Genomic DNA, 144,179 nt, shown 5'->3' on the forward strand with positions numbered 1-144,179 from the left:
AGTGGACTTGCAAATTCTGAGAATACACACACACACACACACATATACACATGAGATAAATTTCTGTCGATATAATGGATAAGTGTTTTTTGTTTTCTTGATTGCAGCTGCTATGGTCTGAATATTTACGTCCTACCAAAATTCCTGTGTTAAAATCTAATCCCCCAGGGTAATGGTATTAAGAGGGGGGCCTTTAGGAGGTGATTAGGATTATATTAGGAGCACTCATATATGAGATTAGTGCCCTTGTTTCAAAAGGTGTGAGGAAGCCTGTTTGCTCCTTGTGCCATGTGGGGACACAGCAAGACGATGTCATCCATGAAGCAGGGAGCTTTCACCAGAAAATTCATTTCACTGAATCTTCTGACACCTTGATCTTGAACTTCCTAGCCTCCAGAACTGTGAGCAATAAATCCCTATTATTTATAAATTACCCAGTCTCTTGTACTCTGTTGTAGCAGCCCAAACATGCTAAGATGTTAGGTTGGTGCAAACATAATTGTGGTTTTTGTATTGTTGAAATTTGCCATTTGATATTGGAATACATTCTTAAATAAATGTGGTGATGTTACATATCATTTTAGTGTGCATTTTCCACTTTAGTTTTTATTTTGCGAATGACTTATTTAGTGCTGTTTATTTTACATTAATTAAACTATGGAAATGATGTCAGACAAAAAGCAAATTCAAGCGATTTTCCTATTTGAGTTCAAAATGGGTCGTAAAGCAGTAGAGACAACTTGTAACATCAATGCATTTGGCCCAGGAATTGCTAACAAATGTACAATGCAGTGATGGCTCAAGAAGTTTTGCATAGGAGGTGAGAGCCTTGAAGATAATGATCATAGTAGCTGGCCATCAGAAATTGACAGTGACCAGCTGAAAGATGCCAAAGAACTCAAAGTGAACCATTCTATAGTCATTCGGCATTTGAAGCAAATTGGAAAGGTGAAAAAACTCGGTAAGTGGGTCCCTCATGAGCTGAGCAAAAATAAAAAATGGAAAAAGTTATTTTGAAGCACCTTCTTCTCTTATTCTACTCAACAACAAAGAACCATTTCTCAATCGGATTGTGACATGCCATGGAAAGTGGATTTTATATGACAATTAGCTACACCAGCTCAAAGGTTAAACCGAGATGAATCTCCAAAGCACTTCCCAAAGCCGAACTTACATCAAACAAAGGTCATGGTTCCTGTTTGTTGATCTGCTGCCGGTCTGATCCTCTACAGCTTTCTGAATCATGGTGAAACCATAACATCTGAGAAGTATGCTCAGCAAATCAATGGGATGCACCACAAACTACAGCTCCTGCAGCCAGCATTGGTCAACAGAAAGGGCGCAATTCTCCACAGCAATGCCTGACTACATGTTGTACAACCAACCCTTCAAAAGTTGAACAAATTGGGCTATGAAGTTTTGCCTCATCCACCATATTCACCTGACTTCTCGCCAACTGACTGACACTTCTTCAACCATCTTGACAACTTTTTTCAGGGAAAACATTTCCACAATGAGCAGTATGCAGAAAATGCTTTCCAAGACTTCAAATCCTGAAGCACTGATTTTTATGTTACAGGAATAAACAAACTTATTTGTTGACAAAAAATGTGCTGATCATAATGGTTCCTACTTTGATTAATAAAGATGTGTTGGAGTCTAGTTATAATGATTTGAAATTCACAGTCCAAAACCTCAATTACTTTTGCACCAACCTAATAGTACCTATATGAATATAGTCACTCTTCTCCAGACTCATATTCTGTTCTCCATAGTTAAGGCCCTTCAGATCCACTCCCAGGCAGGTTTTCTTGGTTATAATCAGCACATATTAGTCAGGCCTATCATTCTATGTTGAACATTCCCTTTCTTCTCCTAGTATGAACATTATTTTCCTGATTACGTCATGCAGAGATTTGTCCTACGTAATTGGTTCAGCAGCAATTAGGGGAAGTAGGGAAGTAGAAAGTAAGAAAGACAAGCATCATCTTGGAAGTCATCGATCTTGGGTGAATCCTTTGCACAGTTTTAAGCAATGGGAGGATGCTCTTTTTCATCATGATGGAGTGAGGGTGTTTATTGCTGCTGGCTCATAGGGATTGAAATTCTTAAGAGTTCATCCTTCCAAATGTCTCCATCCAGGCTTAATATTCCACTCCTCCCCATTAGGGCCCTGAATTCAGTATAGAAGAATTTGCCAGAAATATGAATTCAGTCTCCTTTTGGCTCTACCTCTCTTCCTATAAAATCTTGATCCTGATTTTCAACACATTTTTCTCTTCAACACATTTTGCACATGAAAGAAATGTGAGTCTCTTGAAATGCTGCAAAGAATGGCTTTTGGCTTTCACTCTGCAACCTTATTTAATAGTGTCTATTTTCTTCCTTCATAGCCTATATGGCTACTAACAACTGCTAATTAATTTTACAATCTTTATTAATGTAATTTAGCCCATATAATTCATGTAAAGAACTATTACAAAACAAATGCATTACTTCTTCATTTGTACTCCAATCCATCATAGGTGGTGAAAAGCAGGATGCTGATAATCTCAGTTGGTCTCTTTGGATTTTGGAAACAATGCATATCACATTGGGAATATTGCTTTTGTTCCATGTAATGAGTGACTTAGAAGGCTGGCAGTTTTCAGTGTGGCCCATAGCAAGATATATTCTTCAGCAGTTTTAGTTATGGTAAAAGTAGCTCTGCCACTTTGTACAAATGACTTGCAGATCACATAGTACAGGAGGTCAGAGGTCTTTTTGGTAGATAAAACATTATGTCTAGTCTCTGGAGAACCACAGCAAAAAAAATCACAGCACAAAACTAGGAATTGAAACAAAGTCATACCATCTTTAGCCAAGAGCTAGTCACATTTTGAAAGAAGCTCCTTATGCTGTTGGGTCCTGTTAGAGATGGTGTGCCAGAACATGGGCTACCAGGTGACAATGTAATGAAATGTCCACCCAGAGCTGGATCTTTTCTTTTTCCATCAGATCACCGTAGAAAAGTCCAAGCCCATTTCCAGCCCCACAATGGTTAAAAATCTTAGCAAAGGGAGGGAAGTCAGTGCATCCAAGGTAGGTGTGGTATGGGTGTCAGGTCCGCTGTTCCTACTTATTCGTATTTGGATTTCCTTTTTAGTCCTTTGTCAAGGGAATTAGACAAAGAGATGTCTGTCCAAGGATAAAGAAATCTAGAATGGATGACAGGAAGAGGAAAATTAAGATGTTGGGATCAACTGCAGTGGCAGAGACTGTAGACTGTTCCATCAAAGCATCCTAGAGCCAGGTTTCTTGTTTTGTTTTTTCTTGTTTGTTTTGGTTTGGTTTTTAAGAAATTGTGACTGGCCACTAGTATATGTTGTTTGCATTAGTTTACTATCACTACATAACCCACTATTACTACTCACCTAGAGGATTTAAAAAACATCTCACATTTCTATAATTCAGAAGACCAGAAAGTGCCAAAATTGAGGTATCAGCCAACTTGGACATTTATCTGGAGGCTAGGAGAAAGAGCCTCCTCGGAGATTATTCAGCTTGTTGGGATACAGTCCAGTTCCTTGCAGTTGTAGAACTGACAGCCCCGTTATCTTGCCTGCTGTTGGCTAGGAACTTCTCTCGGCAGCTAGAAATTTGTTATGACTGAGCTGTGTTCTACCAAATTTATATGTTGAAATTCTAACCCAGAGTATCTCAAAATATGACTGTATTTAGAGATAGAATCGTCAAGAAGGGAAATCAGGTAAAATGAGGTCATATGAAAGGGCCCTGATCCAATATAATTGGTATCTTTAAAAGAAGAGGAAATTTAGACACAGGCATGTACACAGGAAAAATCATGTAAAGATACAGGGAGAAGATGACCTGTAAGCCAAGGAGAGAGGTTTTGGAAGAAACTACCTCTGCTGACATCATGATCTCTGACTTCTGGCCTTCAGAACTGTGAGAAAACAAACTTCCGTTGTTTAAGCTACTCAGTCAGTCTATTTTTTTGAGATGGAGTTTCACTCTTGTTACTCAGGCTGAAGTACAATGGCATAATCTCGGCTCACTACAACCTCTGCCTGTTGAGTTCAAGTTATTCTCCTGCCTCAGCCTCCTGAGTAGCTGGGATTACAGGCGCTCGCCACCTCACTTGGCTAATTTTTTGTATTTTTAGTAGAGACAGGATTTCATCATCTTGGTGAGGTTGGTCTCGAACTCCTGACCTGAAGTGATCCACTTGCCTAGGCCTCCCAAAATGCTGGGATTATAGGCGTGAGTCACCGCGCCTGGCCAGTCTGTCATTTTTTATGGGAGCCCTAGAAAACTAATGCAAAGCTACTCTCTGTTTCTTGCATATGGGCCTCTCCATCTTTGAATCAGCAATAGTGCATCAGATCTTTCTAGTGCCTTGAATTGCTTCTGCTACCACCCAGAGGAAACTCTATTTTCCACTATTCTCACAGGAGCCAATTCCACTAAATTTTCTGCCATTACCTAACAAGCATCTCTATTCCTCCTGTTTCCAATAACATGCCCCTCACTGTATTCTGAGCCCTTACCAGAAAGACTCATAAAATTCATATTTTGACTCATAATCAGTTGAAGACAATTTAGGCATTCTCTATCATCATATCTTTCAAAATTTTTTTCAGCCTTCTTCCAGCCTCCATCCACTTGGTTTTAAAGCCACCTCCATATTTTTATGTGTTTGTTATGGTAGCACCTACTTCCAAACACCAAAATTATCTACACCAATCGGAGTTCAACTGGAGTTGCAGGAAATTTAAGGTTTTACAGGTATTAAAATTATATCTCTCTTGACAGATGGATGGATGGATGGATGGATAGATAGATAGATAGATAGATAGATAGATAGATAGATAGATGGCATGGTTGCGGGAACTGGAATAAAGTCCTAAATCCATAGAGCAGACATTCAGGAAGGCATAGTCTTGAACCTATGGCTATGGTTGAAGTTATCATCCACAAGAAAGAAAGATCACAAACAGGATGGAACTCCCTGAGAACAGGTTGAAATTGTCCTCAAGAGAAATTTCTTCTTTTTCTTTCTCTTTCAGTCTCTCTCCTCTCTCTCAGAAATATCAACCCTGCATTTAAGGCTTTGCAACTCATTCACTTAGGCCCACTCACATTATCCAGAATAATCCCTCTTGCTTAAAGACAATGCATTAGGATCTTTATTATAACTACAGAATTCCTTCACAGCAACACCTGTATTTGTGTTTGATTGTATAAAAAGGCAAGTTGAAACATCACAATAGCCACCACAGTGTTAGTGCTCTCTGTACAAGCCTTTATGACTCACTCTTACCTCACGGGCAGAAAGTGTCCTACTGCAAGCATCTGTGGCTCTCAGGCCGAGTCTTTCCTCAATCTGTGCACTGGATGAAATGGAAACACTGGGGAACTAACATCTCCAGGAAGTATTCTCAGCCCATGAAAAATGGATCTTTGAGGATACATACATCAGCTTCTGTACCCATCAGGTGCTCTTCTCCAACAGAATTGAATTCTATTACCCTCACCTGCAGCCTGTTCATCACATCCTTTCCTTCTGCCTCACCTGCCCACTTCCCTACCAATGATTACTGAAGTCACCTTACAAATAAACCACTGCTACTCATATTCTTGCCTTGAACTTTGCTTCTGAGATAACTTTTCCTAGGACAACTCTCTTCTCAATGTTCTTCTCTCACCAACTCCTAACGAAATCCGTCAGTGTTCTTCACTGCAAAAGACACAAGTCAATTCTAGTAAATTAATAGGTAGAGGCTGTTTGCAAGAAGGCAATCAGGTGGCTCCAGAAATGAATGAAAGTCTGTAGCACTAGGTTCTGAATATGATAAAAATGAAGAGAGATGAGTGGTTGGGAACATAGCCATGATTTTCCCTTAAAAACTATCTGCTTAGAAAACACCAATCACCGGAAACTCCTCTAGCACTTTGGGATATTGACCGCCACTTTCTCAAGAGATTTGTCTGTCTTTGTACTTTTGTGCCACTTTCTTAAGTCCTGAGTGGGGTATCTGATTGGCAGACGCAGGGTCACATGGCCACATCTTGGCAGCTCTGGGTAAAGGATGGTGCATACTTATCTTCCCAAGATAGAAAGTTGATCTACTGGGTAGCTAAGGGAATACAAATGTTCTCTGTTTTCACAGTAGCCACTGGCAGTAAAGAACTTCCCATAGGATAGATTTTTAGTGTATGCAGTGATATTAGTGCAAATACTGAATTTTAGTAAAAGCATTCCAATGTCTTTTTTTGTCTTCAGAACATTCTCATGTGAGTTCTGGGTATAAACAAATATATACACAGCAAGATTGTACTCACACATATACATACACATATATATACAAAGAGCAGGAATTGCTTGAGGTAAAAATTCTTTCATACGATTTCCACCAGTGACTAATCTTTTCTTCTTTCCTCTCTATGTTAAGCAACCTTGAACAAAACGAAATTTCAGGGACAATTGCTTCAGAACTTGTGTGGATTCTCTACTAAAATGTAACTGGTGAAAGTTAGTAGGACATTTCAGACTCCTCAAAATGAACTAGTTGTGTTTAAATTTCATATGCCAAACTAACACCTCAAAAAAGAAAAAAAAAAACAGCATATGTGATGGATGGAAGCAGAGCTGCCATTGAAAACTATTTAGGTCATGGTTAGGTTAAATCCAGGGTGAGGCAGAAGAAAGGGTGAAAAAGAGTGTAAGAGGATCTTTTAAAAACAGTCCTATCCCTGAAACCACCCCGAAACAAGCCATTGATGGGAAAAGTGACTTATGATGCCTGTCAAGCATATTGTTGTGTGTGTGTGTGTGTTTTTTAAGACAGAGTAATAGAGAGAGCCAGAGACAGAGAAACCAACATGACCTACATTTCACATGCATGGAAGTTGTAGATAAGCATATTTTATTTAATGTATGTTTACATTTCTTTCACCAAAGCTTTCTTTCACCAAAAGCTCACATGCTTCTTACAGGAGGCCAGTATAAATTCTTGCTTTATTACAAAATTCTATACTTTCCTTCAACTTTCCTGCATTTCCCAAACAGCAACTTTCCTACATCTCCTAAACAGAATGCATGAAGCCAAAAGTCTCACAAATTATTAAACCTCCAGGAATATTTAAATTAATCCACTTTTATAATTTAAAGGAGTTAAATGCCTTCTGCTCATGAATTTACAAAACCCAAAGAACAGCTTTTATTACTACAAACATACATTGTGCTAAGGACATGGCCAAATGATGGGGATGTAAAATCAAATAAGAAATGTCTTCTAAAAGCTTACAGTTTAGAAGAAAACACATACACAGATAATTACAACACAGTAAAAAGAAGTTATTGCCAAGGTATGGCCAGATTTACAATGGGAGAAACACGGCTCAAGAAACACCGTGAGTGCAAGTGCAAAGTGAGCCACAAGAAGGAAAATGAGTCCTACAATGTGTAATAGCAAGGCCTAAAATATATGGTTGAAAAAATAATTACGGACAAGATCAGGAAGGGCCTTGTGTGCAATGGAAAGTAATGTGTATGATATAGGCAGCGAGGAGACCTTAAAAGGCTTGACACTAGGAACATATCATCACATTTGCATTTTAGGTCAAACTGTAGAGAAAACAAATTTTTAAGGGAGCAGGTTTGGAGACAGAGAGCACGGGCTACTGTAGCAGTTCAAATGAGAATAAACAATACCTAAACCAGGAAAAAGGTATTCATAGTAGAAATAAAGTAGAGAATATACAGTGTAAAGTTTTTAAGAGGTACATTAAAGAAAGGTTTAGCTTTAGTGCAAGTGGGGACGAAAATGCCCTGTTGAGGACAATCCCTTCTCTAGTTTGATAACTTTACTTGGGTGGTGTATCCATGATGTACCAATGGAATCAAAGCAATCGGTTTTGTGGGAGAAGCATTTATCTTTGAGCCTGTTGTGTTTGATGTGCATGTGCACGTGCAGACAGTTGGGAAATTAAAGGAGACTAGAGACAGAGGATGAGAGTCAACACTGTGATAGGAAGAATAATTTCCTCCTTTCCAAAGATTTCTAGAACCTGTGAATATACTACTGTATATGAAAAAAGGAAATTTGCAGGGGCGATTAATTTGTAGATCTCAGGACGGGAAGATTATCTGGTATTATCCAGGTAGAAAAATGTCCTTGCAAGGGTCCTTACCGGGAAAGACAGGAGCCTATGAGAGCAGCTATGAAAAGAGAAGCTGATGTGATAGAGAGATTGAAAGATGCAGTACCCCTGGCCTTGAAGATAGAAGACGTGGACACAAGCAGGTGGTCTCCAAAAGGTGGAAGAGGCAAGGGAAAGAAATCTCTGCTAGGGCCTCCAGCAGAAACACGGCCCTTGGAGACTACTTGGTTTTAGGACATCTGACCTCCAGACCAGCATGATAGTAAATGGGTGACTTTTTAAGACACTATGTTAGCGGTGATTTTGTACAGAAGCAAAAGGAAACACATATAAACTCCATATAAGAGTTGGCCACGTCTGTTAGGTGTGGTTTCAGAGAAACAGAGGATAAATGCTAAGAGAGAAATGGTTGTAAAAATGGAATGTTAAAGAAACCCGTTTTAAGAATAAAAATAAAGGAAGAAAAGTAAATGTGTACTTATCTTCGCAAATTGACACATATATAAAATATATATTATATATAGTACACACTTGCATTGCAAATGTGAAAAGGAGAGCTTAAAATGAGATAGGAAAAGGAAACATAGTTATTTTTCACGTGACATTCTCTCTAATTCATTTGATAGGAAAAATTATGGGTTTTTTTTCACAAAAAAAGTAAGAAAAGTTACTTGGTCTCATACCTCTTTTCTATTTGAAAAATTAAAAGAAAACAAAACCAAACCAAATACTTACAAAACAAACTTAGCAATATTCCTGGGTGCAGCTTGCTGGGCAAAGTTTCTAGGGATCATGGACTGTTGTTATGTACTTCCCCAATGAGATAAGTATATAAAGGGTAGGTATTCCACAGAAAAATGAGTGATTTCTCTCTGGGGCACTCTGTCCCTTCCCAGTAGTCTATATTTAAGTAAATGCTCTCAGTTAAGCAGTTAGGAGTTGCTTGTCCTGATGATTGTGTGAAAGAATGTCATGTAAAAGAAACTAAAGGCATCCAGTATGCTCAACACTTTTTCTTCCATTCCTCCAAATGAATCCAAATATTTTACCATCTTCTGCCAACATGGAATTCAAGCATGCAGTATGGGCATCTGAAGAGCAAAATCTCAGGAGGCCAAGAAAAACATGAGCTAATCCTTTAAGTTTCCCAGTTATTTGCAAATTCGTCTTTCAAAGTAAGAAACAGCTAGGAAGACAAGAGACTGGGCTGATGGTTTCCGCAATAGCCTCAAAATGAAAACACATGGCATTTTTTCTTAAGATTGGCATTTACTCATTGATGATTTCTTTTTCCAACACAAAGAATGAATTTAATTACACTTTTTTTTTTCCTAATAGGACCAGGTCGTTGAGATTTCATGCCATAGATTTGTTACAGGGCTGAGAAATTATTGGACGGTAGCTATATAGGTGCAGAGTAGTATATGAAGTTCTCTCAAGTCTGTTTCCTGCTGGCCTCCCCCTCCTCTCCTGTTCCTTCACTCTAGACATATTGTATGTATTAATCCATTTTCATACTGCTGTGAAGAAATACCTGAGACTGTGTAATTTATAAAGAAAAAGAGGTTTAATGCACTCACAGTTCCACATGGCTGTGGAGGCGTCACAATCATGGTGGAAGGCAAAGGAGGAGCAAAGTCATGACTTACATGGCAGCAAGCAAGAAAGCACATGCAGGGGAACTTCTCTTGATAAAACCATCAGATCTCATGAGACCTACTCACTATCACAAGAACAGCATGGGAAAACCCACCCCCATGATTCAATTACCTCTCACTTTGTCCTTCCCACAACACATGGGGATTATGGGAGCTACAATTCAAGATGAGATTTGGGTAGGGACATAGCCAAACCATATCACTGTAGGACTTGAGGTTCCTCACACTACACTTCTCAAAGCTTTGCACATTCCCTGTATTGGTTCAGGAGTCCCTGCCTCAGAGAGGCTTCTTTGATTTTTTCAAGTGCTAGTAATCAGCCCTTTTGTTGATCTAGACCTCATTGTCCAATACAGTAGCCACTAGCTACATGTGGCCATGGAGCACTTGAACTGTGGGTGGCCCAAATTGAGACTATGCTATAAGTGAAAAATATATGCTGAATTTCAAAGACACAATAGAGAAACAGAATGTAAAACATCTCTGTATTAGCTTGTTTTCATGCTGCTGATAAAGACATACCTGAGACTGGACAATTTACAAAGGAAAGAGGTTTAATGGCCTTACAGTTCCACAAGGGTGGGGAAGCCTCACAATCATGGCAGAAGGTAAGGGAGGAGCAAGTCGTGTCTTACATGGATTGCAGCCGGCAAAGGGAGAGAGAGAGCTTATGCAGGGGAACTCTTCTTTTTAAAACCATCAGATCTCGTGAGACGTATCCACTATCATGAGAATAACACAAGAAAGACCCGCCCCCATGATTCAATTACCTCCTACTGGTTCCCTCCCATGACACATGGGAATTGTGGGAGTTACAATTCAAAATGAGATTTGGGTGGGGACACAGTGAAACCATATCAATCTCATTGATCATTTTTATATTAGTTACATATAGTGATGAAAATATTTTTTATCTATTCCTTAAATGAAATATATCACTACAATCAATTTCCTCTGTTAATTCTTATCTGTTTAAGGTGACTAGTAGAAAATTTCAAATTACATATGTGGCTCATATTTGTGGCTCTCCTGGTATTAGCATCCTATTGGATAGTGCTATTCTAGAACTTGTTCACCCCAATCATGAACTAAACAAATTATATGGCATAGATGATAGTGATTTTACCTATCTCTTTTAATAGTCTTTTTAATGGAAAAGGGCATATCTTACTTATATCTTGTCTTTGACACCTATGACAACATCTAGAACTTATTAGACACACAGTAAAAAATCTGCAAAATAAGTGGAAATTAAAGCATTAGAAAAATATTTTCAAACAATTATATAGTTCAAGTTATATTGTTACCTGTTTACGTGTTATTACAACATATTAGTATTGAGAAAAATGGTTTAGGATTACATTTCCTCATTTTTCTTCTCAATTGTTGCTAGGTATTTGTTAATTTGTTATTCAAAAGTTATGGAAAGAAATTCTACCACTAAAGTTATGTTCCAAATACTTTAAAAAACTGATAAAATGCTTAAGCCACCAAGAAGTATAGGATTTTTATTGGCAATATAGTTAGAAATTTGCTAATCAGTTCCTACTTAATCAGAAAACACTATATGTTTTTTAATTATTTTTACCTTCACTTTGGGAGGCCGAGGGGGGCAGATCACAAGGTCAGAAGATCAAGACCATCCTGGCTAACATGGCAAAACCCCGTTTCCACCAAAAATACCAAAAAAAAAAAAAAAATTAGCCGGGCGTGGTAGTGGGCGCCTGTAGTCCCAGCTACTCTGGAGGCTGAGGCAGGAGAATGGCGTGAACCCAGAAGGTAGTGGTTGCAGTGAACCAGGATTGCGCCACCGCACTCCAGCCTGGGCAACAGAGCGAGACTCCGTCTCAAAAAAATTTAAAAAAATTAATAAAACATTACTATTGGCATATACAAATACAGATTATATATAAGATGTTTCAGAGAATGTCTTCCAGAATACAACATGGAATTGAAAATGATGTGCCAAAATTATGAATCAAAAATCAGTTCCATTGCCAATAGTATGAAATGGAAGCACCACTTTCCAGGCCAATAGATAGCATCTCTCCAATTGTGATACTTGAAAGTATTATAGAAAACAAAAAATAAAAATAACCTTAGACCAATGAAGTCCTCTGGTCTTAAAAGAAAACTTAAATTGTGTTTTTTATCTTGGACGCAGGTACTAAGATAGAAAAACTAAAATATTTTGTTAAGGTAAGTCACAACAAAAAATGCTTAGTTGACAAACATTCTTTAGTTTTTGGAATATCTGATTTGACCCGGGTTTTATTATTTCTTTGTGCCTACTCTGAGTCACATTATAGAATATGTAAAGGAAAAGTTCAAGCAAAAGCCAATGGAGGCCCTGCAGGATTCAGTTGGCCATGCCACGGGTCTGCCTTTTAAATATTACCACATATTGGTAAACAGGGTATTTGTTGAAAAACAAAATTATTCCGTAAAATCCATTTGTGAATCATAGTATCTTTTTTGATGAAATATGCAGTTATTTTTGGATAATACTACTCCCTTTCAGGCACCAAAAGAAACTCGTGGTAGAGTCACTCACTAACCACTTGACCTTGAGACAACTAGTGGATTTAGAGCATTCTCAGATTTGTCTATGAATTTGAGACTTTCATTCTAGGGCCTGCCTGTTTCACAAGTTGTTATGTGCCTGCAAGGGTGGTGAAGGTGGATGCAGAAAATCCAGGTGCACTTCTGAATTTAAGAGAGTTTTTATTTTAAGAGACTTAAAGTTACTCATTCAAAAATGAGAATTTTTGATTTGATAACTTTCAAGTCAATTTCATTTTAAAAATGGTTTTTAAAGAAAATGCTGTTTAAGTAATCATACCACTCATGTTATATTCTTTAATATTGCTAAAATATGTTACCATATACAAAGTAAGGCATAAAATGGTATTTAATACACTCTCAGGTACTATAAAATATAAATATTTGTTTTTATTAGAAGATGGTTGGGTACATTATTATATCTCTTTTACCTTGAAGGTGATTAAGACTACACTCTAAAGTGAAAGTATTTGCAGAGACCCAGAGCACTTTCTTATCTCAGGTACAGATTTATTTTTAGAGTTTTCTCTGTGTGCCAGTTTCAGATCTATGTTTAGTTACTGCTGTATAATACACTGTGGTTAAATTAAAAAAAAAAAAAAAAAAAAAAAAAGCAGTTGTCAAATGTCTTGGAAAGCAAACCACCACTGGAACCTCACATTCTTGTATTTACATCTGTAGCTGCTAGAATTTGCAAAAAGAGCTGGGTTCACATTTAATGAGTGTTATAAATACCAGAATAAATGAGTAACTACAAAGAAATCCTAAATGCATATACTCAGTTCTCTCGCACTGACTGATATATTCAAGGCTATGATACAGATTAGAAAACTTTTCAACTTTCAAAGTAGGAGAGAACAGCTCCCCCACAAAAAAAAAAAACAAACCCTCACAAATTAACATTTTAAAAAGACAGAGACTTCATTTTATGAATTCTCATACAAAACTTTGTAATTTTTGATAACACTGTCAGAACTATCTTGCTAAGTCCACAGACACTAGGATAATCCCTCTGTTTTCAAGTATTCAAAGATGATCCTGTTATTAATAGGACAAGTCCAAATTCTGGATCATAGCCTCACAGTCAAACCGTATTTTGACCTTCATCTACTTGTACTCTTCTGTCACCTCAAAGTCACCTTATGCCCAACCACACTATTTTTATTACACTTTATTTTCTTTCATGCAACTGCATCTCTTGTCTTCTTCCTTTTTTTTTTTGGATTAAATATACTCCTAGCAGACTGTCCCCTCTGTGTTGGAATTAAACTCACCTGTTAAACTCACATCAGGTTCATTGTTAAGTACTCTCAGACCTGCAGGCTTGGTAATATCTCTTTCTATTCTACCGTAATACTGTGTAGTAGCAAAGGGTAACTATAATTGTGCCTTGAACATAAAATGTGATCAATTAATATTAGCTGAATGCTGAATGAAATCAAATATATTAACTGATACATGATAAAGCAACTCTGAAATTTTGAGCAAGGTGCTTCATATAGCCAAGTATTGCTCTTTCACTGTAAGTGAAGATAATTGTATCTATTACCTTGTAAGTTTGCTGGTAAGGATTAAACGAGATATCTAGTACTTAGAACAGTGACTGCTCTTCTAAATAGCCACTGTAAATGTAAAGCGTAATCTCTAAGAAGGTAAGATAATTCTGTTTAACCCATCATTGAATCATGAATACCATAAATTATGTTTGTCATTAGTAAATGATGAATGAATATGGATGGATGAATGAGTAAATGGATGATGGAATGTGTTAGACTATAAAGAGAGCATCCAGTAAATGTTTAAGCAACGTTTCTCTCTCTGGATATTGTGGAAACACTGAAGAATATTACTTAATGGTAAAGAGTTCGCCCTCTAAAATGGGTTGCCTAAAATGGCATCTCAGAGTGGCCACCTACTAGTTGTTTGCCTAATTAATTTGAGTTAATTAACCATGGGGAAGTTTCTTATCGCTCTATGATTTTATTAGTTCACTCCTAAAATGAAAATATTTTGTAATGATTAAGGGAGTTAAACATAAAGCACTTAGGATAATTCTAGCATACAAGAAGATTTTAATAAATGCTATTACTATTATTTTTGTTATTCAAAGTTTTTTTTTTACTTTATTATTATTAAAAATAGAGAATTATCTGGTTAATGAAGTGAAAAATGATATAAACCTTGAAAGAAGGAAACCATGACCATACCAATAGCAAGGGAGATGAGTCTTTGGGCATGCTTTGTAGAATTAATGAATTGAGGGGAGATTCCATGGACTGATTAAGAGTAAATTTACCGGCCCGGGTGCAGTGGCTCACGCCTGTAATTCCAGCACTTTGGGAGGCCAAGGTGGGTGGATCACGAGGTCAGGAGATCGAGACCATCCTGGTTAACACGGTGAAACCCCGTCTCTACTAAAAAATACAAAAAATTAGCCGGGCGCGGTGGTGGGCGCCTGTAGTCCCAGCTATTCGGGAGGCTGAGGCAGGAGAATGGCGTAAACCCGGGAGGCGGAGCTTGCAGTGAGCTGAGATCCGGCCACTGCACTCCAGCCCGGGCGACAGAGCAAGAATCTGTCTCAAAAAAAAAAAAAAAAAAAAAAAAAAAAAAAAAAGAATTAATGAATTGAGGGGAGATTCCATGGACTGATTAAGAGTAAATTTACCGGCCCGGGTGCAGTGGCTCACGCCTGTAATTCCAGCACTTTGGGAGGCCAAGGTGGGTGGATCACGAAGTCAGGAGATCGAGACCATCCTGGCTAACAAGGTGAAACCCTGTCTCTACTAAAAATAAAAAAAAATAAAAAAAATTAGCCGGGAGTGGTGGTGGGCGCCTCTGTAATCCCAGCTACTCAGGAGGCTGAGGCAGAGAATTGCTTGAACCCAGGAGGCAGAGCTTGCAGTGAGCCCAGATCACGACACTGCATTCCAGCCTGGGCGACAGAGAGAGACTCCGTCTCAAAAAAAAAAAAAAAAAGGAGTAAATTTACCGAGAGTATAAGGGAGTATCTCAGAAATGAATCTCCCATTACATAATTACATATTGTCATAAAGAAGAAAATTAAGGAACAGTTTAAGGCCTTCAGGTACCTGAATAGTGAATATTGGATAAGCTGACCACTTAAGGCTAAAACAAGAATGGTTTTAAAATCATAGCTAATAAAGCTGTTAAAAGTTTCATTTTAAATAGCGAAAGAAAATGCAGATAGACGAGTTGAATCTACGTATGAGTTATTTTCATGGGTAGTAACTAACGTTATTTTGAGTGTTTTACAAAATTTACCTAAGATGAAAAGCCATATTCTAAAAGGAGAATCTCTTTTGCGCTTATAAAATTAAAGCATTCAGGAAATATTAATAATTCCATAAAAGAGAGTACGCATCTATTGTTCTTCCAAAAATAGAAATCGCTTTTTTGTATATTTAGCTATAAGCCACAAACTAGATAATATTCAAAAGAAAGTGGTCAGAATAGTGTACAGGCTTAAATAACCATATTACATGATACAGTGATATGTAATAAAATACTTTACCTGGAGGTCTTTGATTCTGAAAGAGATTAACATTTGAATCAACTAATCTTTTAAGGACTCAAAGAGAATGAAAAGTGGAAAAAGGGCTAATTTTCTTTCTCTCTTTTTCTCTCACTCTCTGTCTTCCCCTCTGAGCTGGGACATCTATCTCTTCCCACCCTTGGACACCAGAGCCCCTGGTTTTCACCCCTCCCTCCTTCTGAGGCCTTTGAACTCCAACTTATACCACTGGCTTCTCTGGTTCTACAGCTTCCACACAATCCAAAGATTGTGGAACCTCTCAGCCTCCATAATAGCATGGGTAAATTCCCACAATTAATCTTCTGTTATATATCTATATATATCCTATTGGTTCTGTTTCTCTGGAAAACCTTGACTAATGCATCCTGTGACTTTCCTAAGGCCAGGGCTAGAACAAAAGTCTGGAAATTACAGAGAAACCAACATCTGGTAACTACTAATAAAAGAAAGAATTTTCTAAGAGGTGGTCAATAAAGTCATGGGCTGCTTGATAAAGAGGTGATCTCATTCCATTTCTGGTGCCATAAAAAAAGAGGCCCGATAAACATCTATAGGAATGCCCAGATCAGGGTGAGGCTGAAGCTGCTTAGCAGCCAATAAGAACAGTTCTACTAATCAGAATGGACAAGAGCTAATTCCCCATAATAGATATATTGTGCAGCTCGGCAGACATTTCCTGAATTAGGAGAGTGAATTGACAGGAAAACCACTTAGAATTTGCAATGTTTTAATTCTTGTTGAGTAGGCATGAGTGGAAGGAACATCATACAAGACAATCACTTTTTGTGAATATTAGGGACACTACTGCTGTGTCCTTAGTCTTCTTCAGTTTTCATGATGTACACTAGCTCCTTGGTGATTTTTTCTCCTCCCATGAGTTTAAATGCCATTTAGAAACTGATAATTCTAAATTATGTACCTTTAAGACTAAGTTCTCTACCTCAGTGGCTTCCTAATTCACTCAGAGTTAAAGTCAAAGTCCTTACTAGGTCCTTGAGGGACTTGTAATCGGTGCCTCAGGCTCCTGTCTCCATTACCTCTCTGACTTCACCCAGTACTTGTCTTCAGGCCATTCCCGCCACTGTTGTTCCTTGTTTTTCTGACATGCTAGGCACATCCTCAGTTGAGGTCTTTGGCAAATATTAGTCCTTCATTCTGAAATAATTCTCTTATTAATGTTCTCACAGCTAAATCCATCATTACATTTAAGTCTTTACTCAAAGCTCACCTTTTCAATAGTGCTATACGCAGCACTTTATTTAAAATTTTGTGTTCTAATATACATTTATGCATTTTTATTTTATTATTTTACTATTATTTTTCTCTCCCAAGTGCAAGTATATTTTTCTGTTTGGTTCATTACCAAACTTTTGATAGTTTTTTTTTTTTTTTTTTTTTGAGACAGAGTCTTGCTCTGTCACCCAGGCTGGAGTGCAATGGCACAATCTTGGCTCACTGCAACCTCCACCTCCTGGGTTCAAGCGATTCTCCTGCCACAGCCTCCCATGGTGGTGGTGCACACCACCATGCCCAGCTAATTTTTGTATTTTTAGTACAGACAGGGTTTCATCATGTTGTTCAGGTTGGTCTTAAACTGCTGACCTCATGATCTGCCAGCTTCAGCCTCCCAAGGGCTGGGACTACAGGTGTGAGACACTGTGCCTGGCCCTTGATAGATTTAAAAAAAAAAAAAAAAACTATTGGTGGCTCACGCTTGTAAACCCAGCACTTTGGGAGACCGAGGCAGGCAGATCACGAGGTCAGCAGATCAAGACCATCCTGGCTAACACTGTGAAATCCCGTCTCCACTAAAAATACAAAAAAATTATTCGGGCATGGTGGCGGCGCCTGTAGTCCCAGCTACTCGGGAGGCTGAGGCAGGAGAATGGCGTGAACCCGGGAGGCGGAGCTTGCAGTGAGTCGAGATCAGGCCACTGCACTCCAGCCTGGGCGACAGAGCGAGACTCCTTCTCAAAAAAAAAAAAAAAAAAAAAAAAAAATTATTGTTCAGCAAATATGTCCTGCTCCTCCCCCCTGAGAAGTGTACACTTTACTGCTCCTCTTATGTTGACCTGGGCTCTGACACTTGTTCTGGTCAATGGAATGTGGGAAGAAATGACAGTGTGCTACTTTAAAACACAGGCTTTCCTCCATGAAAAGAGCATGTCCAAGGCAGTCTGTGTTTCTTGGAGCATGTTCTTAGGGTAATAAACAGGTACAGCAGATCTGAATTATACCCAGTGCCTGAATTACACCCATCCAAACCCAACCTAACCCAGAGGAGCCCAGCAGAGCTACAGACGGCTCACAGATCCATGACCAAGACATAAATGCTCTTCCAACTCACTTGGATTCAGGGTTATGTATTGTGTAAAACTCTTCCACTAAGCAGTTGATTGATGTACATCCCAGGCTCTAGAACTGTGTGTGGAAGAGATGATCAATAAATATTATTTTCATTGATTAACCAATTAGATGTGTCAAAGGATACAAAATTACAGCTAGATAGGAGGAATATGTTCTAATTAGCTGTACCACTGTAAGATGACTACAGTTAACATTAATATATAGTTTTAGATAGCTAGAAGGAGGATTCTGAATATTTCCAACACAAAGAAATGACACATGTTTTAGATGATGGATATACTAATTACCATGATCTGCTCACTATACATTATATGTATCAAGACTTCACTATGTCCTTCATAAATATGTAGTTATTATATGTCAATTAAAAATAATTAAATAAAAAGTTAGAAGTAAATCACTTTGAAATCAACCTTTAAGCTCTGTTTTAACTGTTGGTGTCTGGTGCACAAATTATGCCGTAGAATTAACTGAGGTCCTTATATAATTGTTTACCTTGTTTAAGGTCATATAACAACTTTTTAGTAAATCATTATTTAGGATACTAAGTAGTATTTTAATAAACTAAGGACATGTGTTTTCTAGTAATTGTTCATTCAAATGATATGCACATAAAACAAATTGGGTTTTTTGCTGTTTTTAATTTTTTAGTCACTAACATCAGGTTCTTCAAACATCAAGTCTAGTTTTTAAGAAAATAAAGATGATGATGTTGGCAGTCCAGTCATTTCAATGATACTAACAACCGGGATGAATCTACTATTCAGTAGTTAAATCTGGTTTATTACAATTTTATTATGATATGGCTTCACTTTCAGTAACTTGCACATTGGAGAAATTTTAGTTTAAAGGGAATGATAAAATTTTGGAAGATGCCATTTTCGTGTTTTGGTAATGAACCAGTTTGTCATATGCAACCATATCTAGTATAATCACTTCAAAGATTTTGGAATTGCTCCTTTCTGTTTTGCTTTCCATTCTATGTCTCCTTTTTGTTTTACTTTTCTTCTTTACTCTTGCTATTTTTCTCCTTGCTACTTGTTCCTTTTAAAAGTTCTTGTTAACACTTATTAAGGAGTGTGGTTCAAAGCTCCAAAGCAAACAAGCAGCAGGAGAAAGGGATGAAAGAACTGGAGTTTAATTTTCCTGCCAGGTTTCAAATGAATCTCAACAGCAGCTGGGGTACCAGCCAGTTTTTGTAGAAGCCGTTACAAGGCTGCCACTCTTTTAGTCTCCATACCATTATAACTGGGAATTGAAGAGTTGTCTAAACATTGGAAAGCCAGATTTTCTTAGAATTTAGTTTCCACAGCATCAAAAATATATTTATATTCTCCATAAAGACCACTCAGCTCTCTATACTCTGACCATTTTGCCTAAGTCCAAAAGTTAAATACCCTCACACCATTGTACAGAAATATGTTCAGTTCTCAACATTAGCAAAAGCTATAATAGAAAAGTCATTATCAGCGGAATTGACATTTCTAGAAGGTATTAAATTCACAAGGAAAAGACATGTGTCTAGTATTTTATTTGATCTTGATAATTTCACTACAAACCTTAAATTTTTAATCTCTCCTTCATGAGGATGAGACTTTAATTCCTTTACAATGTCCATTACTTAGCATAAGAAGTAGCCTTATCACGGAGCTTGCAGTGAGCCGAGTTTGCACCACGGCACTCCAGCCTGGGTGAGAGCGAGACTCCGTCTCAAGAAAAAAATTAAAAAAAAGAAGTAGCCTTATTATTATACATATGTCAGAGAGATATATATAGAAAAGTAATTCCTTTATTGAACTAATACTTATTGAGCTCATGCTATATACCAGGGATCATTTTAGGTGTTAGGGATATCCAATGAATAAAACCGGAAATAATTCTGGCCTTCAAAACATATATATATGTTGTTCAGTACTTAATACCATCTAATGTATTATACATTATATTTGTATATATTATGTATATATTAGGGATAACAAACAATAAATTTATTAAATAAATATAATGTATAATATGTTAGATAGTATTAAGTACTGAAAAAATTAAAGCAGAGAAGAGAAATTTAAAGTCTGTAGATTGGGAAGAGGATTCACAATTTTAGGTAATATACTGGGAAAAAACTATAAGGCACCATTAAAACAAAGACTTAAAGGAGTAAACATCTAAAAAATATTTTTCTGATTACAAAAAGAATACATATTCACAGAAAGGGAAAAAAGCATTTCAGAAAATCTCAGAGAATATTGAAACAACTATTTGTAATTTTATCATTCATAGTTAATTCTTATTAAAAACTTGATTTAGATTCATCTCAGTCTTTGGCTATAGGTGGTTTTAATGTGTGTGTGTATAAGAGATAGAGAGAGGATATATAGGTTATTCAGAGACAATACTCAATTTCAACAGTTACTCAAATAGTTTTAGAAAGCAATCTTTAAAATTTTTTCTGTTTTGTTAAAATGATACCATGAGGAATATAATTGTACATAAGTTATTGCACATATCTTGGTAATTATTTTTTGAGTACAACTATTCAAATTACTTAAGCATAACTCACTACTCAAAGTATAACAATAACATCTTATTAAAAGTATAATTGAATATGGAATATTGATTCCCTAATGATTTAGCAGACAAACTCTCATCGAAATCATACTTTGATCCAAATTATTTAATGTTATCATGTTTTTAAAGAAGTTTTTCTTGTCTTCTTTTTATATTTTTTCCTTGATCACATTTTGTTTTTAATTTCAAAAGTAACATCCCAAGTGTAAGGTCTTGCCATGAACCCATCGTTAGCTGAAGGCAAATTTAAGGCACTTGGCTATCCCATTTAGGCCTGAGGTTGCAATTTTTAAAATTTTTGCAATCAAACCTTGGTGATGACCTTGAGCAGTAGGATATAAATAACTCCCACATGCTTGGCATTCCAATAATGGAACACTAGGTGTAAATGGGTTAACCCATTTATCTTTTCATGATCCTGAACAATCTTTTCATGATCATGAACACTCTTTTCATGATCCTGAACACTCTTTTCATGATCTAAAACCTAAAAACACAATGTTATTAAATTACTGGATAGTCTAACCTATCAGTTTAGTCTTGCATATTAGAAGGATGCTACGATAAATGTATTCTTCCTCATGTAGTGATGTGTGCTATTCATTTTAACTTAATATTATAAAGTTTTATTTAGACATTTTCAGTGTTAGCAATATTTAATTTTATTTAAGTTTAATTTAACAGCCTAGCACATACCACTATTGAAGAAAAAGCAATCATTCTCATTTTCCTAAAAGACTATAAAGTTAGGGAAAAGAATCTTTGAAATTATAATCCTCTCTTTCTTTCTCCAATTTCTAACCCGTAATTTTCATGGTGAATGCATTTTAACGAATCTCAGTGCTACTCACATATTCTCCCTGATTTTATGTTGCAAGTTTACATCATGTACGTGAGCTGTGAGATACAAAAACAGTCAAAAGAGAAGATAGTGGACAAGCCCTAATGTTTTGGAAGGGGAGGAAGAAGAGGAGAAAACCCCCAGAAGCGTGCTTATTTTTAAAAATGTGTTTAAAAACTTATAGTTTTACGGAAATACACAGTTGATGCTCATTTTCCGATCCTTTACATTTTGCAGAATAATTTATTAACTGTTAAATTCTTCTTTAGATTTCACTTCAAAAAAAACTATAAATTTTTAGAATTCTTCCTCTACTTGCTGAAATCTCCCGTCAGCACCAATTACAAAGATCCACAGTTATCTGTTTGTATATTTAAACTGTCTGGATTTGACTTAGCTGCATTTGATACAGCGATAATTTTTGTATTGTTATTTCTTTGTCTTTGTATAGTGACTAGAGATAGGAGACCTTTGGCAAAGTCACAGAGCAAGGACAGCTACGGCACTACTTCAAAATGGTCTGTTACACAGCCTGGTCTTCAGGCTCTTATTAGTTGGTGCTTGATTAGTAATTAAAATAACTTAAGGATAGAAAGAGTTCATTAGCCAATAACAAATATAGAACATTATACTGCAGCAGGACAAGCCTAATGTTGTATAAAAAGAAAAAAAAAAAAAAGCAACTCATACAAAACAGAAATCAGTCTCTGAATGTCTCAGGAAATACCTAAAGATAATTTTCAGTTTTGAAGCTGGAAAGTCTGTTTTGGGGCTAGATTTTTTATTTGTTTGTTTTCTTGCTTACCTTTTTACCAAAGTGCAATATGCCACTGAAAAGTACACATAACTTATGTTTATAGCTCAATACATTTTTACAAACATCCATGTAACCAGTACCAGATCAAGAAACAGAACCTCCATCTCAGTTCGGGGCAGGCCTATTGCCTTTTATTCTAGTTATTGCCTTTCTCTGGTAATCACTGTCCTAACTTCTAACATAGCTAGGTTTTCCTGTTTTACATAAATAAAATTAAATACCACATACCCTCTTATGTTTGGAGTTTTTATTCAAATTATGTCTATGAGATGCATTTGCATTGTTGTTTAAAGTTGTAGATTGTTCATTCTCTTGCTCCATAATATTCCATTGTATGAATAGACAACCATTTATTTGGCCACTCTACATTTCATGGTCATTTAAATAGTTTCTCACTTTGGGGCTATTAAAAATAGCACTGCCATTAAGATTCTAGTGCCTGTCTCTTGGAAAACACATGTGATTCTGAAATTGTGGGTCATGGGGTATGCCCATGTCCAGCTTTAGTGTATACTCCCAGATAGTTTTCCAAAATGGTTGTACTGCTTTATATTATCACCAGCAGCATGTGAGACTTCTGCTAGTTTCACATTCCTTTCAACATGGTATTAGCTGTTTTGCTTTTTGAATAATACTAGTTTTTCAACCACTATTTTTCATAGTTTTTTTCTAAGCCCATAGTAATATTTCAATTGCTATTTTTCATAACTTTTCATAGCTTTAAGTACATTAACTGTTTTTAAAATTGCAGGTATTCTTCACTGATGGTTTAACATCATAAAGGGTGAGGTTTTTTTTTTCTTCTGATGTTTGGTTTTCCTGTATTTTTTGGTTTGCTTTACTGGTTGGTAAAACAGATACATACGGATTTTTTAATAGAAAAAAGCATTAAAGAGAAAATATGCCCTTAAAACAAGAAATTTAAAAAAAGCTTTTTTAGGATTACCAGTTTTTCTATTTATATCCAAGTCAGAAGTAGCGGATAGAACTCTTTCTAATCACCTGAAAATTTTTCCATATCCTACAGGCATTACTTTCTCTCTAAACTTGAATGTTGAACACATGAAAAACAGTGCCCAATTTCAGGCCCATTTCATTGGAATGCTAAAGCTGAGTTCATTGACATATATCAAGGACACATTTCTCAGGTCTTTCACGTGTGTGATCTTATTTATTCCATCAAAAAAAAAAAAAAAAAAAAGCCATACAAACTTGTGAGATATTATGTAGCAGGACTAGCCACAGACAAAACTCCTCAGATACGGAGTCAAAGAAGGAAGGGGTTTATTCGGCTGCGGGCATTGGCAAGGCTCCTGTCTCAAGAACCAAGCTCCCCGAGAAAGCAATTCTTGTCCCTTTTAAGAGCTTACAACTCTAAGGGGGTGCGTGTGAGGGGGTTGTGATCGATTGAGCAAGCAGTGGGTACACGACTGGGGACTGCATGCACTGGTAATTAGATTGGAACAAAACAGGATAGGGATGTTCACAGTGCTTTTCTATACAATGTCTGTAATCTATAGATAACATAACTGATTAGGTCAGGGGTTGATCTTTAACTACCAGGTCCAGGGTGCGGCGCTGGGCTGTCTGCTTGTGGATTTCATTTCTGCTTTTTAGTTTTTACTTTTTCTTTCTTTGGAGGCAGAAATTAGGCATAAGACAATATGAGGGGTGGTCTCCTTCCTTATTCCCCTTCTTTGAGACTCTCACTCAGTAGTGGGAGTTCTCACTTTCATTTTCACTACCCATGTCTTCTTGCAAGACAGATCGATAGTGATTCATACAGTACACTTGTGCTGAAGCATTTTGGTGAACTAAGTTAGCAATTAAGCTTTTTATAATTTGAAGAAGTACAGGCAGCAAACAAGGGAGCAGTAAGCAGGTTCCTATTACTATTATAACTCTTATTATAAGAATTTTAAATTTTCCTAGCACTGGGAACCATTTTCTAAACATGGCCCAGGATCAAATCCATGCCACACTTGCATGGGCACATGTGCCAATTTTGTCATATCTCTAACTATCTCTTCAACTACTTGCCCTTGATTATCTATGTGTAGGCAGCAATTAGTAAGGTTAAATTTCCTACAGACCTATCCTTCAGCTGCTAGTAAGGAGTCGAGAGCTAATCTATTTTGACAGATAGCATTTCTCATCTGAGTTTCTTGCCGGGCCAGAATAGTCAAGGCTCTGCCAGTTTTATTAGTGATTATTTTTAAGACAGCTTGTAAACGTAAGATTCAGTTGATCATGTAAATTGGGGTCCAGTATCCCCACGAGCCATCTTGTGCCTATGTACTAGGCCTAAAATATTGTACACTTCTCTCTGGGTGCCATTTATCATTTTATCAATTTCCTATAGCTATGCTTCTGCGTTCGTGGGAAGTATAGACAGGGAAGCCCAGGAGTTCACCTATTTTTATGGGCAGTAGGAAGAAAGATGGTTTAATAGTGCCAATAACACAACTACCTGCCTATTGGTCAGGCAATTTAGCATAAGCTCTATGCTTACATATCCAGTAAAATCCAGTGGGGGCTGTCCAGTCCCGGTGGGACTCCGGGTGGGTCCACATGGTTTGCAACGTTGGGAATTTACTAAATGGATTTCTCTCTGTGTGATTTCAACTTCACCATGTGATTGTTTTTGTGGTACCATTATACAGTTCCTGTCTCAGACAACTAAGTTGTCCTATGGGATGAGTGAATTCTTTTCCTTCTCTAGCTATGCAGTATTGTCTAACATTTGAGGCTTTTAGGACCTAGAAATTATGAAGGTGATTCTTTTGAGTCAGGGATTCATCAGGGACTGGGTCTGTAGGTACTAATTCTTGGGCTTCCCATGGCCATTGATCTCTTATTACAGTTCCTCCTCATACATAACTTGAAGTGACATTGAGAGATTGGGCTGCATGCTTGGCTAATTGCAAAAACAAATTTCTTGTTTTTCCTGGAATTTCTAGTACTGACACATTTAGTGCATCACAGAAAGTTTGAAACTCTGGCTCAGGAGACCGTTTGTAAACTTCTCCTTGGAACCAAGATATTTACTCAAGGATCCAGTCCAGTCCTGTCAATTCCTAAGGTCACATGCTCCTCTTTTTTCTAGTGAGGATCAAGGGGATTGGTTATTACTAGCTCTAAGGGGTTACATTGTCCTTTAGTACAGGAAGGGCCATTTTTTCCTTTCTGAAGGTGGGCTGGATCCTTGAGTAAATTTTCACTTTTTTTTTTTTAATCCAAGTGACCTAAATGATACAAGACCAGTATTTACGTTTATTTACACAGTCTTAATTTATGACAGATGTACTGATTTTCTGCCATATAGCCTCTTTTCTAATTAAGAGAACCACAGCTTATTCCTAACTTCTTATTGCTAATGACAGCACAGGCATCAAATTTTAAGGTGACTTGTCTGGGCACCCCTTTTTCTTCTGTTTTGGCTAACACTTTACTCAAATTGTTTATGAGTCTCCACCAGTCCTCAGTCCTTAATCTTATTTTAATAACGGTGGTCATGGGAGGCTCAGATGGGTCATAACACACATCAGGTTGGTCATTTCCTGGGCTACATACGTTGTATAGAACAACATTATACAAACAAGTTCTTTTTAGAGTTCCAGTACACTTATAATAACCATAAAATAATAGAATTGTAGCAACCTTTTGTCCCACCTCAGTGACTTGATGTACACACTGGGAATAGTCCTCAGTCTGAGGAAGATCAGTTGAAGTCCTTACTATAAAAGTCCAAATTTTAAGGAAAATTAGTCTCACAATGGGTTTTCTCATGCTTCAGCCATGTATGGACCAGTCAGCTTCCAGGTGTGACTGTTGTCTTCTTCAGAGTCACTTTGCAGAGGTTAGTGATGCTGCTCCTGTCCATCTACCACTCACGGTCTACTGATGTTTAAGCATGGTCTCGGAGGTTGGGCCTGCTAGAATAAACTGAATCCAACACCTCTACACAGTTATGTTCAACTGGGCTCTCTGATACCAGGAGCAAGGTGGTGGGGTTTAGGGTGTTGCAAACTTCGATTGTTATGTGGGGATTTTCACATAGCAAGCTTTGGTACTTGGTTAATCTAGCATTTGTTAACCAATGAGGTCCTTTGGTAGTCATTAAAGTTACCACAGCGTGGGGAGCCTTTATATTCAGGTATTGCCTAAGGGTTAGTTTATCTGCTTCTTGTGCTAACAGGGTCATTGCTGCTAGGGCCCTTAGACCTGGGGGCCAGCCTTTGGAAACTCTGTCTAGTTGTTTTGAGAGATAGGCCACTGGCCTTGGCCAAGGCCCCACAGTCTGGGTTAAAACTCCAACTGCCATTTTTTCTCTTTCTGACACATACAGATTAAAGGGTTTTGTCAGGTCAGGCAGCCCCAGGGCTGGGGCCGACATGAGTTTTTCTTTTAACTCATGAAAAGCTCATTGCTGTTGGTTGTAATAGATGTAGTTTATCTAATTAACTGTCACCTACCAAAATATTGACTCAAATCCTGCAGCTATTTGATTTCAAGCTTTAAATTGATCTGGTATTCCTTATGGGACTCCAATTACATCTAAATAGACATGAGAGTTAAAAGTCCCATGAGGGGCTTCTCTCACTTACGATGTCTTATTTTTTTTCCTTCTGGTTGATGAAATGCCAGGGTGAAAGTGATAGCCAATTGGACTAAAGTACAAATGCCACTCCAGTTATTCAGCAGAGTGCCCAGTAAAGGTCCACCACAATACCACCACACAACCGCTCGGGGATGAACAAGAGCTGACTAATTGATAATGCTCTTGAAAATTCTTAAGCTCACTGCATCCTTTCAGGTCTCCAAGGAACGCTAAGTTTCCTCCCTGTCGTGAGAGACACGAAGTGAACTTAGTGTTAGGAGACGGAGGCTGGTTGGCCCTCAGGGGCTGACCTGCAGAGTGCCGGTCTTTGGGATATTGGCACGACTTAGTACTCCAGGTTGTAGGATCCTGGAAAAGAGCTACCATGCAGCCCACACCTGGTCGACTGAAGGACCACCTTAGTGGAAAGGGGGCAATCTGGGTCTCTGGTCTGCCATGTGCAAAAGCATAACTATTGCTTTTGTTTAACATGCAGATGGAATATTTGATCCATTTTAACCAGGCATTTGCATCTCGGCATCCTGTCTTAATTGCTAAAGTTTGTTTTATGTCTTTAACTTCTATGATCCTCTAGTAAAACTGAATGTATGGTTTTAGGAAATTACAAAAACTGGTTGGGGCAGTCCATCCTTGCTCTTTAGTGGTCCACAGAACGCTGAACCAACCATGGCATGAAAGCTCTACATCAGGGGGCAAGACTCCTGGTTGGCACTGGGGTCTTCATCTAAATCTCCTTGGATTAAATGGTCCTAGTTTACTAATGCCCAGTCTGAGGAGAGTCAGGAGGGACAGAGGTAGTTTTCTGACTGTCTTTGACTAGGCAAGTCCTCACAGGGTATAACAAGGCAAGCATTAAATGCAATAGTTTGAGGCAAAATTGACTTGGTTATGTTAATAACTAGATGGTCAACAATAGAACAAGGAAAGAAGAAAGAGTAATAGAATAGACGAAAAGAGTTAAATTTTTCTTAGCTTTAGTTTGGTAGAGTTTTTGCCTGGGACTATGGCCCACGACTCTGGAGGGGGTGGCGCTTTCTTGACTCAGGTGTCATGAGTCCATCTTATTTTATTTTTATTTTTATGCTGTACAAACAGCAGCCGTGGTGGTTAGCAGCACAAGGTAGGGTCCTTCCCAGGCTGGCTCGAGTTTTTCTTCTTTCCACCCTTTGATGAGAACGTGATCTTTAGGCTGGTGCTGGTTTACCAGAAATACCAGGGGTGGTACATGTGCCAAAAGACTTTTAGTTTTTGAGAGAAAGGAAAATGGAAGATAAACCAAGTATATAATTTTTAAGAAATTGGCCTTTACACTTTTACACTGTTGGTGGGATTGTAAACTAGTTCAACCATTATGGAAAACAGTATGGCGATTCCTCAAGGATCTAGAACTAGAAGTACCATATGACCCAGCCATCCCATTACTGGGTATATACCCAAAGGATTATATATCATGCTGCTATAAAGACACATGCACACGTATGTTTATCGCGGCACTATTCACAATAGCAAAGACTTGGAATCAACCCAAATGTCCATCAGTGACAGACTGGATTAAGAAAATGTGGCACATATACACCATGGAATACTATGCAGCCATAAAAAAGGAGGAGTTCGTGTCCTTTGTAGGGACATGGATGCAGCTGGAAACCATCATTCTCAGCAAACCATTGCAGGAACAGAAAACCAAACACTGCATGTTCTCACTCATAGGTGGGAGTGAACAATGAGATCACTTGGACACAGGAAGGGGAGCATCACACACCTGGGCCTATCATGGGGCGGGGGGAGGGATTGCATTGGGAGTTATACTTGATGTAAATGACGAGTGGATGGGTGCTGACGAGTTGGTGGGTGCAGCACACCAACATGGCACAAGTGTACATATGTAACAAACCTGCACGTTGTGCACATGTACCCTAGAACTTAAAGTATAATAATAATAAAAAATAAAATAAAATAAAGTCAAGGCATTATTTCTTCTTTTAAACAGAGAAAGCTAATGGTAATTTACATTTTTGCCACGAGTGAGAAGCAATAGGAATAAACTAAGTGTTGATAAACTGACAGTAAATTTTGTGTTAAAGTTATTCTGTCACTATTAAAACAACTTCACATTGGAAAAAAAAAAAAAAAAAAGAAATTGGCCTTTTGTTTTAAATATGGAGACCTTGGCAGTGGACTTTATAGTCCTTACTGCCTTTTTACTGAGAAATTTCCTTTAGCATGTATTTTTATTAGTTTTTAAACTACAGAAAGCCAAATACCATTTTACATTTAACAACGCTTCTCGTGTGATTTTTATACCAGATAAGCTAAATTTTATCTTTATATTAGTGTGTTATTAATGTTAAACCTAATTTTAATAAAACCTCATAGGCATATTTATCTAATTTTTAATGTTTGACCATAAGGTAAGATTTCATAGACTCTTTTTAACCTTTTATAATTTTTGCTAAAGAGCAGGTTGGTGCTTTAAGAAAAACCTGTTATGCTTTCACTTTAATGTCCAGTTCACAGAAAAACTGGATGACACTTCTTTAATTTTAGCTTATATGTTTACACACAGAATTTTCTTACAATTAATGTTTTAAAACTTGCTTACACCTTCAAAACCATCATTTTTTAAATTTTTTAATGTAGGTAAAAATGTACATTCTTATGCCTCCTTATAATCCTTTTACCAAAGGTATATTTTCTTATCTTATACACCTTGCACAAAACTGTTTTTTTTTTCTAAAGAGTTTTACATTCTGGAGGCCTACTTACTTTTAAATGATACAACATTTTTTGCATAAATTCTTTTTTATAACATTTTTCTCTTTCATGACTTTCGCAGACAATTCTTCGACATGCCTCAATTTTCTGATTTATTACAAATATTTCTTTCTTAAAACAACCAGTTAATTTATTTCAGGACAAGAATTTACTATACAATACTCTTTTTATATAAATTCCACCCCCCCCCCTTTTTTTCTTTTTTGTTTTTTTCTTAGGATACTTCTGAATTGGTGAGGTGCGCTCACAATGAGGTTTCCTCTTAAAGTTACTTCTTTTACTTTTTGTTTCTTTCTTTGTTTTGGTTTTTGTTAGCAAAGTAGTTCCTGCTACAGATTGAATGCATTTGGGTGCTGATTACCGGGTTAAGGATTTTTGATAGCAAGGCCTCAGTGCTTTCGGGATACGCCCTTGTTTACACTGACAACAAAGTGGTATTGAAGTGTTATAGGGTTACGGAGAATACCTTCAATGATCAATTATAGGTTTTAAATTTACCTTGGCTTTTAAAGGAATAGGTAAACTTTTTTTTTTCTTAACTACTTGTATATATCTCTTTCTGTCTGTCTTTGACTTTGTCTCTCTCTCTTTCCTTTTGCCTCTGTCTCTTCCTCTCTCTCTCTCTGCCTCTCTCTTTCTCTCTCTCTCTCTCCTTGACTCCCTCTTTGTCTCTTCCTCTCGCTTTGCCTCTTTTCCTCTCTGTCTCTTTCCTTTCTCTCTGTCTGTTGGTCTTTCCTTGTCTCTGCCAGCCGCTTATGCTGCTGTTCTCTCAACCACTGTGTGTTGTGGGTGGAGGGTCTAAAACCAGCTGTAACCACTTCCCTATGTACAGGAGCTGGTCTGGGTTCCCTGGTTTACAGGTTACCTTGTGCCATACCTTTGAAACAAGGGACTTGTCCAGGCTTCCTTCTAATGGCCAACCTACCTCTGATGCTGAGCAGTCTATCTTACACAAAGTTTTAAGTTTTCTTAGAGTCATAGTACTCCATAGTCTCCTTTAAATTCTTTTTTGAAATTTTTCAACATAGTTCCTAGTAGGGTGGGCTTATTGATGCATGACCTATGCTTCTTCGAGACAAAACACGAGGCTCACACCACAGGCACACCACAAAACAAAAAACGGCTAAAAAGGCACACACACACTTTTGCAGTTAGCAACAAACCAAAATCAAAACCAAAATCAGAGTATCCAGAAATCCAAGCCAGGTCAAAACCAGAACCAAAGTATCAAGCAATCCAAGTGAAGTCAAAAACAAAAACCAAAGTGCTGGCACAGGCACGCCGTGCGTGATGCGGCCACGCTTCCGCTCAAATGGAGTAGGCAAATTCCCGAGACCAATCCTGTCAAGCAATTCAGACCGAGTCAAAACCAAAACCAAAGTGCCGATAAAGGCATGCCGTGGGTGATCAAGCCACGCTTCCACTCAAACAGAGTGGGCAAGTTTCAAAGACTAGTCTTACCAAGTTTTAGATGTCCAGACTCCAAGTGCCCGTTCCTTCCCAGTGTTCACATTGATCCTCCACAGGGGTCTGCCACACACTGCTCTGGTGAGGTGTCCCACCAGGGCAAATGCCTACCTGGGAGCGCTCTCAGGGTCCGCTTCGCTCAGGCTGGTTGGAGTCCCTCCCGGCGGCGATGTTCCACAGGGCAGGCTTAAGTAGTCTAAGGAGCTGCCTGGACCATCTGCCAATCACCTTGCTTTCCCAGTCAGAGAATCAAAAAATGTAGCAGGACAAGCCACAGAAAAACTCTTCAGACACCAAGTTAAAGAAAAAAGGGGTTTATTCAGCCAGGGACATCGCAAGACCCCCGTCTCAAGAGCCGAGCTCCTCGAGTGAGCAATTCCCGTGACTTTTAAGGGCTCACAACTCTAAGGGGGTGCACGTGAGAGGGTCATGATCGATTAAGCAACCAGGAGGTGCGTGACTGGGGGCTGCATGCACCAGTAATTAGATCAGAACAAAGCAGGATAGGGATTATCACAGTGCTTTTCTATACAATGTCTGTAATCTACAGATAACATAATCGATTAGGTCAGAGGTCGATCTTTAACTACCAGGGTGTGGCACCGGGCTGTCTGCTTGTGGATTTCATTTCTGCCTTTTAGTTTTTAGTTTTTCTTTCTTTGGAGGCAGAAATTGGGCATAAGACAATATGAGGGGTGGTCTCCTCTCTTAATTACAAATGGAGTTCAGAAAACATGTGACTTCTTCAGAGTTACATAACATATAAATGGCAGAGTTGGGTTCTGAACTGAGATCTGCTAATTCAACATTTTCCTACTTATTTTGCTGAAGAAATCTCTTTTCATAGAACACTTGCAAACATCTTGCAGGACCTGTTTCCTACAGACAACTGTTTGGAAAGCATTATTCTAATTCCAATTCCAATCAACTTCCCATTATACCACAGATGTCCTAAACAAGCTATGATTAAACTATATTTAAAACAGCACAGAAATTCAGGCTATCAAAATTAAATTAGTCACAGCATTCCATTTTGTTACTTTAGGTGAAGGACTGAGTTAAAAAGATTACTTCAGAAATGTCTATATTTAAACATCCTTAGCTATTTTTATCCCAAACATATTAACTTTCATAATTTGATTCAGAAGTAACTAGTTCTTATATACCTAATTCGTGAAGACTTTAAAAAAAAAATTATCTCCTCAGTTACCTCTCTGTTCCCTTAACCATTAGGACCAGATGGTATGGCTGGCAGCCAAAACTAATATGCATCGTTACAAATGTACACAAGATGGGGAAGAGATGATAGTCAACACCATAATCTTAGAATTGTAGTGTCAGAAAACAAGTTCATGAGGGAACACACAAGGACAACAACAAGAGCACAAAACCTAATTTATATGCATATTTTTCCATGTAAATTAATGGAACCTGCCTGAGTTCAGGGCAGGCCTATTGCCTTAGGTCCCTTTAGATTTTGGCATTTACTGTGAAACTCTACTTATGTGGTGTTGACTGAATGTAATGTAGTGTTTTAAGTGCTTTCTACTTTGTAATGTATTAACATATCCGGGCATTGAAGTAGGTTCTATTATTACCACTTTTTGACAGGTAAGGATATTAGGATGGAATATTAGGTAACTTGACCAACATTGCATGATTAGCAAATAGTAGAGTCTGAGTTGAACAATGGCCATCTGCAGCTGGACCCTACTCTCATCCATAGCCACCAAACTGCCTTCCAAGACCTCCAGGAAGTCATTCACACCTTTTTAGTTGTTAATCCCTCCCTTTTCAGAATTCAGATAGATGTTTCTTAAGCTCTCTCTCTCTCTCTCTCTCCTGTTTTCTCTAGATCTCAAACTTTTTTTTTTTCTTTTTTGGAGCAGATTGACTAATTTCCTTTTATGTATTTAGCCTGAGCATTATCTCTCATTTAATATGTCTTGAATGAATGGGAGAAGGAGTAGAACTAGAAAGCATGCCTTCCTCATCCTGTCAATGCTTAAAGGAATTTTCTTTTTGCATAGTGAGTTCAGAAGGACAACAGAGCTGACAAATGCAAACAAAAGAACCTATGCAAGCTTTTCCAATTTCTGTAAATATTTCATGTTACATGGACCAAAGCAATGATAATAAGACCAGTTCGATTGATACATTTAGGCATTAGCCTTCTTTTAGTTGACTTAATTCTCTTTTTTCTGGATGCCTTAGTGCTTTCAAAGCCAGATTTGTCCCTGATAGCCTGAGGATTAATTTTTGCATTGGGAATACCATAACTAAATACTCAAGAACCTAGAAATAGAAGCAGAAAATCTTAAAATTATTGAATACAAGTCTGCATGTCAACATTTCAATGTTATTTTTTTGATCCATGAGGATTCCAGTATAGGAAGAACATCAGAGATAGCCTCCCTTCCTGTGAACAGTGAGGTATATTCCACTAATCTTTTAAATCTAACCCATAGGCAACTATCTTGGTATTCTGCTCTGATTGAAGTATTTCCTTAGTCTGCTCAGCACTTTCCCAGTGGCCTCTCCCTAGGGGCTCGTAGCTTCAAGGCTATGACTCTTTAGAGCAACTGGTACTCAGTCCCCTTGTTTTCCATTTCTGTGAAGCATCTTATCAAATAGTTTAAGGAAGATATTTTCAGAGATAGTAGCTTGTCGCTAGTTACCTGGAAATAAAGGGCACTTTAAGTATGGAGAAGAAAAGGTGCTCATCTTTATTTCAAGATTATGTCCAGAGATGCAACTCACTGACATTCTGACAAAAGATATTTTGAAAATAAAAGATCAATCACCTTAAATGTGGCCAAGAAATTCCTGCTGCTTGGCTTTCACAGCTAGTGCCAAAATCTAAAGGGGCCTATGGCTTCAGTAGGAAAAAAAGAAAGACACATGCATTTGATATGTGACTATGGATCCACTGTGTGCAGAATGTCAAGACTTGGGACAAAAGCATTCAGTTATAAAAATTCATTCTTTTGTTTCTCTACACTACAGCCGTGGAGAAAACAATGCTTTATTTTTGTTTGTTTTAAATTTTGTTTTATTTTTTCTTTCTGAGCCAGTATTTACTGAGTGTTTTTACTGGGCTGGGCACTTCATCCAGATTTCTTATTTAATCCTCACAGCAGTGCTCTGAAGAGATAGGCATTCCTATCAGCATCCTCATTACGTTACAGACAAGAGAACAGATTTCAAAAGGTTAAATAACTTGTCCAAGGCCACACAATTAATACTGATCCTACCGAAGTTCAGACTCTATCAGCTTAGCACCATGTTATGCTGCTCTCAAGACCCTACTTTGGGACTTAAAATCATTCATCCTTTCTCTCCTCAGAAATTCCTTGGAAGCTCAAGGTGTTCTTCATCCCATTCCTGTCTACTCCTCACGGCCACTCCAGCCTTGTTGCTTCCAGGACCTCAGGGCTTACCACAGCTGTTGCTGCTACCACAACAGCCGTTGCTGCCAGAGTGCCAAAGTAGAAGGAATGTTTTCCCTTGAGTGATTTCAGATCTATACTTAAGGCTGCCCACATTCCCCACACGTCCCTCCAAGTAAAATGGTTTCTTCAATTTCACAATCACCATTTTCAAACATACACACAACATATGACCAGCTTCTCAGGACAAATAATCATAATATTATTCTTGAGTGCTTGCCATATGACATTATTTTGTTTAATGTACTCAGCAACTCTGTAGGTTATTTTACATACTAGGAAAGAGCAGGTTGAGAAATGAAAGCAGAAATGGAATATGACCTTATTTTATGCTCAACAAAAGCACCTTTCCATTGATTAAAGTCTGATATTTCCTGTTGGGGATACATTTTCCACTGCCACCTCCCACAGGCTGAGTGCCTGCTTTCCCAGGCCGCTTGTCTTCCTCAGAAGTCGACATAAACATTTTCTTCAAGAGTGTCATCTTATTTTTCAGGAGCTGGTTCTCTGGACTTTCCTAAAAATTAAGCCTATAAAGACCATCTCCTGGTAATATGGGAACTCCTGGTAAAACAGAGAGCTACTGACTGTTGTAAAATGTATTTATATAGTATCTCCAACATCATAGAATTTGACTACATTGTTCTCAAGTGGATCCCAGATTTTTATATGACCTTGCTGATATAGTTATCAAAACTAGCCAGATGTCTTGCTCTTGAGTTTCTGCTTACTAATCAACTTTCTGATGTGCAGTTTGACTTCTCAAATACCTTAACTACGAGGGAAGTACCCGAATGGTGAACGGGAACACTTCAATCCTTGAAAAGGTCTAGCCTCATTGGCATTCAATTTTGGGGTTTTGAAGATGTTAATTTTACATCACTTTCATATATTTTACCAAATCTTTATATCACATTTTATTTATTATATATTTAATATTTCATTTTTAATTTACTCTCATATTTGTTTAACTTATATACATATGGCCAAGAGAAAAAAACAAACAAACTTTGGGCAACTACCTAACATCATTTTTTGTGCCAGTTACATTTTTAAAATACATATTTGATACTTAAATACATTTTTTTGAAATGTTTATTAATATACCATTTGAAATCATTCTAGGAACCACCAGTTGGCTGTAAGTACTTATTGCAAAACATAGTTAAAATCTATAAATTAGAAATTAGTCCCTTACTTTATGAACTAGTGTCAGGTGGCTATCAGTAACTTAATGAATTCCAGATTTTTTGGCCAAATTTTGTTTATGCTTATGAAAAGTTTAGATGTAGAGTCTTACTATAGTCAAGCTAAAAGTGAACAGTTATCACTCCATATTTTCATCCCTCTTTTCTCAATTTTATTGAGTTGTTTTCTTACCTAAACTTTGAAAATGTTTTTCAATGTCTATACTATAAGGAAGAACCATCCAAGCTGACTTTACTTATATCTCTTCCCTAACTATCACAGTTTGTATTTTCTCTTATAACTATTCCAACTAATCTGCTATTAAATTACATTTCAAATTGTCTCTTAATTTCCATATAATTTTTCACATGTATCAATCCTCATTTTAAAAAATAGTATCTTTCTGATTTTATGCAGAATAAAATTATTTAGTTTATGCTTTGACAAACCAAACATAAACCTGAAAGATAGCAGCATATATGTTTACCTAGCATTTTAAAAGGCTGTGAGAACTGATGAAAACCATGAGAACTGACATAAATCTATGAAGTTCAATGGTTTGTCTTTCGATCTGAAGCATGAGTTTAGAAGTCAATACTAATATCACCCTGTTAATTTCTCATTTTAGGGTGTTTGTCATTAAATTTCCATTCTCTAGATGGTAATTTATTTTCTCCAAATGACTTAGAAAACAAGTAGTAAATAAATTACATAAATTCTCAGAAGTACAAATAAAGGTATACACATACATACACGTACATACTTGTCTAAACTTAAGAATTGAAAGCTAGAGTTCATGACACTCTCTTGTTATGATTTGCTATTATTATACAAGTTAATCTAATAATCACTAAAAGCCTTTGATTATCATTATAATTCAATAAAAAAAAATTCGGCACACTTACTCTGAGAGAGTACCCCATGGAAGCTAGCATTAACATGCTATCAGGACATAATCTGGCTGGATGGATTTTGGAAAAGCAGAATATAGTAATGTAAAAAAAAATAGCATTGTCATCATTTTTCACATGGGAGGGATTTAAGCCCTTCTTGCTGAAGCACTAAAGCAGGTTAATTGGAGCCAGAATACGTCATAGGTTGAGAGGATATACCAAACTGAATTCCTGGAAAAAATTGAGGGTTAGCATACTGGTGTCAGAAATGCTGATATCAGAATATGGTGTGAAATAGAGGCAATAAGAAGGAATTAAAAGTTAGAACACAGGAGATATGAATCAGACTGATAAGTTAAACTCATCGTGGGAGTTTCATGATTTCTGACTCTGACCCGAGAAGACAAAACATTTCATAATAGAACATTTTGGCTACTACCTCTAATTCAATAAGTATATTTTGAAATTTGTCTAAGAACTATTCCCATTACTCTCTCTGTTTCCCAAACTGAGTGGATTACATTGTGTAACTCACAGGAGTTTGATGTCTCCAAGGGAAACTCCACTGAATATCAGACCCTGTCTTGTTTTGTGTCTTTTGGTGAACTTGAAAGCTTAGACCAGCAACAACTCCAAGGCCTGTTCTGGGAGAAGAATCTCCTCTCACCCTCCAGAGAGGAGGGACATTACAAGGGATTCTACTAGGACTTGAAAACAGACACAATTTCCCTCAAATATCTCTTTCCTTCAGGCTTGAGATATCTTTGTCTTTGGTCATTCCTCTATTTTCCATAATTCTTTAAGTTCCTAATGGTTTGGGTCGAATGTCCTTATATGCCCTTTAGACCAAAAGATTGTCACTGCCCAGTACCCTCTGCCCTCTGTAGGCTGGATTCCTGCCCTGAGGCTTGAATCATGTGATGAGAAGCCAATGCCTGAATATATAATTTTACTCTTCCTTCCCATGTGCCACCCAGGGCCGATATCCTGCCTGTTCAAACCTACTTGTTGGCTTCCTTTTCCTGCATGGACAGACCTCCCAGGATTCTGACCTCACACATACTGACTGAATTCCTGGATGTAATGACCCACCCACAGAACTGGTTGACCTTCCCAGTTGTGACTTTTCCTGGAATTCCCCCCTAAACAACACTTTCTGGCCAGATAAGTTTCTTTAACCCCCACGGCTCACACCACCCAAATTAAAAATTTCTTTGTTGTATCCCCATGCAAAGGATCCAGTTTATGGTTGGTGCCAAAACATACATAGACGCACACACCCAACCTGCTGAAAGTTTCTGCTGGTTGTATTTTTAATATGTTGCCGTAGTCTAAAAATCCTAGAAGAAACACCTTATTTGTTCATTTTTTGAAAAACAAAAATAGCTATTTTTATAATCAGTGATTATATAACTTATGTTTATATATTACAAAATTGATCTTATATATTTATAATTATATAATTAATATATAAACATAATTATTTCAAATTATGCAAATAAATTATTTTAATGGGTCAAATTCTTAATTCATTTTAAAGAATAGAAACAAATTGTATTATTGTCACTTGAAGGCTACCCTGAGAGTAGATTCAAGGTGACACGCAGCTTGAGGACTCTACATCACCAAAGAGAGCCCTCTTCTAAATCCTTCTGGATACCTTTATTGGACTGGCAAACAGGTCTCAGCACCAGAAAGCAGGTAATCTTGGCTATTATTAGAATCCTCTTCTCCAGAATCTGTCAAGAGGCATTGACTCAAATAATAAATCAATCAGTACAAAGTAATTTTTTTCTGTTTTGCCTTCTGCTGAAGCTTTAAGTGAAATATGGCATTCTTCTATACCTATTAGCAGAGAAGAGAAGGAGAGGGAGAGAGATTTCTAAAACAGCTACAGCCTTGCTAATTTAAGATAAAAAGCAATAATATATAATGTAGCTAATAAAATATATTCTGTATTACCTTATTTTATATATTAGATTAGGGACTGACAAACCTTTTCTGTCGAGAGAAAGATGGTAAATACTTTAGGCTTTGTGGGCCATAAGGTCTTGTTTGCAACTAACGAACCATGCTGCTGTAGCATGAAAGCAGCAATAGACAGTATAGAAGCAAATGAGCATGGCAATGTTCCAATAAAACTTTATTTACAAAAAAGATGTGTCTAGCCCTCAGAAGCATAGTGTGATGACTTCTAATATAAACCTATGAAATATTCTACTATATTGGGAAATACATACTTTTAACATACCATGCAATATGTATTTTTACCTGGAAACATAATTTAAAATGGATTCATTGAATAATGTATAATTAGCTATGAAGGAATAGGAATTATATATTCTAGAAAGTATTGTGATTAATTATAGCGTTATGTGCTCTTCTATCTTTCTGTTGTTCTCTACTTCAGTGGTTGAGTGAATTAAATTCAAACCTGTTTGTTTTTTGAAAAAAAGCAAACAAACAATAAAGGGACTACTTTATTGGAGATTAGTGCATGCTTTTAGTCATTGCTTCTCTTTTAAACATTTAAATTAACTATGTGATCTAATTACCAAATTAAATAGATAACAATTAAAGGCGTTTTTCCATGTTTGGCTTTAATGGTCTATTTACCACATTCATTTGCTTTTTTCCCTTTTAAACAAAGAGAATAAATTAACTAAACATATCTCAATGGACTGAATATAAACAAGAAACACATTTGTGTGATCATCACATAATGCAAATTAATATACCTTGCAATTTCACATCTGTTGCCCAATAGTCCTCCGTTTTCATGGTACATTCATTCAAGGTCTTGTCTTCATTAGAAGCACTGAGATGTGTCTCAGGCAACCCAAAATAAAATTCTATATACAAAAACTTCCAATATTCACTCTCAAAGTGTTAAATAAAGAGTTGGTCCTTTTTAGTGATCACCATGAGACTGTACAAGCATATGGCTCATAGGATCATGGAATCATAAGTTTTGCAGAGTATCAGATAGAGATGACATGCATATCATTTGTTCATTTAAGTCTGGAGCCCACCTAGAGTTCTTCAATCCCTCTATCTTCAAAACACATGCTGAAGGGGCAAAGATAGTTATTGATGTTGTGGCTTGGGGAAAACTATTATAATGAGTCACTCTTTTTATTTTTTAATATACACTGCTATTCTTACTTACTGGATCTTCCCCAGTAGGAAAGCGAAGCAAACTAATCTTGAACATTCTTTTTGGTACCAAAATCTTCTTAGAGGAGTTCATATCATTTGCTATCTTCCTTGGATTGAGAGATGCTTACCACCTTGTCTATATTCCTTTGGATTAAAAAAACTGAAAATCAGTTGAAGACCATTGCAAAATTATCCTTACGGTTTTGGAAGTGTTACAGAATAAGAATGGAGTTTAATATCATATTGAGTTTAGAACTATTGCTACTTTTTCTTTCCATAAATTATTTCCAACAATGTCCTCCATTCATTCTACAACATCACACTTTCAAAAAAGTCTACTTCTCTCACTAGAACTTCAAATATCATATACCTATAAGAATTCTTTTTTGTTCTCCGTAACATACAGAGCAGAGTAGATTAAAACATTCTCACCTCTTGTTCTTCAGAATCTGTCAAGCGGCATTGACCCAAATAATCAATCAATCAATACAAATTATTCTTTCTTTCTTGCCTTCTGCTGATGCTTTAAATGAAAACATGGCATGCTTCTATACCTATTAGCAGAGTAGAGAGAATGAGAGATTTCTGTGTTATTTTAACTTTGGAAGTCACCAACTCTTAATCATTGGAAATCATCTTTCCTCCCACTATACACCCAAACTCATAACTTGAGGGCTCTGAGCGTATCCAGCTCATGTTGACCAGTTTTAGAGACGGGGTCACTCACTGTTCTACAGTTGCATGTTCTGTCTGGAGCAGAGCTCGGTGCATACCAGAAGCTGCTTTTTTCATGTGCATAGTTCCCTGCTACAGACAGCATAACGTTGCTGCAGGACACTAGGAATTTTCATTGCATGGCTCCTTTATTTTTCAGACTGCACATGGTATCTTTTTGTTTTGTTTTAAACCACTGACACTTCTAGTATCATGAGCGTTATAGGATGATAAGGCTCTATGGGCAAGACTGCTTATAATAGCTGCCAAGAAATATCATTCTCTGGATCCCACCTACAGCAAACGACCTTTTATGTCACATAATAAATGGGTTGGAATAATGTTCCTAAGGACTACGAGAGACCCCTCAGCCCTTCTAAATGTGAGTGCAGCATGAGAAGTTGGTTGTTTATGGAGGAGAAGACTCTTACAAGACACTGAATCTGCAGGCACCTCGATCTTGGACTTCCCAGCCTCCAGACCGGTAGAAAATAACTTATGCTGTTTATAAATCACCCAGTCTATAGTATCCTGTTACAACAGCCAAAATGGACTAAGACAGCAAGCATTGTCTTGTAAGACAACTGACACATTTGAGAGCTCTTAGATGATCTTCAAGCAAGTGGGATCTGGAGGGGTTATGTCTTTCAACAGAGAGAAGCGGGGACACTTGTTCAGGCCCAGGGGTGTTAAAAGAATCTAGAAGTTCAAAAGTTTTAAGAGCATTTCCCACCCAAGTTTCAAGTCCCCATTTATTCTTTATGAGAGGCTTTACTTTGGCAGTATTTTGATAATCTGATTATTCAGCCATCTCTGAAGTTCTACACTCTTATCATTAGGCAATAAACCTAGCTTTTAAATTGGTCATTTCTCAGGCAATAGGGGATGAGGAATTTTAAAGTACTGCCAGTGAGACTCTGACATTCATATGTCTTTCTGAATTTGTGTTTGAGCTCCTTAGGGCCAGTTATTTTCACTTTTCAAATCATGAACAATACTCATCCAATATCACAGTCATCTAGTTACCATTTCCTTCTATCTCTCAACCACCACATATTGCCCAAGCCAGTGCCTCTTTTCCACCTGCATTTTACCTCAGTGATATGGTTTGCCTGTGTCCCCATCCAAATCTCAATTTGAATTGTAATAATCTCCACATGTCAAGGGCAGAGCCAGGTGGAGATACTTGAATCATGGGGGCAATTTCCCTCATACTCTTCTTGGTGTAGAGAAGAAGTCTCACAAGATCTGATGGTTTTATAAATAGGAGTTTCCCTTCACAAGCTCTCTTGCCTGCATCCATGTAAGATGTGACTTTGCTCCTCATTCGCCTTCTGCCATGATTGTGAGGCCTTCCCAGCCATGTGGAACCGTGAGTCACTTAAACCTCTTTCCTTTATACATTACCCAGTCTCGGGTATGTCCTTATTAGCAGCATGAGAACAGACTAATACAGTAATTTGGTACCAGTAGAGTGGGGTGTAGCTGTAAAGATACCCAAAAACATGAAAGTGACTTTGAAAATGGATAACAGAGGTTGGAACAGTTTAGAGGGCTCAGAAAAAAATGGAAAAATGTGGAAAAGTTTGGAACTTTTTAGATAGTTGGAGGGTTCAGAAGACAGGATGATGTGGGAAAGTTTGGAATTTCCTAGAGACTTGTTGAATGGCTTTGACCAGAATGCTGACAGTGATATGGACAATGAAGTCCAGGCTGAAGTAGACTCAGATGGACATGAGAAACTTGTTGGGAACTGGTGTAAAAGACACTCTTGCTATGCAAAGAGACTGGCAGAATTTTGTCCCTGCCCTAGAGATCTGTGGAATTTTGAACTTGAGAGAGATGACGTAGGGTCTTAGGGGAAGAAATTTCTAAGCGGCAAAGCTTTCAAGAAGAAGCAGAGTGGCTGGGTGCGGTGGCTCACACCTGTAATCCCAGCACTTTGGGAGGCTGAGATGAGCAGATCACAAGGTCAGGAGATTGAGTCCATCCTGGCTAACATGGTGAAAACCCATCTCTACTAAAAACACAAAAAATTAGCCAGGCATGGTGGCGGGCGCCTGTAGTCCCAGCTACTCAGGAGGCTGAGGCAGGAGAATGGCGTGAACCTGGGAGGTGGAGCTTGCAGTGAGCCAAGATTGCACCACTGCACTCCAGCCTGGGTGACAGAGTGAGACTCCGTGTTAAAACAAAAAAAACAAAAAAAAACAAAAAAAAAAAAACAAAAAAAAAGGCAGCAGCAGCAGAGTATAAAAGTTTGGAAAATTTGCAGCCTGACCGTGAGGTAGAAAAAAATTCCATTTTCTGGAGAGAAATTCAAGCTCGCTGCAGAGATTTGCATCAGTAATGAGGAGCCAAATGTTAATTGCCAAGACAATAAGGAAAATGTCTCCAGAGCATGTCAGATACCTTTGCAGCAGCCTCTCCCATCAAATGTCTGGAGGCCTAGGGGTGAGAAATGGCTTCCTGGGCCAGGTCCAGGGCCCTCCTGCTCTATGCAGCCTCAGGACAAGGTGCCCTGAATCCCAGATGCTTCAGCTCCAGCAATGGCTAAAATGGGCCAACATAGAGTTCAGGGCATTGCTTTAGAGGATGCAAGAGTCTGTGGGTGCACAGAAGTCAAGAATTGAGATTTGGGAACCTCTACCTAGATTTCAGAAGATATATGGAAACTCCTGGATGTCCAGGCAGAAGTTTACTGCAAGGGCAGAACCCTCTTGCGGAACCTCTACTAAGGCAGTGTGGAAGGGAAATGTGGGGTTGGAGCCCCAGCACAGAGTCCCCACGGGGGCACTGCCTAGTGGAATTTTGAGAAGAAGGCCACCATCCTCCAGATCCCAGAATGGTAGATCCACCAACAGCTTGTACCTTAAGCCTGGAAAAACCCACAGACACTTGATGCCAGCCCATGAGAGTAGCCAGGAAAAGGGCTGTACCCTCCAAAGCCACAGAGGCAGAGCTGCCCAAGGCCTTGGGAGCCCACCTCTTGCATCAGAATGTCCTGGATGTGAGACATGGGGTCAAAGGAGATCATTTTGGAGCTTTAAGATTAGACTGCCCTGTTGGATTTCAGACTTGCATGAGGCCTGTAGTCCCTCTGTTTTGGCCCGTTTCTCCCATTTGGAACAGGTGTATTTACCCAATGCCTACACCCTCAATGTATCTAGAAAGTAACTAACTCACTTTTGATTTTACAGGCTCATAGGAGAAAGGGACTTACCTTGTCTCAGATAAGACTTTGGATGTGGACTTTTGAGCTAATACTGAAAGGAGTTAAAACTTCAGAGGACGAGTGGGAAAGCGTGATTGATTTTGAAATGTGAGGACATGAAATTTGGGAGAGACCGGGGTGGAATGTTATGGTTTGGTTGTGTCCCCACTGAAATCTTATCTTGAATTGTAACGATCCCCATGTGTCAAGAGCAGGCTCATATGGAGAAATTGAATCATGGGGGCGCTTTCCCCCATACTGTTATTGTGGTAGTAAATAAGTCCCACAAGATGTGATGGTTTCATAAATGAGAGTTCCCCTGCATAAACTCTCTTCCCTGCCACCATGTAAGACATGACTTTGCTCCTCATTCAACTTCCATCATGATTGTAAGGCCTCCCCAGCCACATGGAACTGTGAGTCAACTAAATCTCCTTCTTTTATAAATTACCCAGTATTGGGTGTGTCTTTATTAGAAGTGTGAGAACAGACTGATACACTCAGTTCACTGTGAACAAAAAATCTTAACAATTTAATTGCTGCAGGATTCCAGGGAATTGTGATTCACAGATTCTCCACCTACCTTCAGTGATGTGGTACTCACTGTCATGTAGCCAGTGATAAATTCAACTCCAAGAGCTATCCTTAGAGACTGTTTGTTAAGGCCACTCCTTGAACCAGCTGTTTTAGATCAGATGTTCTAGAAACAGAGCCTAAAACAGGAATTTTTGGATACATATGTTGTATTGATGGAGTGCTCTTCATGAAAAGGAAAAAAAAACATAAAGGGGTGAGAGAAACACTATAAGTAAGAGAAAGAGCTGAGCAAGGATGAGGTTTCAGGTGAAGTCTAACTTTGACCTGATTCACAGGGTGCTCTGGAGAAAAATCACACCACAGAGTTGACCCACCTTGAGGAAAGGGGGTTGGCCTTTGTACCCCATATCAGTATGCCATTTACTATGGGCAGTCATTTGCATGGTGGTGGCATTGGAGTATAACTTTATTTTCCAAGCACTTCCCATGTGGGAAAGGGGTTAAATTTGGGGGATATGCAGCCAACACTTCTAGCAGTGGGGGGATGTGCGTACTAGCCTGTGAAGGAGATCTAGGTGGAACACCAATAGCATCCTACTATACTTTCAAAAAAAAGTGTAAATCAAGCACAATTTTTTTGCACCTATTCTGACTCTAACAGAAATTTTCAAGTAAATGTATATAAAATAATAACATTATGAATTTTTTTTCCTGACAAAAGAAATCAACTAAGAGATCAGATAAGATCAGCTATAGCAGCCACAATTATTCTTTCATGTAATAAATATCCATTAAGTACCTGGCCTGTGTCAGCATTATCTGATATGTTGATTCTGTCACAGAGAAGAGGGTTTTATTACATGTAGTCATATAGCAGGAGTAGTAGATATCCTTGAGCCTGAAATTCTTACACATCAATAAAATATTTTCCAGAACAAAGTAAGTTTATTGCTACAGTGACCTACATTGAAAATATTCTGTGACATATCTCCATAGTCCAAAATGGAATTATTGAGTCAAATCATCAACATAATACATTTTGCAGAATAGGTACATGACAGAATACATACATTTGCACTTAAAATCAGTGAATGTCTCACAGACTAGCACCAGGACAAAGCAATTCAAATCAGGACTTACTGAAAACAATCCAGAGGTATGTTTACAAGGTGGTCAGTACTTAGAGTCATTATATTGCACTTTAGAAAACTATATGTGAGAAGAAGCATAAATAACCTGAAAGTTGTAAAAGAGAATGAACTGCCATTAGTGAATATAGAAGTTTAGCTGAATTCACCAGTTTTAGACTGTGGATTGAAGGTAAGGCAGAAAGTTGAAATAGCATTCATTTTTGTATAAAAACAAAATGTTACACCAGTCAGAATTATATTTTGGTAGTATATTACACAAATTTTTCAGAGATTTCAGAGACAAAGGGTTAACTCTCATGTGTGCAGTATAATGAATGTGGATCAATGGAGTGGCTGTGAGCTCTGTAATCACTCAAGTTGATGAAAGATTCATCATCCTGTTATGATCTTGAACAGTTTCTATTTCTTGCACTGCAGTAGCCCAAGGAAAATTCTACACTCACTCTTAAGTGCTGGCTCTTGAAAGTGACAAGTGTCATCTTCAGTAAAACCCCTTTTACTCCATCTGTTGACTCCCAAGTCAATAGTAAAGCACACAGAGAAGCATATTCTAGCAGTAGGAGAAGAAACAGAAATATTAATGTTTGTCGGTATGTTCACAGTAAATGGCCTAAGTTTCAAAATTATACTAGTATTCAGACCATGGTCTTTAATAATCATGTTGCACAACACAAGAAATCAGAGATTTTCCAGAAAAGAACTGGTTGAGGTCTCAGACAGGAAATGCACAAAAAAGTCTAGAAAATCTTGCTTTACCAGAAAGCAAAGGAACTATCAGAGACTACTGGGATTTTGTAAAAGGAAACAAATGATATTCCGCTGCCAAATTTAGCATCAATTTAATAAAAACTGCAATAAATTAAAATATATCCAGTATGCCAAAGTCCATGAGTTTCTAAACATACTTAGGTGAAAATAGCTGTTTATCACATTTGGAAGATAGTTTAGAGCCAATTCTCTCTTCTGCTGACTGATTAATAAAGGAAAAATAAGTATTTAACTGCTTTTCTTTTGAGAGTTATACCTAGAGTAAATTAATAATCTGAGGAGATTGTCTTTATAAAAATAGTCCAGTTAATTAAAAGAAAAGTGATGATTTAATTAAAATACCACCATTTTGTTGAACGCTAATAAAATAGCGCAACTAGACAATGATCATTGATTGCTCCTAATGTCACAAAAAGAGAAACAAACAAACACTATATACTTCCCAATAGAAGACACACGACCACCTGTGGAGGACTGTTACCACAAACTTGGGAGCTGAATCTGAGCAAGCATCTATATCTTGCTAGAAAATTTCAGAAAACACACAAAAACCCCACATATTAATGACTTCACGAGATGCAGTCAGCAAAGTCCAGAATATAAGACAGTTCTACAGATCAAATGAGCCTATTTATTTGGCAAATAATTTGCAAGGATGAAAAAATGGAAGAGGAAGCATATACATTAAAAAGACTTCAGAGAATATCCATGAGATGCAAAACATGGGCCATATTTTGGAGCTTAACTAAAAAAGAATAAACCGAAGAAGAAAAAAATAAAATTATGAGAGCAAGTGAAAAAAATTAAAGACATTAAATAATAGATTATATATGGATTGGTAATATTTTCAGCATAAATGCCTTTTGGTTATGTTTAAAACTTTTTTTAATAAAAAGTAATTCAAAATTTCTCTGGAACTAAGGGCTAAATTAAAAACCTAAGGCTTCTCATTTGCTTCTATTCATTGGATGGATTGGTTAACAAAGCTAATAAAAATGTCTCTGTTTTCTAAATAAGCTCTGTCTAGATTTTAAAAACCTCATTCCAGATTCTGCAATTTATCCCTTTCAGTTTTGATTTTGAAAGATTCCTTGCTCTGCATAAGTTTCATTCTTTCAAAATCTGGTTGCTAACAATTGTAGGAAGAAGTAAAAAGTTTTCATTAATTTCCTAAAAAGCATAATACATGCAATTTAATCTAGGTAGGAGGTAGTCCTTTTGACGGTGAATTCCTTTAGCTTAAGGACCATGTCCTATTTACCTTTTTAATCTCAAATAGTTGCTGAAAATATGTAGTCAAAATATGTGACTGGTGTATAGTATGACTGATGAATGAGCAACCAAATAAATAAATAAATAAATAAATAAATAAATAAATGGTTTTAATAAAAGTTCTGCGGTTGACCATTTGCCACAAAACATGACTTCTTAATAGTTGAATTAAATGTACTTTCTCCGTCACCGCACCTCCACTCCATTCCACCTCCGTCTTCCACTTCAAGCAGCCAGAAATTTAATTTAAAAATGACTGAAGGAAATATAATTTCCTCATATTGAATTAATTCAGAAAGTTTGAAGAGGAACAATAGAACTCTTCGGAATTACCATGCACATTTAAGAAATGACAAAGAGTTATTCAGTCAGTCCAATTTAAGAATGATTTTTAGAAGAATGAACATTTTACTATTTAGTACTATTGTACTAAAAATTGTGAAAGGTATTGTGAGATGTCAGAGGACTGCCAAATCTTAAACGACCTTTATAAAGCACTTATCAATGCCAAACGCATGTAATGAAAAGGACATTTCTTTTTTTCAGGAATATATTTCATACATCTATTATAATATGATAAAGTTACCCATGGAAGTGATTTTATGAAACCAGTAATGCCCACCCTAACATGACCAAGCTGTTAGTGTCTAAGTTACTTAACCACAGGTGACTAAAGCATCAAATCATGATAAGGCTAAAGCCAATGATACGTGTTTTTCTCAATTAACCTTGATTGGTTAGCTCCTCAGGGCTGTTCAGAACCAAGTAATAATGTAGCCATCAAGGATGAAACAGAGAACCATGAAAAGTTTTCTTGTTAAATGGCACAAGTTGTTTCTGATACGAAAAAATGGACATATAAATACCTAACTGATGCATGAAATATAGCATATTTAATGAATAAATGGTGTTAGTAAATGGTGTTAATGATGTTCTGTACTGATGCAGCATCAGATGCTTCATTTTCCTCCATTTTTAATCCATATTAGTGGAGTGAACACCAGACATATTCCTCCATAAACTATTTAATACTCACTCAGCCTCATGATATTCAACCATACGAAACGTTCATTTCATAATTAATTCAATTGTCAAGCTTTTCTTAATCAGGGAAATCTAATTCCAACAACTCAAAAGATATTATTGTAACTACACAGATTAGAAAAGTAGGCGATCTTATACATAAAATTCTAAGGTTGATTTGACAAGATGTCAGGTTTTTCTGTCTTTCTACAGAGGTCTAAAATTATTAGCATTTTGTCTCTTAGGCCTGTTGATTAAATGAGCTGGTGACTGCAGTCTAATGAAGAAAAAGATACATTAAAGAGAAGAAACCAACTGTGTTGGCAATCTTAACCTAGAGACTTAAACAGGATTGACATACTGAAATCTTCATGTTTTTAGAAGGAAATGGGGTTGGAAAGGTATAAGAAAATGTAAATGTTGGTAGAATATTGCTTCACTCCTAAAAGCAGGAATTAGGCTTACATAAAAGTGGTTTCCAATGTTAATATTCTTTCACCTGAGAAATAAAGATTAAAAATATGGAAACATTGAGCTATTTTAAAAAATGACTCTTCTCCATTATAGCATTAGGTTGGTGCAAAAGTAATAACGTTTTTTGCCATTTTAAAAAAGTAATGGCAAAAGCTGCTATTACTTTTGTACCAACCTAATAATTAAAGTTTTATGTTTGAAATAATAATTAAAAATAAACTTAGGAAATTTCTATAAAAAAGGGAGAAGAAACATTAGATAAGAAAGCATAAGTTACTGTTATGTGTTGAAACAAAATTAACATCAGTATCATATACAGAAAACATAAAATAAAGGGTATAATCTTATAAAAATAATTAAAACATATATAGAGAGTGATAAGTATAAAACAAAATGATAATTCTGAATAAATAATTGAAAGGAAAAGAGAATTACTAATTCCTGTCATTGATGCACAGATATTTGAAATTCTAGCCAAACAATAATCTGATTAAGAGTGCTACTTTTTCACATTTATATTACTATTCTCTTCCAGAACAGCTGTATTTAAGAAAATAATGAAATAGAACAAAGTTAAAAATCAAAAAATATAGCGCTCATCTCTTTCCTGTTTAGAAATACAAAAAAAAAGCTTAATCATATTAATCAACCTGCTTATACCTCTTTATATTAGTATTCCAGGCCCTTAAAAGTATACGTTAATTGTGTTGATAAATTTTCGATGTTATTCTATTTCCTGATGCTCATCTCACCCATCACCACAAGTCAGTTTTAGATTTACTTCAAATTAATTCCAAAAGTTTAACATGAAATTGAATTTCAACATGCACTTCAGGTAGGAAAAATCAGCCCTAAGAAAGATCATGTGTATTATTCTTCAGTGAGTGAAAACACAATGGAACAAAACATTAGAGCAACACCAAAAGCTAAAATCAAACTATGCAAATATGCTCAAAGCCACAGTTTGGAATAAGCATTTGCATGTGGGCAACACCACAGAAATCAATTTTATTTGAAAGTTTTTGCTAGAACAAATCTGTACTCTAGAATGGAGTGTAAATGATGGGCTTTTGCTGGGATATGTTTTCCGAAGAGCTTACGAACAGTGATGAAGGCATTTAGATACAGGAGTGATACCAATAAAAATAATGACCAAGATGGTCAATACAGAGCTGCTGTCCTTGGAAATATTAGAGACAGAGAGCTGAGGGCAGACAATGTTTCTACAATCTTGCTCAGAGATAATGAGAGCCTAAACTAGAGAGTAATCGAATAAATGAAAGGAGAGGATTTTCAGAAGGTATTACACAGGAAGTAGAACTACCTACTTGAATTCCAGGTCTGCATAAACCCAGCTCAAATGCCCCTTCCTATCCAATAACCTTACTTTCCAGGTTATCTCACAGAGCACTCATATTGAGTTTCTTTTAGTTCATTTTTTTCACAAACAACAGGATTCTACAACTGACCCAAAATGGAATTCATCAACAGGGCTTGGAATAAGTCACAAACTCAACGGCAGTCATGCTTCATGAGATTACTTGATTGCGACTGTCTGTAACAGATTATTTTTTCCCCAGAAGTAGTTCTCACTATGGAAGGAAGAATGAGATGAGTCCATGATATATGTGTAGGGAATGACTTAAAAATCCCGAAAAGGATCCTGAAGGAGAAAATAGGATAAAAAGGGAGAACGATGCCCTGTTGGTCAAGGTAATGTATTTCAGGAGATGGAAGAGTTCAAGACTGCCAAATGCCCTCAAAGTAATCTTGCAACTTGGGGGACTGGGCGCAGTGGCTCAGGCCTGTAACACCAGCACTTTGGGAGGCCAAAGCAGGTGGATCACAAGGTTATCGAGACCATCCTGGCTAACACGGTGAAGCCCCGTCTCTGCTAAAAAAAAAAATACAAAAAACTAGCTGGGCGTGGTGGCGGGCGCCCGTGGTCTCAGCTACTCAGGAGGCTGAGGCAGGAGAATGGCGGGAACCCGGGAGGCGGAGCTTGCAGTGAGTCGAGATCGCGCCACTGCACTCCAGCCTGGCCGACAGAGCCAGACTCCGTCTCAAAAAAAAAAAAAAAAAAAAAAAAAAAAAAAAAAAAAAAAAAAAAAAAATTCTTGCAATTTGGCTTGTCACTACCTCATTTATCCATTTCAAAGAGATATGCTTGACTTGATTTGAAAGTGTGACGTACATTTTGTTCTTCACAATTTTTAAATCACATTGTTATATATGTTTTCTGTGTTACATATAAAAATCCTGTGATTAGGTTCCTATAGGAACCTTCTTCATTTTATAGAAGAGGAAAGTGAGTTATATGGATGGTATAACTCTAAGATTTGAGTGCCGAGCTAGTCATTTCAAATTAATTGCTTTTCCTACTATAATCATCTCTTATAATTTTTACAAATTTTCCTTTAATTATCAAAAGCATGTAGTAAATCTTAATAATGTGTACCTTCAAGACACTTAACTATATGCTAGGTTTTATAAGTTTTCTGGAAGCTGTAGTGGAAGCAGCATGTTCTCTTACAGGTTTTGACTTTCAGATAGAATATACTCTTCATAGAAAAGAATTAATGTAAGATTGAAAAAAAGCTAAAGGGCAGATGAAATGATGTTAATGAAAAGGAGTCAAACGCTAGACTGGAGAACTGGAGTATAAGAAACATTTGTCATTTGGTATTTCTAATAGGTTCTGGTGGTCTGTGGAGGGTTCCCCCAGAGTCCTGCTATTACTGGAGAGAAGAATTTTCTTTCACTGAAGCAGAGCTCTTCATAAAAGCCTCATGGAATGCCCTCGCTGTACTCAAAACTCTGGGGAACAAGAAAAGCAAAATGAGCTCCTTGTTCTCAGGGAACTTAATTCACATGGAGATAAGGCATGCTCCATCTGAAATTGTGAGATGAAAATATGCAAATAAAGGCAAAATCAAAAAGCATTTGTTTTACTCAGTCGAGCGAACAATCAGCATAAATTGCAAAGGGTGGGAACGCTATGTGTGTGAAGCGGGGTGCTTCAGTTGGATATTGATAACAGAGTAGCTTTATCATAGCTGATAATGAGAGCAAAAGAAACAAACTTTTAAAAAATATATACTTTGCAATCTTTGACCATGGAAACGTAATTTAATTGCTCTGAGTCTCAGTTTCCTCTTCTGGAAACAAGTTTTGCCCAAGTTCTGAAACAAACAAACAAAAAAGCCTCATGTGAAGCTGGCATAGTTATATTTTGGGGGGAGAGAGGAGATATAATCTCAGGGCAACAAGCATGGAGGAAGAAGGAAAACAAAACACAAAAGGAAAGAAAGTAAATAAAAGGTAGGAAGTTATCGGACTGGCCACAACCTTCAAAGAAAAACAGTCTGTTGCTTAGACATTACAAATGTCTCCAGGAGATCATGTTGTATGTCTAGATTTCAAAAATCTATCACGTGAAGAAAGGGAGGGGAGGGCATCTTCAGGCTCCTTTCAGTTCCTTGCATCTCACTATGAAAGCTTGTCCCAATGGGTGTTAATACTTCTGCACTTTTAGGTTTTCCATCCAAGTTTCTCTGGTAGGGAAGCCATATCTCACCCTCCATACTGATTCTTTGAGCCCAGCAGATGATGGAAAAAGCGCAACCAATGCATGTGCAGTTGGGCCAGACCGGGGCGCCAGAGCCAGTTCTGTTCCTGCATCAGCAGGCACAGTGCAGACCCTACTGAAGGGGCAGAGCCCAGAGCCAGAGGCACGCATGCTTAACTTGGGTCAGATACAGTCAAGATGACGACTAAGGCTTTTACCAGTTTTAACATTCTGTGACCATGTAGATCTCTTTGGATGATGTCTCAGAGGGCCCAATAATTCATCAGCTGAGACTATTCAACAATTACAGAAAAGCTCATTAATTTTCCATTGGCATCATTCCAGTGAATAGCAAGAATTGATTATGTTTTTTCCCCCTGTAGCAATTTCTGAGTTCCTGAAATCAAGTGGTGAAGTGACATGTGGAATCACGTGCTGAAAAAAAAGATGTACTACAGAAGCAAATCTGGCCTCAGTCCTGAATTCCATAAAAAGCATCTTATTTCTAACAGATGTGCTTATTTGGGTTTACAACAGAGCCCCACATTCTCCTATATGTGAAGTGCCATAAGCTGCAAACACATAGCTAGAGCTTTCTTCTATCTATGGGACATTTTGCACCCATTCCTCAAAAAAAAAGGTGTTCTTAGATGAATATATTTTTGATTATTTTTTTTTTAATTTTATAATCCTGCCCTAAACAGTCTTTATGGCTCGCTGTAAATCCTCAATTCTAGGGAATCCCCAAGAGCCATTCCATTTAAGGATTAAGTGGTAAAAACAGAAAGTAAATCCTCTAAGTGTGGTTAATGTCCTCTGTTCTCTTGATTGCTTTTGGTAATGTGCATAAATAATTTCCATAATAGGCCACACTTCTTAATGCAAGGAAAAAGTGGCATATCTACCAAAGGATCTCACATGTGGTTACTTAACTCACTCCTTCATGGATGAAAAGAAGGAGAAGAAGCTGTCAGCCCTGCCGAGTGCATCTATGTGAATTGCACCACTGAGTTGTGCAGTGCTCAACCTGGACAGCCTTTTGGGCAACCTTGTGAAGAAAGTTCACAGGTCTGTAAGGCCAGCATTATTTCTAAGATAGAGATTACTCAGTATGCAATTGAGGAGACTGATATCCTGAAAAGGCTGAATGATTTGTTCAACCAAAAGAAAGAGAATAGGGAATAGCCCAGGTCTTCTAATTCTTGTCCTGACGTGATATTGTGGCTAAATCTTTGGAGAAAAGGAAATTTAATGAAGGGACGTGTATCAGTAAAACATGCAATAGGGATTAGAATTAGCTACTGTTAAAGAGAAGGAATGTCCTGTTTTCAAGTACACTTTTGATATCTTGTAATTTATATGTATATAATAAATATATATTTTATAATTTTATATCCCAAGTCTTAAGGATCTACCACAGATTACAATGTTTTATTGATGTCAGATTTTAACATCAAACTAATTGAACTACAGGAATATGAAAGAATTAACAAAATATTGAGAAGAAACAAAGATAGAAGGTAGCCCAGTTCAATTAACTTGCTCAGGAAAATAAACTTCATTAAAGCATTTAGCATAGGGGAGTTTGGAACCATTAACACAAATAATAATCATGAAAGTAGTAAAAATGCCTATTAATAATTAAAAGCAAACCCAGATTGAATGTTCATTTATTACCTAGCATGGAGCTTTAAGTACATTGTTTTACACAATCACTTTGAGAAACCTGTAAGATGTAGATTATTATTACCCTTCTTTAATAAAGAAGAAATGAAAGCAAAAAGATATGTGTGCATGGGGGGGGGGTCATTTCAATTTGATCTACATTTATTGAACGTCTACTATAATACCATGTGTGAGACAAAGAGAAATGAGACAGATCCTCAAATGATTTTCAGCCTAGTGGTGTAAAAAGCTACACACATAATTACAGGACTGTGGATTTAATTTATTCACATTCTCACAATCTCCCTTTATTATAGAAAATGGATGATCTGAATATAAATACTAAATGAATTATAGTTAAGCCTGATGATAGTTAGAGAAATAAGTAAAATTAATGAACCCATTAAGGACAAGATTTAGAGAAAATTCCACTGGTGATTTAAATGAAAGCACGCTAATAATTACCCTTTTCTCCTCACACAAAGAAGCAGAAAGAAAAAAAATGTAAAAAGGGAAAATTAAGATGTTAATTTCTCTTAAAGTCATTTCCTATTCCATTACCCAAGAAAAGTTATTAAATAAATGGAAAGCAGACCTAAAGAGGGAGTTTAGGACACATTATATTGAGAAAAACCAGTTTAGTCACCAGTTTGCAGTATCACATATCCTCTAAAAGGTGTTTGATGACTGATGATGACTACTGAGAAATCCTCTTTGATTGACTTGAGACTGTAAGTCTCAAAAAGGTGATTGAGGAGGGAAATGACTCCAGGTTGAACTCTATTCCATTTCAGCTCAGAGTTGCATATATCTGATGAATATTCTTGAGTTCTTAAATGTCTAGGAAAACATTGGCATCTTGGGCTTAGGGCATTTACCACTTTTTGACAGTAGGATAAGAGCCTGTCTAATGTGAATCAATCATCAACAGCCTTAACAATCTTGTTGCATTACCTCATTGCTTTTGATATTTACTGAGGGTGAGACAACTTTACAACTTTTTAAACTGGATTATTTTAAGACTGTATTACTAATTTTGGAAAAAGCAAAGCATGTGTGTAAAAAAGTGGAGAACACTGAAATAGGATTGCAATAATACTAGTGAATAGTAGGATTTTTTTATTTAAGGGAGAAAAATTTGACTGACTCACTAATTGTTTCAGTTAATGTATGCTGTCATAGCTAAACTTTTTTATTTAGCTAGTTTGACTAAAATATATATGTTTTATTTAGATAATCTCATTTATAACTGAGTAGATGAAGCTTATTTCAGTTAACAGCAAATAGCAAGAATGGCAGTTACTGTTTTAGATCAGTGGTTTTCAAAATGTGCCTCCTGGACCAGCAATACCAGCTTCACCTGGGAATTTGCTAGAAATTTCCAGTTCTACCCCAGCCCTTCTGTATCAGAAATGCTGGGGAGGAGGTTTGGATTCGTGTTTTAACAAACTAGCCAGGTGACTTACATGTATGCTAAAGTTTAGGAGCCACTGTTTTAGACATTAAACTTTAGAGCTCAGAATTGCAAATTCAAATACTCTGAAAGACCAGGAAGGGTAAACAAATTATTTTGTAAAAGACAATTAAATTGTTAGGCCAGTGGCTCTCTGGAATGTCAGGCCCCATTTAAAAGCACTCACATTCATATTTTGTAAACTTCTATGTTGGTCAAACAAATCATAATTGTGGGCTTAATTTGACCTACTGACCCTTAGTTTGAAAGGCTGGTTCTAACGGCATAAGAATTTAGCAAAACAATTTTGTAAAAGATTTACAATTTTAAGAAAGTTTTATTACAATTTACAAAAGAAGAAAATGTTTTGTTTGTAGTTTACCATCCTGGAATGCACCTTGAAAGCTTACTTTATTCCTTAAAACTTTCAAAACTGTTGATGCCCAGCAGATATTTATAGTGGTTGCATGGTCTGATGATTATAAAGAACTGGAGGAAATGATGGCTCTAATAACCTGTGTATTACGTGATTGATCTAAAAAGACATAATTTTTGGAGGTCAGTGGAAAATAAAATGTGAAGTGTCCAATCCATTGTCCAGTCAAATATATCTTAAGAAACACAAGTTCAAGGGAAAAATAAATAAGCTTTTCAAGATGGTGACAGCAGAGTGGGGTCTTTCTGAATACAAGACCTGGATGCACATCTGTGAAGTCAACCCTGGGTCCAGTGGTCTTTGCTTTACCTCCTGTGTATCCTATTTATCTATACCATCTATATATCCTATTTATCTATACCACTTATATATCCTATTTATCTATACCATCTATATATCCTATTTATCTATACCATCTATATATCCTATTTATCTATACCACTTATATATCCTATTTATCTATACATCTATATATCCTATTTATCTATACCACCTATATATCCTATTTATCTATACCATCTATATATCCTATTTATCTATACCATCTATATATCCTATTTATCTATACCAAAATTAATGGGCAAGAACTAGGGAAATGGTTGTGGAAAGGGCAACTGAAACAACAATTTTATACTATGAGATATATGATAATGTTGCTTGGAGCTTAAAGAAAGAGTCCAAAAATAATAATGACCATGAAACATAAAATATAGCTTAACACTTACTTCTAATAAGGCTTGCTCTTAGTAATATTTATGTATAGATTACTTCAGGATAGGAACTTTCCTACTCTCAACCATTTCTGTGATGTGACTGATACTAACCTATATAGCATTATGCTGAGAATGGCGTTTAGTAATCAAATTTTCCAAATGAATTAATTAAAATTTTTGGAAGCTAATATAAAATTTTCAGGCTATGTCAAGGCCACAGATATCTCTGACAAAGAGTCAATGCATGTTCCAGATTCCTAAAATGTTTCTCAAAATATAGTGTTTGGGAGGAAAAACTATCAAGGGACCACCCCTCATTTAGGCAAACTAACCACGTGCCTACTTAATTAGATTTAAAGGAACATTTTTAACAGACTTACTATAACTTCAGTGTGAGACATAGCTTTGCATGTTGCCTGAAATTTCATTCATGGTAGAACCACTAATTTGATCAAGGCAATGCACTGTCAACAAAGAAATACACCCAACTTTACACTATTAGGTAAAAACATTATTTTAGAATTGTCAAACCACTGATTTTGCAATAGCATATCACTGCTCTTAGGACAAAATCCAAACATCTTACAATGGCTTTAAGACATTCTTATAAGTAGGATCCTCCCCACCTTTTTATCCTATTCTCACATAATTTGATCACATGTAGACAATTCTCTGGAAACATTTCTTGCAACAGGTTGAGCCTTGTTCACCCCTGATTTTAATGCAACTGGTTTTTATCAGATTTTTAAATCTAAGCAGAATAATATCTCAGAGAGACCTTCTCTGACCTTCCTGTCTAATACACTGCCTCCATCACCCACCACCAAATCTAGTAACTCCCCATCATCACCATGGTTACCTCCTTCAAGGCAACCATCACAATTAGTGAATCTCTTTTATTTTTATTTGGCTATTTATTTATAAAGAATATAAACTTACTTTAGTCAGGGATCTATCATCTTGTATATTCCTACATCCTCAATGCCTATGGTAGTGTCTAACCCAGAGTAGACATTGAGTACATATTGGTAAGTGCTGAGTGAATGAATGGTGAATAAAATATCGGAAAATTATATTCAAGTGGTTCTTTGGAGGGGGAGTTGAAAGTGAAGGGATGTAGGTGAAAGGGAATCATGGAAAGAAAAAACTTGGGAGACACTGTACATCCAGAGGCAACATTGTTAAGGAAGAAAAAGTCTCAGTAAGACTTTCTAAAAGAAGGGCCTGGGATAGCAATGGAAGAGCTGGCCAGGACCTTTGGAGAGAAGGAACATTAAAAAGGACAATTGAGAGGAAGCCAAAATGATTGATCTTCCTCACAATATTTTTATGAGTTTAGCCTTATTAAAGTATGACAGTGTTTCTGAGAAAGCATTTTCAAACTACTTTTTCATGTTCAGAGTGTGCATGATGTATTTTCTTTCTTTTCCCTCATTTATTTGTTTAGTTGACCAAAACATTTGTATTTATTTATCATGTACAACACAATATTTTGAGAGGTATACACTGCGGAATGGATAAATTGAGTTAATTCATATGCATTCCCTCACATATTCTTTTTTCTGGTGAGAACACTTCAAGTCTACTCTCTTAGCACTTTTCAAGAATATAATAAATACATTGTTATTAACTACAGCAATCATGTTGTATTAAATGTGGACCTCTAGACTATATTTCTCCTGTTTAAATGAAATTTCCTATTCTTTGACTAACATCTTCTGGTGATGTACTTTCTCAGGAATGTGTGCAAATCAAGCACTTTGAAGACTGAATAATTAAAAATCAGATACACTGACTAAGGCTAGTAAATCAATAACAAAATCAGGTTTTAATATTAATAGTTGCTCACAGACCTAGAAAGCATTGGTAGTTTGGGGTTGCAGTTATTTTCCAGAAAAGGATATTTTTGTGAGGGTTAAATTTCAAAAGCAAAAGTCATTCTTCATCCACTTTCTTTACACTCAATTAGGACTTTTTAAAAAGCAGTTTTAAGCAGAAATTTGCCTTGTTTAGTCATTACTTGAAAGAATTTATTTTTAGTTTCAACCTAAATCAAATAGTGTTGAACCATAAGCATGTTTTAAGTGGGAGGGGAAATGGAGCAATAATTTTCCCTATTTTAAGAAACTTGAACTCTTTGTGCACTCGGAAAAACAAAATCCCCAATAACCTGAACATGCAAAATTCAAAACTTGGCAGTGTGAGACTCTCATAAAGGAAAAAAACAACCAAAGCCAAAGCCGATGAAAAAAACCCGTCTCATACTTCAAAAGTCACCAGATTTAAATAACATGCCTTGACACGAGGGAGATCATAATTTCTTCCATTAAAAAAATGTTATCTTTATATATAATGGTGCAGTGAGTGGCAATGAATCCAGAAAGCTTGGTTTAGCATGGTTAAACCATGGTAAATGTTTGTTTACCGTGATTATGACTGTATGAATCAGAACACTAGAGTTAGGATGCCCAATGGCACTCACACCAAAAAATATTCTCTAATAACCTTCTCCACCATCCTTTCCCATGATCAACAGGCAACAATCAAGATATCACTTTGATGTTGATTTTGAATGTTAAAGTCTGACTTCAACTATTAAAATCCTTAAAAATTATCACTACATTGATTGGCATTTGGGAAAATCTACCTACTATATCCTGTACTTTATTATCACAAAATTGTGATGTGTTCCAAGAGCCAGTGACTGATTTTTTTTTCACTCTTTGTTTTTACAGTTGATTTATAAATTGGTATTCTACAAACACTACTGAAAGAATCAAGCGTGGAAATAATCTGCAGTCATATGATAGTTCCTTTCTCAGTACCTGAGAATATAATAGGGCACTTCAATTTGTTGAACAGATTCAAATACGTGTTTTAAAATGTAATCAATATGGGAGAATACGTCCTCTTTGGTTGATGGTGTATTTACTGGCGAATCTTTATAAGCTCATACGCAGGCCACTTTGATAATAATTAAGAATTCAACCTTGGGGGACCTGGAGCAAGATGGCTGAATAGGAACAGCTCCAGTATCCAGCTCCCAGCGCGAGCAACACAGAAGACGGGTGATTTCTGCATTTTCAACTGAGGTACCGGGTTCATCTCACTGGGGAGTGCTGGACAATCGGTCTGGTCAGTTGGTGCAGCCCGACACAGGCTGGCAAATTGGATAAAGAGTCAAGACCCATCAGTTTGCTGTATTCAGGAGACCCATCTCACATGCAGAGACACACATAGGCTCAAAATAAAGGGATGGAGGAAGATCTACCAAGCAAATGGAGAACAAAAAAAAGCAGGGGTTGCAATCCTAGTCTCTGATAAAATAGACTTTAAACCATCAAAGATCAAAAGAGACAAAGAAGGCCATTACATAATGGTAAAGGGATCAATTCAACAGGAAGAGCTAACTATCCTAATTATATATACACCCAATACAGGAGCACCCAGATTCATAAAGCAAGTCCTTAGAGACTTACAAAGAGACTTAGACTCCCATACAATAATAATGGGAGACTTCAACACTCCACTGTCAACATTAGACATACAAACGGGACAAAAAGTTAACAAGGATATCTAGGAATTGAACTCAACTCTGCACCAAGCAGACCTAATAGACATCTACAGAACTCTCCACCCCAAATCAACAGAATATTCATTCTTCTCAGCACCACATCGCACTTATTCCAAAATTGATCACATAGTTGGAAGTAAAGCACTCCTCAGCAAATGTACAAGAACAGAAATTATAACAAACTGTCTCTGAGACCACAGTCAATCAAACTAGAACTCAGGACTAAGAAACTCAATCAAAACCGCTCAACTACATGGAAACTGAACAACCTGCTCCTGAATGACTACTGGGTACATAACGAAATGAAGGCAGAAATAAAGATGTTCTTTGAAACCAATGAGAACAAAGATACAACATACCAGAATCTCTGGGACACATTTAAAGCAGTGTGTAAAGGGAAATTTATAGCACCGAATGCCCACAAGAGAAAGCTGGAAAGATCTCAAATTGACACTCTAACATCACAATTAAAAGAACTAGAGAAGCAAGAGCAAACACACTGAAAAGCTAGCAGAAGGCAAGAAATAACTAAGATCAGAGCAGAACTGAAGGCGATAGAGACACAAAAAACCCTCCAAAAAATCAATGAATCCAGGAGTTGGTTTTTTGAAAAGATCAACAAAATTGATAGACCACTAGCAAGACTAATAAAGAAGAAAAGAGACAAGAATCCAATAGATGCAATAAAAAATGATAAAGGGGATATCACCACTGACCCCACAGAAATACAAACTACCATCAGAGAATACTATAAACACCTCTATGCAAATAAACTAGAAAATCTAGAAGAAATGGATAATTTCCTGGACACTTACACTCTCCTAAGACTAAACCAGGAAGAAGTTGAATGCCTGAATAGACCAATAGCAGGCTCTGAAATTGAGGCAATAATTAATAGCCTACCAACCAAAAAAAGTCCAGGACCAGATGGATTCACAGCTGAATTTTACCAGAGGTATGAGGAGAAACTGGTACCATTCCTTCTGAAACTATTCCAATCAATAGAAAAAGAGGGAATCCTCCCTAACTCATTTTATGAGGCCAACATCATCCTGATACCAAAGCCTGGCAGAGACAAAACAAAAAAAGAGAATTTTAGACCAATATCCCTGATGTGCATCAATGCAAAAATCTTCAATAAAATACTGGCAAACCGAATCCAGGAGCACATCAAAAAGCTTATCCACCATGATCAAGTGGGTTTCATCCCTGGGATGCAAGGCTGGTTCAACATACACAAATCAATAAACGTAATCCAGCACATAAACAGAACCAAAGACAAAAACCACATGATTATCTCAACAGATGCAGAAAAGGCTTTTGACAAAATTCAACAGCCCTTCATGCTAAAAACTCTCAATAAATTCTGTATTGATGGAACGTATCTCAAAATAATAAGAGCTATTTATGACAAACCCACAGCCAATATCATACTGAATGGGCAAAAACTGGAAGCATTCCCTTTGAAAACTGGCACAAGATAGGGATGCCCTCTCTCACCACTCCTATTCAACATAGTGTTGGAAGTTCTGACTAGGGCAATCAGGCAAGAGAAAGAAATAAAGGGTATTCAGTTAGGAAAAGAAGAAGTCAAATTGTCCCTGTTTGCAGATGACATGATTGTATACTTAGAAAACCCCATCATCTCAGCCCAAAATCTTCCTAAGCTAATAAGCAACTTCAGCAAAGTCTCAGGATACAAAATTAATGTGCAAAAATCACAAGCATTCTTATACACCAGTAACAGACAAACAGAGAGCCAAATCATGAATGAACTTCCATTCACAATTGCTTCAAAGAGAATAAAATACCTAGGAATCCAACTTACAAGGGATGTAAAGGACCTCTTCAAGGAGAACTACAAACCACTGCTCAGTGAAATAAAAGAGGACACAAACAAATGGAAGAACATACCATACTCATGGATAGGAAGAATCAATATCGTGAAAATGGCCATACTGTTCAAGCTAATTTATAGATCCAAAGCCAGCCCCATCAAGCTACCAATGACTTTCTTCGCAGAATTGGAGAAAATTGTTTTAAAGTTCATATGGAACCAAAAAAGAGCCCACATTGCCAAGACAATCCTAAGTCAAAAGAACAAAGCTGGAGGGATCATGCTACCTGACTTCAAACTACACTACAAGGCTACAGTAACCAAAACAGCATAGTACTGGTACCAAAACAGACATATAGACCGACGGAACAGAACAGAGTCCTCAGAAATAATACCACACATCTACAGCCATCTGATCTTTGACAAACCTGAGAAAAACAAGAAATGGGGAAAAGATTCCCTATTTAATAAATGGTGCTGGGAAAATTGGCTAGACATAAGTAGAAAGCTGACACTGGATCCTTTCCTTACTCCTTTTACGAAAATTAATTCAAGATGGATTAGAGACTTAAATGTTAGACCTAATGCCATAAAAATCCTAGAAGAAAACCCAGGTAATACCATTCAGGACATAGGCATGGGCAAGGACTTCATGTCTAAAACACCAAAAGCAACGGCAACAAAAGCCAAAATTGACAAATGGGATCTAATTAAACTAAAGAGCTTCTGCACAGCAAAGAAACTACCATCAGAGTGAACAGGCAACCTACAGAATGGGAGAAAATTTTTGCAATCTACTTATCTGACAAAGAGCTAATATCCAGAACCTACAAAGAACTCAAACAAATTTACAGGAAAAAAACAAACAACCCCATCAAAAAGTGGGCAAAGGATATGAACAGACATTTCTCAAAAGAAGAGATGCATACAGCCAACAGACACATGAAAAAATGTTCGTCATCACTGGCCATCAGAGAAATGCAAATCAAAACCACAATGAGATACCAACTCACACCAGTTAGAATGGCAATCATTAAAAAGTCAGGAAACAACAGGTGCTGGAGAGGATGTGGAGAAATAGGAACACTTTTACACTGTTGGTGGGATTGTAAACTAGTTCAACCATTGTGGAAAACAGTATGGCGATTCCTCAAGGATCTAGAACTAGAAATACCATATGACCCAGCCATCCCATTACTGGGTATATACCCAAAGGAATATAAATCATGCTGCTATAAAGACACATGCACACGTATGTTTATTGTGGCACTATTCATAATAGCAAAGACTTGGAATCAACCCAAATGTCTATCAGTGACAGACTGGATTAAGAAAATGTGGCACATATACACCATGGAATACTATGCAGCCATAAAAAAGGATGAGTTTGTGTCCTTTGTAGGGACATGGATGCAGCTAGAAACCATCATTCCCAGCAAACTATCGCAAGAACAGAACACCAAACACCACATGTTCTCACTCATAGGTGGGAATTGAACAATGAGATCACTTGGACTCAGGAAGGGGAACATCACACACCGGGGCCTATTATGGGGAGGGGGAAGGGGGGAGGGATGGCATTGGGAGTTATACCTGATGTAAATGACGAGTTGATGGGTGCTGACTAGTTGATGGGTGCAGCACACCAACATGGCACAAGTATACATATGTAACAAACCTGCACATTGTGCACATGTACCCTAGAACTTAAAGTATAATTAAAAAAAAAAAAGAATTCAGCCTTAAGCACTAAATTTAAAAAAAATTGAATCTCAACTCTATCACTTATTTACTATGTAAATTTGGGCAAGTTACTCTGGTAGCCTTTGTTTCGTCATCTGACCTTTTGGATTATAAAAATCCATATATCCCTATATAAAATTCTAAAATATAATAAAACAGACAATATCATGAAGTGTGTAGCATAGTTTCTAGCACCCTATAGAATTCAGATGCTCATCTACTTACAATGGGGTTACATCCCAATAAACTTATCATTAAGTTGAAAATATTGTAAGTCAAAAATGGATTTAATACACCTAACCTACAGAACATTATAGCTTCGCCTAGCCTACTTTAAATGTGATCAGAACATTTACATAGGCGGCAGTTGGGCAAAATCTACACACAAAGCCTGTTTTGTAATAAAGTGTTGAAGATCTCATTAAATTAGTTGAATACTGTAGTGAAAGTGAAAAACAGAATGGTTGTATACGAGTACTCACCACGAATATACACAACCGAAAGCACAACAGGCATGAAGAATGTTCAAAGCATTGAAATAAAATTAATTGCTAGATGATGGAAACACTGAAGTGACAGGGTCATCAATTTCTCTTTATTCTGATGAGGCTTGAGAATAGCTGGTAGAAGGCACTGGGGCATCAACACTTGTTGATGGCTGTTGATGACAGATGCAGTGTTCTTAAGGAAGATATCAGGTAAGAAGTATCGATTGTTTATCCTTGTGATTGCGTGGTTGAGTGGGAGCTGCAACTTTCTCTGCTTGCCAGCATCATGAGAGGGTATGGTAACATATTTTGATAGCCAGGGAACAGGTCAAAATCCAAAATTCGAAGTATGGTTTCTACTAAATGCATATTGCTTTTGCACTATTTTAAAGTTAAAAACATGTGGCCGGGCATGGTGGCTCGCGCCTGTAATCCCAGCACTTTGAGAGGCCGAGGTGGGCAGATTACTTGACGTCAGGAGTTTGTGACCAGCCTGGCCAACATGGTGAAACCCCGTCTCTAGTAAAAATATAAAATTAGCCAGGCGTGGCTAAGAACAAACCTCCGTCTCAAAATAAAATAAAATAATAAAGTTTAAAACATGCAATTCGGAAACCTGCTGTAGCAACACACTGATGGTAGTAGCAGCAAAAAGTGATCAAGGTAACGCTGGTGGTAGCAGCAGCAATGGTAGAAAAACCTTTTCATGCTACTAATTATAATATATAACATAATTACAAAGTTATCTAGATTTTCTTCAGGTTGCACTCTACTAAAAATATCTCTTATTATTGAATATTTTAGGGATGTCATTTGACTAAAGTAAATTATACTTTAAAAGATATTTTAGGTATTTTTGTTGTATTCTGATGCCTTGATCGTATCTCCCTTAGGACAGTTGCTTATCTGATTCGTAGGAATTCCATGCATATTATGTTAGTAAAACAGTTTCTAAAACATAGGACAAGAGTTAGGTAAAAGATGTATCATCTGCTATAAGAGATGTAAGAATGAATGAAACACAGTATCTGCTATCCAGAAACTTCCAATACTCAGAATGTGGTGATAAAAAAACTACATAAACAATGAAAAAGTGCAAACTAATATGTGTCTTAAAAGAGAAACACAAAATACAGCAAGGTTAAAAGGAGGAAAATGTACTTGACTGGTGGAGTCCAGAAAAATTTCATGAAGAAGTAGAATTTGAGATGCATCGGGAAAGACTAAGCAAGGAAACAGAAATAGTGGTTAGGGAGGCAATTCTCATGGGTTTCTTACATTTCTGCTTGTCTTTTGAGCACAGGCACCAGCTAGCTTTGTTCCAGATACATTTTTTAAGGATGTTAGCATGCAAACAGCTTTAGAGGATATATTATCTCCCTATGGACCAGAAGGTAGTTTGGTTTGCTTTCCAATAAAATAAAGATATTCTCTCTCTCTCTCTCTCTCTCTGTCTGTCTGTCTCTCTCTCTCTCTCTCCCCACCTCTCGGGCAAAGCTCAAACAGATTACTTGCAGCCCAAGAGAAGATTCAGATTTCTTAAACTTGGGGTTCTTCGGGTGTGGTGCAAACCAACCAGGTATGCACCATCCACCCGGGCCTTTCCACGTTACCTCCATTGAATTTGGGGTACAAAAAGAACCAACACAATGGTGCTTGCTGTGCCGTAAGTAATGCAGTCCTTTGTCATAATTACAGCCTCTCATGCCATATTCCTAGAAGCTGAACATTGCCCAGCAACTAAGTCAGTGCCTTATGTTTTAGAGTTTTTTTAACAGTGCCATACTAACTCTAGTTCTAGTGTCTGAATTAATCGGAATAACCTAAATCATGCTGTAGTAGCAAAACAGTACACAATCTGAGTGACTTAATCCCTTTATAGTTTGTTTCTTGTTCATAGAAAGTTTACTGTGAATCGCAGTGACTATCCAGGACAACCTGTTTCCATTTGGTGACCTAGAAATCAAGGATGCTTCAATCTTGTGGCACCTCCCTTGTAACATGATCTTCCTCTACAATATCCAAGAGATTGCTAGAGTCTCACATAGCAATTAAATGGCTCTTCCTGGATGTGACACACATCACTTCAGCTCCATGTAACTAAAAGGAGACAGAGAAGTAGAACCTTCAAATGTACAATAAATGAAAACTTAAAATGAACATGTACTAATGTCTCTGCCACCCTGTCTGACCTCAACTTAAAGAGAGAAAAAAAAAGGAGATGTGACCTTGGAAGGTATTTGTGAGGGTGGTAAATTTTAGTGTCAAATGACTTGGTCCTTGTTCTGTAGTTTCAATTAGTGAAAGAGCCAGATCTAGTTACTCTCCGAGTTGATTGCTCTTTCTTTTATAAATACCAAGGTTTATTCTACTTCCTTTTGTAACTCTTGATGGATTGGGAGTTGTGTCAGCTTAAGCAGCTGACTGCTTAAGGCGTGGTATTTACTTTCTATTTTGGCATTAAAACCTTGGAACATATTTTCTAAGAAAATCAGAATGCTCTGCGTTAGAAGGAATTTGGCATGATATAACTTAATCATAAATAAAACACTTAGATTGTTTAAAAATTGATCAACGTTTTTTGTTTTATAACATGTAAAACTCTACCTGATTGTTTTATAACATGTAAAACTCTACCTTATACCTGATATAAGGACAAATAGTAATTCCAAAAGTCTGTTATCATTTAGTAGAACGTAGTATAAAGCTTGAAGTTGCCTTATTTACTTTATACATTCTAATCATGCACTCCTAAACAATTTTAGTAATTGATAGATGATTAAAATATACTTTGAAGATATCACTTTATATCAAAGGTTACTTAAAATCTTTTTGCAAATCATATGTTCCGACATAATAAATCTATAAAATAGTATTGTTTGTGGAAAAATAAATGTTATGTTTACTCCAAGAACAAATAAATATATATTACATGATACTCAAACACTAGGTTAACCTTAGTAAATATTTTAATTGTGTTTTGAACTTGAAATCAAAGTTCTCTAGAACTAACAGAAATGGATGACAGACACTTCGATTTAAAATGCTGCCTTGGTAGAATTCCAACAAGGGAGATAGAGGAAGGGGGAGTTAATTGGAGTTAAAGAAGCCACAGTTTTTGGCAGTTTGTCTTCACCAGTCTATACAGTTGCCTGGGCAGTAACTAAAGGAATCTGTCAGATACATTGACATCTCTTTCTTTGCAAGAAATTAGAAAATAGTAACAAAGACATTACTGCCAGCAGCTGCCAGCATTTTTATTTCCCAAGATATCTTAATCAGGCTCTCTTTAATGTTTGATATTCTTGATTGTCAGTCTTTTTTAAAACATATTTATTTAGCATGACTATGAGTCTCCGTGTCCATGGCAGTCTTGGAGAAAACTTGAGGGAAATGTAAATACTCTTTTTACATTGCCTGGTATGCTTTTCAGCCAAGAGTCACTAAACAAACGTGATGACTAAAGTATCTATACCTGGTCTCCAATTTCTTCAGTAAATGTTCTTCTCATTTTCCATTCTTCAAAATTAAGATGATGATGATATTGTTCATTGCTGTGATGGGTGTAAAAATTGTACAATATAGAGACGTCCTTGAGTCACTGGGCCATATCTTAGTAACTGGCCATACTGATGTTGGTAGTTGCCATGGCAACAGTGGCTACATCGCCAGTGAATTATATTTGTTTCTAAGGTAAAGTTAGATTTGTTTCTAAAGTAAACTCTAACATAAATCAAGAGAAGGTTGGGGATGGATATATAACTATTTTTAAATGTTACTTCTTTTGATATTTCAGAAATTAGAAATATAATTCCTATTGTGGGAAGAGTATTATATCATTTATCATTATTTTATAGGTTTTAGTTTCAAATGTTAATGTGCATTGGACTATTTTCTGTTCTTGCAAGTATCATGTGGGGATAAGGACAGCAATAGTGTGCTTTACTTGAGGGTTATCATAGGCATGATTAACCAAACCTAATGTTAGTAAAATCTTCACTTTGTTTTATATCCAGTTATATATTATTTAAAGAAAAGTAAATTTCGAAAGCATGCTAATCTACATATATGTGTGTGTGTGTGTGTATATGTGTGTGTGTGTGTGTATTTATTCTTAACTCATGTATTCTGTAAACCTTTTTGAGTATCTCTGTGCCCAACACTGGTCTAGGGTTTGGAAATGAGACAGCGAACAAAGCGAAGTCCATAATGTCATGATGCTTACTTTCTGGTGTGGACATGGAGATGAGAGATAAATAAATAAATATATATAAATATATATATATATAAAAAATATATATATATGCCATGATTAGAGAAAAACAAGATTTTGTTTATTGTAGTTTTTTTTTTTTTTTTTTCATAAACCATTCCCTCTACCAGAATGTTCTTCAGATATCCTCATGGATCATTCCTTCCTTTCCTTTGGCCTTTATTCAATGCTACCTTATCAGTTAAGCTTGCTGATTGCTCATATAATATGCAGCCACATTCACTTCAGCTCTCTTATCTCCTTTCCCCTTTTCACTTTTCTCTGTTACTCTTACCATCTTGGACAAGGTATTTATTCACGCATTTATGCATTTACCTCCCAACTCCCAACTCCATTTATTAAATGGAGTTTATGCATTTATGCATTTACCTCCCAACTCCCTCCCAACCTCCCAACTCCATTTATGCATTTATCTCCCAACTCTCGGCTCACCACAACATCCGCCACCTGGGTTCAAGCAATTCTCCTGCCTCAGTCTCCCAAGTAGCTGGGATTACAGGCATCCACCACTACACCCAGCTAATTTTGTATTTTTAGTAGAGACGGGGTTTCTCCGTGTTTGTCAGACTGGTGTTGAACTCCTGACCTCAGGTGATCCACCAACCTCAGCCTCCCAAAGTGCTGGGATTATAGGCATGAGACACGGCACCTGGCCGCACTTTCTTTTCTCTGGAGTTTACTTCTGTCCTCCATGTTCCACCTAACTCTTTGTACCTACATATGTGCTTCATGTGAGCTTCAACATACTTGATTAGTTCCCTGTTACTCTGACCATAAGGGATTAGTCTAGTGATCACCTCACTGAAGATTGGCAGGGCCCTTCCCCAAGATTCCGGGCCTAGATACAGTTGGTTGTTCAAGGGTGAATATCAGTCCTAAGCTAGAGTATTTAGGGACTATAACAAATAGAGAGACTCTGTCTCTTCTTGTGTGGTTAAAGTTTAGAGAGCCAAGGCTCCAAATATATTGACTGCCCTGTTTTCTGCAGAAAGCTGGGTCAGCTATGAAAAAAACGTGATGAAGCCAAAGACCTAGAAAATACACACATTGGAATCTTGAATCAAAATCCAGAACCTTCATTTTCTCAGGAATACCACAAGCAATAAAAATCGTTTTCCACAAATTCAGGGAAAAAAGACTTTAGCACTTAATTTTTGAGCTGTGAAATATTAAAACATTACTTCATTTGTAATGCTTCCAGTATTTGTCTATTTAGAGGTAAGAGCAATGTGTCCATTTTAATATGGGTGTAATTTTCTATACAACTCTCTCACTCTCTCACTAGTTCTAGTTTTAGGTCAAAAGAATTTGGTCTACTCTCAATGGGAATATCAGGCTGTGTATTTTACTGTTGTTGAGAAAAGACTTTTGAAACAACATCTGATGTAACCAGTTGAATGCCAAACATGAGAAGAGAGATTTCATTTCATAGTGATCAAGTTATTTATGGAATTTTGTTTAATCATACCCTGACTTCATGGCTGAAAGAAATAGCTTTAAATGACTATTACCTTATCTGGTAACAAGACAAAAATACAGTCTAATACTCTTTACATATAGTGTATAGTAACATGTACTATAGCCTAGTAACCAAGTCCTAGAAGGGTAAGACTAAGACAAATTTTTAATTGGAGAATTTACAAATTAAAATTGGTGGAGAATTTTTTAAAAATTCCTAACATCACAGTAGAGGATGCCTCAATACCTATTTTTCCTGCTCCATAACTTTGCCAAGTTCAATCCACATTGTTATTGCCACTGTCAAATTTACCTTCCAGCCATTTTTATCCATTTTATTTCACTTCATGGGTGTTGAATCTACATGATATAAGTTAATCTCCGACCAATGTGCACATTTGCACAACTTAGCCACTCTCCCTTCCCAGCTCTTACACGGAGGTGCTATGGGTTGAATCTTGTCCACTCAAAATTCATATGTTGAAGTCCTAACCCCCAATACCTCAGAATGTAACCTTATTCTGGAATAGTCTTTGTAGAGGTAATCAAGTTAAAATGAGGTCATTAAAGTGGGCCTTAATCCAGCATGACCAGTATTCTCACAAGAAAGGAAGCATGGACACAGACAAGTAGAGAGGGATGATGAGATGAAGACATAAAAAATGATGGCCATCTACAAGCCAAGAAGAGAGGAATGGAACAGAGTCTCCCTCAGAAGACACCAATTCTGATGACCCCTTGATATCAGACTTCTAGCCTCTGGAACTGTTTTTGTTGTTTTTCTGTTATTTAAGCCATCCACTTTATTATTGCAGCCCTAATGAACTAATACATTAATCATTCAAGCCTCTGCATGAGCAACCATTTCAGGCCTCTCTCCTGAGCTTCACATCCATAATCTCCAGTGCTGAAAACCGTTGGAAGGATCCCATTCTTCTCAAGATACAGACTCTTTCATATTTCATGGCAAGCTCTCCATCAGCTGACCACTTCCTGCCTATTTTGTCTTGCTGTGTGCCATATTTCATTATTCCTGACTAGCATGTTCTACGAGAAACAAACTACTATAACTTTCATTCCATAAATGTTCACTATTCTCATGGCTCTAAGTTTTTATGTGTGATTTTTCCTCTACTATGAATCACCACTTTCCCAATCTTCTCACTCCTTTGTCAGACAAAATTCTAATAATCATTTGTTTTTAGTTTATATAGCTTCATCTTAGAAGGTCTCCCTGGTGCCTAATGACTGACTTACATTTAGACAATTTCACAACACAAACAACTTATTCTTCTAGTAGCACTATTGACTTGTCTTTGTACCTCAGAAGATGATAAGCTCCTTGTAGCCAGGGATGTGTTTTCTTTACCAATGTATCTCTACAACTTAGCACAATGCTAGGCTAGCAGTACACAGTAGATGCTCAAATGCTAAAGCACGTACACTTTTATGAAGCCCTAACAGAATTTTTCAGGGCCTACCTTACTGAGTACAGTGTAATTTAAATATTTTTGCTTCTACATATTTTATTATTGGTCAAAACTTTGTACAGTATCTCACTTTTCATACACCACTGTTGGTCACATATTTAGTTTATTTATATGCCTAACTCCACTTAACAGTTTTATGAGAAAATGATATATGCTGTACCTTTTTCATGTTCTGTTGCACATTTTAGTGCACTTATTGGTACATTATAAGCATTCATGATATTTAATAATAATAAGACAAAAATAATTCCATAAGGAAATCTAAATTTGTACCTTAGTAGGAGGGCTGAAATATCCTTGGAGTGAATCTCTTCTGGATCCACTTTAGCAAAACTTAAAAATATACATCAAGGTGATCGAACTAATCTGAAAGTAACTTAACTGCATACCAACACCAACTTTATACTCTGTAAAGAAACACAGCAGAATCCAGACACTCAACAATTTCACTTGATCCAATCAAAAAATACTAAACATTCTTAGAAGCAAGGGTATGTTATTCATAACAAAGAGAAAAATCAATCAGTATAAACAGACATAAAGATCTTGTAGCTGGGCACAGGTGATCATGCCTGTAATCCCAGCACTTTGGGAGGCCAAGGCAGGTGGAGTATTTGAGGTCAAGAATTCAAGAACCGCCTGGCCAACATGGTGAAACCTCGTCTCTACTAAAAATACAAAAATTAGCCTGGCATGGTGGTAGGCACCTGTAATCTCAATTACTCCAGAGGCTGAGGCAGAAGAGCTTGAACCCAGGAGGCGGAGGTTGCAGTGAGCCGAGACTGTGTCACTGCACTCCAGTGTGGGCAACAGAGTGATACTGTCTCAAAAAATAAATAAGTAAATAAAAAGATCCAGTAATAACTACATTTTCTAGCTTCTGTATTTGATGCTTTGACCTCTTGAGGCCTTGCTGAGTCTGAGGGACTGCCCCTCCCAGAGTTGGCCAATTCCTAGGGTAGTACAGTGGTACAGAGTAGTACAGTACTCTCTGTAAGCATGCCTTTCATATGCAAAATAACCAATCCACAGGCAATACTCCAACTGTCTTTTTAACCAGGTATTCACAGGTCTCTGTCATTTAGGGCCACTGTTCCTCTGCCTTAACCACCCCAGGTCAAGTACCAGGCAACTAGGGATAACTGATGTTTTGTAGCACTGTGGAATTATTCAAGCTAGCCAATTTTAAATCTGTTTATACAGCCTCTTCCATTCCTTCCCATGAAAACCACAATAAAAGTTATTGCCCACATTTTCCCCTTGCTCCTTCTGCCTCCAGACAAATCCTGGCTTTACCTCCTCTTGGGATCTCTGAGTATAATAATCTACCTTTTCAATTCCAATTGTCTCCTCATCTGTTGGTCTTGAAATATCTGAATAATACAAAAAGCTACATTTAAAAGCAATGTCAGAGACAATGTAATTAGCAGTCAAGCATGTCAAAACAGCTTTTATAACTTATATTTAAGAACTCCAGTAAAGGAGAACAAACATAACAAGAAGAAGAGAGGAGAGGAGAAAAGAAGAGCAGAGATTTTAAGAAATGGAAATACTAGTAGAATATATCTGAACTGATATACAGAGAAAAGCCTAATAAAATGTCATTGAGTCTCAGTGACTTCTGGAACATTAATAAGGTCTAACATCTGTGTAACAACAGTCCCTGAAAGGATCAGGAACCAGAAAAAATATATAAAGAAATATTGGCCAAAACTTTTCTAATTTGATGAAAACTACCAACCCACACTTGCAAGAATCTCAACAAACACCAAGCAGAGTAAACATACCTGCACACAGAAAAAAGAAATAAGATACACTTATGCAAATCTGAAGACATTTTTCTGTGTACATGCATGTTTATCCTGCACACAGAAAAAATAAATAAGGAGGAAAGAAAAGAAGAGAGGAAGAGACCTCCACGTTTTGTTCTCAAATTACTAAAAACAATGACAAAGAATAAATGTTAACATTAGCCAGAGGAACAAGGACACATTACCTTCAGATGAACGAACATGAAAATATTTGCATACTTTTCAGCAGACAGTACTGAAGACTATGAGTAACATCTTTAACATCCAGAAAGTAAAAGACTGACAATGCAGAATTTTATATTCAGTCTTCCATACTGATAAAAGTCAGGCCCCCTAACATTTCCCTGAAAGTTAAAAGGCAAGGGATTATGGTAAATGAGGGTCTCATAAATATACAGTGGAGGAAGAGTAGAAAATAAATTTGAGAGCAAATAGCCTACTTGCTTTCAGACAATGTTTTATGTAATATTTCCCAAGTCTTTCATATCATTATGATAATTTGCACAGCAAGTAGATAGAGCTGTTTTAATATATTTTCTAGTCTTTGATTTACTCCAACAACAAATAAGTCAACACATCAACTTTGGCACAGTACTTAAATAGCCAAATTTATCACCGTTTTGCATGCCATCAGTTTTTGAAACTAGCTGGGAAATAAAACAACACGAAATCAATAAAGTCATCGGGTAAATTTTTAGTGACTCAAATCAAAGTTACCTTGACCAGATATCAAATTATTAGCAATAAATAGAGCAGACACATTTAAAAGTTATTATCCATTTTGACTCAAATTTTAAATAAAGCCTGTCTATTATCTATATTAGATAGCTTTAGCACCAGAACAGGTTTATGATGAAATGTTCAATATCACTCATCACTAGACAAATGCACAACTGATGGCTATTACCAAAAAGAAAATAGGTAAGTGTTGGCCAGGATGTGCAAAAAAGGAAACTCTGATATGCCTTTGGTGAAAATGTAAATTGTTACAACCATTATGGAAAACAGTATGGAGCTTCCCTCCAAAATTAAAAACGAAACTGCCACAATATCCAGCAGCCTTACTTCTGAGTACGTATCCAAAGAAAATGAAATCAGTATCTCAAAGAGATACCTACATTTCATGCTCATTGCAGCATTATTCACAAGAGTCATGATATGGAATTGACCTAAGTATTCATTAATGGTTGCGAAACAAAGCGTGATTATCTACCTATCTGCAATAGATTATTACTCAGCCTTCAGAAATAAGGAAGTTCTGTCATATGCAACATGGATGAAGCTGGAGGACATTATGCTAAGTAAATATATCAGACACAGAAAGACAAATATTCCATAATCTCACATATATGTGAAATCTTAAAAAGTTGTTATTAGGCCCTGGGTGAGGGGGAGATGGAGAGATGTTGGCCAAAGAGTACAAAGTTTGTTAGACAGGATAAATAAGTTCTGGAAATCTAATGTGCAGCATGGTGATTGTTAAAAAAGTACTGTATTTTATACTTGAAATTTTCTAAGAGAGTAGATCTGAAATTCCTCATTTGAAAAATAACTGGGGGAGATGATGAATATGGTTCTTTGATTGATTGCGCTAATCATTTTATAATATATGTATATCAATCATGCTGCATACCATGAATATATACCATTTTTATTTTACATTAAGCTGGGGGAACAAAAACTTTATTGACAAAAGAAGAGAGAGAGAGAGAGATTCGGTGCCAGACAACTTGACAGAGCCCTCTAACTGCCACTGTAAAATAGTTATATCAGTTTCCCCACCTTTAAATCAGTATTCTCTCTAATTTATGTGATTGTAAGAACTAAATGAAATAATGTTTTAAAATATTAGCATAGTTTTTGTATGATTGTGTAGGATGAATGCCTGGCAGATTACATTTTACTGAAAGCCACGAGCTGTAGACTACATCTTGTGTCTAAAGGGAACTTTGTGTAAAGACTATTTACTCAAGGGGCATTGGTTTTACCAACCACTCCTGTATAGAACTGCATGGAGTATAAGAGTTAAGAAGAAATAAGAGTATAATATGTACAGACAAATAGGAGAAAGAGAAATGATAACAGACTTCACTTTGGATTTCCGGTCATCTAAAAGAAAAGTGATGCAATCTTTACACTTATAAACTGTGACAAAAATGAACCAGAATTGTAAGGAAGGAATCTCAACTTCAGTTTATTTGTACAAACTCTCTTTCAGCTAAATACAGAGGTATTAAATACTTCTTGACTTTTCCAATTCTATTTTAGAGAGAGAAAGAGGAGACATTAGAATGATTATATCAGTGTATATAATTTTCATCAATAGGGAGTAACTGATTGATTCCTGGACAGAATATGATTGTGGGGACTTAGAGAGAAAAAGCCTATGCCACCGTATTGTTTGTAATAACAAGAAACTAGGAGGAAGAAATGACCCAAAATAATTTGCCATCTTTGGGAAGACTAGTTGTAAAATATTCAGAATAAAAAAAAAAACCAATTTCATAGCATGAAATTCTGAAAGATAAGATGGTCCAACATATGTAACAAACCTGCACGTTATCCACATGTACCCTAGAACTTAAAGTATAATTAAAAAAAAAAAAAGAATATATTTAAAATAATATAATCCTAACTGGAATTACAGGCACTGTCAGTCCCAAATTAAGGGAAAATAGTTTTTTTTAAATGGTGTCTCTACAATGAAGTTATAGAAACAAAGTAAAAGGGTGGTTAAGAGTTTCGGCTTTGGAACCCAGCTGCCTGAGTTTGAATCCCACCTCCTTTCTAAATTTAGCCACTGGGTGATACTGCCAAGATACTCAACTTCTTGGTGCCTCAATTTTTTCATCTAAAATGTAGGGAGCATAATCTTATCCACAGTTTCTTCTCCACATTTTAGGGTTTTATGAGAGTTAAATTAATACATTTAAAGAACTTACCAAACTTACTAAAGTTTGGAATACAACAAGAAAATAAATTCTAGGAATTACTTAAAGGGAAATGTGTAGAATATGGGTAGCAAAGGCTAATACAAACTACTCTACATACACTAAGATCATCAAAAAGGGGTAAATATTTCCCATTGAGCAGAGTCACACAAAGAATATTTTTTATCATTGTGTATAGTTATGCAATACGGATGGATATAATGTAATTTTTCTTGTGAATCATCTGATAAGAATGATCTGCAGATAGAAAGGAATAGAAATGAACATCATTTAAACTCAAGATTCATGAGCAATGGATAAGCAAACACCTAGGTTGCCTTAAGCAAGTGTTAAGTTGCATGCTTAGAATAAATAGTACATGATTTGATTCAGGTATTTGTGAAAATGTGGATATTGAAAAGGTTCTGGAAAATTAGAGGAAAGCAAATATATTCCAGCATTCCAAAAGGGAAAAAGAAGTGAATTCCACAAATATAGACCAATGATAGCAGTAGTAACAGTAGTAATAGTAAATACCATGTATTTATTACAGGCTAGCCAAAATATGTGTTAAAATGGTCAGAGTTACCAGAAACCATCAGAAAGGAAAGTCCAAACTGTTCTCTTGCTTTTTAATGATTCTGCTCACAAGGGGAATGTCAAAGCAAAGCCGAAGAGAGAAGAGAGTGATGAACCCTGTAAGCAGAAACACGCTACAAAGAGTCCAGCGGTTTTTTGATCAATTTTAAATCTTAGTCAAAGTTAGCAAGAGAAAAGGCAAAGAGGAAAGACAAACTTTTCAAGAAAGAACTCCGAACTTCCAAGAAACAGATTTGAATACCTAACTTATTCAAGAGAATCATTAAGAAAAAAAAAAAGAACAAGTAGAACGTTTACTTTCACCCTTTTCAGCTTATTTCCCTAACATGCATATTAATATGCTCATAAAAAGACCAAAAATATTTTTCTAAAAATGTAATTTACAAAATCACATTGAAGATAATTTTTAAAACCATATGATGCTTGTAATAAAACAAGAATTACAGCTGTTTCCTAAGATTAATTATATAATTGCACAATCCAATATTATGCAATTTTCTATCCTCCATTCTACCAGTTCCCATAAATCTGCAGGTATTACAAAGCACGTGCTTTTTAATTTTTTCTCTGACTCTATTTTTTTTTTTTTTTTTTGAGACGGAGTCTTGCTCTGTTGCTCTGTTGCCCTGGCTGGAGTACAGTGGTGTGATCTTGGTTCACTGCAACCTCCACCTCCCAGGTTCAAGCAGTTCTCCTGTCTCAGCTTCCCGAGTAGCTGGGACTACAGATGCAAGCCATCATGCCCGGCTAATTTTTGTATTTTTCGTAGAGACAAGATTTTACCACATTGGTCAGGCTAGTCTCAAACTCTCGACCTCAGGTGATCCACTTGCCTGAGCCTCCCAAAGTGCTGGGATCATAGGCACGAGCCACTGCGCACAGCCCTCTGACTCTATCTTAAAAAGACAGTTGATCTTCCCAGTTAGGTTAGCAGGAGAAGGAAAAAATAGGTCATAAGTCTACAAATCTAATACAAAACATCACTATTCTTAAACCTAACATGGAGCATATTATCTGCTCCAGTACATATAGGGCAAAGATTTCCTTGGGTGATTTTACTGAAAGAGTGTACCTGAAAACTTCAAAATACAAATTTGCAGGCACCAAACCAGACCTACCAATTCAGAGTTCTTATAGTAGTGCCCAACAAGTCCTGTAGATAATTCTTATACATGCTAAAGATTGAAGATCACCATCATATACTATCCCATAGAGCTACATGAACTTGAAAAGATGAAATAAAAACAAAAACAAAGGAAACGTCAATAGAAACTATTATCTCTTATTTTGACTTTCACTAACAATGTCTAACCAGGTCTTCAAGCTCCCTCTTATTAAAGATGATTCACCAGACTGCCTGTGTTTTAGTAGCTCTGGGGGAAACTCTTGGGTATAAAGAAATTTCTAATTAGCTAAAAATTATTTTTCAGTGAACTGGTATTTGCTTGGTAGATTGCAGTGATGATCAGGATAACAACAATTTGTTGGGTTGTTTTTTGTCATTGTTATATGAACTACTGAAAAACCTCATTTAAAACATATCCATGGTCTTCCTGGAGCCTTATCCATTAGGCTAAAGCAATTCACCCAGGTGTCCTGTTTGTTTGCCTATTGTTTATGGCTCCTTTTGAGTGACAAAGTTGAGTGATTGTGGCAGAGACCATAAGGTCCACAGCGCCAAATATGTTTATCTGGCTCTGCAGAGAATAAGTTCGCTGATTGCATTAAATCCGACATATCCAAGAACAAACTGTCTAATTATAATTTTATATTTTTCCTCTAAGGAGAAAATCAAAAGTGCATTCCTAGCCTGGAGTAAATTAGTACAAGAGTTAAACTCCAGCAGAATGACATTTAATTCCCAATATAAGATTCCAGCTATTTGTAACAAACCAGGTAGATTCTATTGACCATTTCTTGTGCTATTTTAAAGACATGAGTAATTTAGGCACTGCTGGGTGGTGGTCAGAGAGTGCTTGTTCCTAAGAGGACTGTTATTGTTTTGACAAAAAGTAGATGTTTCCCTCTAAGGAAATTATCATACATATTTAAAACCCAGTTTTCACCAATATCAAGCTGTGTTTACCCTACTATCAAAGAAAACACTGAACTTACAAACAAGCATGATAGATTTGATAGATATCAAGTTTCACATTCTCCTAAGATTTGACAAATATGAAAACAAAACATTTTTCCCAAAAAAGTCAAAACCCACAAAAATGGAAAGAACAGAAGAGGATAAGACGATGACAAAATCTGAGAAATGTGAAGGCTCTTGGACAAACGCTATTGGAATTAGCAGACAATAGAAAGAAGACACCTGATCTGGGGTGTCCCCCAGCAAGCCCAGCTCCAATAAACCTGAGAAAATAAAGCCACAGGCAAATAGAGGAGCTGGTGAGGTAGCAATCAGCTGGAATTTTGTTTGCATTTGTTTACCATTTGGGGAGCACGTTATTTATTATTTATCTGATACATATAATTCCTAGAAGTCTGAGTCACATCTATTACATCAACAAATATTTTTATAATTGTAGAAGACTTATTAACCCACATTAACGATACTTATTTCTAGAGCTAATCCTTTATAACTTTTACAGATGATAAAATATTTGTAACCTCAAACTAGAAACATCACATCCACTTGAATTTATTCTATATGGTGTGATCATTCAAATATGTTACATATTTCTTAAAGTCCACAACTTCACATTGCCTTTTAAAATTTCATATGTAGCAAACTGATTTTGCAAAGGGAAAGTTAATTTTACCAGCCAGAGAATACCAGGGAACTACTTCTAGTTTAGGGGACATGCTGAGAAAAACAGACCCTTTAATTGTGGATCTTTGCTCCCCGTGTGCACCGAATGAGCCTTAAGACATCTTTACTTATCTGATCTGTTTTGTTTGATGACATCAAATATACTTAGTTGCTTTGAGAGCATCTCAGTTTTCTTTGCTTCCTCATTCTTTTTTCTTCTGTGTCTAATCTGTACCTCTTTTAAGATTCAATAATTTCTAGTCATTTTAATAAATATTTGAATAAAAATCTTGACTTAATATTAAAACATTTTGTTAAATAATTTTTTGATTAAAATATGTGATTAAAGGACCTCAGATTTTATTTCTCATTAGTAGAGAAAAAGAGAGATCAGGAATAATATATGTTTCAGTAAGAGTCTTCCCCTTTCCCAAATTAATGACCACACAAGTGTGTAAATTAAACAGTTAAAAGAAAATCTTGCTGTTCACATAACTTCATACTGTCTATTCAGATCATATGGTGATATCATAAAGCAGCCAATTTCTCACCGGTTGAGTGATAAAATAAACATATATAACAAATATAAACCAATAACTTGATAAAGCTTCAAAAGTTTGCACAGTGCATGAACAGCTCCTTTAATAGAGGCATTTTTTGCATTAACTTCATAATATTTTTAAAGGTATAACTTTATAATTTGTGTGTAGATTTGGAAAACTAACTAAATGAGTAAAAGCCAACTAAAATGTAATAGGGACTTATTGTACTAAAAGTGGATCCAATACATTAGTGAAAAAGAATGTACGTTTGATCTGTCAAAATTAACAAAAGAAAGAAAAGTGTTTAATGGACAAGAATGCTAGGCTTCTTGAGGGACGCTGCATTTAAACATGCTTTAGCAATCTTAAAACATATCAATGAAATGAGCAGTGTTTTAATTAGGATAACACTAGCTGCAGTAATAAATCAAACTCAAGAAACCATTGGCTTAATGTAGTAGAAATGGATTACTTTGTCACATAGTAGACCAATGTGTGTGTCCCTGGAGTTGTAGACATCTGCTTTAGCCTCTCCTTAGGGAACCAACTGAATTCTATTTTGCATTTTTAATTGTTTACTTTCTAGGTTGTCTATGCATTAAAATCAGGTGATGAGACAGGAAAGAAAATGTGAAAATGGCACACTTTCACGTTAAAAGTGACTTACTCTGCTCACGTTTCATTGGTAAGAACTAGTCACATTGTCCCACAAAAATGCAAAGGAGCCTGGGCAAAAAACAAAAACAAAAACAAAAACAAATACAAACAAAAAAGAAACCCTAGCTAGGAAGCTGCTTCCTACCAATAACTCAGTACCAAGAATCAAAAACTATAGGCTTGGGTCAGATCCAGCCTCCTGCCTATTTTTATACGACCTGCCAGCCAAGAATGTGTTTTACAGTTTTAAATGGTTGTTATTAAAGTACCTACATAATGTCCCCTATTTTACCTCTTGGTCTGCAAAGTGTCAAATATTTACTTTTTGGAACTTGACCGAAAAATTTGCTGACCCTTTCCTACGCAAAGGGAAAAGAAACTGACTTGAGAGGCAGATTACTGCAATATTCAGCCCTTGTAGCCTCTCAGTGCCTGTGTGTGGACTCCCTCCCACACAGAGAACTCTTACACTTCTCTCTAGGGAACTACGTTCAGTGTTATCCCATTACAGCATCCAGCTCAGAGTCTAAGATCTCTGTCCTCCAATCCAGATAGCGTTCTTGATAAACTAGAAAATAATAAATTATGTTATCACCCACTTCTATGCATTTGCTCATAGTCAATATAAAACAATAGAGCAAGGATAGGCGCCACAAACATCATCATCCATGACAAGGAAAATAGGAGATTCAGTAGCAACATACACAGAAATCATGGAAAACCACAAGAAGGTGCAAATGTCGTAGCACTGGGAGTACTTGAGTAGATCCTAATTCTACTTCTAGGAGAAACATCCTTGTTCATTGTTCTCCGTAGCCCTTAACTCTGCCTTCTGGAAATTTCTTCCTTAAATGTTATTCTCCATGCCACATCTGAAGTAGACATTAGGAAGTAATGCCCTCTTAGCAGGCTTCTCAGATTTCCATGCTCACTTGTTTCTTCTGAAATTTTGGGAGTGGACCCAAGTGTTATTTAAAGATTTTAATGCTCAGAGTATTGAGCTTATGGCTTCTTTGTAATATAGCTCCCTTCAAAATCCTCATGGACCGTGAATTGTGGATGCCAGATAAAACAGAGTGCCCACAGTTAAATTTCAATTTCAGATAAACCACAAATAATGTTTTAGCATGAGTTTGCCCCACATATTGTATACTGTATTTGCTACAGAATAGATTAAAAGGGACATACCTATGCTAAAACATTATCTGTTGTTTATCTGAAATCCACATTTAACCAAGTTTCCTATATTTGTATTTACTAAATCTAGTTGCCCTACCACGAATTCTTTGCATCCATGTATCAAGAATAATACCCTAAGTTCTTTCTAGGTACTGTCCTCAAACCCGGTCTTCTCCTTGGTTTCACTGCAGTAGCTCTCCGTTTCAAGATCATGGTGACTACACTGCTATATAACCATCAGATGGATGAGAAAATCCACATTTTATACCACCTTTGACACAGTGCTGAGTCTTAATGGGCCTTTGAGACTGAAAGCTTTTTAGGCCTTAGGTCTTCTCATGTTGGCAATGGAAGCTTTTCCAATCCCGAGAGGCCCTGATTCCTGAACTGTTTTATTCTCATCTCCGTAAGCTCTCAGTCACACCAATGCTTGCCTGAGCTCATCCCTTTCCTTGTAATAACTTGCTCAACTCAGCAAATGACAACCAACATAAGCTATTAATACCTGACTTTTTCCAAACTTTTCCCCCTACAGGCTTAGTAAACAAGTAGTCAGTCTTTCAATGTATTACAGGCCAAATTTTACCAAACGTTTTGCCATAAAAAATGTGGTTGTGGCCGGATGCGGTGGCTTATGCCTGTAATCCCAGCACTTTGGAAGGCCAAGGAGGGTGGATCACCTAAGGTCAGGAGTTTAAGACCAACCTGGCCGACGTGGTAGAGCCCCAACTCTACTAAAAATACAAAAATCAGCCAGGTGTTGCGGCGGGCGCCCGTCGTCCCAGCTGCTTGGGGGTTGAGGCAGGAGAATCGCTTGAACCCTGAGGCAGAGGTTGCAATGAGTCAAGATCTCCCCACTGCACTCCAGCCTGGGCGACAAAGGGAGACTCCATCTCAAGAAAAAAGAAAAAAAAAAAAGTGGTTCTTTGTGCAACATGCTTCTTCTTTGGTTGCTGCCTGACTGCTAAGCCACTGCCATATATTTTAGGTTTTTATTTTAGCAGCACATGCTGCATATAAGCATGTCTATACCGCTTAGGGTAATGTTATCTGCTCTACAAATGAGACATAGCATCTCAGTGGTTAAACACAGGAGAGGTTATTTCGCATTTACGTAACAGTGCCTTAGAGATGCCTCATCAAGGAGGTTACATGGGGTGAGGAATGCTTCTGTTCTGTTCATTCTCTTAGGGATTCAGGAGGCTTCAGAATCTTCAGTACCGGATTGCCCTGGGCATTCACATCCAGGAGGCAGAAAGGAAAAGAGAATGAAGAAGGCACATGTGCGCCTTCCGTGCTTGGCCAAAAAAAAAAAAAAAAAAAAAAGCCACTTGCCAATCATTCCCTGTCATTCTCTGATAAGGAGAGATGATCAAGTGGTCCACTTACATGCAACGGGGCTGGGAGGGACATCTGAATTACATTGCTCTAGAAGTTGAAATATGAACTTTTGATGGACTTTGGGGGGTCTATGCTACAAAGGATAAATAAATCATCTTCTCTCAATACAGATAGTTCTATGCAAAAACAGAAATATTTTTTGAACATCTGTTATTTTCAAGGTACAGCTATCAATGCTAAAAAATCAAAGGTAAATGAAACCCATGTCCATGCCAAAAAAATTGTTGTGTGATGTATTAGTTTCCTAGGGTGACGATAAAAAAAAATACCACAGAGTGGGGAACTTGAGCCACAAATACTTATTTTCTGACATTTCTGGTGGCTAGAAGTTCAAGATCGAGGTGACAACAGGGTTGGTTTCTTTTAAAAGCCAAGAGAGAAGGATCTGTTCCAAGCCTCTCTTCTTGTTTTGCAGATGACCTTCTTCTCCTGTGTCTCCTCACATGCCATTCCTTCTGTGTGCGTCTGTGCCCTAATCTCCTCTTCTTATAAATGCACTCTAGGCTTAAGGCCCAACTCAACAGTTTTACTCAATCCCTTCTGTAAAGATCTTATATCCAAATATAGTCACATTCTGACCCACTGGAGTTTAGGACTTCAACATATGAACCTGGGGGGAACACAATTCAATATATAACACATCTTAGAAAATAGTTTTCTTATTCCTTTTCTTCTATGGAAAAATTTATACAAATTATTCCTCCAGTTTTATTTTAAAATTATTTTTTGATACATTGTGAAAACAGTTCTTTTTTCTTTTTTTCTTTTTTTTGAGATGGAATCTCATGCTGTCACCTGGGCTGAAGTGCAGTGGCACACTCTCGGCTCACTGCAACCTCTGCCTCCCAGGTTCAAGCAATTCTCCTGCCTCAGCCTCCTGAGTAGCTGGGACTACAGGAGCATGTCACCATGCCCAGCTATTTTTTGTATTTTTAGTAGAGACAGAGTTTCAATGTTGGCCAGGATGGTCTCGATCTCTTGACCTCGTGATCCGCCCACCTCAGCCTCCCAAAGTGCTGGGATTACAGGCGTGAGCCACCGCACCCAGCTGAAAACAATTCTTAAGAATAGTCTCCCTAGATCAGAATGATTGAGTTATAATTAACTCAGAAAGGCATAATCAACTATAAAGTTATTGTTTACATACCTTTAGGGTAAAAAATACTACTAAAAGATTGCAAACATGTAAAAATTCTCCAGAAACAATCTTTCACTTGTCCACATAGAAAAAAATAAACCTCAGTAATATTAGGTTAGTGCAAAAATAATTGTGATTTTTGTCATTTTAAAAGTAATGGCAAAAATCACAACCACTTTTGCACCAATGTATTTATTAAAATTACTCTTTAATAATTGGGATTATTAAATGGGATTGATTTAGTCTTTTTTTTAGTTGGTGCTATATGTAAAGAGTAGACATTCTAAGATTTTATCAGGGGTGATAAGAGATCCCGATGTGTACAATCCCTCTCATGTTAAACACTTCAGATGTTGAAGAGCCTGAGAAACTCCAGGTTGTGTAACTTTCTCTGCGGTCTTGAGTTCTAGGATGTGTTTAAAATGCAGTCATTGTAATAATATCATGAAAATCACTTTTTAAAATTAGAATGGATTACAAAGTTCAGACAACCAATATGTAAGCAATTTGAAAGCAGAGAAATGAGACTGAGAATCCATGACTACACTTAAATTTGCTTTGGAAATAATGTACTTTAATAGCAGTTAATCCTCAAGTCTTTCCAGAAGAGCGATAAGGAGTATTCATGCCACGTGGGAAGAAACATCGGGCGAGAAATGTAAAAGAAAACTCCATGGTCTAAAATTTAAATTTAAAACAACGCTGCTGGCTTTCTTGCACAGATGGGCTGTGATTGTCCCACAGTAATTAGGTTATGCATTTTGAGTTATTTTTCCAGTTATATTAATGAGTCTGTCCATTCCCCACCACCTGTTTTCCTTTTACGTCCTTGGTCATACTTGTCCACATTTCTGACATGACCCTTAGGTGCAGGTGATAGATCTGGGGCCATAAAATAGTTTTCCTGTGACTGAAGCAACTCTGTCTATTACATAGGGAGGAAACCCACAATGTTGGTCCATGTAAAATAATATTTAGGGCAAAAGGCTGTTTAACTCAATATTTATAACCCACAAAAACAAATGAACACAACAACAGAGTAAATAGCTGATAGGGTCCCATTTATACGGTAAAGCATTTATTCCAAAAATCTTTAAGAAAATCCTGCCTTAAAAGTTCATTGTTCTAACCTATGCATGTAAGGGAACGAAATGGGTTTTTTTGTTTTTTTTTTTTTTTCTCTGAGCTAATAGGAAACTGACCCAGAAGTGAACTATAGCAAGGAGTGTGATTTGACACTTAGAAGCTTTTCTGATCATTCAGCCAGAATCCATCTTTTCATTGCCAGATTTTAAAAATAAGGCTTATAAGAGTTACACAGGTGCTGCTGGTGAGCTATTTATAGCTGCCAAGTCAAATGAGTCTCCTCTGGCATCCATTAGGTTCAAGTTTATGATACCTCGACTCAGTTATAAAAATACATCCTCCCATTAGCAGGAATGCCATGCAAAATGTGCAACACAGGACTAGATGGAGCTTAATCCTCCAGAGTTTGCCAGTTAACCTTGCACCTTCCCAGATTTGGTAACAATAATATTGTCCAAGGATCCACAGATGGATTTGTTTTTATTAAAATATTCTAAATAAGGGTTTCTACACCTTAGCACTATTGATATTTAAAATCAAGTAATTCTTTATTATGACGCTGCCACTTGTGCATTATAGGATGTTCACAGCATCTTTTTTTTTTTTTTTTTTTTTTTTTGAGATAAAGTCTCACTCTGTTGCCCAGGCTAGAGTGCAGTGGTGTGATCTCGGCGGCTCACTACAACCTCCGCCTCCTGGGTTCAAGCTATTCTCCTGCCTGAGGTTCCAGAGTAGCTAGGATTACAGGCATACGCCTCTATGCCAGGCTAATTTTTGTATTTTAGTAGAGACAGGTTTTCACCATGTTGGCCAGGCTGGTCTCAAACTCCTGACTTCAAGTGATCTACCTGCCTTGGCCTCCCCAAATGCTGGGATTACAGGCATGACCCACCGCGTTCAGCCGATTATAGCATCTTTGGGCTCTATGAAATAGATGCCAGGAGCATACACCAGCTATGACAATCAAAAACAACTCAGACATTGTCAAAAATCCCACGGGCAGGGAGGTGGGGTGACTGATTCTAAACCACATGTCTATGATAGGCATGCTACACAGGACTGCCTACAAAATGCCCAGGGCTCAATGCAAAATAAGCATGTAGGCTCCTTGTTCAAAAAATATTAAAAATTTCAAAGAAGGCTCAAACCAAGCACCAGCTCCTTCTAAACACAAGGTCTTATACTTTTACACAGGTCATAATCTCAGGAAGTTGGCCCTGAGGCTACATTTTTCCAACCCATTGCTCAAAAATCATAATGCTAAGAATACACAAGTGTATAGTTTATAACCTCTATTGGCCCAAGCTCACTGCTGTAGACACCTCACATGCTTCTTTCATGTTGTGTATTAGGTAGTTGCTTTCATCACCCTGTTAGTTCCAAACCATTTATTCACATTCCATATCCTGTTTGCCATTCTCCCAGGTCCTAACATCTTTACTAACCCTGTCATTTCTGTACTTATGTGGTCATTGGAAAAGACAAGGCCTTCTTACTTAACAGCTGGCTTTCCTTCAACCAGGACTCTGCTGTCAACTCTGTACCCACTACCAAACAATCATAGGCTGTCTTGGACAAATTCTACCCCACTCAGCATACCAAACCATAGCATCTCCCACAATAGGCCATGTGCATCCCTACATCCCTACCACAGTCCTGCTCTAGGGACTCCAAAATGCCTCCTCCCAATCAGCTTGATAAACACAATTCCATTAATGTGACATGTTTGTTTTGACCAAAATTGCCACTTACAGAGGATTTTTCTAAGGTGGTAGACCTTAGTGTTTGAAATACTACATCAGCATTTTGCAGACGAAGAAACCAAGGTTTTGAAATTTTTTAAAAAATAAAAAACAAAGCCTGTCCAGGATCACACAGTAAAACTTAGGACCTGAAGCCCTGTCTATTTAATACTGAAGCCCTTGACCTTATCCAGGACTTTACCCCCTCCTAATGCTTCTCCAGATCATGGAGTATTATGATGATTCTTTCTCATCACAACCATTAGCTGTGAAAAGCATCTCAAAACCAAAGGGACACTATGATTTTAGTAGCTGACCATTCGAAACAAGAAGAAAATAATGTGTCAGGCAAGTCTGACATTAATGCTCTAATATTTTACCATTTCTCAAAACAGAAGCCGAAAGAAAATCAAAAATGTCAGGACTCGCTGTTTTGAAGATATCAGCTTTCTTTAACACAAAAAGTATTTGCATTTATTTTATAACCAATCAGCATTATTATTTACTTTCCAAGTGTATGTTATCATGATCTAACCTAGGATTATTCAAATACTATTAATAGTGAAAGATATTTGAGTACTAGAATTATCAGACTGCCTAAGATTATAATTTACCATCTATCTGACTACAATATTATTTTGGCTGCTCATGGTATCATGTGCTGGTGGCTGAAGCAGGAGGATCATGTGATCCCAGGAGGGGGTTACCGTGAACTATGATTGTACCACTATACTCGAGCTTAGGCAACAGAGCAAGATGCTATCTCTAAAAAATAAATAATACACTTTTAAAAAATTTAATAAAAGTGTTATTTTATTTCACATCTCCATTCTCAAATCTAGAACTTCTCTAAGTAATTTTCACTCCAAGCCTTTCTATTGCCAAAGGAGACTGTTTCCATTTGGAAGTATATATAGATCAATGCTGTGCTAAAATTTATGATTCCTCTGCCTATAAGTGAACTGCATTTTAGAAATCATTTCTGCTGAAATAAAGTTCTGTATAGCGAGATCCTGTACCACCAATCATTTGTGCTAAATGCCAACCACTAAATTTAGCCATTGTCAAACAATCCCATGAGAAGAAAAAGGGAAATGTAGAATAATGTAATAATGAGCATCTTTGTGTTTTGTTTAGTTTTTTTCATTTTATTGAATCTGCCATAGCCATCTGTAGGTCACAGGCCCTGCACAGGAAAAACACTACATAGTCCAAGAATGTGTGAGAAAGTAGAACCATTCAATGTCCAGTGTCAGAAGAGTCATTTGTTTTATGCATGTAGCCATTCCAGTATCCTGAGCAGTTGGGAAAATGCTATGGAAAAAAAAGCAATTCTTTTGTCAATTGAAACTGCTAAGTGTGAGAAGAATCTATAACCTTTTGATGAAAAGATGTCGACTCAAAACCTCTCCACTGTAACAAAAAAAGCACAGATGTACGTGTAGAAATTAAAAAATTAAATTTGGGAGATAACTGGCCATGCACTATGTTTTATGAATAAATCATTATAAATAACAAAAAAATGCAGTCGTATACATCATCATTCACATGATTAAGAATCATGAGAAAGAAAAAAGCAAAAAACTAAAGTGGCCAAAGCTATTTCTAACTCTTTTAAATATAGAAATAGAGTTTCAATACAGAAGAAAAATTTCAGTCTCACTCTCATGGTAGGGATGTTATTCCATTCACTTTTCCTCTGAATTTTATCTACTTCCATTTTTCAGAAATTGTTGACATTTTTCTCTGAACCTACTTTCTGTTTTGTTATCCCTCTATATCCATGCGGGACTGGTTCCAGGACCCACTGTGTATACTGAAATCCACAGATGATCAAGTACCTTATATAAAATGGTATAGGATTTGCATGTAACCTCTACACATCCTCCTGTACACTTTAAATCATCTCTAGATTACTTATAGTACCTAATACAATGCCTACATATTACTTTATTCATATGGATTCAAAGTAGTATTTGAGGCCATGCATGGTGGCTCACACCGGTAATTTCAGCACTTAGAGAAGCCAAGGTGGGCCGATTGGGTCTCCTGAGATCAGGAGTTCAAGACCAGCCTGCCCAACATGGCGAAACCCTGTCTCTACTAAAAATACAAAAATTAGCCAGGCATGATGGCATATGCCTGTAATCCCAGCTACTCGGGAGGCTGAGGTGGGAGAATCGCTTGATTCCAGGTGGTGGAGAATCACTTGATTCCATAAATATATATATTTATGATATACATAAATATATATATTTGTATATAAACATATATATGGAATATATAATATATATTATATTAAAATATATATCTATTTATATATCTATATATATAAATATTTATCTATTTGATACAAAGCAAATCCAAGTTTTGGTTTTTGAAATTTTCTCTCTTCCAAATATTTTCAATCCAGTGTTGGCTGAATCCGCAGATGTGGAACCCATGGATATGAAAGGCTAACTGTAATTGCATTTTAGTTTGCATAACCATTCAAAAAAAGTTTTTAAAAAATAAGATAAAAGGCCTCCCTCTCTTCTTGTTTGTCTCCTTTGTGGCCTCCTCTGTCTTTCTGGAATAAAATCTTCAAGTTCTCCATGGTTCTGACCTTGAGCATCTTCTTTCCTCTCTGTCCACACTCTCCCTGGCTGCATACCTTCTAAATGCCTCGACCACCTCCTGAATGCTGATAATCCCTACATTGATATCTCAGCCTCAGCCTTCCTTCTGAGGTCTAGATCTCTATATTCAAACAGACTGATGGAATCTCCTCCTCAGTGCCCGTGGGCTGCTTAAGCTTAACATGGGACAGAAGCCATCCTCCCGGCCCCCTGCCCACTAGCAGATTATGCACTGTCCCTCGTCACTAGTACAGAGAATGGCATCATCGCCACCCTAGTCACCCAAAAGGAAATATGTTGGTGGTGGAGGGTGATTGTCATCCAAGATTTCTCACTCTCCTGCAAGTCTCCAAACCAATATATTATCCGAGCCACTCAGCCCTCCTTGTGACATATCTCATCTCTCCACCCAGCCTGCCACTCTACCTCCGCCTCTCATCAATCTGGCCCGGATAACTGTGCATTCTATCACCTGTTTACCTGTCTCTGACCTCATTCTCCTCCAGTCTTCCTTCTCTCTAGCTACCAGACTTATTTTTCTAAAATCCAAATCAGATTACATAATTTGCCTTTTAAAAAAGTTTAAATGTCAGCCAGGCACAGTGGCTCATGCCTGTAATCCCAGCACTTTGGGAGGCCAAGACGGGTGGATCACAAGGTCAGGAGATGGAGACCATCCTGGCTAACACAGTGAAACCCTGTCTCTACTAAAAATACAAAAAATTAGCCAGGCGTGGTGGTGGGCATGTGTAGTCCCAGCTACTCGGGAGGCTGAGGCAGGAGAATTACCGGGAGGCAGGGGTTGCAGTGAGCCGAGATCGTGCCACTGCCCTCCAGCCCGGGAGACAGAGTGAAACTCCTTCTCAGAAAAAATAAAAAATGAAGAAAAGTTCAAATTTCCTTTCCTTCCAAATGATGGTGTAAAAAACAAAGCCATTTCTGGCCTAGGTCCTGTGAATCTGTCCTTCTTTATTTTCTCCCACCCTCCAAGCTCAAAGATGATCTCATCTGTGAAACTTGATTCGTGCTCATAGACTTCAAACTGCTCATATGTTCTGTATCCCGCAGCTGAGATCAAAGTGTCTAAGAGGCTTCAGAACCTCGGCTGTAAATACTAACCAGCTACTTGACCTTAAACAAGTTCCTTAATCTGTGTCCTATTTGCTCCTTTGTAAAATTGATATAATAATAGCACCTGTCTCGTAAAGTCATTCTGAGGTGTAAATAACATAATTCATGTAAAAGGATTAGCAAAGAGCACAGCACTTAGTAAGAACTCATCAAATGTTAATTGCAAGGATTATCATAATGATTTATGTATGCATCTTTCCACTAGAGAATTCTTCATGCATCCTCTGCAAGTTACACACTATCTGATATATAATTGTGATTCATTTAATGTTTGTTGAGCTAATCAATGAGTGAATGGACAAATGAATCATTCATTTGGAATGATATTGATTCATATATATTGATATGTATATAAATCAATATAATTTCTGGGTCAATAAGTAAGAAGTCAGGTATTTGGCAGGTGCCCAATAAATTATTCTTACACTTCATTATTGACTCCTAAGACTTATTTGAGTTCAGGTGTTCATCCAGTTTTGCCTCCTTTCTGACATCAACTGAGGATGTAAAAATGAATAATGGAAAAAGAGGTAGCCACCATCCTTTTCAGACATTACAAATGTGACAAAATGAGGCTTTAATTCAGATCTGTCAAATATCAGTGACCTTGCTTCCAAAATCTGTATTAGTTAGGGGTCTCTGAAGAAACAGACCAATAGGATGTGAGTGTGTCCGTGCATGCGTGTGTGTGTGTGTGTGGGGGGGGGGGGAGAGAGAGAGAGAGAGAGAGAGAGAGAGAGAGCGAGAGAGAGAAATATTTATTTTAGGAATGGTCTTATGCAATGATGGAGGGGATTAGCAAATCTAAAAATCTACATGTTAGGCCTGCAGACTTTAGACCCAGGGAAGAATTGATGTTTCAGTTTCAATTCAAAGGCTGTCTCCTGGCAGGTGCTCAGAAGGACCTTGTTAGGGTCTCTATCATCCTTTTATTACGGATGAGGACATTCAAACTAAGACCAATCACAAAGCTGTTGGGCTGGGATTCAGTGCCCCATCTCCCTGATCACTAAATCCTTCCACTGTCCATTAAAGCACAAAGCAATTCTCCAGTGATTTCTAAACTCTCCTAAAGAGAAAAATATATGCAAATAACTTTCACAAATAGCTTTCCAAAAGCAAAGAGACCGTGTGCTTTATTTCCTTTATATAGTCTTTGTTCCTAAGAGAATGGCTATAAAGTGCAGGTTGTGCCTGAAAACAAAGAGGAGCAAAGGAAATATTCCTTCCTCTGAAAGCAAAGGGGAGATGTGTAATGTGTGTCCTTGTGTTTCTGGCATGTGGCATATTTTCTTTAAAAATTCTGACCAAGAATATTCTCAGTTGTGCTTACATGTCCCCTGACTCATCTTTTAGCTTAAGATCCTGAAGAACGTTGACCTTCAAACACTGTCCAGAAGGAGAAATTCATTAAGCCTTTGCTGCCATCCAAATGTTAGCATATCAATTACAGATCATGATCCCTTTGTGATAGAAGACAGGGACAAGGCGAGAGTAGAAGCAGTTAAGGAGAAGTATAAGATGGAAAAGTTCTCTGTGTGAGCATTTTGTTGAAGGTCTTATTTTTCCAATATTTCTCAGATTATGAGGTTTATTTGTACCAACTTCCAATAATGGTTTAAGCCACATTGTTCAAAGCACGACATAATCATACCCCTTCAGTCAACTTGCTTTTCAGCCAAGTCAAATATTTCTGTCTCTACGAGGACTTGGAAATGAAAGCTGGGTAGAGTATTTCAACTTATATTTTACATAGAATAGTTCACCTGTGTATAATATATCTTTGCCTTTCTCCTTGTGCTTTTTTATCTCTGATATTTGAGGATAGAAGGCTTCATTCTTCTAGCTAGGCAATGTTCTCTGGAAAGCCATTGTCATTCTCATTGACATGAATGAGGAACCATGCAGAGTTTAATCATGAGGTGCAAACTTTAATTCTGAGGTATAAACTAGAATTCAGACTACTGAAGGTGATAGATATCAGAGATAATTACATTTATTAAATGATTAGTCTTTCTAGCAAAATCTTTTCTCTTGCTATTCAAAGGTTCTATGGTTAAGGTTGCTTCCTTGCCACTCAGTTTATGAGTAAGAGCAGAGATTACAAAATATCTCTGAAATAAGCAACTATGTCTGGAAGGGAGTAACAAAAACACAAAGCAAGCATCCAGCTGACCTCCCAAACTTTCAGCCATAATTTGGAATTCTGCACTGAGGGCTGAAAATTAGAAGGATATTAACATAAACTCCTTTCTCCTTTCCAGAAACCTCAGAGAATTTTATTTACATCACTTACGACGAAAGGAAAACCAGGATAGAAAGAGAACACTAGGAAATGAGTAGATAGGTTCCAAATCTCTATTGAGATAGCATTGAGGATGAGCATTTCATCATGTGTGGATAATTGGCTTAGGATGGTTGTCATAGTGAGCCAAGTGCACATGCTGCCTCGTGATCATGGTGTCACAGCAACAGGCCCAGGAACCTGTCACCATGCTGCATGATGAAATGGCAAAATCAAAAGAGGCAATTTCCAGGAAGTATTTCTGACTTCTTGGTCCCACCTCTCTTCTTTCTTTAAATAGTGTGATTAAGCTTTGGCTAGATCTCATTTAACGAACAAAGTAAAATAATTTATTGTGTTCAAATAATGGGGACTTTAGGATTTAATATTCATTCAGGTTTGTTCTTTAAAATCATTGTTTTATGGAGAAATTCAATAAAATTAATTAACAGGCTGTGCTAGGGTACACTGGAGGGACAGAATGAATAGGATAGATAGATACACATATATAAAGGGGAGTTTATTAAGTATTAACTTACACAATCACAGGGTCCCACAATAGGCTGTCTGCAAGCTGAGGAGCAAGGAGAGACAGTGCAAGTTCCAAACTGAAGAACTTGGAGTGCGATGTTGGAAGGCGGGAAGCATCCAGTACCAGAGAAAGATGTAGGCTGGGAGGCTAGGCCAGTCTCTCCTTTTTGCCTTTTTCTGCCTGCTTTATATTCCTTGGCAGCTGATTAGCTTGTGCCCACCAGATTAAGGGTGAAACCGCTTTCCCCAGCCCACTGACTCAAATGTTTATGTATTCTGGTAACACTCTCCAGACACACCCAGGGTAAATACTTTGTATCCTTCAATCCACTCAAGTTGACACTCAGTATTAACCACCTAACTGGCTAAAACAAAACATATGCTCCAGAGGCACTCTATAGTTCAGTAAACCAAACCCTGAACAAGAGTGACTAAGAAATTTTAAAACTAAGACTCTTCTTTAGGAAGTGGCACTGTAGCAACCATTTCTCTTTAAGGAGAACTTTGGACACTATAAGCAAGCAGAAGACCTAGCTTCTGGAAAATACCCTCTGGGAATGCAACTTCACTCCTTTTTAGGTATGTTTATGAAAAAGGAGGGACAACAACAATCCATTTCCAAATATTTTAGGGTATTTTTAGTGCAAAAATGTAGAATGTTTTTATGCCTCTCACAGTGGATCCCTTCACAGAAGTAAGCGTTTATGGACATGGTACAACATAAATGCAGACTTCTAGGGAATGCAAGGCAAAGCAAGTATGACTGAGACTGGGAAGAAAAGATGTGTCCTCCAGAAATATACATACATTTCCCTAATGCAAGTTCTTGACGAGTATGATGGCACATATACTCCTAAATGCATGGAATTTTTAACAAGTACAGTGGGATGAATGAATAGATAGGTAAATTAGAGAGAGAGAGAAAGAGAGAGAGGGAAAGAAATGCATTCGACTATCATTCATAATATTGCTATGCAAAGCTGTACACACTTTCATGACGTCATCTACATATCACGTATTTGGAGTTCTTCTTTGAGAAATGCCTTCCTAGCAAAGTTACTAATTACAAAACATACCTTTTATTCACAAATGCAGCTTTTGACTGAAAAAGAAAACATTTGCAAGTTAATTACTAATTTAGTTTATCAGGCTTTGCTCCAGTCGAATTTTGTATATTAAAGAAAAATCAAATCCATTCTCAAAGACCAAAATATTTGCCAGCTGAAAATATTCAAGAATGATGGGAAAGATGTTTTTGAATGTAAATTTTATACATTTTTTTATGATTTAGCAATAGTTGCTGTATCAGTGAAGTAAATGTAACACCTCTTAAAATGATTACTATGAAAACAATCACCACTCATATAGAAGTCTTTACAGCTCAGGGATCGAAAGCACATGCAGGACTTTGGGCAAATTATTTTATTCCTTGAGCTTTAACTTCCTATCAATGATACACAGAGCTTATTCTATTTCATGGGATTACCGAATGAGAAAACATATAAATCAGTGGTTTATGACAATGCCACACACCTCCAAAAACTTCAGTAATGTTTCCTACTATTATTTGATAATAGGTGCCTTACAGCTGGCTTATATATAGGCCTACCTTGTTATTGTGAAGACATATTTCACATATACCATCTATCAAAATTCGCACAAATTATAAACTCTGTAAAGTTTCATATAAGCCACATTTAGTTATTGATAATGTGTAAACAAAACTGAAAAAGCTGTTTTAAATCCAATCAACTGAAGTTTGAGAGTGGAACCACGGTTCTTCCTAAAATCTGAAAATGAGCTTTCAAGTACCATGTTGTAACTGCTGGATTTTTCAGGAACTGGCATGTATTATAAACTGGACTTTGTTTACAGATTTTTTTTGTCCTTATTTAACTATCTATATGCTCTAACTGTGCAGTGCTTCTGGACTTGCATGCATACACATTTTGTTAATTAGTCATATTTACTCATACGTGTTAAGTCATTTTTTAAAACTCAGAGAGTTCTGTAAGGCAGGTTATGAGAAAGAGTAGGTGCTTCAATTTTCACTATTTTTGTCCTCTCCAGAAGCAAACATATTAAACTCTTTTAATGGATTACTTTGTATTTGTATCTGTGATGGTTAAAAATATGCATCAACTTGAAGGGGTCATGGGGTGCCTAGATATTTAAACATTATTTCTGAGTGTGTCTGCAAGGATGTTTCCAGGTAAGATTAGGATGTGAATTAGCGGATTGAGTAAGGGAGATTAGCCTTCGCGGTGTGGATGGGCATCATCCAATCCGTTGAGTGGCTGGAATACAACAAAAAGGCAGAGGAAGGAGAAGTTGCTGTCTCTGCGGACTATGTGAACTGGGACATCAGCCTTCTCCTGCCCTTGGACTGGGACTTACATCATCAGTGCTCCTGATGGTTGATCTAGGCCTTCGGACTTGGACTGGTTGATCTAGGCTTGCTGTGGTCTTGATACCTCTTTTGCATCTTCCTACGAATTTACTTTGCCTCCCACTTCTGCTACATCTCATGTTTTCTTGTTTCTTGGTTTTCTTCTTGACTTTAGCAGAACACAACTTCCTGAAAAAGGTAAAAGGATCACAGACTATATATATATATTTCTTATCTTATCCGTAAACCCACACTAGATATTTGGCTTAACAGTTTTGTTGTAGATTATTTGTGCTAAGAATGTGAAAATATTTCTCCTGTGTCTTCAGGTTTCCAGCGTTCTATTAAGAAATGTGATGGCCTTCTGATATTTTATTCTTTGCATAAAACTCTCTCTAGAAAGTTGTAGAGGCTTCTCTTTGCCTCCATTATTCTAAAATTTTAATTATGTTTCTTGGTCTGGGTCTATTTGCATTTATTGTGTAAGACATTTGGGACTCTATTAATTAGAAAAAATAATTATTTTATTTGTTATTTTTAGAGACAGGATTTCTTTCTGTTACCCAGGCTAGAGTGCAGTGACACAATCACAATTCACTGAAACCTCAAACTGCTGGACTCGGGAGATCCTCCCTCCTCAGCCTCCTGAGTAGCTGAGACTACAGGTGTGTCTCACTCAGCCCAGGTAATTTTTTTTATAATGTTTTGTAGAAATGGAGTGTCACATTGTTGCCCAAGCTGGTCTCAAACTCCTGGCCTCAAGCAATTCCCCCACCTCAGCCTCCCAAAATGCTGGAATTACAGGTGTGTGCCACCACCCCTGGCTTAAAACTCACTTTCTTTAGTAATGAATATATTTTTAAAATACATTTGTATGGTAATTTTCTTATCTCTGTTTTCTCAATTTTCTCATTCTGTTACTCCTGTTATTAGGATCTCCTAAGCAAATCATCTAATTTTCTTATCTTCTTTTCTGTTTTCTATCTCTGTTTGCTCTGATTTCTAGCTATCTTCAATGTTATATTCCACTTCTCCCACACAGTTTTTCATTTATATCAGCATATTTTTGGCGTCAAGAGCTTTTTTTTTTTTTTTTTCAGAGTCTTGCTCTGTTGCCCAGGCTGGAGTGCAATGGCATGATCCCAGCTCACTCCACCTCCCAGGTTCAAGAAATTCCAAGAGCTTCTTCATATTTTATGAAGTGCTTCATAAGACACATTTCTTGGTTCATGTTTTGTTTTCCCTCCTGGAATATTAATATCTTTGGGATATTCTTCTACTTATACATTGCTTATTAACTATTTATCTTTCTGATTTCTTTTTCCAAAATGTTATTACTATTATCTGCTACCCTCTTCTATTTCTCATTGTAGGTGTATTGCTTTTCAAAAAATTTATTTGGCAGCTATTTTTAAAGAGCTTTTAAGGGGCTCCAGAATAATTTATGTATTCAGCCCTCCATGTTTAAGCAGCTCATATTCACCTGTTTCAAAAATCCTTCCTATACACACATGATTCAGAATCAAAATTCAGATTTATCTCCAGGACAAATAAGTTTAAAGCAACTTATGTGGCTGGGCGTGGTGGCTCATGCCTGTAATGTCAGCACTTTGGGAGGCTGAGGTGGGTGGATCACCCAAGGTCAGGAATTCAAGACCAACCTGGCCAACATGGTGAAACCCCCTCTCCACTAAAAATACAAAAATTAGCCGGGCATGATGGTGGGCACCTGTAGTCCCAGCTACTTGGGAGGCTGAGGTGGGAGAATCACTTCAACCTGGGAGGCTGAGGTTGCAGTGAGCCGAGATTGCACCATTGCACTCCAGCCTGGGCAACAAGAGCGAAACTGGGTCTCAAAAAAAAAAAAAAGAAAAAAAAAATCTTAGGTGGACTTCCAGCTGCTCCTTCCTGGACAACTCACTCTCAACTGCAAAACTGAGTATATGGTCTATTTTTCTTTTTCTTTTCTACTTTAGTTTGCATTCTTGATCTTGTTTAAATGTCTAGACTTTTTCCAGACTGTTCCTTCAAAGCCCTGTTTTCACTTGTGAATGCTTCTTGATCCTGTTCCATTCTGTAACAGTGCCATCTCATAGACATTTAATGAGAATCACAAATGTGAGCCATGTATGTCATTTAAATTTTCTAGGAGCCATAAAAAAGTAAGAAGAACAGATGAAATTAATTTTAGCAATAACATTAATCTAATGTACCCCAAATATTATTTTAACATGCAATCAAATATATAAAAAAAGTTTTTTTTTAATTTTGCATATTGGGTCTTCAAAATCTGGTGGGTAGTTTGCCCTTATATCACATTTCAACTTGGGCCAGCCACATTTGAAGTTCTCAACAGACATGTGACTAGTGACTACCATATTGGATACCATAGTTTGAGGTACTTGCAATAGAAAAATCTAGAACCATGGTATTTGCCTCTAAATAGCTTATAGTCAAATAAGTAAGATGCACACACGTAAAAAACTAGGAAAGCACTGTCTGATGACTGCAGTGATAGGAATTTCCAAGGAGAAAAGCATCTAAATAAGATGTCCCTTGCAGAAAACACATTCTTGAGAAAGGGATGCTACTTAGAGTAATAAAAGTAATTTCATATTATTGCCATAAATGGTACATGCAGGACATAATGCTATAGAGTTCATCAATGACGAATTTCATCAGCATTGCATGTTAGCCTAATATTTTTAAATTTAACTAGAAACCATAGGAAACAAGCAAATACTTTTAAATTTGGAAATGTTATAATCATGTGTTTGTGAAAATATTCTAATTGTACAATAGAGACTAGATGGACAAGGGCCATGTTGGAGGCAAGGAGATGAGATCAATATCTTAGGGAGTCTGCTAGTTAACGGGTGGCATGAGAGTAAACTAAGACAGTGGTTGTGGAAATGAGAAGATGAAGTAGATTGGAGACTTTTGAACAAGGTGGATTCACAATGGACTTGACTGTTTGGATGGGGTCAGGAGAAAGAAAAAGAGTAAGTGAGTGGGGGACATTATTATGACTCTATTTCTGATTTTGGGAGGGGGAAGATAATTTTATTCACCAAGATATAAATTACAGGAGCAAAAGCAGAAGATTTTTCTTTTTACTTTACGTTCCAGGATACATGTGCAGAATGTGTAGGTTTATTACATAGGTAAACATGTGCCATGGTCAAAAGCAGATTTGCGCTTAACAATGATGTGCTGCCTTGTAAGCATGATTTACTGTTGGAAAACTGAATAGAAATCCCCAGTGAGTAACTAAATATGGTTCTAGAGCTCAGCACAAATACAGAAGGATAAACATGAGAGTCTGTTCAGTATACACATACAGAACTTTTTCCATGACCTAAAATAAGCTAGAATCTCAGACATGATGTAGATGTCTTGAAAGGATGAAAAGTGAAATGAAATTAAAGACTATGTAGGAGTCTTTTTAACTGCAAACACCAAACACAGACATGCAACAAGACAGAAATTAAACACTTTACCAATGATTTACAAGTATATTTTAGTTGGCAAGACATTAAGTTTTCCATGCTGACAATATAGTAGATAAGTTTCTTAAATAAACTCAGGAGACAGCCCAAGCATGATTATTAAATTTTCTCCAAAGATAATTTAAAAGTTATTTGGAGAGTTCACCAACATGTGATCAAAGAAAGATGATAGAGCTGAGTGAAGGGAAGATCTGTTTGCCCTTGTCACATTACATGCGCTTTGTATCTCGTTCACCAAGTTGTCTCTGGTGTACCCTTCAGCAATGTTTTGTTGCCTAATAAAGCCCAGCACATGATAATGTCCCTCTAGAGGAATCTATAATAGATTTGAAAGCATTTAGAATGGTTTACAATCTTAGGTTATGGGAGAAGTTTTAAGCATCACTTTCATTACTTTAATTGTGTAATTAAAGCTAAGGCAATAATAACAATAGCAAACATCAACTGAATACATGCTAATGAGTGCCATATTAGTGCTTCGCACAATTCAGATAGTTTAATCCTCACAACAAGGCAATAGGTAGGGACTATTTTTGTATCCACTTTTATTCTTTCTCTCTTATTTCTCTCCTTTCCCCTGTTTCCCTTTGTTTGACAGGAGGGCTACACTTCCCAGGCACTTACTTCAGCTGGTTTCTTGCTGGATTCAACCAATGGGAGGCACTGATGTGAGATGAGATGATGGAAGGAAAGACGAGGACAGGACAATTCTCCTTCTCTTTCTCCTGGACAGCAGCAATCTCCTTTCAAACTCCAGCTCTTGCTTGGTATGCAGTCTGCACCACACGGCAGCACCCTCCATGGTATGGCCTCCATGGGATGACCCATAATCTGGGGTTTGGGAATGCCACTTCCTCCTGCTGCCCTTCTAGCCCTGGGCGCACTGGTGACTTCCCGCTCTTGTTAATCTCTAGTGTCTCAGCATTTCCTGTTTGGCTTCTCAGTTCTTCCCTTACCTGTGTAATTAGTGTTCAGTATTATATTTATGTGGAATGTTTCTGCTTTCCTAATTGAATACTGAATTACATATCTATATATACTTGTTTCTTTATATGTTTACATATATAATTATATGTTTATATATTATACATTATATATTCATATAAAATATATGTTTATATTTTATACATATAAACATACACACATGACCTATTATATACTTATTTTGTATTCAAGAGAAAGAGGAATCCTTAATGTTTATTACAACTTTGCGAGATAAGTACTAAGTATTATCCTTTTTGTTGTTTTTACTTTTTTACAGTAAATAATGGACTTCTATTTCAATACTGCTTTTAAGTTCAAAAAAGTACTCACACATTGTCTCTCCATCTTTTGGCTGGTTTTAACCTCTCATTGACACTAATCATATGATGCTATTTTAGTTTTTCATTGCTGTGGTGAAAAATCACCACAAATTTAGGGGCTTGAAATAACACATGTTTATTATCTTCTAGTTCTGCAGGTCAGAAGTCTGGCTTGGATATCACTGGGCTAAAAAGAAGCTGTTGGCAGGACTGCACTCTTCCTGGAAGTCCTAGAAGAGAGTGTGATTCCTTCTCTTTTTCTGCATCTAGAGGTTGCTGTATCCCTTTGATCATGGTACCTTCCTCCATTTTTAAAGCCAGCGACAGCAGGTCAAATCCTATTCACTTTGCATCACTCTGATTCTTCTTTTGCCTCCCTCTTTCACTTTTAAGGATCCTTTTGATGATATTGGGCCCAGCAGAATAATCTCCCTGCTTTAAGATCAGCCAACTAGCATCCTTAATTCTATCTACAACCTTAAGTTCTCCTTGCCATGTCATAGGATATATTCACAGGTTCCAGTGATTATGCTGTTGACATCTTGGTGGGGGGCATTATTCTGTGTACTACAGGTACTTTTTATTTTTTTATAATATGGTCATTTCCTACTAGATTATGAGCTCTTTATGGATATATCTTATATCTCTCTGCTTTCTCTACAGTGCATTGCACAAAATAGGAGGTCAGTAGAAGTGAAGCACCTGCTTCCTTTCTTGATGCTGGTCCACCAAGAGCTTATCATAGTAAAAGCCTCTAACAAAATACACAAAAGCTCTTGGAGTAAGTTACACTTCTTATATTTGTTCTACAAAGATCAGCTATAAATATATGTAGAGTACAAACTGTTGAGCGTCTTGAGCTACTGCTGAAGTGTGCCCACAAAATGAGAGAGAAGTGAAGAACCCATTAAGTTATGCCAAGCTGCAGATGACAAGGCAATATGGCAGCAGCTTCCATGTGGCCTGAGCCCCCATGAGCTCAGATGTTGGATGTTCCCATTCCTCACTGCCAGAGAAAAGTCACTGTACTTGAAAAACAGAGAACCATCTGTATTAGCTCTCCCAGATAAATTCCAGTTTGTTAATGCCTTTAGAAATGGGTTTATTTGGGACATGATGGAACAAGTATATAGTTGAGGCATCTATATTTACATATCTTTGGTATGCAGGCTAATGTGTGTAAAAGTTGTGTAATACTAAAGAAGAAGCAGATAGGATATAACAGAATATGTTCATCTAAACCATTCTGGAGAAGAAAGAGGAAATAAGTAAAAGAGGTATAAAAGAAACTGGGTGTAGACTCACAAACCCAACAAGCAAGCCAAAGGTTTGCTGGGAATTTCTCAGAACTATCTTAAATTTTTTTTCAACTCATATTTTAGTTTTAGGGAGTACAAGTTCAGATTTGTTACATGGGTGAATTGCATGTCACTGACGTTTGCTGTATGAATGATCCCATCATGCAGGCAGTAAGCATGGTGCCTGCTAGATAGCTTTTCAGCACTCACCCTCCTCCCAACCTCCCCTCAAATAGTCCCAAGTGTCTGTTGTTCCCATCTTTATGTTCATGTGTACTCAATGCTTAGTTCTCATTTGGTTTTCTGTCCCTTCATTAATTTGCTCAGGATGATGGTCTCCAGCTGCATCCATGTTGCTGCAAAAAATAATTTCTTTCTTTTATATGGCTGTGTAGTATTCCATGATATGTATATACCACATTTATCCAGCCCAATGTTGATGGGAACCTAGGTTAATTGTATGTCTTTGCTATTGTGAATAGTGTTACAATGAACATCTGAGACATGTGTCTTTCTGGTAGAACATTTATTTTCCTTTGAGTATACACCCAGTAATGGGATTGCTAGGTTGAATGGTTTTAAGTTCTGTTTTAAGTTCTTTGAGGAAACTCCAAACTGCTTTACACAGTGGCTGAATTAATTTAAATTTCCACCAAGAGTGTATGAGCAATTCCTTGTCTGCACAACTTGACTGACATCTGCTATTTTTTGACTTTTTAATAGTAGCCACTCAGACTGCTGTAAGATAGTAGGTATCACATTGTGGTTTTGATTTGTCTTCCTCTGATGACTAGAGCTGTTGAGAATTTTTAAAATATATTTCTTGGCCACACATATGTCTTCTTTCAAGATGTGTCTGTTCATCTCTTTTGCCTATATTTTAAGGAGACTGTTTGTTTTTTGCTTATTGATTTAAGTTCCTTATAGGTTTTTTTAATAAGACCATTGCTGGATGTATAGTTTACAAATATTTTCTCCCATTCTGTAGGTTGTCTGTTTACTCTGTTGATAGTTTCTTTTGATGTGCAGAAGTTCTTTAGTTTAATTAGGTCCCACTTGTTCATTTTTATTTTTGTTGCAATTGCTTCTGGGGTCTTAGTCATGAATGTCAAGACCAATGCCCAGAATGGTATTTTCTAAAGTCTCTTCTAGGACTTTATAGTTTTTGGTTTTATATTTAAGTCTCTAATTTATCTTATATTAATTTTTGTATATTGTGAAAAATAGGAGTCAAGTTTTATTCTTTTGCATATGGCTAGACAGTTATTCCAGCAGTACTTATTCAAAGGGAGTTCTTTTCCCATTGCCTGTTATTGTCAAAGTCATTGAAGATCAGATGCTTGTAGGTGTGTGGCTTCATTTATGGGTTCTTATTATGTTCATTGGTTTATGTGTCTGTTTTCGTACCAGTACCATGCTGTTTGGGTTACTGTAACCATAAAATATTTTTTGAGGTCAGGTAGTATGATGCCTCCATCTTTGTTTTTCTTTCTTAGAATTGCTTTGGCTATTTGGGCTGTTTTTTGGTTCCAAATGAATTTTAGAAAAATTTTTTCCAATTCTGTAAAAAATGATGTTGGTAGTTTGATGGAAATAGCCTTGAATCTGTAGATTGCTTTGGGCAGTACGGCCATTTTAACCATATTGATTCTTCCAATCCATGAGTATGAGATGTTTTTCCATTTGTTTGTATCATCTATGATTTCCTTCAGCAGTGTTTGTAGTTTTCCTTGTAAGGATTTTTCACTACCTTGATTATATGTATTCCTAGGTATTTTATTTTGTGTGTGGCTACTGTAAATGAAATTGTGTTATCGATTTGGCTCTGAGGTTGAACATTATTGGTGTATAGAAATGTTACTGATTTTTCTGCATTTACTTTGGATCCTAAAACCCTACTGAAGTCATTTATCAGTTCTAGAGGTCTTTTAGTGGAGTCGTTGGGATTTTCTAGGTATAGAGTTATATCATCAGTGAAGAGAGATCTTTTGACATCTACTTTTTTTCTATCAGGATGCCTTTTTTTCTATCTTTTGCCTGATCGCTCTGACAAGGACTTCCAGTACTGTGTTGAATTGGAAAGAGTGAGCATCTTTGACTTGTTCCAAGTCTTAAGTAAAATTATTCCAGTGTTTGCCCTTTTACTATGATGTTGGTTGTTGGCTTGTTTTACAAGCTCTTATCATTTTGAGGTATGTTCCAACAATGCCTAATTTATTGAGGGTTTTTTTATCATGAAATGGTGTTGGATTTTATTAAAAGTTTTCCTACATCTATTTACATGATAATATTTTTTTTAAATTCTGTTTATGTAGTGAATCACATTTATTGATTTGCACATGTTGAACCAGCTCTGCGTCTCAAGAATCAAGCATACTTCATCACAATGAATTAACTTTTGATGTGCTGCAGGATTTAGTCAGCTAGTATTTTCTTGAAGATTTTTAATCTATGTTAATCAGGGACTATTGGCCTGTACCTTTCTCTTTTTTTGTTTTGTCTTTGCCAGATTTTGGTATCAATGTGATTCTGGCTTCATTGAATAAGTTAGGGAGAAGTCTCTCTTCCTCAGTTTTTTGGAATAGTTTCAGTAGGATTGGTACCTGTTCTTTGTATATCTGGTAGAACTCAGCTGAAATCCATCTGGTCTAGGGCTCTTTTTGGTTGGAAGGTTTTTATTATTATTATTATTGATTCAATTTTGTAACTTAATATTGGTCTGTTTAGGGTTTCAATTTCTCCCTGGCTCAGTCTTGGGAGGTTTTATGTTTCCAGAAATTTGTCCATTTCCTCTAGATTTTCTAGTTTGTGTGCATAAAGGTGTTCATAATACTCTCTGGGAATATTTCGTTATTTCTGTGGGCTTGGTTGTAATGTCAACTTTGTTCTTTTTGATTATGCTTATTTGGATCCTCTCTCTACTTTTCTTCATTAATCTAGCTAGCTGTCTATCAATCTTGTTTATCCTTTCAAATAACCAGCTTTTGGTTTCATTGATCTTTTGAATGGATTTTGGGGTTTCAATTTTTTTCAGTTTTGATCTGATTTCAGTTATTTCTTTTCCCTAATACCTTTATGGTTAGTTTATTCTTTTTTTAGTTCCTCCAGCTGTGATGTTAGATTGCCAATTTGAGATCTAACTTCTTGATGCAGATATTTAGTGTTATAAGCTTCCCTCTTAACACTATTTTAGCTGTATTTCAGAGATTTTGGTATGTTTTCTCTGTGTTTTCATTTATTTTAAAGATTGTTTTTAATTACTGCCTTAACTTCATTGCTTGCTCAAAAGTCATCCAGGAGCAGAAGCAAGTTTCATGTAATTGCATGATTTTAAGATATCTTCTTGGTATTGATTTGGATTTTTATTTCACTGTGGTCTGAAAGTATGGTTGGTATGATTTTGATTTTTTTAATGTGACACTTCCTTCATAGTTGAGCATATAATCAGTCTTAGAATACGTTCCGTGAACAGATGAAAAGAAGGTACATTCTATGGTTGATGAGTGGAGTGTTCTGTAGATGTTTAATAGGTCCAATTGTTCAAGTGTAAAATGTAAGCCCAGAGTAGCTTTGTTAGTTTTCTGCCTAAGTGATCTAACACTATCAGTGGAGTATTGAAGTCCTCCACTCTTCCCGTGTGGCTCTCTAAGTCTTTCTGTAGCTCTGGAAGTACTTGGTTTGTGAATCTGGGTGCTCCAATGTTAGGTGCATATATATTTCACATTGTTAAGTCATCTTGTTAGATTGAACATTTTTCATAATATAATGTCCTTCTTTGTTCTTTGTTACTGTTGTTGGTTTAAAGTCTATTTTATCTCATATAAGAATAGCGACTCCTGCTTATTTTTTTGTTTTCTGTTTATATGATAGATCTTTCTCTAACCCTTTGAGTCTATAGATTTCATTATGTGAGAGATGTATTCCTCGAAGATGGTAGACAGATAAGTCTTATTTTATTATTCATCTTGACCCTCTGTGCCTTTTAGATGGGGCATCAAGACCATTTATGTTCAAGGTTAATATGGATAAGTGAGGTTTTTATTCTATCATGAAGTTGTTAGCTGGTTGTTTTGTAGTTTCTATTGTGTAGATGCTTTAAAAGGCCTAGGTACCTAGGTGTAGTTTTGTGGAAACAGGCATAAGTCTTTTGTCTCCACGTTTAGAACTCCCTTACAAGTCCCTTGTGAGGCTAGTCAAGTTGTAATGAATTTCCTTAGTGAATGCTTGTCTAAAAATGAATTCATTTCTCCACTTACGAAGCTTTGGTGGGATATGAAATTACTCGTTGAATCTCCTTTTCTTTGAGAATGCTGAAGATAGGGCCCAGTCTCTTCTGGCTTGCAGGGTTTCTGCTGAGAAGTATGCTGTTAGCCTGATTGGGTTGCCTTGTATGTGGTCTTACCTTATTTTTAGCTGTCTTTAAGAATTATTTTTTAGGATTGACCTTAGACAGTCTTGGGACTACATGTCTTGGTGATGTTCATTTTGTATAGTATCTCACTGTTGTTCTCTGGATTTCTTGTATTTGCATGTCTACCCCTCTAGCCAGCTTAGGGAAATTTTCTTGAATTATTCCCTCAAGTATGTTTTCTGGGTTGTTTACTTTTTGTGCTTCTCTCTCAGGAATACCAATAACTTATAGGTTTGGTCACTTTACATAATCCCATTTTTCTCGAAGACTTGGTTCATTTTTTAAAATTCCTTTTGCTTTATTTTTGTTTGGGTTAGTTTGAAAGACTGATTTTCAAGCTCAAAAATTCTTTCTTCTGCTTGGTCTAGTCCACTGATAAAGCTTTTAATTATATTTTGAAATTCCCTAAGTGAGGTTTTCAGTTCCAGTAGCTCTGATTGATTTTTTTAAAGTGTTTACCTCTTCTTTTATTTCCTGGATTGCTTTAGAAGTTTCTTTGTGTTGATTTTCAACTTTGCCCTGGATCTTGTTGAGATTCTCTGCAAGGCATGCTTTGAACTCTCCGTCTGTCACCTCTGTGCTTCCATTTTGGCTAGAAACCATGACTGGGGAGCTGGAGTGAACCTTTGATGGTGTCACAACATTGAGGTTTTTCATAGAGGCAGAATTCTTATGCTGGTTTCTTCTCAACTGGGAAAGTGTTGGGTGGGGTTTTTTGGCTTTGTTGTTATGGTCTTATGCACTTCTGCCAGCAGGTTTTATATTAGGCTGTGTGGTTCAACCTACATGAGAGAAGATGACATTTGCAGGTAACAGTCAGCTGCAGCATAAGCAGGTGGGGATAGATGTGATTTTTTTTTTACTGTGGGGTGCTCTCTGCTGTTTCAGGTGAAGTGCTGGCCATGACTTGTTGAAGCAAAATTTAGAAATGCATGAAATTATTCAGGGAATGAAAACATATGAAGTAAGAAGGAAGGAGTGGGGTGAAAACAACTACTTTCATTCTTCCCCAAAAGCTATGGCTTATGCCAGGCTGAAAAGGAAAATTAAATGTGCTGCATGCTCATGTTGCCTGGTGGAATGTGAACCAAGAGGAAGCCTGAGCACATCCATTGCTATTGGAACTGGAAAGAGTTTAGAGCCATCTGGTCCAAAGCCATCACATTACAGCTGAAAAGGGCTAGGGAGCATACACAGTTGCCAAAATATACATAACCAGTACATAACAAAAGCAGCTAAAAAAAATCTATGTTCCTTAACCTTACTTAGTGCTCCTTTGACAACTTTATGTTCTGAAATAGTTTTCAGATTTCTAAAATACTGCCAACATCTCAAGTAACATTTTAATAAATTAGTCTCTGGTAATACCACTCAAAAAGTCCACACATGTACCTGGTAAAAGGGAATTGGGCAAAATGCAACATACTTTGGACAGAAATAGATATAAATACATTAATAAAACAAAACATTGCCCTTAAGGGCAAAGAACATATTATTTAACCTTGTGATTATCACTTTCCACTGCATTGATTCTTAATCTGGCTTTGTCTTTTGGGTTAATTGATCTTCTTTTAGTTCTAAAATTAAAGGCTAAAGGACCATTACCTTCATTTTGTTGTTAAACAAACAAGCAAAAGTGGGGAAAATGATTCCTTACAAAAATGAAAGACAGTCTCTTTTCTGTTGGCAGATGCATTCTGTAACTCTTGCCACCCTATCTCTGGCACTTTATTCTATTCTAGGTTCTATGGATCTTGACGGTTGCTGCTAAGTCACCCTAAGAATAGAATTTCTTTCATGTCAATCCAACTGTACTTGGCTTCTGTTCTTGGCATTAATTCCTGGAACACAGTGAAACTGGACTTTCTTCAAGGCACTTGATGTTTAGGACAGAACCTGTCACCTTTGGGTTGCATTTATCCAAACTTTTGGATCCCAAAGGGATAAATGACATCCCCTTACTGGTACTGAAGAAGACCTTACAACTCGTCCCCAGTAAAAAGGGGATGAAGACGAAGGAGATTTCTGTTTACCACACACATCTTTTATTTATTTATTTATTTATTTATTCATTTAAGACTGAGTCTCGCTCTGTCACTCAGGCTGGAGTGCAGTGACTCAATCTTGGCTCACTGCAAGCTCCGCCTCCTGGGTTCACGCCATTCTCCTGCCTCAGCCTCCCAAGTAGCTGGGACTTCAGGTGCCCGCCACCACGCCCAGCTAATTTTGTTTTTGTATTGTCAGTAGAGACAGGGTTTCACTGTGTTAGCCAGGATGGTCTCGATCTCCTGACCTCGTGATCTGCCTGCCTTGGCCTCCGAAAGTGCTGGGATTACAGGTATGAGCCACCACACCCGGCCTCCACACACGTCTTAGAGCTAAGTACTGATAAAGCATTGTATTTAATTAGGCTTCAGTTGGTCTGGAATAATATATGCCCCAGCAAAATTGGCTCATTTATTTATTTGAGGTGAAGATCCCAGGCATAAGTTTATAATTTTGACCTCTAGAAAATATATTAGTCATTTTCTTTTAAGTCACCTAATTGCTACTACCACACAAATATTATTACAATAAATGTTTCATATCCACTAGAAAAATAAGCCCCATAATGGTGAAATGAAACACTATAAGGAGCTGTGTTCTTTGATGTTATGGCAAAACTTCCCAGACAATTCTAGGCCTCTCCACTTCTGGACTTCTTATTAAGCATATAATAATTTTCTTTTTGCTTTAATCTACTGCCATTATTACTTGGTTTTACTTACACTTGAAATAATCCTAACTGACACAGGGTATGGGTAATACATAATGTAATACGATTCTTAGATCATATATTTATAAGTAATTATTTTAAATGCAACACCTATCATTCTCATTTTATGTCAATAATTTTCAATACAAGAATGAAACTTATTTCTTCTCTTTTCTATTTTTAAAAATAATTTGTCAGTTTTTGTGCCCATTATAGAAAAATTAGGATTAAAATATTTTGATGAGAGAGATGCTAAGAAGATGGAGTCACAGAATTTGCTAAGAAAGCTATAGGGTATACTGCCTCCTGATTCGTCTACCTCTTCTCTATGGCACTTAACTAGCTGTGACGCAGATATCTTTTTCACTTCATCATTCACCTGGGTTTACAGGAATTTCTGCTGTCGCAGTTTTCTGATGGCACATATAAGATTTTCAGAGCTCTATTTCTTCTTTACATAGCTACTATGAGTTCTAGAATGAGAGAATAAAGAAATGAAGAGAGAAAATCATCAAAGATATAATTCAATAATTTATTCAAAATTGAAGGATGCAAGTTTTCAGTCTTAAAAGTCCTACTTAATGCCAAGTAAAATAAGTTTTAAAACATTCACACCGAGTCATATCATCACAAGTGTTACAACGCCAGAGATAAAAAAAGACAGTCCTAAAATCTTACCCTATTTGGGTAAAACAGATCACATACAAAAGAACGGCACTCAAAGTTTACTGGATAACAAAACACAATGGAATAATGCCTTGAAAATCAAAGATGAACTTATTTTTAATCAATTTATAGTGCAAAGATTACTCACAAGTGATCTAATTCTCCTCTCCTAGCTAGGCAGGCAAATTACACTTCTTTGTCCTCTTTAATATTAAATGTGGAAACATAGTGTTGGTCAATTCAATATGAGTGATGGTCCCATATATAACTTCAAGGTAGAAGGTGTATGCTGTGTCATGCTCCCCTTTACCCGCCTTGATAAATGTGGCTCTGTGGATTGCTTGGCCAATAAAGAATAAATAGAGGTAAGTGTGTCACTTGCAAATGGAATTTTCCAAGTCAGTATACTGTATTTCCTTTTCTCTGCCATGGTAATTGCAGGATCATTTATTGAGATACAAACTCCACTGAATTGAACCATAATGAGCAGAGCTCCATTTCCAATCTGCACTAGAGAATTATCTTTACTAAAAAATAAAGTTTTATGTTAAATCATTGAGATTTATGAGGTGTTTGTTGAAGCAACATAAAAACATCCAGACTGATAAAACTAAGTAATGTCTCCCCAGTCAAACTACCAATGAATGTGGTAAAATCAGATATTTTCAGACATGTAAGTAGAGAGTTTGTTTCCATGTATATCTTCCTAAGAAGTTACTTGAGAATATATTCCAACAAATCAGGTAATAAACTAAGAAAGGGAAAAATATAGAATCCAAAAACAGTGGATCTGAACTTGAAGAGCAATAAAGGAAATATTAAAACATCAGTATATCTGGACTAAAGAGCAACCAGTGCATGTTAGAGAGAAAGAGGAAAAAAAAGAAAACAGGATTCCCAGATAGAATTATAGAGTTACCTGGGAACAAAAGGGAAATTCCCATTTAAGGAACGCATGAACATTTGGAAAAACACTTAAAAATATGACACAGGCAAATAATGCAATAAAAAGAAAAATACTTTAAAATTCTTGGAAAAACATTTTTTAAAACTTGCATAGTAAGGTAAAATCCCAAATGTGAAGCAAAATAAAACACTGAATCATTTAAAGCAATTAAAAAATCTTACAAAAATAATGTCTCTGCTTTTGACCTGAGAACATTCTTTTTTTAAGTGACTCAGAACTTTTGACAGTAAACCCATAAAGAATTACACTTGGACTAGACCTAAAGAACTCTTATAAGCAATACATTTGTATTAGTCAGTGTTCTCTAGAGGAACAGAACTAATAGGAAATACACACACATACACATACACACATATATACATATATACACATATACACATATATGTATGTATATACACATATATATGTATATGTGCTGCAGAGCCTTCTCTACTTATATATGTATGTGAATGTGTATGTATATGCACGTATATACGTGTGTGCATATGTGTGTATATATATATGGGAGTTTATTAACTTACACAATCACAAGGTCCCACAATAGGCTGTCTGCAAGCTGAGGAGCAAGGAGAGACAGTCCAAGTCCCAAAACTGAAGAGCTTGGAGTCCTATATTTGAGAGCAGGAAGCATCCAGCATGCGAGAAAGATGTAGGCTGGGAGGCTAGGCCAGTCTCTCTTTTTCTTATTTTTCTGCCTGCTTTTATATTCACTGGCAGCTGATTAGATTGTGCCCACCACATTAAGGCTACATCTGCCTTTCCCAGCCCACTGACTCAAATGTTAATCTCTTTAGGCAACGCCCTCAAAGACACAGCCAGGATCAATACTTCGTAGCCTCCAATCAAGTTGACACTCAGTATTAACCATCACAAGTCCACCCCTTGTAAACCTGAACCCATACCCATCTCCTCAGATCATACATAATCTTCAAATGAAGACAACAATAAGGTCATAATTATGCCAAACATAATACAACTGTCCTTTGTACAACCGGAAACACACCAATCCCCAACTCAAATACTCTCACATAAAATTAGCAATGCTTAAAGCATGATATGAAATCAATGAATCTTACATCACATGATAAAAGAAAAAAAATAAAGATATTTTCTTTGTTCAAGTGTATACATGCACAAACATGGTTTTAGCAAAAGAAGTAGGAAATACTCATGACAATTACAGTCCCCATTTCTGCAGCTGGTCATGTGGTCGTAGCTGGTATTGATGACTACCTTCTTCTACTACCCACTCTGTATTCCCTTTGCCTTCAGCAAGCATCTCAGCAGGTTATGGTTTTTTTCCTGGTGAAGTCACCCAAACCTTCATTCCTGAGGGGTCTGGGCCATTTGTAGTCCTGCCTGGATAGGGCTGTTGTAGTTTCCCATTGACCTTAATTACAGGACATGGTAACACTAAGAGACGCCCTAATGAATCTCCTGTATTCCACGCATATTCTTTCTTATCTCTGTTGTGGAGTAGTAGACTGATTTCATCCTGATACTCTGGGTCAGTAACCCCCGCCAACACTGTAACTCCCTTCTTGGCCTGTTGACTTGAAGGTAGGAGAAGCCCAAAGTGTCCAGGTGGCAATCTTAACTTCCAATTTAATGGAATCCTTGTGGTGTCTCCTGGTGGCAGTGTTTCTCCCTCTGGAACAAAGACCTCTGGGCCAGCATAATGTAATGTCAGGAGAACAGGAAGCAAACATTTTGCTAGCGGGTCACTAGGGGTGATGGGGAGTGGTGCCACTTCCACTTCCACCTTTTGATTCCTGGACCCATGAATCCTGGCTATGGGAAAAAGAGTACGATATGCTGGATGCTGACTTAGAGCATAGATGGCATTCTGGAGAAATTTGCCCCAGACCTACAAAGTATTGTTACCTAATTGGCACTGTAATTGTGACTTCAAAAAGTCATTCCATTGTTCTATCAATCCAGCTGCTTCAGGATGATAGGGAATATCATAAGATCAGTGAATTCCATGAGCATGAGCCCAGTGCCACACTTCTTTAGCCGTAAAGTGAGTGCCTTGGTCAGAGGCAATGCTGTGTGGAATACCAAGATGGTGGATAAGGCATTCTATGTGTCCACAGATGGTAGTCTTGGCAGAAACATTGCATGCAGGATAGGCAAACCCATATCCAGCATAAGCGTCTCCTCCAATGAAGACCAACCTCTGCCCTTTCCATGACGGAAGAGGTCCAGTATAATCAACCTGCCACCAGGTAGCTGGCTGATCACCCCGAGGATTGGGGCCATATCAAGGGCTCAGTGTTGGTCTCTGCTGCTAGCAAATTGGGAACTCAGCAGTGGCCATCGCCAGGTCAGCCTTGGTGAGTGGAATTCCATGTTGCTGAGACCTTGTGTAACCTCATCCCTGACACCGTGGCCACTTTGTTCATGGGCCCATTGGGCGATGAAAGGGGTGGCTGGGGAAAGAGGCTTAGTGGTGTCCACAGAACAGGCCATACTATCCACTTGATTATTAATATGATCATCTGCTAAGGTCAACTGTTGGTGAGCACTCATATGGGATACAAATATCTTCATGGTTTTTGACCACTCAGAGAAGTCCATCCACATACCTCTTCCCCAAATTTCTCCATCACCAATCTTCCAATCATGCCTCTTCCAAATTCCTGACCATCCAGCCAAACCATTGACTACAGCCCATGAATCAGTATATAATCACATAAATGGCCATTTCTCCATCCATGCAAAGTGCACAGCCAGGTGCACTGCTCAAGCTCTGACCACTGGGAGGATTTCCCTTCACCTCTGTCCTTCAGGGATGTTCTAGAAAGGGGCTGTAGTGCTACAGGTGTCCACTTTTGGGTGGTGCCCGCATATCCTGCAGAACCATCTGTGAACTAGGCCCTAGTCTTCTCTTCCTCTGTCAACTGATCATAGGGAACTCCCCATGAGGCTATCAGTGCAGGCCAGGAAGAGAAAGCAAGGTGGCATGAGTGGAGACCATGGGCATTTGAATCATTTCCTCGTATAACTTAATTGTGCCTTCAGGACCTGCTCGAGCCCGATCACATATAGACCACTTCCATTTGATAATGGAATGCTGCTGTGCATGACTCACTTTATGGCTAGATGGGTCAGAAAGCACCCAGTTCAAGATAGGCAGTTCAGGTTGCATGGTGACTTAATGACTCAGAGTCAAATGTTCAGTTTCCACCAAAGCCCAGTAACAGGCCAAGAGCTGTCTCTCAAAAGGAGAGTAGTTATCTACAGAAGATGGCAGGGCCTTGCTCCAAAATCCTTGAGGCCTCCGCTGTGATTCACCTATAGGAACCTGCCAAAGACCCAAACAGCTTCCTTATCTGCCACTGATGCCTTAAGCACCATTGGATCTTCTGGGTCATATGGCCCAAATGGAAGAGTAGCTTGCACAGCAGCCTGAACCTGCTGAAGAACTTTCTCCTGTTCTGGACCCCATTAAAAACTGGCAGCCTTTTGGGTCAGATACCCTATACAGGAGCAATCCTACTGGCATGAGGTTGGTGCCCCTCAAGGTCAGAAGTCCCAGAAGAAGGAGCAGGCACCATCTTTGCTGCTCTCCAGCCTCTTTGAGTGACATCTGCAGTCACTGGAGTGAATAAGATGAATAAGGTCTGAAGCAAATCTGCAGCAGCCCTACAGAAGAGGGACCTGACGATGGAAAGAAAAACAAACAAGCAGAAAGTGACAACAATGGTAGCAACAACAACAACAAAAAAGGCCCCCACAAAAACCTCATCCAAGGGTCAGCACCCTCAAAGACCAAAACTAGAAAAACTCACAAAGATGAGAAAGAATCAAAGAAAAAATGCTGAAAACCCAATTCTCCTCCACAGGATCACAATGTCTCTCCATCAAGGGTGCAGAACTGAATGAAGGATCAGATGGTTGAACTGACAGAAGTAGGCTTTAGAAGATAAGCAACAAAAAAAGTATGATGAGCTAAAGGAACATGTTCTAACCCAATGCAAAGAACAAAGAACCTTGATAAGAGGTTACAGGAATTGCTAGCTAGAATAACCAGTTTATAGAGGAACATAAATTACCTGATGGAGCCAAGAAACATAGCACAAGAACTTCCTGAAACATACACAAGTATCAACAGCTGAATCAACCAAGCAGAAGAGAGGATATCAGAGTTTGAAGGTCACCTTACTGAAATAAGGCATGCATACAAGAAAAATAAAGAAAAGGAATGAATAAAACCTTCAAGAAATATGGGACTTCATAAAAAGGCTGAACCTACAATTGATTGGAGTACCAGAAGGAGATGGGGAGAATGGAAACAAGCTGGAAAACACACTTCAGGATATCCAGGAGAAGTTCCCCAGCCTAGCAAGACAGACCAACATGCAAATTCAGGAAACACAAAGAACACTATTAAGATACTCCATGAGAAAGTCAACCCCAACACACATAATCATCAGATTTTCCAAGGTCAAAATGAAGGACAAACTGTTAAGGACAGCCAGAGAGAAAGGCCAGGTCACCTACAAAGGGAAGTCCATCAGACTAACAGCGGACCTCTCAGCAGAAATTCTACAAGCCAAAAGAGACTGGGGGCAAATATTCAAAATTCTTAAAGAAAAGAATTTTCAGTCCAGAACTTCATATCCAGCCAAAGTAAGCTTCATAAGCAAAGGAGAAATAAAATTATTTCCAGACAAGCAAATGCTGTGGGATTTTATTACCATCAGGCCTGCCCTGCAAGAGCTTCTGAAAGAAGCACTAAATGTGGAAAGGAAAAATCGGTACCAGTCATTCACAAATACATCAATATATAAAGACCAATAACAGTATGAAGAAACTGCATCAACTAGTGTGCAAAATAACCAAATAACATCATGATGAGAGGATCAAACTCACACATAACAACACTAACCTTAAATGTAAATGGGTTAAGTGACCCAATTAAAAGATACAGACTGGCAAATTGGATAAGGAGTCAACACCCATGGTGTACTGTACTCAGGAGACCCATCTTCTGTGCAATGACACACACAGGCTCAAAATAAAAGGATGGAGGAAAATTTACCAAGCAGATGGAAAGCAAATAAAAAAGCTTGGGTTGCAATCTTGGTCTCTGAAAAAAACAGACTTTAAACCAACAAAGATCAAAAAAGACAAAGAAGAGCATTACATAATGGTAAAGGGAACAATTCAACAAGAAGAGCTAACTATTCTGAATATATATGCACTCAATACAAGATATCTCAGGATATCTCAGGACACCCAATTCATAAAACAAGTTCTTAGAGACCTACAACGAGACTTAGATTCCCACACAATAATAGTGGGAGATTTCAACAGTCCATTGTCAGTATTAGACAGATGACCGAGAAAATTAACAAGGATATTCAGGACTTGAACTCAGCACTGGATCAAGTGGACCCAGTAGATGCCTACAGAACTCTCTACCCCAAATCAACAGAATATACATTCTTCTCAGTGCCACATGGCGCTGGGCTCTCCTCCTACTGCCCCAGTCAAACTCTGCATTGTTCGTCTGCTTGTTGGTGGCCTGCCAGTGTATTGGTGCCTGTTGGTGTGCTCCTCTCCACATCCAACTGCCCATCTGTTCCTCCGCTGATGTGCTGCTCTCGACATCCAGCCACTTGTATCTTCTTCCACTGATCCGCTCACTCCTCTTGATGTCCAGCCACTTGTGTGCCTGCCTGCTAGGGTCTCCAGTGTTTTCATAGGCACAGGATGGGCAGTATGGTAGGCCAGAGTGGTCTTGGGAAATGAAATATCTGGACCAGAAAACAAAAATACCTGTCCTCACCTAGGTCCGTGGGCACAGGCCTCGGGAATGGAGCCCTAGCCGGGGACCATGCCCTTCCCTTCCCTGTTCTGTATCATTTAAAGGGATCACACACTTCCCTTCCCAGCACTTCCCTTCCGTTTCAATATGATAGAAGAAGGCAGCTGTACTCACTGGAGTAAAGTTGAGTTGAGCATTCATGTTAGGAAGGGCAGTAACAAAGAACATTCAGAAAGGTCTCTGAACTACTTAGGGAGACTGACATGGTGTGGCAGAAGCAACTGAAGCCTACTTGCCCCACCTAACTCCCCATAACACCAGAGGTTGCCTGGAACATCATCAATTAGAAAGAAAAGAAAAGAAAGATGCGGGGATGTTGGGTAAGGGAGGGAGGGAGAGAGAAAGCTATTGGGTAGTAAAATGTTATACATCAATTTATATTGACAATCTTAAAAAGTAATCACATTGAAAAAGTAAATCACAAAGGTATTCTTTTCTTGATGAAAATTACTCAAATTTGCTGGGTATGGTGGCATGTGCCTGCAGTCCCAGCTACTCAGGAGGCTGAGGTGGGAGAATCGCTTGAGCCTAATCACTTGAGCCTAGGAGTTCCAGGCTGCAGTGAGCTGTAATGGCAGTGCCGTACTCTCATCTAGCAACAGAGCGAGACCGTGTCTCAAAAAAAAAATTATTCAAGTGATTTAACTGTATTATATCCCTCTAGCCTAGTGGAACCATATATAATACTTTTATTTTAGAAGTTCTGGATGAATCAAGGACTGTCTTACCCTTCTTTTGTATCTTTAGCAGTGTCAACATGAGAGCTAAATTAATAAAGTTGCTCAAAAAACAGTTCATTGAATGAGCTCTACATAATTGTATGATTATAATAATAATCTAATTTTATTGTTGCTATTATATATGATATATTAATTTATCACTTGTATTATAGGAGTGTAATTATATGGTCAGTATAAGGTATATTATATATGTGTAATTATGTATAAAATTTCCTGTCCACAAGAACCTGCTAATCAGTCATATGTTTTTGTATATAGTAATATTCTGAGCCATGTTCTTATTCAGTGCAAAGTACTCAGTGATGAAACATCTGGATATACAGCTTAGTCATGGACTTAGGATTCTCCTCTGTGTGACTTCCAATTTGATGTATCAAAATATATGTGGTCGTCCCAAGCAACAAAAGGAATTGTGCTGAAGTTTCTCTCCAACATTGGGTGAATGTGAGAATTTGAGAGTGTTGTTCAATATAGTAGCCAAAGGGCTAATTATGTGTTTTCACTGGAAAGGCAACCCTAATACTACGTGAAGTCCCAGGACAGCAGTAGAGAAGGGATCCACCACTGGAGTTTTTCTTTCATTCTAACATAAATCAAAAGTGACAGAGAATGGTATTGCAACTTCTCCTAAACTAAATTTATCTTGGAATGGAGACAAAACAAGGATGATTTATGAACTGAAGGACATTTTCCATTATATTCTGAACATATGTAAACAAAGAATTAGACTGCAAATCTAGATGCCCTTTTACCTAGCCTCAGGGAGCTACCTCACTGAAACTGTTTGCTACCTCATGGAAAATAACCAAAATGGATTAGCCCCATGGAACAAAAGAGGTGACATTATAAACTCAAGTGACAAACAACAAGATCCCATAGGGAGCAAATTTCTTAAAAGGAACTTTCGAAATCCCTTTCTTCTGGGTTTATCAGCAAGGGGAGCTTAATTTCAAGAAGCTTTAGAAAGGAAGAAAATTGTGGCACGCACTCTGCTTAGTTTCGATCTCTTAATCCTTCTAAATTGTTCTGCCTTGTTTAAAAAGATCTGCTTACAACTATCATTGTGCAAGTGTAAACACAAGCGGTCTCAGATCGTTCTTTGAACTTCAGCTCTGCCAGACATCATTCATGTCTCATTTTACAGACAAACCCTTAGCACCACCACAAGCTGCTTTAAAAATCCCAACCATAGCACAAGGCGCATGTACAAATCTTTGCATGTCTGAGTTTCCCTATAAGGGCATTGGGTTTTATTCCCATCACAATTCTTGTTTATAGCTCACTGGATTTATAGCCACCCTCTTAAACATCTGCAGTCATCATTTTTTTTCTCTTCTAAGGAAAAACACAACTTTCTCCATAGAATAGAAAACAGGTATTTTCTCCTATTAAGTCTTAAAGGGAGATGTTCTTTCTGTGTCTTAACCATTGAAATAAGGGAAACATAAGACTCTAATGATGTCAAGAGAATTAGGGTGAGGAACCTTGACACCAGAGCTTTGATATTTCTGCAAAATTCCATGAGTTGCAAGTCAGAAAAACAGAGTTTTAAATTCATAACTTTCATTAATTCATGGTGTGGCTCAAAGCCACATTCATTTTCTTAGTGTTTCAGAGAAAGACAGACCTTTAAAACCAGGAGAAACTTCAGGATTTCATTCAATACAATAGCCTTTTGAGAGACGGTCCCATATCCCAGATTACTAATTTAACCTCCTGCAGGCAAAGAGCTGGAGCTTCTCTCTGGAACTTCTAATTTTACAGTGTATTTACTGCTGTCTCTACTATGCTATTACTCAGTTCCCTCAGCCACACAGCCAAGGCCTAAGGACAGATTTTCTATCAGAAGAATTGCAAGGATCACACAAAATATTTCACCTAGAGGCATATTTAAAAAATAGTAAATGAAACCTAAATGTAAGGTGTTGTATATCTTAAGCTTAACAATAGCTATGCAATGCAAATTCCAATGTTATCTTTGGAGTCACTTTCAGATTTTTATACTAATGCATTATCAAGAAAGAAGTCATCTTTTATAGTCCATCATTGGCAACAATCTACTCTCTCTTTCTCTCTAAATGTGTGTGTGTGTGTGTGTGTGTGTGTAAATGGAAAGGGCTACTCTGAAAAGAATGCCTAGAACCCTAAGACTAGTCACCATTTTTCACATCTTACCCCTGTCTTTATTACCACACTAACACTTTTAGTGTAAGTTACTTGTTTTGGATTAAATTATGTCCTCCCAAAATTGATATTAGAAGCCTTAAACCCCTATGTGATTGTATTTGGAGATAAGGTGTTTAGAAAATAATTAATTATGGTTAAATGACATCATAAGAATGGGGCCTAATAGACCTGGTGGCCTTATAGGAAAAGAAGATTTCCATTTCTCCACAGAGAAGTCACGTGGACATATAACGAGACGGCCACCTGCAAGACAGGAAGACACACCTCACCAAAACTCAATGGCCTAAATCTTCATGTTGGAATTCCAAACTCCAGAACTGTAAGAAAATAAATTTCCGTTGTTTACACCACCCCATCTGTGGTATTTTGTTATAGCAGCCTCAGCCGACTAATACACTACTTCTGAGTAAATTACAGAAAATAAATCATTTAAGAAGCATCCGACTGAAAAGTATACTCTTTCTGTTAAAAAAGCATAAATATTTTAAAAGTCAGCTGCTCACGTTTGTTTTGAGTAGTTCCTTTCCACATCACTTCCTGACACATCTGGCTTTTAAATGTTGCCAATATGACATTCAGTGACAAAAGCAAAAACAACCACAATCCAATCAGATTCTTAACATCATGATTACATCCAATGAAAAAAATGTGGCATGCCTGACTCCAGAGCAATAAAAATGTTATTGTGCTGTTTTTCTTATTTCTAAAAATATAGCAGTCCTAGAAAAACAAGTAAATAACTCATTCTTCCATCAATAAAAACCAAACACATTCTTAAAGAGGAAAATCGTTTGTGAGTTACCTTCTCTTTTCGGTGACCTCTGGGCTGGTCCCTAATTGGAGCCTGTGACAAGATTCCACAATGCTCAACCTCTTTCACCTAGTACCAAGCATTTTAACAGATGAAACTGCCTGAGTCATAATTGTTTTCAAGGAGTTATTTCCCCCTTCTTCTCCAGCTTTTAGTTACAAGTATTTTTTTTTCCAATACTGCTTTTCTCTTTTTTTTGTTGCCAGAAAATCCAAACAAGTTTTAAAGATTAAATTACCAGCCAGTGACTTTCCTTTGTTGAAAGGACAAGATTTCTAACAAAGGAGGTGTCTTTCAGGGTAAAATGAGATGCATTAAGGCACTGGATCCCAAGGCCTAGATATCTGCAATTTCATAAAGCCAAGCAACCTTGTAAATGGTCCAGATTTTAGTGCTAATTTCAGTCTTGCTTCCTCAAAAGAAAAAAAAAAAAAAGAAAAGGTAGGGAAAATACCCTCTTATCCTACACACACACACACACACACACACACACACACACAATGATATCCATAGCTGAGTTCTGTTGATTAAAATTTGATAGCACTTTCTACCATGTTATTTATTTAAAAATAATCTAAACATATTTCTATTGTGCATTACATAAATTGAAATACTATTAATACATTCCATTGACAACTTTTGAATAGTTTCATCCGTTTAAATTAAGGAGCAAACTCTAAAAACGAAGGTTAAAAAAATGAGCAATTTAGAATCTTTTTGATACATTTTCCCATTTATTTATTGCAACCACGAAAATGTTAAAGAATATTTTACTTAGTATCAGAGAGCACATATTGTTAAACTAATACTTATTAAAAGACATTAACTATACACTATTTATTGCCTTGATTGGAGTTGATGTGAAAGGGAACCGTGAGGCACTAAGAAAAAAATAAAAGAAGAAAATAGTATTCATGTTATCTTTCCTAGCCCAGTTTTAACAGAAGCTGGTCCATTCAAGGTCCTAGCTCAGAAGAGCAGAGATGCCGGCTACTGCAGGATCTCCCAACCCAACACTGCTCTAATATGATGCAGGAGACTTTCCTCTAACCCTCAGTAGCACCCTGGGTCCTCACTGCTTCAGCCACCACACCCCAGTCACAAGTCCATCTCTTACTCCTCACCCCAAAAACAACTTAAGGCCCATACAATATTAACCCACACTTTTCCTTTATCACCTTTCCCCAAACCATCTCTCATGATAATTTCAACTTCAAATTCCATGCCTCCCTAGCCAACTCTGTCCCTTGGCCCAACCTCTATCCCCCATCCTCAGGATCTATCCACTTCTCAACACCAGCACTGCTTTCTCAGACTGGCCTGGCTCTCCCAGGTCCATCATCATCATCTCATACATTGAATTTCAAATGTCAGTCCATTCCCATCTCATCCTTGGCAGAGCTGTCCTTCATGGTTTCGAGCTCTCTTATTCTGGCAGAATATCAGGAACCCTGTGTGTGTCTGCTTTTCAACTGTTCACTCTCTAATCCAAATTGCTAATTTTCTCATTCCCATGGGACCAGGGATACATCTCTCTGTCCTGCCCTGGTACTCCTAGATTCTCTCTTCTAATTCTGGGTATAGCTGTTTCTGTCTGGGACCATGGTCCTTCCTAAGTTGGCACTGTCTTTTACTTTCTCATACACTGATTTTTTTAAAATGCCTTTAAGCAAAAAATAATGTCAAAAAATTTAAAAGATATAACTAGCAAGGTAAGTTGTTATTATAATTGCAATAAAGCCTAAGAAACACCAGCATAATAAAAATAATATTGAACTTGCAGTTTTAGAACATTGGTCTCATAAGGGATGTGTGGCCACACATTTCCTGTTGGAATTTAAGACGTGTTATTTAGTTTTCCCGAGTGTGCTACAAGGCTTCATTACCCCCACCTGCTTCTATGTCTCCCTACATATCCCAGAGAAGAGGTCTGAAACTACATTTCCCAGAATCCCCTTCTCAATGACATCCCAGGTTTCTATCTGGTAAGAACAGGCGGTCATGGTCCAATGTTTGAGGACAGTGTTTGGGAAGTATTGGATTATGAAGTCAGTATATGCAGAAGGTACCTGCCATATGTATGGCAGTCTGTTCTAAGCTCTGGTTAGGAAGTACCCACCAGGCCCACTAAGCATGATGACTATTCACCAATGTCAGGTTTACATTTATTATAGGCAGGAAGAAGGGGATCACTGACCCCTTAAAATTAGCATGAGTCAATAACTAGTTCTATTCTATGGTTATGGGTTAAAGTAACTTATAGGACAAGGTCAAGCAGGTTCTTGCTTTTTTCTACGGTAATCAGCAATGTTCTACAGAGTAAACTCAAGGACCCTAAGCAAGAAAGGCAATCTCATTAATCATTTTGTATAAATGAGGAATAATTTTTTTTTTTTGTTTAAAGCCACTAAAACTTTGTAGTTGAAACAAACACAATAATACATAAGAAAAGAAAAGAAAGTTGAGAAAAGAAAAGAAAATTGCTGGGAGGGTAGATTTATAGGCCTTCCTTCTTGTAGTACTAGGTATGGAGAACATCCCTCAGTCAGATGTAATATTTATTCCTGGAAAACATTTAGGTGATGGAGACACAACTACTTTATACAAAGCGTGTTTCAATATTTTAATTTTTATAATCCTATCAACTTGTACGTTTAATGTTCTGGTCCCAGGAATCTTTTTTTTTCCTACCCCCAAACCATTTTATCCTCTCTGGGGAAAAAGAATTTGGGATCCAACCAGGGGGTTGAGCCAAACAAAGAAGGTCCCTTTGTTGATCTCTATTTTGATGAACTTATCTCAACATTGCCCCCAAGCAATTGTTGGTCAGCTTTCTCATTCCAATCTTTGCCTTCTGATTATTATTAAGAAATTTCTCTAATTGGAAGTAAATAGAGAAAACTGGTTTGTAACCTTTTAATGTTGAGGGACCAGCAAGGGCCCTCCTTGGTCAACCCAGCCTTAAGTAGTGTTGTATTAAGACCTTTGTTTTAATCCCATCAATTTTCATTTTATTCATTCCATTTCTTAGTATTTTATACCCTTCTGAGATGAGTCCCATGACTTCCCTCCACACCTTTTTTTTTTACCTCTTAGTTTTGCCCCCTCAATGTGTTCTTTTTCGTTTACCTTATTTAAAAAAAAATAACCATTTAAGGATTTTCACCTCCCTGGGAGGAATCCTTTGACTCTCCATTTTGCCTTTCCCTTATTCTTTTTTTTTTTTTAAACTAACGTAATATTTTATTAGCATCTAAAAGACCCATGAGGAAAAGCTGAGACACCATATTTGATAAGGCTCCTCCAAGGGAACATCATCACATGGGGTGCCCACATAGAAGAGGCCCCCTTAACCATAGCACTTACCGTGACCTAAGTAACAGGTGTCCACTAGAGGCCACCCCCTTAACTACAGAGCTTACCATGCTCTAGGGAGAACATCCCTTAATCATATACAATATTCACAGAAAACATTTAGGTGAAGGAGACACAACTGCTTTATACAAAGTGTGTTTAAATATGCTAATTTTCATAATCCTATCAACTTTTTATATTTTATGCTCTGGTCCCAGGAATCTTCTTTTTTTTCTACCCCCAAACCATTTTACCCTTTCTGGTGAAAAAGAATTTGGGTTCTCACCAGAGGCTGAGCTAAAGGAAGAGGGTCCTTTGTTGATCTTTACTTTCACTAACTTATCTCAACATTGCCCAGGTAAAAATATCAGAAACTCCCTTTAAGAACATCTAGTTTTCATTTATTTTGAGATCTTCTAATATGATTGATAAATATCTTGAGAGAGAGATATAGATATTAGAACTTAGGCAGTCATTTCATTATTGTTAATACAAGTTGATAAATCTATATCATGTCTTTTAAGACTGCCTGGGTCCAGTTCTTATTTCCCAAACTCCTCCTTCACACATCTCCCTGCTGACTACCTCTCTTCTTGGGCTGCTGTTAGTGTTGGGAACACTCCATGTTCCATTCCATATCAGGGCCTTTTAAAAGCTATCTACTTTTAATATGTTTTATATAACAGGCATATTCCCCAGGTGAAAACATCTGTCATCATATAGCCAGTCCCCCATGGCTTGTATATCAAGCATATCAGCTGCTAATCCGGGGTGTCTACTTGGCATTCATAGGGGTAGTTGGGCAGTCCCTTTCTCAAGGAAAATAGAACTTACAGTGGCTTTTATCCAGACACTATGCACATTTTAAACTTCTGTAAAGAAAAAAACAGTAGATAGTACAAAATAAAAATAAAAGTACGATAATGAGATGACTGCCCAAGTTCATATACATATATAATATATATATCTTAAGATATTTATCATAGATAGTACAAAATAAAAGTACAATAATGAGATGACTGTCTAAATTTACATATAGATATATATGTAATATCTCAAGATATTTATCAGTCATATTAGAAAATCTCAAAATAAATGAAAACTAGATGTTCTTAAAGGGAGTTTCTGATACTTTTATCTGAGCCTTAAAACTCACTAATTTTTAAAAAGAGATGTATAGTAGAAACTGAAAATCCTATTTCAATTCAATACTCTGTTTGGTGCAAGTTGACTAAGTAAGTTTGTCCATTGAAAAACGAGACTGGAATATCCTTTTTTTTTTTTTTTCCAAATTGTCTCTGAGTATCTTAGAGCTGGAACTAATATAAAGATGATTGGTTTAATTCTGTTATTTTTCAGAGGAGGTCCACAGAGGACCACAGAGGTCCTCTGACTTACCAGAGGACATATATCTAGTTAGTGGTAAACGTGAAATCCATTCTCTTTCTTAGTTCAGATCTCTTTACATTCAAGACTATTTTATTTACTAGGCAATACAGTCACACTACCTAAGGACCCTGATTTTCCGAGGACATATAACAATGTTTGAGACCTGGGGTGGTGAATATGTATTGGCTTCCAAATGTTTAAGAATATTGCAAAGCTAAATTCATAAATATTTCATTAAGTACCTATACAATGTAAATTTATGTCCACTATGAGTTACAGCATGATATATTCTTATATGGTTATGTATTAATCTTATAAACACATTGCATGATAATATGTCTATTATTCTATGGTCAAGCCTACAAAAACTATCCTTATTCTGCTATATAAGTAGATAAAGATTTTCAAAATCTATGCTAACAAAAATATTTGTATATATACCACACACATATACACAATCACACACACACAAACACACACACAGTTTTTCCAGTTTATAAGTGCAATGGTCAGTAAATAAAAAACTAAATAAAAAACTAATTAAAAGTTGTCAAGTTTGTTTGTTCTTGTCTTATCTGGGTTCTCATCATTAAACTAGGATAAGGAACATATAAATCATATAATCTCTAAGGTCCTCTTTGGTTCTAAATTCTCATAATTCTATTCTGATCCTCCTCTTCTAAAGATTAAATCTTAAGGAAAAAATTTTTTTTTTCTGAATCCCTTTAGGGGACACAGAGACAGGGTGGGTCAAATGTTTCCCATGGGTATTGTTTTTGATGCCCTGAGTTCCTTCCTCTTCATTGCCTCATGCACTTGCTGATGTCAGAGCTCTAACTGTGGATCATAAGCTGTAACCTCCACAGATTTTCCAGATGCTGACATATTAGGTAAATGTAATCTTTGTGGGAGCAGTTACTGCTATGGGAAAAGAAATCTTGGAAGCAGAGCTCAGTTGCAGCCTGATTTAATTGAGGTAGCAAACATCATGGGAACAGTGGTTGACATTGGCCAGAGTCCACCATAAGGAGGTGCTCAGAATCACAGGACAACCAAAAGGGAAGTGCAGAAAAATAAGGTGAAACATCGGAAGCAAGGAGGGGAGTAGAAGGGAGAGAGAATGCCAAAAAAATCCAGACAGAATAATGAATGAGTAATGCTTTTCACTGCTTGTTCAAATGTGTGTGTGTGTGTGTGTGTGTGTGTGTGTGTGTGTGTGTGAGAGAGAGAGAGAGAGAGAGAGAGAGTGTGTGTGTGTGTGTGTGTGTGTGTGTGTGTGTGAAAACCTCAGAGTGTAACTAATAACAAAAGATGCTACAAGTTCTTCTTTTGGAGATTTTCCGGACCTCAGAATGGTACCTTCACATTATTCTAAGATGCTTACTTTTCAATATGCTTTTAAAAGGATTAATTCACACAACTCACGAATTACAAAGCATTTACACAATTAAATTAAAACATTTCATTGCCTTCTCTTAATATATGTGAAATTTAGTACTCCACTAAGAAGCTCTTCTTGCTCTCAAGGCAGCAATAAACTGGTCAAGACACGAGAGAGGGTTACAATATTCTTCAGTCAGGTTTAATGCACACATTTGCCTCCACCAGTAATAACCTTTTTGACAAGTTAACAGTTTTTAAGATGATGAGTAAAGTTTTTTTTTTTTAATTTCTAGTTTTAAAAACTCCAGTGTATGCTAACATTCTTTACACATTCTTATAGTCATTGTTTTCCTTTGCTTCAGTGCTTTTTCAGCTATTCCATGATCTTAAAATCTCACGTCTTATTACAACTCTCCACGTATTAGGAATAATTATTTGTTCATACAAAGTGTTTGATAGTTGCTATATATTCAAACCTCTCCAATTTATTACGGGCTCTCTTTCCTCTGTTTCTAAATATAAAAATGCTTCAGCCAACAGATGGTAAATGGAAGCACCAGTGGGCACAGAAATCAATTCAAAGCTTTTCAGCATGACATGGCCCTGAGGCAAGCAGCAGAAGAAAGGAGAAAGGGAAAGCTCAGATATTTTCAACAAGAAGAAAGAACTGACTGTCCTTCCTCATAGTTGGCAGAACCATTCAATAAATTGGGCAAATAAAATTGACCAACTGAAGAATGAATTCATTTTATGTAGTTTGAATCATGTTAATAAATCACACTGAAAGTGGCACTGGGCTCTTAGATACTCAATATAGTAAAATCTTAAGTGATAGAATCTTATCCTTAATGCTAGTCAGTCTCATTGAAACAGAGACCAAAGCATCAATCTATTTCTAAGGATTTCTGTGAGTTCCTCTATGAAAATATCCCAGGGATGTTAATGTTATTGATATGACATTTACTTAGCCTGAGAGGTTTTCACAACTGTATTTAAAAAGGGGAAGTATAGTACTAAAATATATCCACTCCCTGATATTTTTCTTAATATTTATTCATCTCAGATGACTCTCTCCTTAATATACAACTATGAAAACATTTTCTGAAAGTTCATACCAATGCATTTTGAATGGCTTCAAGTGTCCCACAGGCTGGACACAATGGCTGATGAAGGAGAAAAATATGGTATATTCATTTATTAGCTAAGAATCCAATTTAATATTCTAAGTAATTTTTAAATTTTAATTGTAAGGTACATTTCAGATTACAAAAAATAAAGTTTTCTCAATTATCTATTCATAATGTGATCTTAGATGGAAAAAAACTCTACAAAAATATGTGAACAGAACTAAGATTCCATAATCAGAATGAAAGGGCTAGCATATGGCATTGATTTTGACTTCGTTTTTGTTGTAACTCTTTATTGATTGTTATTCTAAATATTATTGAAACTTTTTAAATATTCAGATTGCATCCTCTAATACTACAATGAAAATCTGATAACAAATGCATTAATTTACAGAGTATTACAAACTAGAACAATCCAATGTTGTCAGCAGCCATGGCACAGTGGGAATGCAGGGCTTCAGGTGCTCAAGACCTTGGCTGAAATCCTGGCTGGACCAGGCCTCAGAGAGGCAGAACAAGAAAAAAGGAAAAAGCCTCATAATTGAAATTATATCAGGCTAGAAAAGTGCTCTGAATACAACAAAGGACTAAAGTGTCTATTGAGGTATTGGGGGAGAGCTTTATTACATAGAGGATACAAGAGGACCAAAGAGTGATGAGAAGTCAGCCATGAGAAGAGAGAAAATCAACCTAAGTGTCCATCAATGAATCAAAGGATAAATATATATATACAATGGAATACTATTCAGCCATAAAAAAGAATGTAATCCTGTTGTTTGCAGCAATGGGGATGGAACTGAAGATTATTATGGTTAGTGAAATAAGCCAGACACAGAAAGACGAGTATCACATATTCTTACTCCTATGTGGGAGCTAAAAACATTGATTTCATGGAAGAATGAGAGAATGGTAGAACGATAGTCTTTGGTAACTATCATTCTACTCTCTACTAACACCAAAGAAGAGTGGGGAGGAGGAATGAAGACAGGTCAGTTAATAGGTACAAAATGCAGTTAGATAGAAGAAATAAGTTCTAATGTTTGATAGCCCAGTAGGATGACTATAGTTAATAACAAAATATTGTATATTTCAAAGTATATATAAATTTTGAAATGTTCTCAACAAAAAGAAATGATAAATGTTCAAGGTGATAAGTATCTTAAATATCCTGGTTTGAACATTACAGATTATATGCATGTATCAAAATATCACATGTACCAAATAAATATGTACAATTGTGTATGAATAAAATACTTTTTTAAAGCACACCAGTAGAGACATCAACATGAGCAAAAGTCTTAAGTGGCCAAGAACTTCACTTGCTCCAAGAACTAAAAGAAGTCTAGTCTAACCAGAGCACTGTAGGCAATGGAGAAGCACAAGGGGAGAATAGATCAGTAGGCTACTGATTGCATTGTTAACCAAATGGATTTTTGTACTATATTGTATTTTTTACTAATGCAAAGGAGTATGCACTGGTTATCTATTTCTGTGTCCAAAATGACCCCAAAATTAGAGGCTTAAGACAACATTTAACATCTTACATTTTTTATAGTTCAGGAATCTAGTTGCAGCTTACTGGGAGCCCCTGGCTCAGGGTCTTTCAGAAGACTGCAATCAATGTGTTGGCTGGGAATACAGGTATCTCAAGGCATGACTTGAGATCCATTTCCAAGATCACTTATGTGGTTGTTGGCAGGATTCAGCTCTTTGTAGACTGTTAAACAGAGGGCCTCAGGTCCTCACTGGCTGTTGGCTGGATGCCATCCTCAGTTCCTTGCTGCATGTACCTCTCCATAAGGCAATTCACAGCATGGTAGCTTGCCTCATCAGAGGGAGTAATGGAGAAGAGCCAGAAAGAAACAGAGCAAACAAGACTGAAGTAACAGTCTTTTGCAACATAAGCTCAGAAATGATATCCATATTCTATGCATTAGATATCAATATGTCTATGCAACTTTCAGGGGAAGAGAATTGCACAATAACGTGACTATCAGGAGTTGGAGATTGCTGTGGCCTACCTTAGAAGGCTGCCTACTACAAAATATCATGATTTTTTCATTTAAAAAGATTGGTAGTTCTATGTGAAACATGGAATACAGAGATCAAAAGTGAAGTCAGACAGACTAGTTAGGTACAACCTACAGAATCTGCTGCTAAGTTCAATGTGGAGAGTTCGAGGAAGAGGAGTCAATTTCTGACTTTAGTAACTGAGTTGATGATACCACACTTTTGGATAAAGAAGCCATGTGTAAGGAAGGTCTAGAATAGAAATCGATTAGCAATTTATTTATGAAAAATCAAAATGCAAGTTTATTTTGATTAAACTCAGTATGTTGAGCACATTATGTTACCTAGCTCAAAATATATGAGATTGTTTTTCAATTTGATTTTATTTAAAAGACCAAAAAAGTTGTAAACAATATAAAAATATATGTGAGTAGGCCAGGTGCGGTGGCTCACACCTGTAATCCCAGCACTTTGGGAGGCTGAGGCAGTGGATTACCTGAGGTCGGGAAATCGAGACCAGCCTGATCAACAATGGAGAAACCCCGTCTCTACTAAAAATACAAAAAAAAAAAAAAAAAAAATTACCCAGGTGTGGTGGTGGGTGCCTGTAATCCCAGCTACTTGGGAGACTGAGGCAGGAGAATTGCTTGAACCTGGGAGGCAGAGGTTATGGTGAGCCAAGATCACGCCAATCCACTCCAGCTTGGGCAACAAGAGCAAAACTCCATTTCGGAAAAAAAAAAAAAAAAAGTGAGTAGGAGACATACAGCCTGAAATTAAACTTTTATTCTGTGTGCTCCGAAAGAATTGTTTAAAATATCAATCATAAGAAGATATAGTTTAGATTAGCATAAAAGTCTTCTAATAACTTAATAGAAATCTATAAAATTTAATAAACTGCTCCATAATGGATTTTCCATTTCTAGAGGTGTTCAAACAGCATTTAGAAAGCCACATGTCAGGGGAATTCTGTGTCAAGTAGAAGCCAGATTCATTGATCTCTAAAGACTCACAAATCATCTGTTTAGTCATGTCATAAAATATTGTGCAGCCTTATATCAAACTATTAAATTATTAGACAAGTAGGATAGCTTTTCTCTTCTTTAATAATTTTACATGCATAAATTATTGGACCTGCTGTGTGCTATGCTCAGTCACAGATTTTAACCCATAAATTAAAAAGTAGAACACAGTACTTTGATTCCAGCTTTCCTTTATGCCCTGTCTCATGTGATAGTGAGGTAGGTTACAATGGACATCAGAACACTGATGCGCAGGCATATGACTGTGATGTACCATCACTGAGAAGATTGCTAACAGTTCTACTAGCGAACAAATACATTTCAGGCCAGTGATTCTTTCCAAATCAAGTTCACTTGTAAAATATTACTGTGGCATGGTAAAGCCATTTCCCAAAATGTGATAGATATAAAGGTCCGAAATGTGTGTGCACTCGTGCCATATGAGAAGGTGAGAAATTTGACACGAGCAATGGAATGCATTAGCACCATATTTAGACAGTCTTACGTTCTCATCATCTAAACCATGAAAGAACAAGAATATGCTGCAACAACATATTTCTCTTTTTTCTAAGTAATTACAATTCATTGTGTGTCTTATTTATTTTGTTTGTGCTGTTTTAATTGAAGCACAAAGTATATACGTTTCATGTTGAAATATAAGATGGCATCCCTTGACTGAGATTGCTTTGCATTTATTATTTTAAGGGTACAGATGCCATATGTACAGCAATGTGTCTTCCAGCTCATGAAAATGGCATGTCACTTATTCATGCATTATTTTTTCATTTCACTCAATCGTTTTTTAATATTTTAGTTCTCCATGGAGAAGCTTTTCACATATTTCATTTGATTTATTCATGGGCATCTGTAGCTTTTTTAGGCTGTTGTAAATGACATTGCAGACATAACCAGCACTACAGAAGACACCTCATACAAATTCACATAATTAGCCCTCCAAGGTAGCTACTATGTGACTTCCAGCATCACTGATTAATTTTACTTTGTGGGGGAAATCTCTGTATATAGCAGGTTCTCGAATAAAGTTGTTTCATTCAACATTGTTTCCTTATAACGTTGACGAGGAAACAATGATTCCTGGGGCCACTCTCTGTGTGGAGTTTGCAGGTTCTCCACGTGTCTGTGTGGTTTTCTCTGGGTGTTCTGGGTTCCTCGACATCACAAAGATCCACATATTAGGTGAATTGGCCTGTCTAAATTGTCCCAGTCTGAGTGAGTGTGGCTGTGTGTTTGAGTGTGACCTATGATGGAATGACGTCCTGTCCAGCGTTAGTTTGTGCCTTGGCCCTGAGCTGCAAGAATAGGCTCTGACCACCGGGAGACCCTGGAATAAGCAGGTTGAAAAAGGAATGAATGAATGAATGAATGAATGAATGAATGAATGAATACAAATTATTGCAAAATAAAAATGTGTATACTATTACCATACAAATGTGTAACAATCAATGACGTGGTCTGAAAGCACTCAGCAAGACTGCCATATGTGTTAATGCTTGTTTTTGAACTGCGTGGAGGTAGGACGTGCTCCTTAGAATTTTCACTTTGCAAAAATGTATTCGTTAATGTAACACACCACTACTGTAACTGCCGTCACTCAATGACCCACCAAAAATTGGATTAGTAATTATTTTACTTGTTTTTGTTCCCTTCTTCTTCTGTTTTTTCCTGGAGTGCACTGGTGCGATCTCGGCTCACTGCAAGCTCTGCCTCCCGGGTTCACTCCATTCTCCTGCCTCAGCCTCCCGAGTAGCTGGGACTACAGGCGCCCACCACCACGCCCTGCTATTTTTTTGTATTTTTAGTGGAGACGGGGTTTCACCGTGTTAACCAGGATGGTCTCGATCTCCTGACCTCGTGATCCACCCACCTCCCAAAATGGTGGCTTGAGCCACCGCGCCCGGCCTGTTCCCCTTTCTTAAATGGATGCAAAGCTCACATTTATTTCAATGTTTAATGTTAGAAGTGTTTGGGTCTTTATTGAGGAGTTTGGTGATGTTTTCCTGATGAGAAATATGCTGTAGGGACTTAACTCTTGTATCTATTAATCAGGCTATGGTAATATTGGCTTTACTATATACTGCTTTGCTTACGGTGTCAGTTTCCAAGAATCTATCAATGAAGTTAAGGAGGACATACTGTAAATGAATTGTAGAGTATACATTCTGTCCTGTCTGACTTCTCACAGTCAAATTTATAAAGCAACTCATGCACATTGTAACAATGAACACAGTCTCCAATTTGAGGGGACACTTTACTGTTTTATCTTTCACATTGAGATCTTCAATTCATCTCGAATCTTCAATCCATCTACACACAATTTTTAAATATGGTGTAAGACATGACAAAACATTTAATTCAATTTTTCTTTCATTTAGATATCCAATTGACCCAGCATCATCTAATGAAAATTTCAAGTTCTATTTCTCCCCATATAGATACCCAATTTATCCAGCACCATATACTGAAAATATAACCCTTTCTTTACTACATTGTTTGATACTTTTGTTATAATGGTGTGTTTGTTTCTATGAGTGTATCATTTCGTATTCTTCCTGCTTTTCCACTATACTATTTGTTTGATTGTGTCAATACCACACAGTTTTACTTTAGTTTTATAACAAAACTTGATATTTGGTAGTGTACATTCTCCAAATCCACTCTTCACAATTGTCTTTGCTATTCTTGCCTCTTTGAATTTCCAGAAACATTTTTGAATCAGTTTTTAATATACATTCACACAAACACACACACATACTTGCAGAGATTTTGAGTGATATTGTATTGCATTTACTATTGGGAGGGACATCGCTGATATCTTTAAGTGATAATTCTTTCTAAACATGGCAGATCATTGCATTTGTTTGTACTTTTTCTATTCACTCAGTTAAGTTTGTCTTGTAATTTTCTTTGTTGATATTTTGTATATCTTTCATTTGATTTATTTATAGGCATTAGATATGTTTGGTGCTATTTTTAAAGATATTATTTAGATATTTTATTTTCTATTTGTTAGTTGCAAATCCATTCCACATGGGCCAATCCAAAGTATCAAAAATGAAATCAATATGTATTTTTTGTCATTGAGTTTTGAGATAATTTGTTAGGCTGGAATAACAAACTGACACAATGTTGTTTATCAAAGTAAAGAATTTCCCTTTATTACTAGTTTTCCAAGACGTTTTGTAAAAGATAGATATTGACTTTATCAATACTTTTTTGCACCTAACCAGATGATCATATGTTTTTCTCCTTAATTTAGTAAATTACCTTAATTTATATTATATCACTCACATTACTAGAACAAAGACTACTTTATGCATTGTCATATTTTATGACAATATTACAAACATTATGAAAGTCCAAAATACTTTCTAATTTTCATGTGATTTTTTTGACATATGGATGATTTCCAAATGCACTACTTAATATTTAAAGTTTGATTTTATTACTTATCTTTCGGTTTTTGTTGTTTTTATTTCCAGTTTAATTGCATTTTTGTCAGAACATACTCTCTTTAATTTCATTTTCAAATCCTTTGAAACTTCTTGGGAATTGCTTTATGACCTGGCATACGGTAACCTACTTTGATACGTGTTCTATGTACACTTGAAAATAATGCATTTTGCAATTGTTGAGTGCAGTGTTTATATATACACTCATGTGTCACATAATAATGGGAACATTCTGAGAAATATATCTTTAGGTGATATCATAATCATGAGAACATCAGAGCAACTTGTACAAATTTCAGTGGTATAGACTATTATATACCTAGGTTATACGGTACAGCCTATTTCTCCTAGGACACAAACTTGAATGCGGGAGCCAATTTTAACACCATGGTAAGCACAGTAGACCCTTGAACAACATAGGTTTGAACTGGCCAGGTCCACTTATATGCATTTTTTTTTTTTTCAACAAAACTCAGATTGAAAATATGGTGCTTCCCAGGATGCAAAACCCATGTATAGGCAGGGCCAGCTTTTCCTTTTCCTACATATGGATTCTGCAGGGTCCCCTAGGGGCTTGAGAATGCAAGGATAGGGGTATAGGTGGAAGTCCTAGAACCAATCTCAAGTATACTGAAGGCCAACGGTATTCATGTAGCTAAACATATCACATGTATGATACCACATGCATGACGGTGATCCCATAAGATTATAATGCTTTGCTTTACATTACATAGATCCCATTATAATCTCATGGATTACCATCATATATGTGGTCTATTGCTGACCTAAAAAGTGTATGACTATACAGAGCTAAAAATTTTTCAGTTTTTCTGAAAATATGTCTACTTCACTATCCTTTTTAAAGAAATATTTCTTGTTGGAAATAGTATTCTGATTTATTAGTTATATTTTTTCAACCCTTTAAAGAAGACATTTCTGTGTTTTCTATCTTTCATTATTTCCATTGAAAATCTAGACATCAACCTGTATTTTTGCTTTTGAGAATAATGCATTATTTCCCTTTCGTTGCTTTTAAGATTTTTCTTCTTTATTGGTTTTTAGTAATTTTACTATGATGTAAATGTGCATAATTTATTTAAATTGGTTTGAAGTTTGTAAGTTTTTGAACCTGTGGCCCAAGGTCTGTAATCAGTTTTGAAAAATTCTATATCATTACTTTTTAAAATATAATTTTTGCCTCATTCTCATGTTCTTCTCTTGTGGTGACTCCGATGATATGTATGTTATAACTTTTCATTTTAACTCACATCTTTGTTATACACTTTTCTAAGCATTAGTTATTTTTTTAATTATAGGAATACTATTTGGCAATTTAAAAAATATATTCCAATTCTATAGTTATATCCTCCATTTTGTCATTTTTTTATATTGGTAATATATTTTAAAATTTTATGACTGCTAACTTCTATAGCTGAATTTACATGCTCTCTTTTTACTATCTATTCTGATTTCCACATTTTCTTTCACTTCCTTCTTCAAAATTAGCAATATACCTAACAAAGAAAGACTTAGATACAAAAGATTTTAGGCCAAAAGAAAAGACATGTAATTATAAAAAAGGTTTGCAAGAAAGTCTGTTTCAGAAAGACTGGCTTACCATTAGACAACAAACAAACAAAATCCACAAAATGTATTTGAAGAAACTGAGGAATAAGAGAAACTAAATAGAAAATCAACAAAGTCACTAAGTTTATACATTAATCTTTGCATTGTTAAACCAAGCAATATTCTCTCATGGTTATAATATGCACAAGGGATGTATCCTTAGATATCACCACTGCAAAATGCACAGATAAAGTTTATTTCTGTTAGGGAGTCAGCAACTTAAAAGTAAGATCCAAGTGTATTATTCTGAGTTCTCCAAAGAAACAGGACTCTTATTACAGGCAAGTAGATAGATAGTCGCCAGAAGGAATTGGCTTACAATCTTATAGAGGCTGAGAAGTCCAAGATCTGCAGTTGGAAAGCTGGAGGCCTAAGAGAGCAAATGTTGTGGATATAGACTGAGTCTGAAGTCCTGAGAACCAAGGGAAATTATAGTGAAAGTTTCAAACCAAGTCTGAGTTCGAGTCCAACTCCTCAGGCAGGAGAAGACTGATGTCACAGCTAAAGAATATCAGAGGAAAAGAATTCTTTCTTACTCAGCCTTTTACCCTCTTCAGACCATCAATGGATTGAATGAGGCCCACCTACACCGGGGAGGGCCATCTACTCTAACCAGTCTACCTATTCAACTATGAATCTTATCCAGAAATGCCTGCACAGACTCATCCAGAAATAGTGTTTGACCAAATACCTGGGCACCTCAATCAAACTGATGCCTTTAAGTTAACAATCCCACCAACATGTCATTCATTTTAGAAGAACTGGAGCTGGAAAGCACAACCCTTTATATTAGGTTTGTGCAAAAGTAATTGCGATTTTTGCATTAAAATTAATGTAATGTTTGTTTGCTTTGTCTTATTTTGCTTTGTCTCATTTTGCTTTGTTTTTATCTCAGGATGAAAAGTTGGTTTTTCTGACTGGAATGTGATGAACACACTTTCTTATAACTCATTCTGAGGGAACACCAAATTGTGAATTTTTCTTTCACACACCATTTATAAGATCATATCTATCCCTGCAGTGGAGCTTTACCGAGCTAACTGGCCCATTTACAGTAGATGAGAATCTTTGACCATGATATCATTAATACTCTACTTTATTAGTTTAAGGGTCATAGAGCGTCCAGACTCAACATTATATCGATTACTACTATTTCTATTCTGCTACCAAGTGTTCATGTCACCTTAAGGAGTATCTGTGTTTCTCTGCAAAACAAACTCTAAAAATGTGGTTTCCAAGGTCTAATTAGCAATGTATTTTTTAAAAAAAGTGATAGCAACAAAATGATATGCATCATGCCAAACTCATCTTTTTTAAGCATTGAAAATGGTGAAACAGTCAAATAAATTACCTTTTATAAATTACCTGTCACATAATGAAAAGTATTTTCTATATTCTCACATATCTATATTGAGACTTTAGAATATTATTCTTCTATTGAAATTAAGAAAATGTTCACACTTCTTAATGAGGGCTCTTTATCTCATGAAAAAAAAATTATCTCTCAAAGTTGTTTCTCAAAAATATATTTGGAAGACTAAAATGTTCTATGATGAAATCACAAGAAAATTTGCACATTAAAAGTGACAGCTCCTATGTAAAACCCTTCTACAGGAATTCCAAAGACTCTACGAAAATGTTTGGCATTTCTGTAAAACCCTAGTAGATATTTTTGGTATAACATAACATTACCTCAAGGAATTCCAAAGGCTGTCCCTCCCTGCATCTGTTAGCAAAGTTCCTGTCAAACAAGGGTCATGAAATGTGGCTGTGAGAGCTCCAGCACTTTCAATCAAAACTGATGATGTAAAGTAGTCATATAATATTACAGTTCTGTCTCCACAAAGGAACTGAGAGGGTGTTATTTCAATGTCTTTAATTTCCAGATGAAGAAATAGATTTAGCCTAGAGAAGAAATGTGCTATGTTCACATAACTATGAAGCGGCAGAACGGGTCCCAAAAGAATGCTATTCAAAGAGCTTTAAAATCTTTCCCACAAACAACATTTAAAACAGAAAAAAAATTACACACTGAGGGTCTAGAGATGTAAATGACAGTGATTTACAGAAGCAAGAAATTTCTTGGACATGTTTAGAAGAGTGTAAATTTTGAAACCTATCTAAAATATATCTATATCTCTTTTAGTGTAAAAATGATGTTTTGTATTACTAGCAAATAAAAAGGAAATTCAAAACAAAATTAATAAGAACTAATGCAATACGAAAGGCACAGAGTGCAGAGAGAGAGAGAGAGAGAGATGATAGATAGATGATAGATAGATAGATAGATAGATAGATAGATAGATAGATAGATAGATAGATACTACAGGCGCATGCCACCACACCTGGCTATTTTTTGTATTTTTAGTAGAGACAGGGTTTCACCATGTTGACCAGGCTGGTCTTGAACTCCTGACCTCAAGTGATCCGCCTGCCTCAGCCTCCCATGGTGCTGGGATTACAGGCATGAGCCACCATGCCTGGTCTGTATTTTTTCACCCTTGGTAGATTAATATACTCTCTAGAAGATGCATGTATCTGAGTTTTAGAAGCAAAGAATTACAGTAATCTGGGTCCTATATCCTTAACTGGATCAAGTGGGAATGTGTGTCTATTTGGGCGTGGGTGAATTTTAAGAAGGCTAGGAAAGAGGATAAACAATGCCATATTTCAAAATAGGCATGGGCAAATGTGAAATACCATGAATTTTTGTTAAATTCTATTCCAAGAAAAATAACTATTTCATTAATAAACCGAGGCATTTGGCACATTTTCTCATAACACAGGCACCAAAGTATAAGTCAGAGAGGAATGGAAATCTTCAGCAAAACTCTTGGTGATCTTGGTATTCAGTCCTTTCACTGCATCTCGGCACCCAATCCTTCAGGGTCTGAAGCCCACATTCTAATTTTTGTCTTCTGATTTACAAAACCCAAAGCTTTGAAGAGACATTAAAGTTGTTCTCGTAGTTTTCTTGGTTACAAATAACCTTTGCTCTCTCTTTCCTTCTTTAAAAACTCCTCTTTCTTGTTTCTGTAAATTTCAAGTAGATATTATGAAAGAAAGCAATCTGATTAAATAAATTCAAATAAAGGACATATGGCTGATAATCTCATTAAACTGTCCCAGGATTAGATTTTGTTTGAAAGGAGGGGTTTTTCCTAACTTAAGTGAATTGGTAATTAGCACAGAATCTGGAACTTCAAGCATGGTGGTGGTGAAAAGGGTGGGGAATTATATATTGGCGCTTGCTGTCACTATACTCAGCCAGCTATTTTGAGTTATCATCACCTATTGCCTTTGAGACTATCTCCCTTGATGCTAGTTTTCAAATCAGGGTAAGCGCAAAGCCAGGTCGCAGGACAGGCTCAGTTTTCCTTTGGAAGGTCTTTTTATTTCCTTATGAGATTTGCCCCTGTATTGTCACCATGCTTGTGCATCAGGGTTGTTGGCTTCATTACCCTGCACACGCTTCGTGTGCAATTATGTTTTCCAATCCCTTTCAGCCTGGTGTGCTCATGCCTCAGAAAATCAAAAAGTCTATGTCATCTGAAGAAGAGAATTCTGAGCAGGTTGTCTTCATGCAGTTGTCTGGTGTGCCTCCAATTTGTTCAGGCAGAATTATGATATTGTGCATGGTTTGACAGTTATAGCTTTTCAATTGCTTACAAGAGGTGATAATGATTAAGTCTGTTTGCAAGATGGGGACAGCTGAGAGGCTTCACTTGATATGGTATAGATTTTTCCAAAGGAGAAATTATTAACAGAAATTGCTGATTTAAGTCTGCATGCATTCCTTGAGAAGTTAAGTAATTTTACATGCTAACTGGCCAATATGGATATTGATAATTAAAAGCAGGCATTTCACAAAATATTAACTGCCAATTTGAAAACTGTTGGAGCATTGACCTATCCTCACAGTATTTCCACCCTTCGGGTATCCTGAAGAAATTAAGAAGAAATATTGGCTAATACTAATCCTTGCTGTAAAGAGCAACTTTTGTAGGTCATTCTGCCAAGAATCTATGGTTTTAAGCAATTCACAAACAAGGCCAGATTGGTGTGCATTCTTCTTACTTCAATATTTCTGGTTCAAATTATTCCTTGCAACAATCAGTTCTGTCAGAAGAGTGGGTGTACATTATACTGGTATTTAGATGGTGGGAGTAGAAGGCTGTTTCCAATTCCAAGCTATATTGAGGAGTAATTATCTGCAATGGAATATATCTGTTCAGAGATAAAGCCAATGACTTAACCCTTTAAAACACTTTTCATCAGCAAGAATGTTTTATTTTCAACGTGGTTCATCACGAATCTCTTGTGTGCATCGTGTGTTTGTGTGTGTGGAAGCATACACGTATGTGTTTCATTTCCCAAACCCTAACTGTAAAGACATATTGAAGGTTACATTTTAAATAAATATTTTTATATGTGTAAGAATGCGTAGTTATGTTTGTAATTCTAGATACTCACGGACAGAAAGATTTTATTCTACAATTTAAGGGAAAGCCTTTTTCACCCTGTATTCATATAATGGCGAATATTTTAACAATCTTTATTATTCACTTTTCTCTGCAAGAGAAACGTAATGACCTACTAACATTCCTGCATTGTCATAAAAATTTTATTTCAAAGAAGTTTAGATTTCACCCAGATAGAACGTATATGAAATAATACAGGTTTCTTTTAGGCTTAATGTTGTAATACTGTTGTTTTCTTATGTAGAAACTATTACATAAAGCCAGGTTTTCTGTCATTCTTTTGGAATTCAACTTTACAAAAATCCAGAGATGCTCAAACAACTACTCTTTCTGAGTTAAATATTTCATCACTTTAATCTTGGCATTTTCTTTGCTGAAAATTCAGATAAAGTAAACAACCAAGCATTATGAGAACTGTAACTGGGTCCACCTAAAATTCTTATTGTTGCTGAATTAGAGTTAAAATAAAGGTGTTTGTCATATAAGGAATGTGTGTGTGTGTGTGTGTGTGTGTGTGTTTCCTAGTACCTTTAGCAAACATCAAACCTACTGAAATTTTGCATTTCAACATGGGCCATAATAAAAGTAAAATTAAAAATGTGCTAAGCCTCAATTTCCTAACAATTTTAGACTTACCCATTATACTCATAATCAGATGACCTCACAGAAAGGATGTGAAGACATGATGAATGTTGAAGTATAATATAGGCTGAACTTATTCAATTTATTAAGAGTGAATCTAATTCTGGGAATAATAACAGCTAATTAAACAGAATTATTACTAATTGAATCTTTGTCATGTTTTATGAACATTTGTATTTAATCCTCAAATAATAAAGAAAAGATAAAGTGTAATTTTAGTCTTTTCTTCATTAAAATAAGGAAAGTGAACATCAAAATGTCCATACAATTTATCTAAGATATTACAGTTACTAAGCAAGAAAGGGAGTATGCCAGTCATGTCTCTCACCACCACACCATCATATTTTGCATTCATAAAAATAACGTGGTTTTTTGTTGTTGTTTTGTTTTGTTTTTTTCTTTGAGACGGAGTCTCACTCTGTCGCTCAGGCTGGAGTGCAGTGGCATGATCTCAGCTCACTGCAAGCTCCGCCTCCCAGGTTCAGGCTATTCTCCTGCCTCAGCCTCCCGAGTAGCTGGGATTACAGAAGGGTGCCACCACACCTGGATAATTTTTTTGTATTTTCAGCAGAGAAGGGGTTTCACCATGTTAGCCAGGATGGTCTCAATCTCCTGACCTCTTGATCCACCTGCCTTGGCCTCCCAAAGTGCTGGGATTATAGGCATAAGTCACTGTGCCCGGCCAAAAATAGTTTTTTTTTTTTCCTCAATGAATTTTTAGAAAGTCATGGATAAAATTCCAGAAATATAGAACATATATACACACATAAAATATGTAACTATATATTATTATCTAAATAAAAGAAGTGGGTATTAAAAAAAGAGAGCAGAGATCCTAAGGAGAAAAACAAGGTAAGGACTAGGGATTGGAGAGCCTGGCTTGGGGTGGAGGCCTCGCATTTGGAACAGAGTGAACTAGAGAGTCCTCATGGAGAAAGTGTTGTGTTAAGTCCTGGTGACAGTGTGGGGTGGGGGTTGAGAGTAGGTAAGAAGATATTTGTAGGGCAGGAAACCATCAATACAAAAAACAGTTGGGATGGGGAAGAAGGCCAGACATTTATAGACCTTTGTAAGTCACTGCTGAATTTTGTGTTTATTCTAATGAGAGGGGGTGCCACAAGGAGGATTTGTAGCTTATATCTTCACAATATCACTGAACAACTCTGCTGCAAATAGGCAAGGAGTTCTGGGTCAGAAGCAGTTATTCGGCTAATGCAATTGTCTAGTTGAGAGATGTCAGTGGCTTGGATTAAGGTAGAAGCAGTAAATACAGGGAGAAGATTATTTTGGTTATTTTGAAGATACAACTGACAATACTTGAAAGTAGATTGTGTCTGGGATATGAAAAAAAGAGAAGAGTCAAATAGCCATGTTCAGGTGGGAGATGGTGCCTAGGTGGAGGGTTTGGTGCTACGCAGGTGCTCCATGAAATGGAAGTTTGAGGAAGTTATTTTCTGATTGCTTCCCTTTTCTCAGAGAAATACAAGATGAGATCATCAGCTCAGTATGCAGATAGGTTAAAACACTTTAAAAGTTCATGGAGAAAAAAACTAAACATATAAACTGATCACCTAGGAGAGTGGATGAATAAATGAATTGGGGTAATATAGTATAATTATTTGACAGCAAAAAGTTAGAGATCACAAATTTGACATGAGCTCTGACAGCATAGTATTCTATTAATTCTAGCCACACTGAGATGCAGATGCAGGTGTAAAACATTTGCAGAGTTGAATTTAACCAGACATGGGGTTTTGGGCATAGCATTGACTATGGGGAAGAGAGACAAGGCAGTGGTGAAGTTCAGTTGACCACGTAAATGAATTTGAAATGGGTCCACTGGTACAGAGACTTTCTCCTGCCTCTTCCACCTCTCAGATACCAAGACCAACTCTTCCTCACCCTCCTCAGCTTACTTGACCTAATGACAATAAGGATAAAGACCTAGATGATGATCCACTTCTACTTAATGAATAGTAAGTATATTTTCCCTTTTTCATTATTTTCTTAATGACATTTTCTCTTCTCTAGCTTAAGAATACATTATACAATACAAATAACACAAAAAATACGTGTTGACTGTGTTAATAGTAGGGCTTCCAGTCAACAGTAGGCTATTAGTAGTTCAGTTTTGGAGGGGTCAAGAGTTATACATGAATTTTTGACTGCACAAGAAGTCTGCACTCTTATCCCCCACATTGTTTAAGGGTCAACTGTCTATACAAGGTTCTGTTTATAACGATTGTCTACAGAATTTTGGCCAAATAAGAAGGGAAGTGAGAGCATTAGGTAGAGTAACCACATAATTTATTATCTAACCTACAGCACTGTTAATTATTATGCTGAGCTAACAGGTTTAAACCAAAACTCTCCTGGGAAAACCAGAACATATGATCACTCTAACATTAGGGGGAATGGGGCAATGAAAAGGTAGTGGGATGAATGGCTTGTGAGTCTATGTG

At 37.0% G+C, this 144,179-nt stretch overlaps 2 long non-coding RNA genes across 2 annotated transcripts; both read right to left on the bottom strand.

Moving 5' to 3' along the window:
* Positions 1–38,443: 38,443 nt before the first annotated feature.
* Positions 38,444–101,029, bottom strand: LOC126949604 (uncharacterized). Its single transcript, XR_007723858.1, has 5 exons — positions 100,863–101,029; positions 96,738–96,918; positions 40,514–40,635; positions 40,092–40,225; positions 38,444–38,767 (listed from the first exon to the last, which is right to left on the bottom strand). It is a non-coding gene; the product is annotated as an uncharacterized LOC126949604 (long non-coding RNA).
* LOC126949605 (uncharacterized) lies at positions 53,466–62,120 on the bottom strand. The gene is made up of 2 exons (XR_007723859.1): positions 56,847–62,120; positions 53,466–56,769 (listed from the first exon to the last, which is right to left on the bottom strand). It is a non-coding gene; the product is annotated as an uncharacterized LOC126949605 (long non-coding RNA).
* Positions 101,030–144,179: the final 43,150 nt, after the last annotated feature.

The sequence above is a fragment of the Macaca thibetana genome, chromosome 3, assembly GCF_024542745.1.
Source record: "Macaca thibetana thibetana isolate TM-01 chromosome 3, ASM2454274v1, whole genome shotgun sequence".
Classification (NCBI taxonomy): Eukaryota; Metazoa; Chordata; class Mammalia; order Primates; family Cercopithecidae; genus Macaca; species Macaca thibetana.